The 121896-nt window shown below is 41.4% G+C and overlaps 1 protein-coding gene across 2 annotated transcripts; it reads right to left on the reverse strand.

Moving 5' to 3' along the window:
* Positions 1 to 61099: 61099 nt before the first annotated feature.
* On the reverse strand, positions 61100 to 120975 carry Zdhhc21 (zinc finger DHHC-type palmitoyltransferase 21). Of its 2 annotated transcripts, XM_052176686.1 has the most exons (9): positions 120798 to 120974; positions 115572 to 115718; positions 109343 to 109539; positions 105859 to 105957; positions 101478 to 101589; positions 98513 to 98651; positions 81414 to 81530; positions 67670 to 67713; positions 61100 to 67142 (listed from the first exon to the last, which is right to left on the reverse strand). In XM_052176686.1, exons 3-9 carry the CDS (start codon positions 109494 to 109496, stop codon positions 67010 to 67012), a joined length of 798 nt encoding a protein of 265 aa, XP_052032646.1. In that variant the 5' UTR covers positions 109497 to 109539; positions 115572 to 115718; positions 120798 to 120974; the 3' UTR covers positions 61100 to 67009. The 2 variants fall into 2 exon arrangements, with proteins under 2 accessions (XP_052032646.1, XP_052032647.1); XM_052176687.1 differs by lacking the exon at positions 115572 to 115718 and having other exon boundaries at positions 120798 to 120975.
* Positions 120976 to 121896: the final 921 nt, after the last annotated feature.

A 121896-nucleotide genomic window follows, 5' to 3' on the forward strand; every position in this document is an offset into this window, starting at 1 on the left:
CATGAACCTATTGCATGCATAGGGATTTGATGGCTGACTGACAGTTTATGCTTATCAATTTGGAAAGCATTAATTGGTTTTTCACAGCCTTTCTGAGGACAATGACTGCCACCCACCTGTCCCTCAGCACCTCCTGGCTGGCCTCCCAGGGAGCAGTGGCCCACGGGTGTGGTTCACAAGAGGAGCAACTCCTTTGTGGCTCAGCGTTTTGCTCCAGCTGCATTGTCTTAGCATGGCAGTCGTAACTGTCTACTCCTTTGCTTACGCCAATGTGTTTTCATGCGATTGTACATAGCCCTGAGGAACTCATTTCCAGCCTCGCTCGTGACGTTGAAGAGCCAAAAACAGATAAGTCTCTGCTTCTCCACGACACGCTGCCACTGTGATTATGGCTTAACACACACCCATAGTTAACAGTTGCTGCAGTTAGCACTGGGACAGCCATCTACTCTGATAATACATTAAACACTACTTTTGTTTGTTTCCTCGGGCACAGTGAGTGACTACCAGGGCAGGATTACCCTCCGCTAAGCAGATTTTGTAGCTTTGAGCTTCTAATCATTTGTAACCACTAGGGAACACATGGGACGGAACCAATTAAATACCAAAAACCCTGTCCTAAAACTCACAAAATCACAGAAGCACTCTGTACCACCTAGCATTTTGGCTTTGTGTTTGGAAAACCCGATACCAAACCTCCACACTCCCCAAATGCCCCACAGACACAGTCACCTTCCTAATGCCCTCACTCCAAATAAATGCATTTTCATCCCCATGTGTGCAGGCGATGCCAGGTGATGAGATTCGAATAGGTAGGAAACTAAACACAGATACTATTGTTTTCTCAGTCTAAGTCTACTGATTACAACTGATTTGTGGCTTGCCATTTACCAATTTCAACAGAAAATGGCTTTTCCCCTCTGCATATATGTTATAGTTGTGTATCTTAGTTTTCTTGAGGGATTCCTTACAGTGGGCGCAGAGGCTGTGTCTTACTCTGTAGCCACCTTTTACGAACCTTTCCCTCATCCTGGGTTGCCTCATTCAATCTTAATAGGAAGGGAGGTGCCTAGTCTTACTGCAACTTTGATATGCCCTGTGTGGTTCATAGTTATGGGAGTTTCTGAAGAGAAAGGAGTAGATTGGAAGGGTCGGAAGGGCGAGAATGGGAGGGACTGGGGGGGGGGGGAATGGGGAAACTGCTGTTGAGATAGAAAATAAATAAATAAATAAATTTTCTTTTGTCCTGTAGCAACACCATATTTCTGAATCACTATTTGCAGAAGCTTCGAGCATGTGAGATTTCCTCGGCCCTGGGCACCGTTTTCCCCTCAGGTACAGGGTAGTGTCAGCTGCTCTTAAGATGGGTCTGAAGTTAGGCAACCCTTGCCCACAGGTGCCACCCCTGGAGCCTGGTCACCTCACCCCACCCCAGGTCCGCTCACATTACATGATTCACTGAGAAGACAAAAGCGGGTCTGTGGCCCAGCACTCTCGGGTCTCATTCACAAACGCAGGTCCTTGGTGGGAACCCGAGTAGGCACAGAAAGGAAAGGGAAGGATGAAATTATAGTGAATGTTTCCGGGGGGGCCACCGAGAGCAGAAGGGGGCCTGAAAGCGGGAGACGAAGGGGGCGGGGCTGAGGGCCGGGGTGCAAGGGAAGCTGCACAAAGCTGAGGAGAGGAAGGATCTGGGGAAATCTCAAAGTCGATTCATGAGAACATGACCCATGGAAACCAGAGCAGATTGACCATCTCTTCTTTATGAAACGAACTCTTAACTGTTTGATCTAGTGGATCATTGAAGAAGCACACACACACAGCACATTTAAATTCTTTAAAATATCAGAAATAAGCAGCATGAACACTCGGCTCTCACTGAGCAGACAGAGCCACGGTTTCCGTCTCCGGTGAGTTCTGTTCAGTCATAGCACATCTACCGTTTTAAAATCATCTCCTTTAACTGCACATTTTCCCAAGTAAACATGCGTCCACGAAACATTCCCAGCAATCTTCTCACACACCGTGGCCCACAGTGTAAGCGGCAGTTCATTGCACGTCCCTCTGTGGAACAGGCAGTGCTTCTCTATAAGCTTTCTCGATAAACGCACCCACCCCAGAATTGGGAGGCCTAACTAAGGCCGGCAGCACACACCCAAAGCCCAGCCTTCAGGGGGCTGAGGCAAGAAAACTTAGAGGCCGGCAGGAGCTACCTAGTGAGACCTCAAAGAACAAGACAAAACTGATGAACTAAACAAATCACTTTTGTAACGCATAATCCCATAAAGAAGTTAAGTGAGCTGGCTGTGTCTTCTAGGGTAAGTTTGACACTCTGGCCTTAAGAGTCCATGATCCCAACTCCAACATAAAGGTCTTTAAACCTTTGCACCAGACTAGGCAGTGCCTTGCTATAGCACCACCCACAATGGGCTGGGCCCTCTCCTGTCAATCACTAATCAAAAAAAAAAAAAATGACCTACAAGCTTGTCCGGAGCCCAATCTTTAGTTTTTGTTAAATTGACATAAAACTATACAGAACACACACGTGAAAGCATTAAGAGATTAATTGGGATTTGCTTACAGCTTCAGAGGTTTAGAACGTTATCATCAAGGCACGGACCGTGGCAATACGCAGGCAGACATGGCACACGGAGCTGAGAGTTCTACATCCTGGTCTGCAAGAAGAGAGAGACACTGGGCCTTGCTTGGGCCTCAAAGCCCACCCCAAGTGACACACTTCCTCCAACAAGGCCACATCTACTCCAAGGCCATACCTACTTACAAATCTTTTCAAACTGTGCCACTCCCTGGCAACTAAGCAATTAAATATATGAGCCTACTGGAAGAGGGACATTCTTACATGTACATCATCATATGTGTACATATTAGAGCCATTTCAGAAAAATTAAGGCTGTGAGTTTACCAAGCATACCAGATCAATGGACGATGCCACACCCTTACCTGGATCCTCCAAAGTAGTGAGTAATGGCACCACTGGATTGCCATCTGGTCATTCAGAGAGTGTGTTCAGGGCCCACAACCCAGAACCACCCAGTGTCCCAGGGCTTCGGCTCAGCAGGGTCCTTGCTCTTTGATGTGGCTGATTCAAATGGCCATCTATTCGTCTCTCAAGACTTGGTCCTGAATCATCACCAGCTTTATCCTGCAAAGACCCGTTGGCTCCCTTAGTATCTGATCCATCCACTTTCAGAGACTCCCTAAATCTGTAACCGTCTGTAGACATTTTGTAGCCATTCTCTAAACAACACACACACACAGGTAGCTTGTGAATTTATTTGTTATTCAATAAATCTGAACCCAAATCATCCACCTCAAGTGTCTACTCAACCCACATCCAAGAGGTAGAGAAACAAGCTGCATGCACTGGGAGGAGAAGCTGCGGCACAAGAGGTAAATGAACAAGAACCGAGAGAGTGCGGGCTGCTTGTCTGTCTTCTGGAGACACTATACATGTGTCCCTATCTTCTGATTGCTGTTGTTCATCCTTTCTTCACTCCTACTGCTACAGACTTATAATCTCATCAGCCAGACATCCAGCTGCAAGAGATCGGTGATGCAATGGAGATTCATTAAACAACTGAAAGTAAATAAAACCAGGTAAGCAGGGCAACCATGTTGGTGTGATCTGGGGGTGGGGTACTCTATTGAGTTCTACTGTCTACCTCTCTTCCAACCCTTATTCCACCCCAATCCCTTCCAATGCCCCGACACTAAGTAAGAGAGAAAGAAGGTTAGAGGGGTAAGGGGGCAGTGTAGACCTCTTTAGACTACTTCCTGCTGGTTAGGTGCATTGAGTTCCTTGAGGCAGGTCAAATCTCCAACTTTAGAATCTCCAATTTCTTCTTTTCATCTATTTGCTCTTTAGCAATAGGAACCAGCAGGGACCAGAAGCAGAGGGGGCAGCAACAGAGGGGGCAGAGTGGAGGGGGCAGCAGCAGAGGGAGCAGAGTGGAGGGGGCAGCAGCAGAGGGGGCAGAGTGGAGTGGGCAGCAACAGAGGGGGCAGAGTGGAGGGGGTAGCAGTGGAGGGGGCAGCAGTGGAGGGGGCAGCAGCAGAGGGGGCAGAGTGGAGGGGGCAGCAGCAGAGGGGGCAGCAGTGGAAGGAGCAGCAGCGGAGGGGGCAGCAGCAGAGAAGGCAGCAGCAGAGGGGACAGCAGTGGAGGACGCAGCAGCAGAGGGGGCAGCAGCGGAGGTGCAAGGGCAGCCACCACAGTCTGTCTCAGGGCTCTCGCATTTATATCCTCTAGAGTCCCCAGAATTCCAAACATAAACTATCTGCAGCTAGCAAAAAATCATGCTCCTAGAACATAAGACAATCATAGTCAGCGGCTGTGGACAACCTGAATCAGCCCCATATTCCACACCTGGGATTAAAACAAAAACATATTCTCATAACACAACTGAGTGTATAAAAAACAAAAAACAAAATTCTCAGTACATAACAGAAAGATGAGCGCGTCGATAGCCTGCTGTCTTAGGATTCCTAGTGCTGTGATAAAATACCATGGCCAAAAGCAATGTGGGGAGCAAAGAGTTTATTTCCTCTTACATTTCAGGGTCACGGCTCATCGCTGAGGGAAGTCAGGGCAAGAGCTCGAGCAGGGCAGGGATTGGAGTCAGGAATTGATGATGCAGACCACGGAGGAGCACTGCTTTGCTCCTGACGCTTGCTCGGTTTGTTTTCTTACCGCATCCTGGACCACCAGGCAGGGGTGGTACTGTAACCCACAGTGGTCCAGTCCCTCATCCATTATCATCAAACCAGAAAATGCCCTGCATGAGTGCCCACAGGCCAATCCGATGGAGGCATTTTCTCAATTGAAGTTCCATTTTCCAAAAGGACTCTGGTTTGTGTCAAGATGACAGAAAACTAGGCAGCACACTGCCCAATGTGGTGCTGTCCTCCTTAAAATGTTTCCATGGACAGACACAAATCACCTCTGCATTTTTTTAAAGTCACTAAAAGTGGCTCTGTTTAATGGGCATTTGAACAACATATTGTCTTTAATCCTTTGATAGAAAGGCAAAGCTGAAAGGAATTTTTCTATACATAAAATTTGCACTTGTGAAGAGAATCTTTAGCAGAAATCCCTAAAATGAGAACTACTTGATAAAATTGTTTATTTAAAACATTGATATTTATTGCATTAATGTCTTCCACAAAATAGCAACTATAGTGTCCCGCGCTACCGTCTCGCCAGCAAAACGACGCGGCACACTCAGGATCCTTCTGCAGAAAGCTTTAATGCATCTTGAGAGGGAGAGCATAAGCTTACAAAGCGGAGACTCCAACGGTCTGAAAACCCGTCCCTTATATAGGCTGGTAAGCCCGCCTAGGACGTGGCACTTCCTAATTGGTTGCAGCTCATCAGCCCATATTACGCCACGAGGTAGGCAGAGACCGAAGGACGTTAAATCACTTCAGGCACACGCACTGATTTGTTCGCCACTCAGCACAAGCTGGATGCGAACGCCATCTTGTAATGGAGTTTGCAGGAGCAACGGGCGGCTCCTCACACTATAGTAACCACTCAGTTCACATTTTGTCTATCAGTGGATGTGTTGTTAATCAGGTTTTCCTCTATGACAAACAAAAGGAAGGAAGATTCTGACTCACAGTGTGAGGGATCTTGTTCCAAGGTCTTCTGGATCTGGTGATCTAGGTAGGTGTAAGACACAATGGCAGAGAAAGCAAAGACGAGCAGAGCAGCTCACATCCTTGAGGGTTAGATATCTGAAAGAGGAACACCTGACCCTGGCTGGCCTCCTTCTCCTTCTCCTTCTATTGTCTGGGTCCCTGGCCCATGAGATGACGTCATCACATTTATGGTAGGTCTTCCGCTCTGTCAGTCTCCTGGGTGATTCAAAATCCATCAAGTGGGTGTTGAAGATGAAGCATTACACAAACCAACTATGTAAGAACTTCTATCTTTAAAATTAAAATCCTCTACCTCATAAATAACAGTTCCTGGTGCTCCCACCCACAAGAAACCACCATTCTTTATGCCTGTAAATCTGACCACAGTAGGCACTTCATGTAAGAAGAGTCTTGCAATACTTGTTGTTCTGTAGCTGCCAATGAATTCTCTCTTCAGTAGTTACAGGGGTATTGTGAATGAAGAACATTCTAGAACCAGTGGTGTGGTTCGGCACATAAATGTATTTATAAGAGCCTGGAGAGCTGAGTTTGATTCCTGGAAAGCAAGTAAAGCTAGAAGGATAAAGGACACTATACAAAGTTGTCTTCTTACATTCACATGTGTGCTGTGGCACACACATACATGCAGGTCCACACACACACACACACACACACACTACTACTACTACTGATAACAATAAAACAAAAAATTAATTAAAAAAGGATAATATTAGCATACTATGTCTCAATTTAAAATATCATATTTGTTGTTTCTAAAAGTCAGTGGCACAGAATAGCTACTGTATTATGCTATCACTTGTTAAATATTTGTGTTTTCCATCCCAGGTGCATTCTATGTATTTCCATTACATTAAATATACCTTTTCATACCTGTATATAATGTGTAGTTGTTCTTACTGTGATCCTTTATATTTCTAGAGCCTTATCTGGTCTCTGCTTTTAAGATACAACTGCTGATCCACAAAGAAAATAAGGTAATCAATAAACTCCAACTCGGCAGTTGGCTCTAATGAACATTCCCAATGGCACAGCCAGGAACCGAGAATATGAAGTCAAAATTGCTGTCAATATGTTTTCTCTCTTTGAGAACTCATGACACTGGATAATGTTCTAGGCCATGAAGGAAATGTGTATCTTTCATTTCTAAATTTAAGGGAGGGAAGAGGTGATGGTAAGGAAGATCATGACAGAAGCTTAAAGTTAGTCAAGATCACTCCTGGGAACTGAAAAAGTTGGGTAAACCTGTGGTCATGTCCACTAAGTTCCTCCACTTTATTAAATGTTGTTTATTTCAACTTCAATAAAAACATAAGAAACATTTAACTGTTTAAGTAAATATATGTAATATATAATTTTAATCTCAGTTTAGAATTCATCATGGAGTTCAAATTAATTCAATGTGAATCTATATACTATTTTAGTTGCTTTTCCATTGGCCTGATATTGAAAATATGTTCACTTATCTATTTAAGCAAGGTAGCGAAGCTGGAAAGAACCCAGATGTCCCTTAATGGAGGAATGGATACAGAAAATATGGTATATTTACACTATGGAATACTGCTCAGCTATTAAAAACAATGACTTCATGAAATTCTTAGGCAAGTGGGTAGAACTGGATAATATCTTCCTGAGTGAGGCGACCCAATCACATAAGAACTCACATGGCATGGACTCACTGATAAGCGGATATTAGCCCAGAAGCTCGGAATACCCAAGAAACAATTCACATATCAAATGATGCCCAAGAAGGAAGGAAAGGCCCCTGGTCCTGGAAAGACTCAGTGCAGCAGTGTAGGGGAATACTAAGATAGGGAAACGGGAAGGGGGTGATTGGGGAACAGGGGGAGGGAAGATGGCTTATGGGACTTTCGGGGAGGGGGAAGACAGGAAAGGGGATATCATTTGAAATGTAAATAAAGAATATATCAAATAAAAAAAACTTTAAAAAAAACAAGGTAGCTTATGAGTTCTGTGTAACCAAGAGATAGATCTACTGAACCAGTAGAAACAGTACATAGAATTTGCCAATGCAGGCTGTATTAGTTTTCTCATTGTTCTGACCAAATATCTGAAACATCTAAGAGGAGGAGGGGTTTAATCCTGGCTCATAGTCCATCAAGAAGGGCAAGGCATGGTGTCAGGCAGTCCATGGTGGCAGGAATATGCAGTAAGGATATTTTGCCTACTCATGGCTTGATGAATCAGGATGGAGAAAGTGGTCAGGATGCCCATCTTGGCTGTAGAACCGCCAGGGCTTCCCCAAGTGACCCTTTTCCTCCATGGTGGCCCCATCTCATAAAAGTCCCACCAGTTCCCAAGCAGTGCACCATCCCCAGGAAACTAAGCATTCAAATGCCTGAGCCTGTGAGAGACACTTCCCATTCAAGCCCCAACACAGACCAATGACACAGACTCCAGAAAGAAAGAAGCCAGGGAGGGAGAGAAGTCAGGAGCTGGCAGTGACTAAAGATCACACTGGAAGCTCAGACCTGTGCAACCCAGGACTCTAGAAAGGCAAACTCTTCTAATTTCCAATTTCCCAGTTACAGTGACCAAAACAGAGATAAAAGTTGTGAATACATAACACTAGGTCAAAGGATTCATCCCAAGAGAATCGTGTAGAGAGACACCAAGCTGAGGGTGCAGGCACCTTAAGAGGGTCTGGTACCTTGTGGCTATAAGGATCCACTAATCTAATGCAGATGCTAGGATGAAGGAGAGGGGGCTGAAGACTGGGTGCCTTGATTTTAATCAGCAGTGCTTAAAACCTGTGACTCCATAATATGGGTGAGATGCACAGTTTAGGGAACAGTCTTATGACTCATATTTTCATCATTTCCATTTGATTCACCAAATGTTTCCACATTTTTCATTAATAGTTCCTTAATAGTATCACTGTGCATTTGTTGTCTGTTGCAACATATTTGGTTAACAATTTTAAATAAAAAATTTAGACAAAAATCTCCCCAATATACTCCTTTAAAAAGATTTTGACAGATTGTTAATGTTTGCCTTAAATTATTTTATTTAATCATTTGCTTAAATATGAGTACACACAAGCTTAAATGCCAAAAACACATGGAGAAAGGAAAGCAGCATCAACAAATGGCGCTAGGGAAACTAGTTGGCCACACATAGATGAATGAAATTAAGCCAGTATCTATCACAAAAAGTAACTCCAAATGGATCAAAGATCTAAACCTGAAACCCTGAAACTACCAGAAAAGAACACAGGCAGTGCCCTACATGATATAGATTGTAGGAAACAACTTTCTGATTCGCACTCCATTTGCCCAAGAATTAAAGCCAACAATTGACAAGTGGGACTTCATAAAAACTAAAGAGCTTCTTTGCAGCTAAAGAAACAGCCACTCAAGTGAAGAGGGAGCCCACAGAATGGGAGAAAATCTTTGCCAACTATACATCTGGCAGACGATCAATATCCAGAATATATAAAGACCTCAAAAAACAAAGGGGAAAAAAGCCAACAACCCATTGAAACAGCGGGCTTCGGATCTCAACAGAGAGTTCTCAAAAGAAGAAATAAAAATACCTAAAAGTATTTCAAAAGTGTTCATCGTCCCTGGCAATTAGAAAAATGCAAATCAAAACAGCTTTGCGATTTCATCTCACCCTAGTCTGAATGGTAAAGATCCACAAAACAACCGACAGCAAATGCTGAACAGGGTGCAGAAAAAGCAGAACCGTCACTCAGTGTTGGTGCACACGCTCTGGAAACCAGCGTGAAGAACCCTCAGCGTTTTAAAAACCAATCTACCTCATGGTCCAGTCATACCACTTATGGGCATCTTTCCAAAGAACTCAGCATCCTACTCCACAAATACTTAACTGCTTGCTGTGTTGCTGTTCTCTTCACTAGAAAATGGAAACAGCCTACATCTCTCTCAGCTGATGAATATATAATGAAAATGTGCATATATGCTATGAAATACTATTCAGTTGTAGCAAAGAATGACATTGTGAAATTACAGGTAAATAGACAGACCTAGGAAAGATCAAATTGAGTGAAGTAACCCAGAAAGACAAATGTCACATGCTCTCTCTCACCAGAGGCTCCCAATTCCAAATCTTCAGATGTGAAAACTGATCCTAAAGTGACTCTGAAGTCACCAGGAAGCTAAAAAGGAAGCGTTGGCATGATGCAGGGAGCAATAGAGGGGAACAGCAGTCATCTGAATTGAGAAATGGGGAAAAAACAGAAGATGTTAAATAGAGAAGGAGAGAGGAGATAAATACAGCAGGAAAAGAGAGAGAGAAGGCAAGTAACATTAAAGATATTGCAAAATACGTAAGGAATCACATACTATCAACTATCTACCTAAAATACCTATAATACATGTAAGCCTGTGGATAGGTATGCAGTTTCATGAGCCATAGAATATCTAACAAAAAAGCCAATATTAGGTATGAAGAGCCCCCTTTTGAGTTGTTGGCCAGGGTTGTCTAAGAGACTCCTAAAACACTACAGGCTATTGCTGCTGCCCTTCTTGGTCCTGGATAGCCTTGGTGCCTTTTGTATTTTGATGCTAATCCTACCTCCCTGCCCCACCCCCCCAGGAGTGGATCACCTACTCAGGTGATTCCATGAGAACTTGCTCTCCATTTTAACTGGTCAAATAAAGACTAGAGCCTGTGATTAGGCAGTGGAAGGGAAAGGTGGGGCTGGAAATTTTAGAGAAGGGAGAGGAAGGAAGAGAAGGATGATGAGACTGGGAATGGAGAGAGAAGATGGAGGAAGAGGAGGTGGAAGGTGGAGCAGACCCACTTGGCCTGGAGGAGCTGCAGATAGCAATGGATCTGGGAACAGAGCAGTGTAGCAGTGCAGCTGCCCAGCCTAGGCATGCAGCTTATAAATATTAGAGCTGCGTTGTGTTGTTCTTTGCGCTGGCATATTGGGGATTGGAGATTTACTTATACAAATCTGGCTGGTATAAATGTAAGTCTATAGTGTTTTCCTTCCATGGGGCTAAAGGTAACTGGGTGAGACTGGGGTAGTCCCTGGAGTTCTACAGACCAGCCATGGGGTGAACGACCTGTGGGACGAGTGGTAGCTTCAGACATTTTCAGGCAAGAAACGTGTTTGGGTGGCTTAGCAAGCCAGCCTCGAGAACCAGGGCTGGATGGCCGTTTCCAGCATCAGGCAAGGAGGAATGGGCGACCACTGATTCTAGATCCTAGCTGGAGCTAGCGTGGATTTTTAAAATTACATGCAACAATTCATTACCCTGCAAAGGTGAAAGAAAAGCCCTTATTGCTAAAAACACTATGCACTTTAGACATAGAACTCAGAGGACCTGAGCTGGATCTGACATGAAGCCTTTTCCCCCCAGGACAAGTTAGTTTTCATGGTGCCAGAAGACACTGTGCAAGCGTCCAAAGAAGAGAAGCAGCCAATAGTCCTAAGCTATGAGGTCTATGAACCACAACCAGCATGGCATAACAACCTCAAGGAGCAGTTATAGAATGTTTACCTTGGGTGTCACCAACCTCTCTCAAGTTGGATTTAAGGCCTATTCAACAAGAAGGACAGAGCAAGTTGTACCTTCTGCGTGTGTCTACACATATACAACAACAATTAAAGTAAAAGAAGCCAGGCACTTCTCAGTAAAAGTGAGCAACACACACACACATACACACACACTTAAAAACAAAATGGAAACCTCATAAAAACCAAGTTAAAGGTGTGAAGAGGACAGGGCTGGCAGGAAATGTGTCCACTGGTTTCCCTCAGTGGCCCTTACACTGATGGTTCAGCACTCTGGACTCTGCATGGCTCTATTTTGAAGGCTATGGTGGCACACGTGTCAGCACTCCTTGTCTATGGTCTTAGCCTTCACATCGTTCACTCAAGTCACCTACTTCTCTTTTTGCCATCCGTCTCAAGTACAATCCAAAATGCCCATCGGTGGCATGACACACATCCAGGTTGGTATCAAGATAACTAGAATATTTTACTTTTATGTCATCATTGAGACTAATAATTCTTTCAGATAAAAAAGTAAATAAAATCTGCTCCAAGAAATAATGAGGAAATGAGGAGCTGGTAGTATATATCTACAGTATCAGGTACTCAGGAGTCTGAGGCAGGAGGATTACAAGTTTGAGGCTAGGCTGTGTTCCATGGAATCACCAGAAAGAAATATGAAAGGAAGGAAGAAATAAAGGAAGGGAGAGAGAAAAGGAGGGAGGGGCGGGGAGGGAGTCAAGGAGGGTAAGGGGAAGAGGAAGGAGGAAGGAAGGAGGGGGGAGAGGAAGGAAGAAAATGGAAAGAAGTGGGACAGAAGGAATGGGAAGAGCATCGTGAGTCTCTCCAAGGCCTGAGAGGGCAGATCCAGCCGCGAGGTGGGCTGAGCACCCTGCCCCAGGAGATGGCTCTGCAGCCTTGCAGACATTCCAGACTAGGAAAGAGGAACCGCACAGTGTGAAAAGAGCGGCTGGTTTATAAAGTATGCTTTTCCCTCCCTTGCAGTGTTTCAAAACTCCTACAGCAACTAATCTTATCTCTTTTGAAAAATGTAGAGTCTCTAAGCAGATGCCTGAAAGCCACCCTCAGCCCCACACTCTGATCCCACACTGCGAACAACCTTCCAGGATTCTGGGAAGCAAGTTCCACGAGCAGTTCTCATGCAGTCCCTGGCCTTGTTCGCCATCATGTGTTGGCCTCTCAAATGTCTTCTCTTATGAGTGGTCCTGCATTGCAGCTGTTGGGGACCCAGGCTGGGCCGACAAAGCACCTCCTGGTGTGATGTCACACGCCACATGCTGAGTCGCTGAGACGCCTGGCCACTGCAGGCCCCTGGCTGATAGATAGCCTGCCCTTGAACCGAGGCTGCATTCCCAATCACAGCGCACTGCACCTCCATCAGGAAGGAAGCGAGGCCAGTTATTTCCCGTCAAACTGGAAAAAGACTGTCCTTTAATGTGGCTACTCACTAAGGGAAATATAGCTTTTTATAATCTTTGGAAAACCAGCTCCCCCTCTGCCCTGCTTTTAGTATAATATCCCCCTTGTCCCTGAGGAGATCTGGGGGACAAGGTAGACACGTGGCTATTTGAAGAAAAACAGGCTGTTAGTGTCAGTGCTGCATTTCCCCCAACTCTAAAATCTAATTTCCTAGGGACCGCATTTAACAGTTCTACATTTATGGCCGGAGTTCCTGGCGTCCCACCCACCCTACCTAAGCATCACTTAGGTAATGCTTGGAAAGAACTTTGAAGGAAATGGCCCAGAAGTGCTAAGTAGAATTATATAAGTCAAGGGCACGAAGCCAAGGCAGAGATAGACCCTTCTGTCTGAGTGGAGGTCCATTTTCTTTTACTGGGTTTTTACAGAGCTCTTGTGTGTTAGGCTGTAAGTCTTTCTTTTAGGAGTGATATGAATGCTGAGTTACGGAAAGAATAACAGAGTAGTGACCTCAAATCTGCACACTAAGTTGGATATAGTGAGAAAATTTTTAGAAACGATTATACAATGTTTTAAAATGAATGACCAAAGGGTAGAAAATGGTAAGTTATGGAAGGGCACTTTGGAGAAAATCCGTTCTGAAGGAAGTGGGTCTGGAGACTTGTAAGGCTCTTTGTCCTTAGGGGAAACTGACCCAGAACAGTCCTCCAAGTAGTCATCTTCCCATTTCGTGGTCCTTCACTTAGATAAACTTTAACCAGTCTCTCCAGAGTACCTAGGCTCACTGCGGCAGAAGCAAGACAGCTTCCTGTGAAAAACGGACAAGACAGTCCTCTGGAAAGGCACAGCACGCCTCCCCCAGGAGATGATGTGGGTAGATGTGGCCAGGAGAAGGGGAGGGAAGAATGTCTCAGCCACAGACAGCCAAAGCAAAGCCTATACGTGGTGTATGTGTGTTTGTGTGTGTGTATGTGTGTATGTATGTGTGTATGTGTATGTATGTGTGTATGTGTATGTATGTGTGTGTATGTATGTGTATGTGTGTATGTGTATGTGTGTGTATGTATGTGTGTATGTGTGTGTATGTATGTGTGTATGTGTGTGTATGTGTATGTGTGTATGTGTGTGTATGTGTGTATATGTGTGTATGTGTATGTACGTGTGTATGTATGTGTGTATGTGTATGTATGTGTATATGTATGTATGTGTGTATGTATATGTATGTGTGTATGTGTATGTATATGTGTATGTGTATGTATGTATATGTTTGTGCATGTGTGTATATGTGTGTATGTATATGTATATGTGTATGTATGTATATGTTTGTGCATGTGTGTATATGTGTGTATGTATATGTGTATGTGTATGTACGTGTGTATGTGTATGTATGTGTGTATGTGTATGTATGTGTGTATGTATATGAATATGTGTGTATGTGTATGTATGTATGTGTGTGTATGTATATGTGTGTGTTTGTGTGTGTGTGTATGTGTGTGTGTGTGTGTGAATGATGAGCTCTACATCAATAAAAGGAGAAGATAAACTGTCATGCTAGGACCTGAGGTGAGCATGGAACGGCCCCACGGTCGGTCGATGGCATATATCCTTCAGCATGCTTTTGGTATCTCCTCAACCAGTCTCGCACGCCCCTCTCATTTGGTGCCACGTTCCATACCTCACATCTAGGACCAGAAGAAGTCAGCACAGAGGAAGCATGGGGCTCTCTCTCAGGAAAGCCTTCCTGAGCCCCACTTCTGAATCCCGTCAGTACTAGCCATGACCCGTGTACAATGGGAGGGCAAACAATTGTGGCTCAGCAGGCTATTGTGTTCAGTGGAACAATGCAGGCGTGGAGCTCAGCCCAGGGCCTCGAACGCTGCTGCGTCCTGAAGAAGTAAAAGCCATTCACCCCGGCAGGTGAGCTTGTTCCAGACGAAAGGCATGTGGTTCACAGAGTTTCGTTTTTAAAAAGGAGCCAGTGCTTCCAGATGTTCTGTGCTTTCTGTGTCTTCTGCAAGACAAAATTGCCTCTGCATCATCTCTTTTGATGATACCACCATCACCAGCAAAGTTCTCATCCATGGCATATTGATAGAAAAGCCTGGATTATTACTGTTGTGAGAAAGTGGAAATTAAAATTAGTTAGAAAGGAAAACATAGGACACAAGCTTTGGAAAGACACAACAATTACCACACAGGGTGGGCGGGATTCTCATGAGACCTGCCGACAGTGTTTTCCCTCAAAGTGTGGACCAGAGTGACGCGTCGCCTGCTCTGGCCCTTTCCCAACCTCTTCTTCACTCCTCACAAATGGGAAATTCAGATGAAAAGACAGGGATTCAAACCGATGAGGTCCAAGGAAGCAAACAAAGCAGCGGCATACGAGGCATGTGTGGATACGCTGAGATAATGCTCTCACTTCCGCCAGCACGGTTGAATCACTGACTGTATATAGAAAAGTAAACAATTTAAAGCTGTAGCAATTATTAATGCCTGTTCAAGAAATGAAGTGTAGCAACACTGCATAAGGTGCTCAGGGGTGAGTCCCATTCACCTGTGCAGACACTGCACTCTCCCAGCACAGAGCCTTTGTTTGAAATGTGTGCAATAACAGAAGTAACGGGGTGTGGAGAGGGAGATACATTGTACTTAGACCTGAGGGAAAAGTAAGAATTAAAACACAAGATCTAATCTGCACTGCCCTTCCAGGCCCTCACATGGCTGCCACATCCGTGAGCTCTCTTGCCCAGTTTGACCCACAACACTCACGTCACATTGTCCATCTACAAGACTCCTCCATGCCCAGGTGAGAGACGTGTGCTCAAGCTCTTGTGGTATGGCAGCCTCTGGAGTCCCTCACTGCCCACATCCAGATGAGGCCCAGCTAGGAGAAGCACCCATTTTCACCCTTTCTGGGTCTGATCCAGACGTCAACTCAATGTTCCCCATTCACACTACTCCTCCAGACCCAGCCAGGAGCCATGCATGTGAGCTCTCTTCCCAGAACTCCAGTGGATTTGTATCTGTGACTCTATGGCTGACTCCAGCCCATGTTCCCCGATCTGTGCTGACCTCCAGGGCCATGCCCAGCCTGGAGTCATATTCACTCATATGCTTTTACAGAGAAGAAATCAGGGGCCATAGATGCAAATATCAACAACAGAATACAAGAGATAGAAGAAAGAATCTCAGATGCTGAAGATACCATAGAAACCATGGACTCAACTGTCAAAGAAAATGAAAAATGCAAAAAGCCTGTAACCCAAAACATCCAGGAAATCCAGAACACAATGAGAAGACCAAACCTAAGGATTATAGGCATAGATGAGAGTGAAGATTTACAACTTAAAGGGCCAGCAAATATCTTCAACAAAATTATGGAAGAAAACTTCCCTAACCTAAAGAGAGAGATGCCCATGAATATACAAGAAGCCTACAGAACTCCAAACAGACTGGGCCAGAACAGAAAAACCTCCCGTCACATAATAATCAAAACCCCAAATGTACTAAACAAAGAAAGAATATTAAAGGCAGTAAGATAAAAAAGCCAAGTAACATATAAAGGAAGACCTATCAGAATTACACCAGACTTCTCACCAGAGACAGTTAGAAGATCCTGGGCAGATCTCATGCAGAATCTAAGAGAACACAAATGCCAGCCAAGACTACTATACCCAGAAAAACCCTCAATCACTATAGATGGAGAAATCAAGATATTCCATGACAAAACCAAATTTACACAATATCTTTCCACAAACCCAACCCTACAAAGGATAATAGGGGGAAAACACCAATACAAGGAGGGAAACTATACCCTGGAAAAAGCAAGATAGTAACCTTCTTTCATCAAACCCAAAAGAAGATAACCACTCAAATATAAAATTAACATCAAAAATGACAGGAAGCAATAATCACTATTCCTTAATATCTCTTAACATTAATGGGCTCAATTCCCCAATAAAAAGACATAGACTAACAGACTGGATACATAAACAGGACCCTATATTTTGCTGCATAAAGGAAATACACCACAGTGTCAAAGACAAAAACTACCTTGGAGTAAAAGGCTGTATGCAATTGTACAAGCAAATGGTCTCAGGAAACAAGCCAGAGTAGCCATTCTAATATCAGATAAAATTGACTTTCAACCTAAAGTCATCAAAAGAGACACGGAAGGACATTCCTTGCTGGTCAAAGGAAAAATCCACCAAGAAGAACTCTCAATTCTGAACATCTATGCTCCAAATGCAAGGGCTCCCTCATTCATAAAAGAAACTTTACTAAAGCTCAACGCACACATTGCACCTAACACAATAATTGTGGGTGACTTCAACACTCCACTCTCCTCAATGGACCGATCAGGAAAACAGAAACTAAACAGGGACACAGTGAAACTAATTGAAGCTTTCAACCAATTGGATTTAACAAATATATATAGAACATTTCATCCCAAAGCAAAAGAATATACCTTTTTCTCATCACCTCACGGTCCCTTCTCCAAAATCGATCATATAATTGGTCACAAGACAGACCTCAACAAATATAAGAAGATCAAACTAATCCCCTCCTATCAGATCACTATGGAGTAAAAGTGGTCTTCAATAGCAACAAAAACAACAGAAAACCCATATACACATGGAAACTGAACAATACTCTACTCAATGATACCTTGGTCAGGAAGAAATAAAAAAAAAATCAAAGACTTTTTAGAATTTAATGAAAATGAAGGCACAACATACTCAAATCTATGGGACACAGTGCTAAGCAGTGCTAAGAGGAAAATTCATAGCCCTGAGTGCCTCCAAAAAGAAAATGGAGAGAGCATATACGAGACGCTTAATGGCACAACTGAAAGCTCTGGAACAAAAAGAAGCCAATTCACCCAGGAGGAGAAGAAGAGAAGAAATCATCAACCTCAGGGCCGAAATCAATCAAGTAGAAACTAAGAGAACCATACAAAGAAGCAACAAAAAACCAGGAGCTGGTTCTTTGAAAAAATCAGTAAGATAGATAAACCCTTAGTCAGACTAACCAAAGGGCACAGAGACAGTATACAGATTAACAAAATTAGAAATGAAAAGGAAAATATAACAACAGAAACTGAGGAAATTCAAAAAATTATCAGATCCTACTACAAAAGCCTGTACTCAACAGAACTGGAGAATCTGGAGGAAATGGACAATTTCTTAGACAGATACCAAATACCAAAATTAAATCAGGATCAAATAGATCATCTAAACACACCCATAACCCCTAAAGATATAGAAGGGGTCATAGAAAGCCTTCCAACCAAAAAAAGCACAGGACCAGATGGTTTTAGTGCAGAATTCTATCATACCTTCAAAGAAGACTTAACACTAATACTCTTCAAACTATTCCACCAAACAGAAACAGAAGGAACACTACCCAACTTGTTCTACGAAGCCACAATTATGCTGATACCAAAACCACACAAAGATCCAACAAAGAAAGAGAATTTCAGGCCAATATCCCTTATGAATATTGATGCAAAAATTCTCAATAAAATTCTTGCCCACCGAATCCAAGAACACATCAAAATGATCATCCACCATGATCAAGTAGGCTTCATCCCAGGGAGGCAGGGATGGTTCAATATATGGAAACCCATCAATGCTATCCACTACATAAACAAACTCAAAGAAAAAAACCACATGATCATTTCATTAGATGCTGAAAAAGCATTTGACAAAATTCAGCATCCTGTCGTGCTAAAAGTCTTGGAAAGAACAGGAATTCAAGGCCCATATCTAAACATAGTAGAAGCAATATATAGCAAACCAGTAGCCAACATCAAACTAAATGGAGAGAAACTTGAAGCAATCCCACTAAAATCAGGGACTAGACAAGGCTGCCCCCTGTCTCCATATCTTTTCAACATAGTTCCTGAAGTCCTAGCTAGAGCAATTAGACAACATAAGGAGGTCAAAGGGATACAAATCAGAAAGGAAGAAGTCAAACTATCACTATTTGCAGATTATATGATAGTCTACTTAAGTGACCCAAAAAACTCTACCAGAGAACTCCTACAGTTGATAAACAACTTCAGCAAAGTGGCTGGTTACAAAATCAACTCAAGCAAATCAGCAGCCTTTCTATACTCAAAGGATAAGCAGACTGAGAAAGAAATTAGGGAAATGACACCCTTCACAATAGCCACAAACAGCATAAAGTATCTTGGGGTGACTCTAACCAAACAAGTGAAAGACCTATACGACAAGATCTTCAGATCTCTGAAGAAGGAAATCGAAAAAGACCTCGGAAATTGGAAAAATCTTCCATTCTTGTGGATTGGCAGGATTAATATAGTTAAAATGGCCATCTTGCCAAAAGCGATCTACAGATTCAACACAATCCCCATCAAAATCCCAACTCAGTTCTTCATAGAGTTAGAAAAAGCAATTCTCAAATTCATCTGGAATAACAAAAAAACCCAGGATAGCTTCTCAGCAGTAAAAGATCTTCTGGGGGAATCAGTATCCCAGACCTCAAACATTACTACAGAGCAATAGTGATAAAAACTGCATGGTATTGGTACAATGTCAGGCAAGTGGATCAATGGAATAGGATTGAAGACCCAGAAATGAACCCACACACCTATGGTCACTTGATATTTGACAAAGGAGCTGAAAACATCCAGTGGAAAAAAGATAGTCTTTTCGACAAATGGTGCTGGTTCAATTGGAGGTCAGCATGCAGAAGAATGCGAAGTGGTCCGTTCTTATCTCCTTGTACTAAGCTCAACTCCAAGTGGATCATGGACCTCCACATAAAACCGGACACACTGAAACTAATAGAAAAGAAACTGGGGAAGACTCTTGAGGACATGGGAACAGGAGAAAAGTTCCTGGACAGAACACCAATAGCTTACGCTCTAAGATCAAGAACTGACAAATGGGACCTCATAAAATTACAAAGTTTCTGTAAGTCAAAGGACACTGTCAAAAGGACAAAACAATAACCAACAGATTGGGAAAGGATCTTCAAGAACCCTAAATCCAACAGAGAGCTAATATCCAATATATACAAAGAACTCAAGAAGTTAGACCCCAGAGAACCAAATAACCCTATTAAAAATGGGGTTCAGAGCTAAACAAAGAATTTTCACCTGAAGAACTTCAAATGGCTGAAAAGTACCTTAAGAAATGTTCAACATCATTAATCATTAGGGAAATTCAAATCAAAGCAACCCTGAGATTTTACCTCACACCAGTCAGAATGGCTAAGATTAAAAACTCAGGAGACAGCAGGTGTTGGCGAGGATGTGGAGAATAGAGGAACACTCCTCCACTGCTGGTGGGATTGCAAGATGGTACAACCACTTTGGAAATCAGTCTGGCGGTTCCTCAGAAAACTGAACATGACACTTCCGGAGGACCCTACTATACCTCTCCTGGGCATATACCCAGAGGATTCCCAGCATGCAATAAGGATACATGCTCCACTATGTTCATAGCAGCCTTATTTATAATAGCCAGAAGCTGGAAAGAACCCAGATGTCCCTCAATGGAGGAATTGATGCAGAAAATGTGGTATATTTATACAATGGAATACTACTCAGCAATTAAAAACAATGAATTCATGAAATTCTTAGGCAAATGGTTGGAACTGGAAAGTATCATCCTAAGTGAGGAAACCAAATCACAAAAGAATACACATGGAATGCAATCACTGATAAGTGGATATTAATTAGCCCAGAAGCTCTGAATTCTCAAGACACAATTAGCATATCAAATGATACCCAAGAAGGGGAAAGAGAGGGCCCTGGTTCTGAAAAGAGTTGATCCAGCATTGTAGGGGAGTACCAGGACAGGGAAATGGGAGGGGGGTGGTTGGGAAATGGGCTGAGGGAAGAGGGCTTATGAGACCAAAGGGGAAGGGGACCAGGAAAGGGGAAAGCATTCAGAATGTAAACAAAGAATATAGAAAAAAAGCAGAGCAACAATAGAGGACCCAACAAAGGGAAATGGACGGGGAAACCGAAGGCGGAGGAGGTGGGAGTGTGTTGGGTGGAGGGCCATATATATGGAGGCAGGGGGTGGGAGGAGGGGTTGGGGGGTCTTTGGGGGAGGGGAAATCGGGAAAATTGGCAATGTAAATGAAGAGGATATGCAATAAAAAAAAATAAAAAATAAATAAGTGTAAAAAAAGAAAAAAGGAAAGCAGAGCAAAATGAATGATTTAATGATACAATGCAAGAGTTTGAAAAAACATGTTTGTGTGTGTGTGCGTGTGTGTGTGTGTGTGTGTTTAGATAGTAGTTAGATAGGTTTCCACAGGACTTTTGTAAAAGGTCTTTAGTATTACTTAATCTCTCAACATTCCCTCCTTAATTCTCACATTCTTCATGCCTCTTCAATCCTGTTTGCTCCATTCTTCTCCTTTAACATTTTATGTTACTTTAACCCTTTATTCTAACTCCCATCCCTCAAAAGCCTCCTCCCATGGTCCCTCAGTAATTTCCTCACCTCTATGGATATTCCAAATGAGACATATATCTGAAGATTCAAAGCTAACATCCACAAATGGAGAAAATATGCAGTGCTTGTTTTTCTGGGTCTATATTAGGTCACTCCGAGTGCTCTTAACAGCCAAACAGTATTTCACTGTCTAAGTATATTCCATTTCATCATAGACTCACCGTGTCCTGGCTATTGTGAGCAGAGCCAGAATGAACAAGGATGTAGCAGGATTTTCCCTGTCCAATTAACTTAATTATTTATACAACAAGAAGGCTGTGATTGGACAGGGAAAGGGAGGTGGGACTACGAGTTGCAGGGACAGGGAGCAACTCAGCAGAGGGGAGAAGGAAACAAGATGGAGGACAACAAGCAAGATGATTCAGATTCAGTGTGGCTTTAAATAGCCACAGGTAGATATAATATCATATAGGGATACAATAATTGGGGTGACTTGTCTAATCTAGGTGGGCAGCTTGCATCATTATCAGTTGGCTCTGACATTATTGTGTGAGCACCTTGTGAATTGAGAATTGTTGATATATAAGTCTGACTGATTAATTATAAGTTTCTTGAGTTTTGATTTGCTGGGTTGAGGGGAATCGTGACCTCCGACCAGAGCCACCGACCACAGCGGGGTGGATGGCTGAGAAGGAAGTAGTGGCTCCAGAGACAAGCAGACCCCACTGCCACCAGGGCAGGGAGTAGCTGGCTCAACCATGGGAACTTGCAGAACTCTTTTTTAAGAGTTCCACAACACAAGGAAGGATGTGTCTCTACAGAACGTTATGGAGTCCATTGAGTTTAGTCCAACAGCTGGTACAGCGGGATTATGCAATAGGCCTAGCTTTTTAAAACCTTCACACTGATTGCCGTAGTGGTTGTTCCAGTTTGTACTCTTGCCAACACTGAATAATTGTTCCCCTTTCCCCATTCCCACACCAGCATTTGTCAATGATTTGGGTTTTTTGTTTTGTTTTGTTTTTGTTGTTGTTGTGGGGGTTTTTTTCTTTTTAATTCTTCAATATTCCAACTAGAGTAAGGAATCAGACTGGGGAAATCAGGAAATCTCGAAGTAGTTTTAATTTTTTTTTTGAAAGCTTAAGATGTTGACTATTTGGGGCTGGAGAGATGGCTCAGCAGTTAAGAGCACTGACTGCTCTTCTACAGGTCCTGAGTTCAATTTCCAACAACCACATGGTAGCTCACAACCATCTGAAATTGGGCCCGATGCTTTCTTCTGGTGTGTCTAAAGACAGTGACAGTGTACTCAGATACATAAAATAAATAAATCTAAACAAACAAACCCACAAACATTTAAAGAATGTTCCTCATTCGTCCATATTTCATCTTTTGAGAACTCTTTTAAGTTCCATACCCTGTGTACTGGCTGGTTTTGTGTGTCAACTTGACACAGGCTGGAGTTATCACAGAGAAAGGAGCTTCAGTTGGGGAAGTGCCTCCATGATATCCAGCTGTGGGGCATTTTCTCAATTAGTGATCAGGGGGTAGGGCCCCTTGTAGGTGGCACCACCTTTGGGCTGGTGTTCTTGGATTCTATAAGAGAGCAGGCTGAGCAAGCCAGGGGAAGCAAGCCAGTAAGAAACATCCGTCCATGGCCTCTGCATCAGCTCCTGCTTCCTGACCTGCTTGAGTTCCAGTCCTGGCTTCCTTTAGTGATGAACTGCAATGTGGAAGTGTAAACTCAATAGACCTTTTCCTCCCCAACTTGCTTCTTGGTCATGATGTCTGTGCAGGAATAGAAACCCTGACTAAGACACTCTGTCTTTTAATTGGCTTGTTTGTTTCCTTGATGTTTACTGGGTTTTTTCCTCTTTTCTATATTTTAGATATAAACCCTTTGTCACAAGTATAATTGTTAAAATTTTCCCTACTCTATAGACTACTTCTTCTATAGAGTAATAGTATCTTTGCTGTACAGAAGATTTTGGTTTCAGGAGGTCCCATTTATTAATTTTTGGCCTTAGTACCTGCATTACTGGGGTCCTGTGTCAGTTGGTTCCAGCATATTCCCTACTTTCTCTTCCATCAGATTTAAAGTATCATGTTTTTTGTTGAGGTCTTTGACCCATTTGGAGTTGAGTTTTGTACAGGATGAGAGGTGGGATCAATTTTATTATTCTATATGCAACTATCCCTTCTGTCTGGCACCATTTATCGAAGCTTCTGTCTCTTTTCTAACATATATTATTGGTCTCTGCCAAAAATCAGGTGACTGTAGAAGTGTGAGTTTCTGTGTGGGACCTCAATTCTATTTCATTGACCAATGAGTCTGTTTTTATATCAGCACCATATTTTTATTACTGTAGCTCTGTAGTATAACTCTAAGCTACCTCATACAAGATGACAATTTTTGTACCAGACACCACAGGCTGATAAAAATCCTAGTGTCAGGAATGGGAAATCCTAAGAATGGGAAGCATCTTTTGTAGTTGTTAGCCAGGGAAGAACCAGAGACCTACAGACTATATATACATGCATTTGTCAATACTTGTGGTTACCCTCCAAAACTTGACCATAAGTTCTTCAGTCCATGGAGGAATCAAGGTAGTGATGAGCCAGAAGCCTCATCCCTCCTGGCCATCTTTCTTTATGCTGAAAGGTGCCATGCACTCTACCAGGGAAGAAAAGCAATCATGCAACTTCCCTAGCAGTGTACCCTGTGAGATAACATAAAGACATGCCCACTAGTGCAATGGTGGCAGAGCATGATGGGAGTAGCCAGTCACTCTGGTTGGATTTAAGTCTCACTCCACAAGATGAATCTCACACCTGGGACCATTATCACACCAAGAACTGAAGGCTAAGCAGTTCATAGTTCCTAAAAGAGAGAGAACTGAATACTATTCTTTTTGCTAAATATTCATAATATTAAATCAGTTCCTGATGACTTATTATTATACCCATATATCAATGGATCTCTCAACTCTTCTCTGATAAGTTTCTTTTAATGCTAGATGTTAATGTGCACAAAGACCCACAACTGGCCAACGTGCAGAGACTAAGTAAGAGGGTACAGAATTCTCAGACCCACACGGAACAAGTATTCTGCAAAGCTCTCCACCCCTCCTCCCAAGGTCCAGGGCTCACTGTAGAAGTGGGGCCAGAATAAGCGTGAGAGCCAGACATGGTGGATGACAGCAAAAACAAACAAACAAACAGACACCCAAAGTCTCTTAGACACAGCAGGACAACTGTATATATGAACTCACAGTGGTTGCACAGCCCCTCTCCAAGTCCACACCAGACCAAATCCCAGCATGGAGATGGGAGTTAGGCAAAATGTTTCACCTCTAGCCATGGAGCAATTGGCAATTGTTAGCTGTGGGGAGAAGGAGAGGCAGTTTTCTTCACTAAGAATGTAGTTCCTGGTGATTTGACCATACTCTAGTGTAAGATTACACATCTTAGAATATTTGGGCAGCACAAATTTGCCTTGATATTGGTTGGAAGGGTGTGAATCTGGGAAGGTTAAGGGAGGGAAAAAAAAAACCAACATGTTGTATGAAACGAAACTCTCAAATATTTAAACGGCACAAAGGACATTAATCTAATTGATTTTTATTACTATCTGAACCAAGAGTCAGCCACATTTTCTGGAAAGGATTGTGTAGGAAATAATGTAGACTCCTGATTCACAGGGCTCTGCCATTGTAGTATCAGGTGTGACCACACAAAATAAATGTGTGTGATGAGGTATTCCAAAATAAATCTAGAAAGCAAGCCATTATTACTGCTCCGGTAAAAGGTGGGTCAAAGGTTTGATAGACATATACAAGAAAGAAAGAAAGAAAGAAAGAAAGAAAGAAAGAAAGAAAGAAAGAAAGAAAGAAAGAAAGAAAGAAAGAAAGAAGGGAAGGAGGGAGGGAGGGAGAGAGGGAGGGAAGGAGAGAGGGAAGAAGGGAGGGAGGAAGGGAGGGAGGGAAAAAGAAAAAAATGAAAAATACAAATGGCCCCAAAACCCAGGAAAAGAACCTCAGCATTATGAATAACTGGAGAAACAGCTCTAAACCACAGTGAGAAGCTGCCTCGCGCTCAGGAAGCCTGCTAACAAATGCACAGAGATCAAAACATATCAAAAAAGTCACAGACACTGGTGACGCACACCTTTAATTCCAGCACTCTGGAGGCAGAGGCAGGTTGGATCTCTGAATCTGAGCCCAGCCTGGTCTACAAAGCGAGTTCCAGGACAGCCAGGGTTACACAGAGAAACCCTGACCCTACTTCCCTCAAAAAATATGACGATGAATTTTGTTATTAATATTTTAGTGCTCCTCCAAAATGAGGCCACTTGGCCAAATCTAGCTCTCAGGCTATGGTTTTCCATCTCCAGATCTACCAACTTGGGGTTTGGGATAGTTGACATGAAAGAGAAAAAGCCAATTTTGCACACTGAGTGCACTTCCAGCCTGTGGTGGCCAGTCTCTATGTGCAGTGCTTGCAGAGACTCCTGCAGAAGGAGCCCAGAGGAGGGAAGGATAAAGAGAAGGTCAACACAGCAAGGCTCAGTTCAAAACAACAGGCACTCACTCCACTGCTCAGACTGCAAGCATCCTGGGGTGGTGTCCCAGGGCTAAACTAAGGGACTGGAACTGCCCATGACCCAGAGGCACACATTCTCTCCAGAGCAGGTTAGCTGGGGTCAGTGGTGAGGTCAAAGAGGTGCTAGGTTCTCTATTGTCTGAATGCTGGCTGCTCGCCGCCATCATCCTCCGTCCTCCGGTCCACTCATGCAGGCCTGGCTCCCTCTGAGGACAAGCTAACTGCTTAGACGTTTCACCACATCTAATTCTTTAAAGGTGGCACTTGCCCTCAATGGCAAGATATGGTTGGGGAGGAAAGCAGAGGACAACATCAGGGTACCACCACCTTAAGGGGATTTCAGGAGCCTTCTGAAACCATGCCCAGATCTAAATCTTCCTCTGGGAAACAAGGCTCAGGTGTGGAGCTGGGGAACTTATAAACCCACTTTCCAACTCAAAACCCTCTCACATTGGATAGGGTTAAATGTTGAAAGTGAGGGTTGTATTGTTGGCTCTGTGGAAATGGGAAAGGAAGGAAGGGAACAAAGACGTGGCTTTCCCAGGCAAGACTTTCATCTAAAGCAGGTGCATTGTTTGACTCCAAGCCAGTGACAAAGGCAGCCTTGTGTGTCTGCCCTACAGGTCTCTGCTCTGCTGTGAGGGGAGGGAAAGCGGTCAGGGCAGTGTTTTCGGTGTGACTCTCAGGAAGAAAGGGCAATTCACAGGCTGCAGGCAGGGCCTTGACCCTAGGTGTGCCTGCAGGCCTGCCTCTGCCAGTGGTCGGATTTCACCAGAAGCAAAGGAGATGGAGGCTCAGCAGACTGCCCCCGACTCACCCACAGCCTCTCTGCAGAGAGAAAACAAAGCAGTACTCCTGTGTCCAGAGCTGGTGGGGGCCACAGCACCCTGCCAGGAGGTACAGGTTACAGAAAACTGGCCTCAAAGTCTGTCACCTGAGGCAAACTGAGGCAAGTGCAGCAACCAGTCCCATGTGGTGGCAGCAGCTGAAGAGCTCCTGAGGCTCTGAAGCAGGGCTGGTCTACAGAGGGGCGTTTGGGAGGTCAAGAGACGCTTGACACGCACGGGCACCTGGGTTCAACCCCAAACATCCAAATAATGATAATAACCCAAAAAATCATATTTTTGCATTGCTTGTATGCTCATATGATAATATTTTTGGTGTCTTCAATTAAAAACTTGATTACTTAACTGCTGTTTTTTCACTTTTACAAACTACTAGCCTCTGGAAAGTTTAGACTCTGTCCAGGTTCACACTATGCTGTCTTCAACTGTGCTCTGGTACTTTCACCAGACCGGACCAGACCGGACCAGACTGGACCAGACCAGATCAGACTGGACCAGACCAGACCAGACCAGACCGGACCATCCTTTAGATAGAAGGTAAAAGATGCCTAGGCTTGAGGAGAGAATCCTCACAGTTGGGTGTGTGGCTGGTCATCAAGCCTGTAGCTCCTGCTTCCTGTCAGCCTATCGGGTCCCCCATGTCCCCCTAATAAAGCCTCTAGGATCCGACCCACAGCGTTTCCAGCACAGAGGACACCTTAACCTGTCCTAGGAAAATAACACAGCAGAAGGAAATCGAGTATCCATCTTGCAAGAATGTCCCATAAGTGCTTCACCTTCCTGAGTATTGAACAATTTCATGGAGAACATGTGAGAACAAAGAAGCCCTCAGAAAAGCCTGTAACTGCTACCTATGGAGTTCTGGAAATATGTGTGTGGAAGATGGAGCAGGGTCCCACCTCTCTCAGGACCCGCCTGAGTGTTTGGTGTAGATAGCTCTTCTGGTTTCTACTGCAGTTTCCGCAACACCAGGGAAGGGGCTTGGTGTATAACTTTGGAGGTGTGAGGCCTATTGTCCTGTTCCGTCAAAGGAGTGTTCTCATCCCATTATGTGAGGACCAGATAAGGAAACATTCTAATGTTCATTCGAAATATGCACAATTAGTGTTGAAAGGCTTTTTAACTAAAAATAAAGGGTCTCAATGCCAGGCATGGTAGTGTGTGCCCAATCCCAGTGCTTGGGGTAGGGGTGCTAAGGAAAGAGGAGCCTGAGTTTGGCTAGCCTAGGCCACATACCCAGACCGTGTTGTCTCAAACAGAAACAAAGTTCTCTCTGAAGTGAAACCTGTTGGGGCTGACTAGGGACAGGTGAGACCCTCCAGCTTTATCAGCTGAGCCCTGTGTGGGCTTCTCGGAGCTCACACACTAAGACTTCTTGTGAAGGGGGAGGGGCAGAATATCCACGCCACCTGAGCTGAAGCCCAAAGCACTACAGGGATCATTTCTGCTGCACCTTAACGAAAATAAGAAACCCACGGGCCAGAAGTGTGAACGGACTGAGTTGTATCTTGCCCAGGGCTGCCCAACCTGGGGTGAGCTCAATTGTCTAACACAGACTCATGCTTTCCCTGAGAAGCTTGTGTCATGTAAAGAAGTCAGAATCCAAAGATCATTCCGGGATGGACATGATTCTCTGGGGAGGAAAACAATTCCCTCTACCTCCAAGCCAGCTCCTCCACAAACTGCCAGGAGGCATCTGCCCGGCTGTAGAGAAGTAACTTTAACTCCTGGTCTGTGTTCAGTTCTGCTGTATATGTGGAAGAGCTATTTTACTGGGATGGCTTTGTGTTAACAGGGAGGAGAGGGTTAACTGCTTTCACTATGCTGGCTGACCATTGTAGCAGATGGTCAGCATATAATAAATAGGTTGTTCTTGTTTCCTAATGAAAAAGGTTAAATTAGCTTTATTGACCTCTGTGCTTTTTACATATTAAAAGGACTTAACACCTATCTGCAAATTATCCAGATCCCCCCTCCCCTAGTTAATGGGAGGAGCCCACTCCACCAGTGCAGAGGGGAATCTAGAGACAGACTCTTTTTGAACCATACAAGGCCAGGTTTTTCAAATAAAGGTGCCTCTTTCTCTACTCCTGAGCTAGACCCTGTTCTGAGTTCTGCCTCTTCCAATCCCCACCCACTGCCAATCCAAGAGCGACTTATGTCTGACCAGCTGCTGTACAGCCTTCATCTGAGATGCTGAGATGCTTCCTCTACCTTGGGGTAGAAAGAAACACAGAGGCAGTCAATGGAATCTCCTTGTCCCCTCTGTCTCTGCCTCTGTCTCTGTCTCTCTGTCTGTCTCTGTCTCTCTCTCTCTCACACACACACACACATACACACATAGAGTGAGAGAGAGAGCTTGAGAGTGAACGAGAAGAAGGCTTTGGTGAACGAATGTTTGCTATGTGAGGTGGGAGACAGGGATGCTGAGATCTGTAGTGAAGCTGTTAACTGTCAGCTGGCAGGAATTCTAGTCAGGACAACCTGGGTCTAAAGGAAGAACATTCTAGAAGGAAGAGGACTGGGCCTTCTAGAAATGCTGCCTCAGGAGATTGAATGGGGATAACTTCTTATGGGACCGAACACCTGAAGCCTGTCACTTGTTATCAAACTGCAAACAACACACCTAGAGTCAAAGGAAGTGGGAGGCAGGGCCAGTTTCCCTTCGAGATGGAGAGATAAGGGAAGTGAAGATCATTCAAAGCCAGCCTGATGTACAAAGTGAGTCCAGGATAGCCAGGGCTATTGCACAGAAAAAGACTGTCTCAAAGCAAACAAAAACAAACAAGCAAACAAAGAAAAAATAAAGTTTAAATCTAGTGGCCCGTTCCTTTAACAAGCAAAGGCGTTCTTGGGGGAACTAAGAGTAGACTTGGCAATGAGTGTAAAAACCCAGGCAGTCGGTGAGACTCAGAGCTAAAGGAAAATCACAGCTGGGGTCAGCCTGAGCCTTCAGCAGCTGCCTGGGCTGTGGGATTGTGGTGGGTGGAGAAGGGAGGAGGGTGACAAGTGACAGAGCCCAGGAGTGGGAGGCAGGCAGGGAGGATCATTTTCAGGTAGAAACACAGGTATGCGGTAGAGTTAGGAATAAACATGTAAGACTTCTGCTCACAGAATTTTTAACCCTGAAGGGGCTTTGAGGATCTCATTGTACAACGCCTCTCAGCGGTCCTGTCGGAAATGATGACTACCGGCCTGATGGCACTGGATTCACTAAGGAACTAAGGAAAAGTAGAGATGCTTCCATTTTTGTAGTATTGGCAATAGAAACTGAGTTTGGTTCTGCTTTGGGCAGTTTTGGGACAAGATTGGGCTCTGGTGGATCCTGGCTGATGTAGAATAAATATACGTATATATTACTATGTAGGCCAGGATAGCCCAAACTTGTGAGACTCCTTCTGCCTCTGGCATCAGAGTGAGATGGTAGAATGACTATTTTTCATACAAACAAATAGGTTTGAAAAAACCACTCTACTCTACCTTTTAATCCACAAATAATGAGGCTGAGATCAAGCGAATGGCCATCCCTAAGGACACGTGACTATGGGAGAGGAACGAGGTAGAACTGGTCTCGTCCCACTAAGGAGCTGTGGCTGGCCCCAAGGTTCCTCTTCAGCGGTCCATTCAGGGACTACACTACAGCTCTGGCTGAGTGCTGAGTGCTGTAAATCGTAGATCAGTTAGCCATCATACATTTTCCCATAGTTCTGTGAATCACCAGCTCAGTACCTAATTAAGATGTTTGATTCTGTTGTCTCAACCGCTCACCTCTAAGTTGCACGGTTAACTCTAACTCCATCAAATAACTGCTTCTGTGAATCCAATGGTTCCACTGGAGCAACAACGCACAGCTGGGTCCCCTGCCTCTCAGTGGCTAGTGTCAGCTGGGCAGGGTCCAGACTGCCAAGTGGAAGATGTAAGATCCCTTGTTCTAGCCAGGCCTGTCCATCATCCCCAGCCATGTTTTATCCCCAAAACATTGCAAGGCAGGTTCCAAAGGCTGGCAAGAGATGCTTCCTCTCGACGAAGTTGCAAAGTGATGTTATAAAGAATCTGCAAGCAAACAGGGAAATAATTGGGACTGTTTTTGAAACCCATCTGCCAAAGGAGACTTCTTGCCTCACCACTTTATTTCATACTTTAGCCAAACTTCAAGCCCTATTTCCTAAGAACAGGGCCAAGGCCTCTTAAAATACCTAGTTTTTGGAATGGCTATTTGTTTGAATCAACACTCCCTGATGCTGAGGGATGTGCTCTAATCTCAGCACTGGCTAGGCAGAGTTAGAGGCATTGTGTTTAAGGCCACTACAAAGCCAGATCCTGTCTCTGAAACCACAATGAATGGATGGAGGAATGAACGAGTGGCCGTTCATGAACTGCCCCTTCATTCGCCTTGTCTTTGCACTCTTCAAGTATCTTTTAAAACTTAATTTATAACTCCAAAACAGGAAGGGCCAAATGAAGATAAACTCTTCTCTGTAACAAATCTGGTAAATAATATGAAAAGAATTCTTTATAAAATGAATGAATACACAATAACCAAGAGAGGTGCGAGGCGGTGGTATGCTTTAACAGAGCTTTGGGGTGTGTAAAGCAGATGTATGGTACTCAACCCGGCAGACCAGAAAAACCAGGCACTCCGAAGAGAGTGAGACTGAAAGAAACTCACAGCTGAACCCCCACCTCTGATGGTTTGGGATCTACAAAAGCTGACATATTAACCTCTGCATAGCTCACCCCTCAGGCGTGGGGGTGATGGTGGTGGTGGTGGTGGTGGTGGTTCTTTGGGGAAATTGACCAGCTCAAGAGAGAAGACTTAAAAATACTAACCTTTGGGGTGGTGGACTCAGCAGTTAAGAGTGCCGACTTCTCTTATGGAGGACCTGAATTTGGTTCACAACCAGTAACCCCAGAGGCTCGAATTCATTCTTCTGAACTATTTTCTGGCACCTGCACTTCTACACACATACCCATACATAGACACACACATGTATACATCATTTAATAAAAACAAATCTTAAAACATATATTGGCTCTTGAAACTAACTAGTCAGGATATCTGACTGAACCTTGGTGAGGAAGCCTTCACCCGAAAAGCTTGACCCTTCTACACAGAACTTTCAGACAACCTCAGAAGGACTGGCCAGCCAAGGGCCAAGTGATCTTGTTTCTACTGTGGCAACAGAGAAACCAGCATCCAGCGAGAGAAGCAGGAAGTAGGTGACGGAGGTGGCGGAATAATGGAGCAAAATCACAACCTCCATGGAGCAGAGCACCCAAGATTAGAACGTGTCAACGGCAGCACTGGGGCATGTGGGAAACCACACACAGCTAGAGGAACAAAGTCCGAGCAGTGCTGGGGACCCTGCCTCTGAGGAACAGGCCGGTTTCATTTTAACCTATAAAACTCTTCAGGCATGCTAACCTATGTCCATGAGACCGATTTTCCAATGAGCGAAGTCTGCTTAAACATCCGCTCTTCATCAAGGTTTCTGTCTCTGGGGCAAGCCCACAGGTCTTCCGCGTGGTGTTCGCACTGGAGCGTGTTCACGGAAATTCGCTCACACACTGGCAGGAAGGCCCTCACCCCATAGCTGTCAGCCACAGCTTGCCTGCCTGGTTTCATTTCCCTCTTTTCTGTTAAGCTCAGTTCAGGCCTAAAACTTTTAAAAATCTATTTTATTTATTATTGTTGTTGTTGCTATTGTTGCTATTATTATTTTTGCTTTGTTTTGTTTTTTTTACTTATTCACTTTACATCTTGCTCACTGCCCCCTCCCACAATCCTCCCCCATCTCCCCTTCCCTTCTCCTCTGAGCAGGTGGGGCTCCTTGGGTAACGAACGCCACCCCCCCACCCCCTGCCACATCAAGTCTCTGTGATCAGCCCTGAAATCTTAGTTTGGTGCTGGTGCCCACATCCAGCCCACAAACTGAAGGGAGTAGAAATTATGTTACAGCCAACCCAGAAGGCAAATTTTCTCCCTGTCTTCCCAGTATTATTGTTTGATTTAATTTCGCTGTTATATCTCCAATACCACTGTAATGTGTTTCCCAAGAGCAGACTGCAAAAGGGAAAAGGAAGGGATGGAGGGTGACTAGGGCACAGAGGAAGCCAGCCCTCCTCTTGTGACGACCTGAAGGGGTAGTGGCTTTGAAATGGAGCAGAGCAGTCAGGGAGCTCTGGCTGCTATCTGTCTGCGGGACGAGGACCCTGCGCAGGCAGGTGCACAGCTAGTTACTTCCAGAAACTCCGCGCGTCTGGCTTGGCAGTGACTTGAGTGCTTCTCCCCAGAGGGTGTAGTTTTTCTCCTCTAATTACTAATGGAATGCGCTCTCCCGAGCCAGGGGTGCAGTCTTTTCTTAGGCTGGGGCTTCATTTCCATCTGTGGCACTGAATTTTTCACCCATCCCCTTTAGAGAGCTGCCTTATGTTGATTCCTAACCCCCTCCCCCCCCTTTTTTTAACTTCTGATTTCTCTAAATCTCCCGAAAACACAAATTGGTGTATTAAAAGAATGTACTCCCGTGGTGCTGGAATGCAGCATGCTATCTGACACTGCAAAATAGGACTGAGCTGGTCCTGTGTCTTGGAGGTTTTTGCTAACAGATTGTTTGAGTCAGCTGCCCTTTGCTCTGTCCGCGCTCTCATTTCTTTAACTCCTTGCTTTCTGGACTCCTCTACATCTCTCCTCTGATTTCATCTCTCTTTCCTACTCCACATTTTTCTGCCATTAATCTTTTTTTTTTCCTAGAAATTTCCTTTTAAGATTTTTCTTGACAATGTCTTTTCTTGGTTGGTTCCCTTCCTGTCCCTGTGTGTGTTGCCTCCAATCTGGGCTCTTCATCACATGCTTACTTGATAACTACCAAAAATGATGCTTCTTTTCTCGTCCCTTCATGCCTTCCTTGGTGGCCTGGCAGGGCTCATTCCGACTGTGTCTTTGGTTGAGCATTCATTTTACCCAACTTCACAAACTTCAGCTTAATGGCCTGCTTCTAATGAGATCATTGCCTGTCCTTAATTTTCATTTTCTATAGATTCATATTCTTAATATTTTTGTGAGTTTGTATAGTATAATATATATGTGCATGTGTGCATATATATGTATATAAAAGTATATATATATATGTGTGTGTATGTATATATGTGTGTGTGTTTGTCTGTATACACAAGGCTAGCTGGCTTTTCTCTGACCCCTATCTCTTTCCATAGAAAAATTTGTTACAGACACACAACTCACACCTGGCTTTATGTGAGTTCTAGGAATTCAAACTGGATTCTTAATACTTTACCATTGAACCAACCTTGCTATTTTTATACAGGGCAATAGAATTCTTTAAGGGCTAAGGCATACACATAAAACTGCATTTGCTCTTTTTGGCCTCCAAGCCCAGGAAATTGTAAGCTTCTTCTACCTCTACATCATGGTTTGTTCTGAATTCTCCTCTTCTACACTTTGACACCACCAGCTCTTCAGGATTGTGGCTCCCAGCCTCCTCCTAGCCCTCCCATTGCCCGCCACAAAGCTCTTCCGTAAGGGTTAGCCTGGATTGAGACACAGTCCTTGTTGAAGAGCCTTCAGATGCTCCCACTGTGCAGCAATGTAGGAGCATACAGCTCAGATTTACAAGCGAGCACACTTGACCTTCCAGCCTGGTCCTCCGCACTCTGCACCTTATGCTGTGCTGAACTCCACATGTATTCCTTTGTTAAACTCATGGAATCTTTTTTTTTCCCTCTCTCTTTCACCTAAATATCCGTCCTGGTTACTTCAGCCTCTAGGGCTCTCGTCCATCTGTTTAGTGTATCTTATCCCTCACACACTTTGCCTGATCCCAACAGACCACACACCTATTGTTTGTCCCACTGTCTCTCCTCTTCTGCCTTCTAGTGCTGCTTACATGCTACCTAACTATAATGGCTGGGATTGTGTGTCAACTTGACATGAACTGGAGTTATCACAGAGAAAGGAGTTTCAGTTGAGGAAATGCCTCCATGAGATCCATCTGTGGGGCATTTTCTCAATTAGTGATAAGGAGGGAGGGCCCAATGTGGGTGTGGCCATCCCTGGGCTGGTGGTCCTGGGTTCTATAAGAAAGCAAGCTAAGCAAGCCAGTAAGTAACATCCCTCCATGGCCTCTGCAACAGCTCCTGCTTCCTGACCTGCTTGAGTTTCAGTCCTGACTTCCTTTGGTGGGAAACAGCAATGTGGAATGTGTAAGTTGAATAAGCCCTTTTCTCCCCAACTTGCTTCTTGGTCATGATGTTTGTGCAGGAATGAAAACCCTGACAAAGACACTCACCTTTCTCCATATCACCAGAAATGTGTCATTAGAAAGTGGGGGTGATTCTTGGTCTAGCTGTGGAACCTAGGGAATGTCTACAAGTCTTTTCAGCCTGGTATCCTCATTTACAAGGGGCAGATGAATGTGATGATTTTAGAATCTAGAAGCAGAGCCAAATGTGAGCCTCAGCAGTAGCATTAAGGATAATTCAGTGGTCTTATCTGTAAAATATGGATGTGATGAGGACCTACCAGCTACTTTAACAAAACAAAATGGAAGCATCCCAGCACACTGCCTGGTACACAATAAATCCACAATAAGTGATGTTGCTCTTAGCTTATTGTTTGTTCCTTCACAAGGTTGTTGTGACTAATGTGTATAAGACAAATAATTCCCCAGCACCAAGGCTCCATAAACACATTGTGATCAGTCCTGTAAAAGTAACTCAGAATACAGCTGAGGGCCAGATCCCTGGACTTCACCCCAGTCCTGATGCGGAATGAAGACACGCATGTGATTGTGTGTCTCTAAATCTTCCAAGGAACCAGGACACATTAGGAAGGAAAAGGCCTTGGATTTCAGAGAGGGCTAGCCTTGAACTCCAGGAGGTCAGATTCTCTGTTGTAATGTGCAGCTGGCTAACCATGGTGACCATCACATAATATGATTGTAAAGGCTTTAGTACTGTATTTGTCATAGAGGGCAGCTCAGTCAATGTTCCACTCTTCTCTCTTATTTCCTCACCTCCCTCCAACGTGCTTCATGGCTAACACCCACCTAGTAAGTTTGGGGTCAAGCTCTCTGAACTTCAGCAATTCTAAAAGTTCATGTCTAACACTCTTTATTTGTTGCAGGTGGGCCAGTGGCTCTCAGGGCTGACAGACTGATTTTTGCAGAATCCAGAGTAATCCCTCCAGAGATAGAAAACAAGACAAAACAACAACAACAACCCTTTGAAAACTCAGGCTCTACAGGGAAGCTTTCTTTAGAAAGCCAGCTCTAAATGGATCCAGGCATCAGAGGGTAATCCACTTGGCTGCATTCTAAGAATCTTCCATGTGAGAACTCGTCTAACCCTCAAACCACCCCATTACCATTCCCTGTCATTATGAAAATAAGACCAGGGTTGCCAAGAAGCCTGTCAGATTAGAATCTTGGCTTTAGAGATCACTCTTAGAACCATCATAAAAGGATACATTCCACGTCATGTGTGAGGAAGCAGTAAGCATCCATATCTGAACCACCAATGAGTTGATAAACGGGTGCCAATACCCAAGAGCCACCACAGCCTGCTTACTACAAAGAGGGTGGCGGGTAGAACGTGAGGCATCTAGAAGGTCTCACTTCTACAGGTGGCCTTCCCAACAACCATCACGGCTCTGAAGTCTGAGTCAACCCACCTCCTACCCACAGCCCCTCCCATGCCCACTTAGGAAACTAGTATGTTCTTAGTAAAAGGCCACGCTGGACAAGCGCTCTTTCGGTGACTCCACCTCACAGTCGCACTTGTGCTAGGCAGGAAGGCCATGCCAGGTTCTTGCTGCAGCCCTACCCTTGACTGACTACAGACTCTGAGGCGAGACTCTGAGGCGAGACTCTAAGAAGAGCTGCCAGCTCACAGCTGCCCCAGACTGTCTGCCCAGCTTGACAGCTCTGTGTGTTTGTTGCTTGGATTTTTCCTTCTGTTATCGGCTTGGGAGAAACAGTGGAAAGGGTACCCATTTCTATAGTATCTATGCTACAGTGGCCACCAAGAGGCCACGTTAAAGCCAACTGTCATTAGCCTCTCCTTTCTCTTCTCTTTGTTCACTCCATCTGTTTGCCCAGTGCACAAGGGAAAAGAAGAAGACCTGAATGGTCCTCCCAAGCTACACTCATTTTAAAGCCAATGAAGGATGTGTTTTCCATTGCTTAGGACAAGTAGACATTATAAAGTGCCCGAGTAATTAAACAAATGGTATTTGCAAACATCTGCCACCCAGCACTGTTGCCTGTGTTCAAACAAAGCCTCACAGTGTCTTTGGCAGAGCAGTGTGAGAAGGGTTGGGTGCCGCCTCTGAATGAACTCTCTCGATTACTGTTCTGTGGCCTGAGGGAATTAATTCAAATCTACATGAGGAATTTAATTCCCAAAGCAGCAGTTAGTTCCTGAGAAGAGACCAATGAGGACTCGGAGTAAGGCAGTAACAGTAATTCCTAAGGGCTCCATTAACCTCTACTAAACCATGTTCACCACAACTCATGGCTGAACTGCAGAATCCCCAAGTGAGATTCCAAGGGGACAGTGAGACCTCTGACTGTGAAGGCTTCTGTCTGGAAACTCCAGGGAGACCCCCAAAGTCAGAAATTCTCAGTTGCCTCAATTTCCCCAACACATGATCTGGAAAAAAACATGCTACCAGTAGTTAAAGTGCAGCTTGCTCTAACCTGGGTGATTTTCATTCCCCTGAAACTGTGATAACGGGGATGATTAAGGTTGTTCTGAGGAGCAGATGAGCTAACGTTGTATTTAATAACGGTGCTGGGCACATAAGTACTGGTTTCCTGTTAACTCCTAGCAGCATGGCTTTATGGTTCCTATTGTGAAAACTAGACTTTCTTTATGGCCCCATAATTGTGGCAAACACATAAAATGATGACAAGGGATGCAGGCGGAGTGGAAGGTGCTGGTTCACTGTTTCTGCCTCCAGCACTTGCCATCGAACCAAAGATGTGGCAAGGATTACCCTTTCCTCCCTGTGGGAACACTCCACAAATGAGGCTCCCTAAGGACCTTCTTTGCCCCTGGGCGAATTCCTGGTTTCTTTTTCTCAAACTAAGAGAGGGATTCCTAAGGGGAATTCCAGCTACCTTTGGACTTTCCAGCATAACCCCCCTAATTAAGCAAGAAATTAATGGCTGCTTCCTTCCAGGGCTGGTGAGCACAAGGTCAGATGTGTTCCTCCCGCTTAGAAAGTCAACAGGCAAGAGGTGTTGGGTCTGAGGGCAAGGGGTCAACAAGCCACGCCATTTCCGTTGTTTCCCTGAGAGGGCACAAGAATTTTCCATGGTTTGGTGGCTAACAAAGGCTGTAGCAGCTTCCTATCACTGTAGCACATGTTCGGGTTTTCTTAAAAATGGCCACATAGATTTAGTATTATTAAAGCATTATTATTAAAGACATTAAATGGCCAACTTTAGAAAGAGAAGGCTCATCTCAGCTGATTTCAAGGTTCTGTTTCATGAGGGTCTGGCCCTGTTGCCTTGTGGGAGGCAGCACTTCAGGGCAGAAGTTGGGGATAGGGCAAAACTACCGACTGTAGAGTCAGGACGCAGAAGAGGAAGAGCCTGGAGGGGCCTGGCCCCTTCAAAACTTGTGTTCCTGCAACCTGAAGCATTCCACTAAAGCTCACTTCCTAACAGCACCTCTGAAGACCAAACCTTTGACTCATAGGCCTCTAGAGCAGCGGTTCTCAATGGGTCAAGGTTCTCAACATGGTCAAAGCCCATTCCTACAAGATAGTTACAATACAATTCATAATAGTAGCAAAATTATAGTTATGAAGTAGCAACAAAAATAATTTTATGGTTAGGGGTCACCACAGCACGAGGAACTGTATTAAAGGTTTGCAGCATTAGGAAGGCTGAGAACCACTGCTCTCAGTATTTAGAGGAAATCATGCAAACCTGATAAACCGAGAAAGAACTGAATGCAAGTTCTAGAGATAACGATCTTTAGTGCCTAAATTTCAAAGTTCATCTTGTAAATTGCCTACAGTATTGATGCACACTTGAAACCCAGAACCCATTCAAAGGGAAAGAAAAAAAAAACCTAAAGGAAATGAACAGAGAACTTCCCTAAGTTGGGATGGTAGCATCAGGCTGCATCCTGCTCTAACTTGCTGTATGTGAAATGGTGGGGCTTTGGTTGGTTTAGTTTTGGTGTTTTTCAGACTTTTTTCTTGGCATGAATGTAAAAGAATATATGTTAAACTTATCCCCATCTAGCTTTAAATGGATGAGGCTCAATATTTATTTATTTATTAGTAATTAGCACAATTACTGGGGGATTACCGCCAATCTAAATCTCTAAATATCAGTCAGGCTACTGGCTCAACTGCGTTCCTCAAATACTCGCTGTCTGAAACTGTCTGGGTTACTTCAGCTCCAGCAGTCTGGAATCCAGTGGAGGATCGTGCTCATGCTGCTGACCCTTCAGGACTCATGGACTGTGGGTTAATATTGGTGGTCCGCGTCCGGCCAGGGCTAGGGCCGCTGGGTGAGGTGGATGCTGGGAGTTTGACTGTGCATACCCCACGCCGCCACCCGGTGGGTGTTGGGCTGTGAGAAGGCACATGACCCCCCTGTTCCAGGGGTGGGAAAGGGCAGTCTGGGGTCCTTGGGGAACAGGTAGGACAGGTCGTGGGTCCCTGGGCTGCTTGCAGAAGCTGGGAAGACAAGTTCTCAGCCTTGGGCACCATAGACACCGCAGAAGAGCTGAGAACGGGGTGGGGGTCTGTGGGGTTGGATCTAGCCCCGGCCAGCCGAAGGGAATAAAGGAAAGCAGAACTCCAGCTGGTTCCTGCGGGGACAAGAGTCCTGGGCTTGCTCAGCCAGCTGCCTGGTTTGGCGGAGACCTTGTCTGGAAGCGCAGAGAGGTTTCCTGCCAGAGACTAGACGTGGCTCTTTAGAGGAAGAGCTGTTCCATTGTTCCAGATCCCAATGAGAAGAGGCAGTTCATGGTTTTAAAACGTTTACTGTTGGTGGAGAGTTGTGATGGGCGAAAAGTAGAGGCTGGCCATGGCCATGTGGAGAGAGCGGGATGGGAAACGAGCCCAAGACAGCAAGAGAGAAGCAAGCAGAAAGTGAGACGGGGGGGGGGGGGGGGGGGGGGAAGCAGCCCTTTTTATAGTGGGCCAGGCCTACCTGTTGCCAGGTAACTGTAGGGAGGAGTCCGGACAGAATACCAGGAGCTTGGGGCGATGCCCTATGTGACTGATGGCCACAGAATTATGGAGCTGGGGTCTCCTGTCAGGAGCCTCGTGTGTAAGAGCATGGCAAATGGCCTTTCGTCTCTTCCAGAATTATCTGGTGGTTCTCCAGGCTTTAAACCTAGCTCGGCCAGAAAACAGGCTGCCTTTCACAGCCCCACAATGGAGACCTCCTATTCTCCCATCTTCCCCTATTCTGTGTTCCTGCACTCCTTCCTCTCTTCCTACCTGCAAGCTTGAGCCTGGTAACTCAAACTCCACAGCTCTCTATTCCCCTCAGTACATGGCTGTAGCCAGGTTTATTGAGCCAATAGTTTTAAATTGGAGAGCAAGGTTTACATAGCATCTCTTAGTATGCATTAGGATCTGCTCATCAGGGCCAACCAGATCCTAGGAGCTAGGGTGTACCATGTAAATAGAAGCAACACAAGACCAACTGCCTATACCTGAGAGGGCTCATTTTACAATCAAGGTCAGCCTCATTTTGAAGGTTGAAGGGTACCCCTGAGTGGACACTTGAATGGCTTCCTCTGTCCAGAACCACCCACATAGCCTAGACAGATAAATGACATTAATAGCCACAGACAGGGTGGCATATTATAAATGTATTGGGGGTAAATTTGGACTACTGGGGTACATGGTCACATTATATCCATATCACGAAAACAGGCCGAAGAACATACTGGACACACAAGACAGAGGAGAGAGACAGAGAAAGGCCAGGCAGAGAAAGGGGCTTAACTCCCTCACCTGGACAAAATGAAGTGGACACCTGGCCCTGAGACAGCCCCACAGATCTGTCATCTGACACCCACAGACTGACAGGCAGGGCCTTCACCCCGACTTGCTCTGTGCTGTTGATGAAGCCTAGTCAACTGCTGCCCACCTGCCAGCCTGTCCCCATGTGAACCTGGAACTACTGTCCATCTGTCCTTCCTCTGGGCCCATCTTGCCCTTTCACCTCTGTATCTGGACTCACTCTGTTCCTGAGGCTCTTTGACTTCAGCTTTGGCTTTAATTTGTCATCTGTATCAACACAGACCCTAGTCACATTTCTATCTGCCTGCTTCCAAGACTTCTCAAAATTCCTTGTCCTTTTAACCCTTTGCAGTCACTGTGCAGCCTACACAGGCACAGGCCTAGGCCTATGCCTAGACACAGGCACAGTCACAGACACAGTCACAGGCACAGGCACAGGCACAGGCACAGACACAGGCACAGGCACAGGCACAGACACAGGCACAGACACAGACACAGGCACAGACACAGGCACAGGCACAGGCACAGGTCTATGCCTAGACACAGGCATAGTTACAGGCACAGACACAGGCACAGACACAGGCACAGACACAGTCACAGTCACAGGCACAGTCACAGGCACAGACACAGGCACAGGCACAGACACAGGCACACACACACAGGCACAGGCACAGTCACAGGCACACACACAAGCACACACACAGGCACAGGCACAGTCACAGGCACAGATACAGGCACAGACACAGGCACACACGCACAGGCACAGACACAGGCCTATGCCTAGACACAGACACAGGCACAGACACAGACACAGGCACAGGCACAGGCACACATGCACAGGCACAGGTACAGGCACACACGCGCAGGCACAGGCACATGCCTATGCCTAGACACAGACATAGGCACAGACACAGGCACAGGCACAGGCACAGGCACACATGCACAGGCACAGGCACAGGCCTATGCCTAGACACAGACATAGGCACAGACACAGGCACAGGCACAGGCCTATGCTTAGACACAGACACAGGCACAGGCACAGACACTGGCACAGGTCTAGGCCTAGACATAGACACACTTATGTATGGTGTATGCTATTTAATAAGAGCACTAGTGATTAAGACTGGAACCAAAGAATTTGTGCTGGCCCTGACTAGTGTTTCCATGGTAGAACAGTAGAACCAAATTGCAACCATTCAAAACACCTTACCTTGTAAACTTGTTATTCAGTAAATTTTGGCATCATGGAAAGACAAACCGAAACATGTCTTTCTATGTTTCTGACCTAGCACACTCACAAGCACAAAATGACACAACATTTTTAAAAAAACTGATGTAGGTAAAATATTTGAAGGCATAATGCCCAAAAGTCTCCAAATCTAGAGAGAATAACCCCACAGACTTAGCTCTTAGCAGGGCAAGCCCAGAGAAACTTATGGAATCCCCCCATACTGAAACTGCTAAAACCCGAAGGGAAAAAGTGTCATTTTTAGAATAGTGATAGGTACATAGTGAGTAAAAGAAAAGAAAGAAAAGATAGGATAGACTTTATACCAGAAAATAAGTACACTAGAGAACAACAGAATGAAAGGAGCTAAGCACGGGGAGCAAACAATCCACCAACCCAGAATTCTATGTTCAGCAGGAAACTCGTCAGAAACAAAGGTGAATGAAAACCTTTTCATACAGACAGAAGCCTCAGGAATTATCAGCAGCAGCCACAGGAATCACAAAATTGTAAAAGGACATTCTGTCAGAAAGAAAAAAGACACCCACATGGAAACAGATCAGGAGGGGAAGAGAGAGAGAGAGAGAGAGAGAGAGAGAGAGAGAGAGAGAGAGAGAGAGAGAGAGAGAGAAATGACCAGAAATGGTAAGTGTGGGCAAACCTAAAAGATGCTTTTCCTACTTTGAAGAGAGTTGACTAGTGAAAGCCTTCAAGCAAGCACAGCTAGGTTTACAAGGTGAGCCTCAGGGGAACACAGGGCACCAGCACACAAACAAGAGGGAAGGTCAGACTCCACAGAGGGCAACACGGCACACAACATCGCACACGGGAGGGTAGACTGCAGTCCTAAGCAATACCAAGAGCAGGGATTAAATGGGGGCAAACAAATGCTCCCACCCCACCCAGAGTGGGGAAGGGGATGAACAAGAGATGGGATTCTGTAGTTTGAATGTCTGTGACTGCCAAAATCCATACTCACACTTAATCTTCAACACTATGGTGTAAAGATGCAGGGCCTTTAACATGATCAGGCCAGGAGGATCTATCTATGCAAGGGTTTGGGAGAGGGAATCTGGGCGCTCCTGTTTTCTGCCATGGGAGGATATTGTACTCGCCATCTGGATCGATGTGAGGGTCTAGCCAGAAAGCCCTCAACAGACACCAGAACCACCACCACCGCTCGTCTCCAGGATTTACTCTTTCTAAGTTGTCTGGACTGTGTGTTCTAGCAATGAAAACTGATGTAGGATATGTGAAGAACTGCAAACAATTAGAAACAAACACAATCCGCAAGTCAGCAGTTCCCTGTCCACAGCCCCATGACATTAGTGTGTACCATGACACAGTCCTACTTATCCTCAGGAGACTGGAAGTAGCAGGAAGTTCATTTCTTTTGAGACAATCCTTCACAACACGTAAAAATGATAGGCAGCACTGTTTCAGAGTATACATACCTGTTATGATTCCCATCTCTGTTAATTATTTTTCTTAGTATAAAACCCATCTTTATATGAAGATGCCACACCAGCTATTGATTACTGTCTGTGCATTAGTTTAGTTACTATATGTTCAGCTTATTTATGTCTTTTAATCTGAACTTTAATCTCTTAAAGGCAGTGTAGGGGGCTAACAGATGGGAAGCTACACATGTTGTCTCCATATTGCCTCCTTGTGAGTATTTTGTTTACCCTTCTTAAAAGCACTGAAGCATCCACATTTTGGTCTTTCTTCTTCTTAGGCTTCATATGGTCTGTGAACTGAATCTTGGGTATTCCACACTTTTGGGCTAATATCCACTTATCAGTGAGTACATACTGTGTTTGTTACTTTGTGACTGAATCACTTCACTTAGGATAATATTCTCAAGTTCCATCCATTTGCCTGCAAATATCATGAGGTCGTTGTTTTTAATGGCTGAGTAGTATGCCATTGTGTAAATATACCACATTTTCTCTATCTATTCCTCTGTTAAGGGACATCTGGGTTGTTTCCAGATTCTGGATATTATAAATATGGCTGCTATGAACATAATGGAGCATGTGTCCTTATTCACATTTTCTATGATATCTTCTGCACCTGAGATTCTCTCTTCTATCTCTTGCATTCTGTTGGTGATGCTTGCATATATGACTTCTGATCTCTTTCCTAGGTTTTCTATCTCCAGGGTTGTCTCCCTTTGTGATTTCTTTATTGTTTCTATTTCCATTTTTAGATCCTGGATGGTTTTGTTCAATTACTTCTCCTGTTTTGTTGTGTTTTCCTATACTTCTTTAAGGTATTTTTTTCTGTTTCCTCTTTAAGGGCTTCTAGCTATTTACCTGTGTTCTGTATTTCTTAAAGAGAGTTATTTATGTCCTTCTTCAAGTCTTCTATCATCATCATGAGATATGATTTTAAATCAGAGTCTTGCTTTTATGGTATGTTGGAGTAACCAGGGCTCTCTGTGGTGGGAGAACTGGGTTCTGATGATGCCAAGTAGCCTTGGTTTCTGTTGTTTATGTTCTTGCCCTTGCCTTTCACCATCTGGTTATCTCTGGTGTTAGCTGGTCTTACTGTCTCTGACTGTGGCTTGTCCTTCCTGCAAACCTGGGCCAGTACTCCTGGGAGACCAGTTCTCTCAGGGAAGTATTTAGGTATGGAGAGCTGTGGTACAGGGTCAGTTCTGGGGTGCAGGCATTAACAAGAGGGATCCTGTCCCCAGCAGTTCTTTGGTTCCTGTGTCCTGATGGCTCTGGGAGGGTCCCTCTTAGGCCAGGAATTTGAAGAAAAGTGGTGGTCTTACCTATGCTTGCAGGTGTGTCAGCAGTCCTGGGAGACCAGCTCTCTCCTGATGGTATTTATATATGTAGCACTATGGCACAGGATCAGCTCTGGGCATAGGCCGAAACCTGAAGGCTCCTGTCCCAGGCTGCTACTCTGTTCCTGTGTCCTGAGGGGTTCCAGGAGGGAGCCTCTGAGCAGCAGTGGTGGTTTTACCTGAGTTTACAGTCTTGTCTGCACTCTTTAGAGGCTAGCTCTCTCCCAGTGCTATTTGGGTATGGAGCCCTGTGGCTCAGGATCAGCTCCGGGCCAAATTTTTGTGTTTTTAAAAGATATCACGAAGAAAATGAGAAGATGTCACTGATTAGGAAGAAAGTCATGACTCATGTATCTAATATATATCTTACTCTGGGATTTATAAAGATTTATTACACTAATAATAGACAAAAAAAAAAGAGCCCAATTTAATAAACAGACCAAAAATTTGAAGAAACAGTGTTCAAATACATATGCAAATGGGGCTAGTAAGATACCCTGCAGGTAAAGGTGCCTAGCTCACAGTCCAAGAAACAAGTTCCATCCCTGGGCCCCTGGGATTCACAGCGATGAACCCAACTCCTGAGAGGGACAGAACCAACTCCTGAAAGTTATCCTCTGCTCCGTGTGTGTGTGTGTGTGTGTGTGTGTGTGTGTGTGTGTGTATGTGTGTGTATGTGTTGTGCCAAACATGTACCGCCCCCCCCCCACACACACACACAGCACAAACAAATACACAAGTAAACTAATAAATGTGTTGACAGGGCCAGGGTGTAGGACGATGGTTAGGAGCTTGCCTAGCACATGTTGGGCTTGAGTGCCAGCACTGAAAAGAAAGTCCAGAATAATAACCCATGAACAAACTGAAGGTCAAAACCATAGGAAATCCTCTAGGGTCACTAGAACGGCAGCAATAAAGATAATCCGGGCATTAGTGCAGATACGAAGCTCGTTAACATTCCTGGTAGGCATATAAAGTGCCACAAGCCAGGCAGTGGTGGCGCACGCCTTTAATCCCAGCACTTGGGAGGCAGAGACAGGCAGATTTCTGAGTTTGAGGTCAGCCTGGTCGACAGAGTGAGTTCCAGGACAGTCAGGGCTATACAGAGAAACCCTGTCTCAAAAAAAAAAAACATAAATAAATAAATAAATAAATAAAGTGCCACAACCACGTTTGGAGCTAAAAAAATAAATGTAAGATTCAAGGCAGAGTTTCCCTCCTATGTACCTGTTACAGAGGACTAAGACGAACTTACTTAGTCCTACTTGGTACTACTGTTGACAGCGTTAGTCACAGCAGTCCAAAATGAAGGCAACCAAATACTCCTGACCTTCGAATGGATGGATGGATAGCGTGTCCTGTCAATGGGGCATGTTCTAATCAACAGGAAAAGGGCAGCCATATCTGACTCATACATGATGCATTTCATTAGGTGAAAGAAGTCAGGTGGAAAGCCCAGAGAGCTTCTAACTCCATCTACAGTGTCTGTCTAGAAAACAGAGCCATGGAAAGCCAATAGACCAGAGGTCTAGCCTAGGAGTGAGGCAGCTTCCCAGGCACAGAAAGTTCTAAAGCTGTGATGCTTGAACAGCTACACATTTAAGTTTATTAGTTTTATTTTAATGTGTATGAGTGTTTTGACTGCATGCAAGTGCACCACAGGGAGTCCACACAGAGCCCAGGCAGGCCACGACAAGGTGTCGGATCTCCTGGAATTACAGCAAGTTGTGAACACCATGGCAGGGTTGGGGACCAAACCCAGGTCCTCTACAGCAGCAGCGAGTGCCCTTAACTGCTGAGCCATCTTTCCAGCCCCTATATCTTAATCAGGATTTGTATTCCTGCATAAAACATCATGACCAAGAAACAAGTTGGGGAGGAAAGGGTTTATTCTGCTTACACTTCCACACTGCTGTTCATGACCAAAGGGAGTCAGGACAGGAACTCAAGCAGGTCAGAAAGCAGGGGCTGATGCAGAGGCCATGGAGGGATGTTACTTACTGGCTTGCATCCCCTGGCTTGCTCAGCTTGCTCTCTTATAGAACCCAAGACCACCAGCCCAGGGATGGGACCACCCACAATGGACCCTCCCCCCTTGATCACTAATGCCTTCAGCTGGATCTCATGGAGGCATTTCCTCAAGGGAGGTTCCTTTCTCTATGATAACTCCAGCTTGTGTCAAGTTGGCACACAAAACTAGCCAGTATATCGTATAACAAAAAATTTAACACAAACTAAGAGAAAGTATAAACTGCTAAAGCAATGTTATCTAGGATACCTATGCCTTCAACTCAGTAAGTAAACAACCCCATAAAATATAGCCAAAAAATTTAAAGACATTTATAATAATAATAATAATAATAATAATAATAATGTCAATATGCATGTAAAAGACTTTCAGTATCACTTGCTATCTGGAATTTCACATTGAAATCAGGTCTACTGAAATGGCTCAGTGGATAAAGGGGCTTGCTGCTAAGCTTGATGACCTGAGTTCAATCCCCAGGATATGCATGATAGAAGGAGAAAACTTATCTTTGAAAGTTGTCCTCTGAAACACACACACAGGCTCCCCATACAAGGTTACACAAATGCATGCACATAGACATGCACACATACACGAACACATGAATTTAATAAAATAAAAAAAATTAAATCCCAACTCACTAAATTGCCAAAGACTTAAAAAGACAGAGATATCAAGTTTGGGGAGGATGTTAGACAACTGCAGCTCCCCCAAACAGCTGGTAGGACTGTGATAGGACACAATCACTCTGGAAATTGTGGCAATTTCTTACAAGGTTAAACACAAACTGTTAATGTGACATTCCTACTGTAAAGAAATTATCCATGTGAATAAAAAGATGCTCTTGCACAGATATCTATCCTCCTGGCAATTTTACTCATAACAGAAAAACCATAAGCAAACGTTTAGAACAAATGAAGAAACTGAGTTAGCCTATGATGAAAAACAGTGTAGCAAGCTCATACTCACACAATGGGTGAACTTCAAGAACACAATTCCGACCAAAAGCTATTTAAAAAAATATAACAGACATATCATATACTTTTATTTTTGTAAAATTCTAGAAAAAGCCATTTTATCCAAAGTGATAACAAGCAGGTGAGTGTTCCTGTTGTTATCTTGGAGTCTAAAGCAACTGACTGTATCCCTATCCTTGTATATCTTTCTAAAGTACACTGAAAGGTGGCCTTGGAGTGGACATTTTGTTGCATTTAAACTGTCTCAATAGGTTTCAAGACAGAACATATAGAGCCGCAGTCTAAATCCCCATTTATATTTATAAAAGTTTGAAAGTGGGGTATAACATGAAATACTTTTTAAAGATGGGAGAGAACTAATGATATAATTTTAATATAAGAATTACAATTATAAGAATGTATTACAATTATAAGAATTATAATTGTTCTTATAATTACAATTATAAGAACTCCAGAAAAGCCTTAGAAATAATGATGAGAGAAGTTAAATATGAGCTATTTTAATGCTACATTAATGTCAAAGATCCAAGTAAAACAGAAAAATATATTAACCAAAATTCTGTGTATGTGTGTTGTAGGTACTCATGAGCTCACTGATGTGGTATATGTGCGTATGTATGCAAATGCTCACATGTGAAGGTCAAAGCAGAACATTAAACATCTCCTTTTCCTGGTCACTTTTTGAGAAAGGGTCTCTCACCAAACCTGAAGCTCACAACTTCAGCTAGGCTGGCTACCTAGAATGCTCCCAGAGTCTGCCTGCCTCTGCCCCACCAAAGCCATGTCCAAGAGTTGAACTCAGGCCATCTTGCTTTCATATGAAGTACTCTTATTCACTGAGCCCTCTTTCCAGCCCCAACAATATCATTTTGATAGCATATTCTCTCCACTGTTCTTTTTTATTATTTATTTCTATGAAGCCTTGGTAGCAAGCAAATCTGAGCACAAAACATTTGGATCCAATTCCTTTCATACAGGAAAAGCCAGAGTTCATTAACTGACCCTCAGGTGACGTATATATCTTACCAGGCTTGTCTTGATTTCCCAGAGAAATAGAACAGGCAAACCAAGATCCACAATCAACACTAACCAATTCCTGAGGATTTCATAAACTTCAACACAACAGTGAGACCAAAGAAGGAATTGCAGCTATTAAGAAATAAGCAGAGCCCAGGGGGCCCCAAGCTTCAGCATGTCCATAGGCTGCTGTTTCAGCAAGCTCCTAGAGAACAGTATGCTTCACACCCATTTAGCCTCCTACATGATGCTTTCAGCCCCTTTGATCATTGACTTATGTCCTTTAAAGAAAATCTGTCCCACAAATCCTGCTAGGAGAGAGCTGATCTCCCTGGAGTGTTCTCACTCCTAAGCTCAGAGGTGAGATCAACACTTTTGCCCCAATAACTGTCCAAAGCGGGACCCGCTAGGAGTGAACCAAACACAGGAACAGCATAGCAGCTGAGGACAAGATCCTTCTGATGTCCATCTTCACTCCAGACTAAAGGCTGTCACTGGCCTCCACACAAAAATCCTGACAGGAGAGAGCTGGGGTCCCGAGCAGTGCTGACAACCCAATGATAACAGGCTCACAGGCCCACAGAAGGGACATGGTCCAGTCAGAGACAGCAAGACCAGCTAACACCAGATATAAACAGATGGTGAGAGGCAAGGGCAAGAACCTAAGCAACAGAAACCAAGGCTACTTGTCTTCATCAGAACCCAGTTCTCCCACCACAGCAAGTCCTGGATACCCCAAGATACTAGAAAGCAAGATTCAGATTTACAATCACATCTCATGATGATGATAGAGGACTTTAAGAAGGACATAAATAACTCCCGTAAAGAAACACAGGAGAGCACTGGGAAACAGCTAGAAGCCCTTAAAAATGAAACAGAAAAATCCCTTAAAGAATAACAGGAAAACACAACCAAACAGGTGAAGGAATTGAACAAAATCATCCAGGATGTAAAAATGGAAATAGAAACAATAAAAAAATCACAAAGGGAGACAACCCTGGAGATAGAAAACCTAAGAAAGAGATCAGGAGTCATAGATGCAAGCATCACCAGCAGAATACAAGAAATAGAAGAGAGACTCTGAGATGCAAAAGATACCACAGAAATCATTGACACAACAGTCAAAGAAAATGCAAAATGCAAAAAGCTCCTAACCCAAAACATCCAGGAAATCCAGGACACAATAAGACCAATACTAAGTATAATAGATATAGAAGAGAGTGAAGATTCCCAAATTAAAGGGCCAGTAAATATCTTCAACAAAATTATAAAAGAAAACTTCCCTAACCTAAAGAGATGCCTATAAACATACAAGAAGCCTACAGAACTCCAAATAGATTGAACCAGAAAAGAAATTCCTCCTGTCACATAATAGCCAAAACACCAAATGCACTAAACAAAGAAAAAATATTAAAAGCAGTAAAGGAAAAAGGTCAAGTAACATATAAAGGCACATCTATCAGAATTACACCAGACTTCTCACCGGAGACTATAAGAGCCAGAAGATCCTGGGCAAATGTCACACAGATGTTAAGAGAACATAAATGCCAGGCGAGGCTACTATACCTAGCAAAACTCAATTACCATAGATGGAGAAACCAAGACATTCCATGACAAAACAAATTTAAACAATATCTTTCCACAAATCCAGCCCTACAAAGGATAATAGAAAACTCTTAACACAAGGAGAGAAACTATACCTTAGAAAAAAGCATTTGACAAAATTCAGCTTCCTGTCATGCTAAAAGTCTTGGAAAGAACAGGAATTCAAGGCCCATACCTAAACATAGTAAAAGCAATATACAGCAAACCAGTAGCCAGCATCAAACTAAATGGAGAGAAACTTGAAGCAATCCCACTGAAATCAGGGACCAGACAAGGCTGCCCCCTTTCTCCTTATCTTTTCAATATTGTACTTGAGGTACTAGCTCGGGCAATTCGACAACATAAGGAGGTCAAAGGGATACAAATTGGAAAGGAAGAAGTCAAACTATCATTATTTGCAGACGACATGATAGTCTACCTAAGTGACCCAAAAAACTCCACTAGAGAGCTCCTACAGCTGATAAACAACTTCAGCAAAGTGGCAGGTTATAAAATCAACAGAAGCAAGTCAGTGGCCTTCCTATACTCAAAGGATAAGCAGGCTGAGAAAGAAATTAGGGAAATGACCCCCTTCACAATAGCCACAAACAGTATAAAGTATCTTGGGGTGACTCTTACCAAACACGTGAAAGATCTGTATGACAAGAACTTCAAGACTCTGAAGAAGGAAATGGAAGAAGACCTCAAAAAATGGGAAAACCTCCCATGCTCATGGATCGGTAGAATCAATATTGTTAAAATGGCCATTTTGCCAAAAGCAATATACAGATTCAATGCAATACCCATCAAAATCCCAACTCAATTCTTCAGAGTTAGAAAGAGCAATTATCAAATTCATCTGGAACAACAAAAAACCCAGGATAGCTAAAACTATTCTCAGCAACAAAAGAAAATCTGGGGGAATCAGTATCCCTGACCTCAAGCAATACTACAGAGCAATAGTGTTAAAAACTGCATGGTATTGGTACAGTGACAGGCAGGAGGATCAATGGAACAGGATTGAAGATCCAGAAATGAACCCACACACCTATGACCACTTGATCCTCGACAAAGAGGCTGAAAACATCCAATGGAAAAAAGATAGCCTTTTCAACAAATGGTGCTGGTTCAACTGGAGGTCAGCATGCAGAAGAATGCGAATTGATCCATCCTTGTCTCCTTGTACTAAGCTCAAATCCAAATGGATCAAGGACCTCCACATAAAGCCAGACACTCTGAAGCTAATAGAAATGAAACTGGGGAAGACCCTTGAGGACATCAGTACAGGGAGAAAGTTTCTGAACAGAACACCAATAGCGTATGCTCTAAGATCAAGAATTGACAAATGGAACCTCATAAAATTACAAAGTTTCTGTAAGGCAAAGGACACCATCAAGAGGACAAATCGTCAACCAACAAATTGCAAAAAGATCTTTACCAATCCAACAGCTGATAGAGGGCTAATATCCAATATATACAAAGAACTCAAGAAGTTAGACTCCAGAAAACCAAATAGTCCTATTAAGAATGTGGCACAGAGCTAAACAAAGAATTCTCAACTGAGGAATAATGAATGGCTGAGAAGCACCTAAAAAATGTTCAACATCTTTAGTCATCAGGGAAATGCAAATCAAAACAACCCTGAGATTTCACCTCACACCAATTAGAATGGCTAAGATCAAAACCTCAGGTGGCAGCAGATGCTGGTGAGGATGTGGAGAAGGAGGAACAGTCCTCCATTGTTGGTGGGATTGTAAGCTGGTACAACCACTGTGGAAATCAGTCTGGTGGTTCCTCAGAAAACTGGACATAGTACTGAGGACCCAGATATACCACTCCTGGACATATACCCAAAAGATGCTTCAACATATAACAATGACACATTCTCCACTATGTCCATAGCAGCCTTATTTATAATAGCCAGAAGCTAGAAAGAATCCAGATTACCTTCAACAGAGGAATGGAATCAGAATATTTAGTACATTTACACAATGGAGTACTACTCAACTACTAAAAACAATGAATTCATGAAATTCTTAGGCAAATGGATGGAACCAGAAAATATCACCCTGAGTGAGGTAACCCAGTCACAAAAGAACACACATGGTATGCACTCATTGATAAGTAGATATCAGCCTAAAAGATCGGAATACCCAAGATACAATTCACAGACCATGTGAAGCTCAAGAAGAAGGAAGACCAAAGTGTGGATGCTTCAGTCCTTCTTAGAAGGAGGAACAAAATATTCATGGGTGCAAATATGGGGTCAAAGTGTGGAACAGAGACTGAAGGAAAGGCCATCCCGAGACTGCCCAACATGGGGATCCATCCCATACACAGTTTCCAAACCCAGACCCTATTGTGGATGCCAATGAGTGCTTGCTGACAGGAACCTGATATAGCTGTCTCCTGAGAGACTCTTTCAGAGCCTGGCAAATACAGAAGTGGATGTTCACAGCCAACCATTGGACTGAGCATGGGGTCTGCAATGGAGGAGTTAGAGAAAGGACTGAGGAGCTGAAGGGGTTTGTAACCCCGTAGGAAGAACAATATCAACCAACCAGACCCCATTCCTTCAGAGCTCCCAGGGACTAAACCATCAACCAAGCAGTACGCATGGAGGGACCCATGGCTCCAACCACATATGTAGCAAAGAATGGCCTTGTCATTAATGGAAGGAGAGGCCCTTGGTCCTGTGAAGGCCTGATGCCCCAATATAGGGAGATGCCAGAGTGGGGAGGCAGGCGGGTGAGCACCCTCATAGTAGCAGGGGGAATGAGGATGGGATGGGGGGGGGGTTCTGGAGCTGAAACTGGGAAAGGGGATAACATTTGAAATGTAAGTAAATGAAGTATCCAATTAAAAAAATTGGAATAAAAAAGAAAGTCTCCACCATAGATCATTCAATTCTTCCAAGCATGCTTGTGTTAGTTCTCTGTCTCTTTGTCTATGTCTCTCTCTCAATATTTACAGAAGCTTTTGACAGAAAATTATATCTGATTCCTAGCAAATGACTGTACTGGCAAATAATTTGGGAAGAGGTGAAAATAGATAAGAACCCATTGGAAAGAAGTTTGCACAATGTCAGGAGTTAGTGAGGGTTGGGAAGAAGCACGGACCTGTTAACTGATTGAGACCTAGTGTGACCTCTTCATGACCAATTTTCTTTTCTTTTTTTTTATTTTATTCGATATATTTTCTATTTACATTTCAAATGATTTCCCCTTTTCTGGTCCCCTACTCCCCGAAAGTCACATAAGCCCCCTTCCCTCCCCCTGTTCTCCCACCCACCCCTTCCCACTTCCCTGTTCTGGTTTTGCCCTATACTGCTACACTGAGTCTTTCCAGAACCAGAGGCCACTCCTCCATTCTTCTTGGACATCATTTGATGCGTGGATTATGTTTTGGGTATTCCAGTTTTCTAGGCTAATATCCACTTATTAGTGAGTGCATACCATGATTGATCTTTTGAGACTGGGTTACCTCACTTAGTATGATGTTCTCCAGCTCCATCCATTTGCCTAAGAATTTCATGAATTCATTGTTTCTAATGGCTGAATAGTATTCCATTGTGTATATATACCACATTTTTTGCATCCATTCTTCTGTTGAGGGGATACCTGGGTTCTTTCCAGCTTCTGGCTATTATAAATAGGGCTGCTATGAACATAGTGGAACATATATACTTATTATATGCTGGGGAATCCTCTGGGTATATGCCCAGGAGTGCATGACCAATTTTCTATGAGAAAACTACTCCAGAAAGCAGTCCACCAAAGCCCCAGGAGTGGAGTGGAAATCCTAGCCATTTTTTCATATTTTGTTCTATATGGCAGTGTTATGGAAAAATAAATGGGAGACTGAGACTACTTTTAAGAGTTGATGCAAATTTTATAAAGTAATCAAAGGGAATAATTTCCATCTTTACACAAACGTATATATACATGTATGGAAATATTACACTCCACATTTAAGACAGTATTTACTTCTAAGAAAAAAGGCTTCCTGTGAGAGTCCAAAGGCATAAAGTTAAGTTGTGGGTCTTAGAGTGATATCATATTACAGAAATGTCCACATATAGAAAACACACAATGAAATTACAAGGCAAAAAATAGCACATTTCATAGTACCTGAAATGTATTACCAATTTTCCATACCAGGGGGGCTTGGTTCATGTTGAGGAAATCAGAAATAACTGAACACCTAGCAACAAAGTCATATATCAAGTTATAACAAGTGGTCAGCCCCTCAAAAAGGAAAAAAAGAAAAACGCTATAGTAACTTCCAAATTGCAGTGAAATATAAAGCTGTTAGACCGAGTGAAGCATTTGCTCTACAACTCCACTGCTTTCCTGTTGATAAAACATGCCATTAATGTGGTGATCACTGCATACCAAAGAATTACACACTCAGATTTCCTATGTGGACTTGTGAGCATCCACACTGCAATACCTCCAATACTTTTTTTTTTATCAATAATCATCACATTAGATCCTGGGAACATATCTAGCTTAAAGGTATTGTGCATTTCAGAGAATACACCTAGCTTAAAAGCATTGTGAATTTTAGTGCAGGCTACACCAAAGTTGGGCTGACCTAGACAGAGTACCGCCTGACTGTGACTGGATGTGCAGATTCTAACTTCTCTGTCTTGGATGTTTTGGCATTTTTTACCTAACAGAAAGCTGTTACTATTTGGGCGTTTGATCTGAAGAGAAGGCAGGCACTGCTCACTCATGGACAAGGACTAATTTGAAAAGCACTAGACATGAGAGGCCACACAAAGAATGTGCTGTGACTGAGACAAATATTTTTGTAAGTAAGCTTGGATGTTATTTTTTTCAAGCACATATCCTCTCTCTTTCCTCAGTCCTGTTTGCTCAGCTGGGTGTCCACAGGGTACATTTCCCCTCCAATTGCCCTTGCACGCTAATATAATTGCTGCTCTACGGGTAATTGGTCAGCCTAGAGCAGCATTCGCCTGCATTCATTCATCTGCACTGTCTGGCAGCTTCCCGGATGACTCTGCAGTCTTAGAGGACTATCATGAATCTTTCAGCTCTTGTCTTTATAATAAGGCTATCTAGCGTGGGTTTATAAAAAAACGCTGTATATTAAGTGCTCAAACACTAGAATATTTTTTCAGCAGCAATGTTTCTTCTCACAATGGAATACAGAGCAAATGAAATCAAGACTCAAATACATAATTTCTTTCTTCTGTTGTCTTCCAATACCCTCCTCCCCAAAGGGACCAAAGAATGAGATATGGCTAATTCCAGCTTAAAAAAAGAGCAGCAAGCCAGTTTCATTTAATAATGTTTTTGATGATGGGACCCCACCCATTCACCATATCAAGTCTTGATCTGGAGTATTTTCAACATGTTTGAGATATGCAACTCTCTCCTCAGTTAATCTGGGAGCATGACAGCTTACTCTTGAGGAAAGTACCAGTGTGGCTGTGAGTTGCAGGCTAAGGCAGCCACCAAACACCCACATCACTTGCGTAATTAGAGAATTCTTCTTTTCTGTACTTGGGTATTAGGCGTTTTTCTCAAACACAAGTGGAAGTTACTGTCTCTTCAAGGAAAACCAACGTTGCCCAAAGGCTGCCAAGGCTAAGCAAGCTTCCCATATCCACCAGAGGAGCACAGCAGCTTCTAGCATTTCTCTGATGAGAACAGTGGTGATAGCAGTAAATTTTATTTTATATGAAGAACACTTCAAAGAAAGTAAAACCAATGGATTTTAGTGAATATTAAGAGAAACTACTGTGTATGGGTTTATTAAATTCATTCTTTGACAATGTCACACATAGACAACGCATGCTGATCACTATCAATCCCAACTCTCTACCACTTCTATCATCACCCTTTCTTACAAACCTTTCTTACACTCAACTTAACTAGTGGCAATCTGTGTGATGAGGATTTGGAGTCATCTATTTGAGATGGTGTCTTAGTTATGGTTTTTACTGCTGTGAACTGACACCATGACTAAGGCAAGTCTTATAAAGGACAGCATTTCATTAGGGCTGGTTTATAGGTTCAGAGGTTCAGTCCATCTGACTATCAAGGTTAAGTATGGCAGCATCTAGGCAGGAATAGTGTAGGCAGAGCTGAGAGTTCTACATCTTCATCTGAAGGCTCCTTGGACTAGGGTATTAAAGCCTATGCCCACAGTGATACACTCAGTCCAAAAAGGCCACACCTCCTAACAGTGCCACTCCCTGGCCCAAGCATATACAAACCATCACAGATAGGTATGCTCAGCTTGGGATATACATTTGAAGACAATGACTCGTCCCTCTCCCAGAATCTATCAATAGCCAATAGTTCAGCACTGAAGAGTAGGGCCCTGTGGGCTCCTCTCCCTTCCATGGTGGGTTGCGGACAAAGCAATCTTCTGTGGTGCAGGGCAGGTAACCACAGTTTTGAATTCATGGTTACAGTGGTTTTATGAATCTAGAGGATGGCATTGCACATTAACTTTCCTTACATTCTTCCTTCCCTCTCTTCTGTAGCGACCTTAGATAGGGTGATCTTAGCCCGAAACTGTCATACTCAGGATCTTGGGCAGCCTTAGGTCCCTGTACTCATTGCTGTTCGCTAAAAAGAGAGGTTTCTCTGATTATGGCCAAGAGTAGCCTTGTCTATGGGTGTAAATGCAGTCGATGCTATTCTAGCTTAGTTAGATAATGGTTTCTCAGACTTAATGACTTCCAAAGCTATCATTATTAACTGGTTCCCTTTTGTGGAGTGAGCCTTAAAAACAGAGGGCAGTTGGTTACACCCACAATAGTTGTGCCAGTATTACACAGGTAAAGTCAGTATACTGCTTCAATGTTCACAGCTGGGTAAGACCTTCTGGAGACCCCTCCACTTACCCCTTTTCAGCAGCCTCTTCATGACCTGGCACTATGAAAACCAGCCAGCGGGGAGGAAGCTTCCAGAGGTTGCAGCTTGCTCTCTCTGCTGCCTGTAACTGCAGTGCACGGTGTCTTCAGCAATAGATCTTAGCCTCTAGTTCTAGTGAGCAATCAAGAGGATTGACAAGAGCTTCGTTGTTTTGGGAGCCTCTGGGGCCTCCCTGACCAACTTCTGTGGAGGTGTCTGGTTATTTGTTTAGGAACCCACTGCTTCTAGAAGCACTTTTATCTAGTCATGTGAGGCAACTCGACTCAACTTCTCTTATTTATTTGAATTCTAGAACATTAGGTTTCCACGTGGCTTTTCTATATACTGTTTTGGTTATCCCCTCACTGCCTCATCTCTCTAGGCCTCCCACCTCCCTGCTTAAACCTTTCTACCCTCCATGTTCCCATTCACCACTGTACTGTGTTTGAACAGTCCCCTCATCTTCAGACCCCTGCCCCACCACGTTCCATTTTCTAGTTTCTTGGCTTCTATATGTACTCAAGTTTAGAACTAATTCAAACGAGAATTTCTGTTTGTCCTTCTGGAACACAACCATAACCAGTATATGCTTTTCCTAGTTTCATCCATTTAGCTACAAATTGCCTTTTGCGTATGTACATTTTCGTTATTCCTAAGTTGGTAGACAAGTAGGCTGTTTGCTTTGCCTGTGTATATGGAGTTAAGTAGTATCAGTGGATACAAAGGAGCAGTAAGTATCAATCGTGTGAAGGCATCTCTGGAATGTGCTAGTTCTTTGTGTACATACATGTTGTATCTGGGTCACATGGTAGTTTCCTCCCCACCCCCAACCTCTTTTTCTCTCTCTTTCCCTTCCTCCCTTCCTTCCTTGAAACTTCCAGATTGGTTTCAAAGTGGCTACACTAAGCTTATAGTGAAGAACCACCGACAGGTTTCTTTCCCCTCACATTCATGCGGACATTAGTTGTCATCTGTATTCTTGATGACAGCCACAAATGGAACATACTTGTGGTTTTGTGTCACATAAAAGAATATTCAGTTACTTGAAGAAGCTAATAAAATACCCCTTCCTTTCCAACTTCATTCTCTGCATAAGACCAAATTTCTTCAGAGACTTCAATAAAACACCAATGTATCTGATTAAATCATAAAATGACGTGAGACCAACTTTATTCTCTGAAGGCAGCTGTTTCATGAAATAATGTTACTACAAAGTGAGCTTATTTTTAAATATATACATATCCAATTCCCCTCTTACATTTTTATTCGCTTTTTAAAAGATTTCATTTTCTGTCTGTCTGTCTTGTGTATGTGTATATATGTACAGGTACCTGCAGAGGGCAGAAGATATCTCAGAACCTCAGGAGATGGAGTTACCCAACTGTTAGTTGCCCAGTGGGGAACCAAATTCATGTCCTTTGCAAGAGCAACAAGCACTCTGATGTGCAGAATCTTCTCCCTAGCCCCTCTCTTTTAAGTTAGAGTACAGTAAATACCAATAAAGATAACATATACAAATGTTAATATCTGCAATAATTTTTATGAATAGTAAGGAAACCTGAAGCTAAAACCTGAAGTGCTTAGAGTTAGAAACAAAGTGTAGATAGAACCAGGTAAAAAGTATATGGGGGCAATGAGTGCTTCCGTTCACCAAACAGCAAAATTCATAGTCTTAGCTATAAGCCATATTAATACAGAATATTTGTCAAAATTGCTTTTCTGTTAAAAATAAATGTAAGAATAAAGGATAAGTTATTCACTCTTTTATCCCCAGGGTGACCTGACAGGTTACCTGTATGGACTTGACATGTTTGCATTCAGCTCATTCTAATATACTGTCTGTGTTCAGAGCAAGCAGCTACGGGAGGCTTGGAGACTTGTCTCTAGATGCCCCTGAAGTCTGTATAAGGTAATGCCCTAAGAGCGAAGGCTTCTAGTAATTTCCAACTCAAGCTTTAAAGCAGTGCCTAGACTGACTCCTCTTCACACTTAACTATGTGGGAGCACAGCACCAAGCATACTACAAGTACATCAGACAGCCGGGTGCAGCAATCGGTGATCTCTAATAACACGCCCACCTAGGAATAATGTCAATTTCAAGTCCACTATTTATACCTTGTTTATCTGTAATTGTGGTACAAGAGCCCAAGGCCACTAATTTTTAAATATTTATCCAAATGGCACCAAGTTTGGGGTGGGGGCAGTCTTGCAACATTCTAAAACTCAGAATCAGTAGATTTTAATAATTAAGGAGGTAAGAGGATAAAAACATTCCTATGTTTTTCAAAAATATTTATTTAAAAATAAGATTTCTAAAAATACAGTACATAGTACATTTCAAGAGAAGTAAAAATTCCACAATTTAAATTAAAAGCAATTTGCAAAGAAAATAGAATATTACATGAATAAAACAAAATCATAAAATAAATTAAAAGCAATATTGTTCTTAAGGTAGATACATAGTCCGTTTTCATTAGAAGAACCAGTGTAGACGTCTCATCTAAACAATTAAGTTCCCACAGTTCCCACCCGCCTGTCATCTTCCTCAAAGGACTCACAATTCTCTTACCCACTCTCTTCCTTATTGCCACTAGCACTGGAAATGTTAGTGAAGGTTTTCCCAGGGTAAGAGACAAAACAAAACAGCAGATGAAGCAGGCAAACAGCCTCAGACTTACACACAGTGTAGCTGAATGAAAGCACACCCAGCAAGTGTTAGGACAGGGTCTTCCTCGGCACCCACAGTACACACCATTATTAAAACTCAAGCAGTGTTTTTCCGTTAGGGATATGTGAGGATTGGAGCTGAGAGCAAATACGTGGAGCGTCAGAGTGAAACAGGTGTTGTGCAGTGATTACACCTGCCAGGCTAACTCCCGGCACCCTGTTTGCCTCTCTGTCCTTGGGCTTACAACACACTCATCCGCATACCTCTGACTGGGATGAATTTCTTCCTTCTGTATCTTTAGTTGCTTTTATTCTATGTTGCTTTTTTTCTTTGCTTTTTAATAATCACACCAGGAGACAGCAAGTAGTGGCAAATTCTCTATCTTTTCCTACTTGAGAAAAATGACTACACCCTGCCTTTGACTCAGACAAGCAGTGGGACTATTAAGAAACAATTCAATGATGATGCACTCACAAGAGCCACAGTGGCGCCTCCCCTGCCTTCTGTCTCTTTCGCTCATCTCTGCACACTTCATACACATGAGCTCATCATCTTTCAAGTTTTACACCTGATTCTTTTTTCCATTCAGAATTGACTGCAAAACCATACATTGCATCAGCATTCAAGCAGACACAGGCGGAGGCGATGGAGGCGACACAAGCACTTTCAGTGGCTGTCCCCTTCCCAGCCAGCCACCGGCATGCCTGCTCAGTTGGCTGAGTGATCGCATGGCAGCTCCTGTTTTGAGGAAGCACTGATAAATGTTTGTAGAGCTTCAGGGAAGAACAGAGAAGCCAATCATAAGCGGCAGTGTCACACCTGGACAAGTCTGTCCAGAGTCTGCCAGTTAATAAAATAAATCACTGAAAAATTAGTTTGTAAAACAATCTGATTCTAATTTTCACGGCAGCAGCAGCAGCACCCAAACTGCTTCTGATGTGGAGTTCAATGTCAGGGTGCTTACATAAATCAATGGACTCTGGACAACCCTTGGGAAAGCATTTATGTATGTATGTGTCTGTGATTTTTATGTTTTTAAAAGTGTCCTTTAGTTTCATTTTCATTTTCAAATTAGACAAATACTTGTATCATTATTTAAAGCCATTAAGGTTTATTACGTCTCCCCCCACACACAGAGATAGTAAATTCTTGACTTGTAATTAAAAATGGACCCATTATTTGCCCTTTATTTTAGCATTTGGTTGAGCAGTCATTAAAAGTATTCAGTAGAATACTTTGCTTATAGAAATAATTTTTCTTCACTGCTGAAGTAAGACCAAGGGGGGGGGGCTTTTGAAAAGTGATTCAATAATCTTTTGTAGCTTCAGCCTATTAAAATACCTTATAAAGTAGCCACATTGCAGTAAAGCACAAAATTAAATCCCACACTAACTGCATAACAGAAAAAAAAAAGTCTAAAGAAGATTCATTTTCAATTGACTCTGCTGAAAGTAAGCTGTCAATAGACTGTTCACGTCTGCAGACACAGACGTAAGAAGCTCTCAGTCAACCAAAAAGAAAACTAACTCTTTGGTTCAAGAATTAAAAATGTAACTCAATGCTAAAGTGAATAGCACCAGGATGTCTTAATTGTTCAGGTTGTAAAACACTAATTTCAGGCACGAGTAGGTTAAAATAGCATCCACGCACACTGGCTTGGACACAGCTATGAGTATGCAGACCTGTCTCCCCTCTAACTGACAGCACACAGACAACCAGACCCTGTGCTGAGTGAAACGGGAAAGCAGAGCACAGAGGAGGCATGCCTGCGGCTCCAGCGGCTCAGGCTGCAGCTTTCTGTATAAAGCTATTGAGATGAAAACTATGTTTTATACGTGCAATTAGTTAATTACACAGTTGAGCGACTATGGGAAGCACTACCTATACATGAGGGAATGAATCAGAAAGGGCTTCAGAAACGATGACCTCGAGTCTCACAAACACCAATAGGTCCCTTCCTTCTTTCCCTCCCTTCTTTCCTTCCTTCCTTCCTTCCTTCCTTCCTTCCTTCCTTCCTTCCTTCCTTCCTTCCTTCCTTCCTTCGTTGTTGATTTTCTCTAGTGACTCAGTATTCTTTCACTGCCATAAGACTCCACAGACAGGTTCCAGTTCTTTTCAAACTCTGGGCAAGCTATCATTTCTCCTTTGTATCACAGCTACACTTCCATGTTATTTTTAACATGTGCATACAAAAAATGCTTTAAGTTAACTTATCCTACACAATTATCTGAAATTAAAAACAATCTCTCAAGAGCATCTGGCCAGCTAAGGAGAAAGAACAGTAAGTGGAGGCCAAACAGCTCGAACCAAAAGCTTCCCAGAACAACTGTGCAGGTATCTACACACGTGTCACAGGGCTCTACAGTGACACGTGTCAGTGGGATGAGGAGGTGGCAGGACAGCGCTGGCTCCAGCCTGGTCTCTAGTCAGCCCTTTTGAGATGCTGGCCACTCATGCCCACTTAGCCCCCGCTCCATCTTACTAATGTCCCCGGCTTTCTTAATCTAGTTGTTGGATATGCATTACTCATTGCATCATTCTAGGATAGACACAGAGGAGAAGCTGTCATATGGTAAAAGATATGATAATGAAAAATCAGTATTAGCAATGACTTAGGAATTTTAATCACCAAGCCAGGCATGGTAGCATATGCCTAGAATCCCAGAACATGGGAGGCAAAGATAGGAGGACTCTGAGTGCAAAGCCAGTAAAACCCTGTCTCCAAATAATAATAATAATAATAATAATAATAATAATAATAATAATAATAATAATTTGCTTCAAATTATCACTAGCAGGTAATATTGCCACATCTAAAGAATTGATAAAATATTGTTGGTTTTAACACAATGGATTTTAAAAAATAAACTTTGTTTAAAAAAATGCATAAAGATAATGGAAGAAGTGATAAAAGTCACTTCTTGGTGCTAAGTCATCACCATCACAAAAGTAGCAGAAATACTAAATATTGGTTCATATAGTCAGTGACAATACTGGTATAAAGTAATTCATGTAAAGAGGTTCTAATACTTTCCCATGTTCTACTATAAAATATTGTAAAATCTAAGAACAGCTTAACATAAGTTATACTAAAATTTTTATTTGTAAGCAAGCTCTGAGCATGGTACCTGCAACAGAAGGCAATAACAGATGTGAGTACGGAATCATATTCTCACTCATTAATTACATGGTCAATAATGCTAGCAAGTAGAACACACTAAATTTACAGGACTTACTAACTACATTTGCCAATATTTGTGATTTTCAAAGCATTAGTAGAGGTGGATAAAAGTCTAATGTTTTACCTATTAGTAAATTACATAATGTTTGCAATAAATTCCCAATATATGTATGTATAGTAGAGGTCATGTCAAAATTTATATAATGAAGTACTATAGTTTAGTGAATTGTAGCTAGGCTATCTATTTACTGATACATGTCACACAAGAGAACTACCCAGAGAACAGACACTCTAGACAGAATTAGCATAATGCTAATGAATATTAATGCCATATTAAGCCACTGCAAGACAAATTGTGATTTTTTTCTTTTTTAGAAATACATTCAAACTACCCAAGAACTAAATAACTAAATTCATTTGTATCTCCCATTTGGAAGGGTGTCCTTAATTTGAGTCTTTGTGTTACTGATTAGAATTAATATATCTTTCGAGCAAAACAGTTAGCTACTTGTATGGAAATAACCCGAAGTCTCATTAAGAATAGCTAAAATGAGCCACCACCCTTCATAGAACCACTTCTACACATTCATGAAATGTTCCGAGATGTTCAACTCCGTTTTCCTGCATCTACTGCATCGCTATTGCTAAGCAATAGGTTGCTATATCCTCTTCCTGTCTTTTCCTGGTTCTTAGGATTAAATCCTCGGCATCTTGCGCTCTCTATTTTTGAGGTACACACCAGCCCCTACTTTATTACTATTAAAAGTAAACTGTCTTCTGAAAAACAGGTTACTATGTTAGCTACAATTTTAAATGGCTTTTATGTTAACTAAAACATTTTAAATGTAAATTATAAAACAAAATAGATTTTTATTTTCATGTAACATCAGCTAGCATAGTAATTTGAAATGGAAGTCTGGTAACAAAGACTCCCTAGTAGACTGTTTAATGTTTAGAAGATTCTGAACTCAGTTCTTTGTTACCTACATCAAGCTTATTCAATTAGATATCAAAAAACTTTGTGTGTGTGGTGTGTGTGAGACAATGAATGAATGAATGAATGAATGGATGGAGGGATGGATTATGCGGGAGGGGGCATGAGTGCCAAGGCATGTTTGTGGAGGTCAGTGAACAATTCTATGGAATCAGGTTCTTTTTTCCTTCTTCACCTAAGTGGATCCCTGCACAGCAAATACCTTTATGTACGGAACCACCTTACAAGCCCAACTCTAATTGTTTACCAAGTATCTGCAGCCTGGTCTTAACAGTTTAACTGCAGAATCCCAAGAGGTAACTTTGCTAATGTAAAAATATCATTTAACACACATTTAGCTAAAATTAAACAGGAAGTTTATAAATACTTCAATGCAATGTAGAGATGAAGGGCTCTCTCCTTGCTCCATTGCTTCTGAAGACACTACATGTGTAGTTATTCCCATGGTTACTCAGAGGGACAAATAAGAGGGCTATTGAATCTACAGGGTTATCTCTCACTGAGTTTTTTAAAAAGCAAAGAAAAAATGTATTATTAACCAATTACTAATTATTTTAAGGCAATTGTGCCTATATGTGTGTGGAAGGGGACCATCCCAAAATTGAATCGAAAAATTTTTTTCATACTCAGTAAAACATACTGGATAACACAGCAACTGTAATAAATGTTTTGTTTTATAATAAAATAGTATTTTAAGTAAGTTTATATAATGCTAACAAAATAAGTTGCCAAAGTAAGGTTTAAAGTAAAATACATGAAATAGCTTATCCTAACCAAATTTGTGACTGACAGTAAAAGTGCACAGGAGTATCCATACATGAAGCCAAGCAGATTACCTAAAAGGAACATCACAATAGCACATTAATCTTCAATTTTTATAAAACTTTACACTTTTATACATATGTTCCTATAAGTGTATACCTCTGGCATGTTCACAGATTGGTCATACAACCCACTAACAGGACAGTAAAAGCCTCAAGAGCCAGGCTAATACATCAATTAGCCAAAAGAGGGCGCAGAAAGAACATAGGAGCTTAATCCCTAGGAAATGGCCACCAGGCTTTTCTCTAGGAATCTAAATAGTGATTACAAACCCCTTTGTGGGGTTAGACATATACATTTGACAATACTATGTAAGTATATATAGATATACTGCAATATAGATTCTTATGTAAATACATCAATAACAGCATTTCTGTAGATCAAACTAGTGCATTAAGTACAATGACTAGTTAGGAAACTGCAGAGAGGGGTCAGGACTGGGGAGAGTAAAGGGAAAGAGAAGATCATGTGTCCAGAAGTGGTAAATGTAAGCAGACCGAGCCCACCATCTCCAGCACGGGGAAGTGATCATCCCCATTACCTGTCAGAGCTGCTACTACTCCAGAAGCTAATGCAGTCTGCAGAGCTCCGTCCTGGGCCTTCATTTGGCTCTGCTATGGGTGCTCAGGTCTAGTGAACTGAATATATACAGCTGAAGGCATTCAACTTCTATCTCCTGACATTATATATACACCACTTCCTTTATTAACTGTCATTGGCCAATTTAGTCAATCAGCTCACACAAAATCCAACCCCTTGGCCTATACTAAAACATACTAATTTTTATGTTTCCTAACCTTCATAAAGGTTTCTTATATTAAACCTACTATATGTCTTAGCACCAATAAATATTTTCATCTGCCACTTCTAAGTTTTTAAATAATAAACATAATTAGAATGTGAAAATATGGTATTAATATTTCTGCAAAGAGATTATTCTATTCAGAATATTTTATAAGACATTTACAGTATCTGAAAGAACTAGCCACAGTATTTCCCAGCTATGATTCCTTACTTAACAACTACTTATAAGAAAAGTATACATATGGTTCAAGAATGGTAGATTTGTTCAATATTCTCTTCAGGGAAAAGGTCACTAAGCATACAACCATATGGATTTGCAGTATTCTAAATGAAAAAACTTAAACCATACAAAATGTCTTTGTATACAAAAGGCTTATGTTTGTTAAGGGACCATCACTACCATAGATAATTCTATTTTATAATAATTTCCTGACATATAATAATTAATAAAAGGTCTCTAAAGTGATGCAAATTGTAATTGGCCAATGGAAATTCAATTTCAACTTGGGTGATTACTGGCATATAAATTTAGTGACTACTTTTAAACTTTGATATGAGTTGACCAGCATCTATTCTATAATACATAAATCTTCAATGTGTACAGTGATATCTACTGGCAGATAAATAAAAGTGTATATACTTTAAAAGCACAGTTTTCCTCTTTACACTGTATATTACACACCATTCTGTTTAGCATTTTAAAACATCTGTTTTCTAATATAACTGCACTTGAAGTAACTGGTATTATTGCAAACTTCCTACCCTCTTCAGTCATTAGAATCTAAGGGTAAAGCAGGAATCCATGCCTGACTGGTCACACATTTCTCCTGGGAGCACATATTCTAACAGCAATCAGTGAAGGCAGAAGAAGGGAAACGGTCTCTCCCTCACACTAAGGTAAGAGTTGGTGCACTGCACTCGTGGTGTCGTCTGTGGCTTTGAGGAGAAGGAAGTGCATCAGAGAGTTGCTCCTAGCATGCCCTGCGCCTGTTTGTTCACTGTGCTGTCAAATCCCTGCAGCACACATAAAAGCAAGTACTGATAACATTTTAACTTAGATTCAAAACAGAAAATTTGCATATAACAAAGTGTATCCAGCTTTGTAAACTTGAAGTAAATTCAAATTTGGTTAGAACTGCTTAAAGATAAACATAAAACATCTCAAATTTCCTATAAATTAAAATTTAAAATATTGTGAGTACTGAAGAAAATTTATGTACAATTGTTTCATCCCAATCACTGCCTTTTGAGTTTAGTAACAGATGCATTTAAAGAAATCCTCTTGGAAGGCTAATTTAAAAGTAAACATGCTTTTAAAACTTAAATATAGATCCTGTATTAGCCCCACAACAGGATCAAGATCACTATTAAAACGAAGCCTGGGGCACATTATGATGCCTAAGATTGGTGGGTGGATTTTAATTGACTTGAAGACTGTCATAGTTCTATTCTCATAAAACCTGTAACGCATTTCCAGCATGGAGGACCCATCTGTGCCCACCATCCATCTGTTTAGACGTGATTGGCAAAGTGGTAGGGAACTCGCAGTGGTTGCCTCTGCCTGAAAGGAATGAACCACAGGATCTTCCAACGAGTGCCAAAAACTTCTGAGAAGGTCTGCTGCCATGGCTTTCGGGGCCGCGATCTACAGAAGACAGCATTATTAGTGAAAGACAGCACTCCCATGGTGCACTTCAGTCAGCTAAAACAATACAGGTTGGCTGGGGATCCATTACTGGACTCTGATGCATTGTGTCTCAGCATCACAAATACAGCTTTTCTTTCCATGTGGCATGCAGCTGAGCTTCGGCTCTGGATAGCAGATATTGTATCTGCATCGTCAATCAACCTAGGGCAACTCTGGAAGCAGAGAAGAAGCTCAGCATAGCAGAATGCATGTCAACGACACAGCAGCAAATCTCTTTTGATGTACTTTCAGGACAAACAATTTAGCTTACTTCTGCGAGACCGGGAACAAGAGTGATCAGTACTTATTTTGTTTAAAAGCTCTCCTGGCTGAAAGACCCCTACGGTAAGACTGGGATACGCCTGTCTAGCTTGGGCCTCAGACAGGACACCAAGAAAATAACATAATATATTAGTTTCCCACTATTAACACAGGTAGTCAGTTGTTTCTATTTTTAAATAAGATCACTATAACTTAATACTTACATTTCTTCACAACAGTTTGACATTTTTTCAATAGATGTTGTATCCTATTAAAAACAAAAAATTATATTCAGATATAACAAATTTATCAACTCATCTATTTATGGAATATGTAAGCCTATCCAGAAAATACTGCATAGACTTAACAAGTTTGTATATCTATATACATCCTGAAGTCCTCTTAGAAAAATAAAATCAACATTACATCATGTCAAAAAAACTAGTGAAGTACAAAAATGTCAAACACCTTTCCAAGAACTATTTCATTTGAGTATAGCCTCTGAGGAAACCTGGTTCCTTAATAATTCTTTTAAAAGACTAATTATTTCTGTTTAATTAAACTTTCTGCAAATATACATTAAAAATAAAAGATAACACATAAAAGTTACCAATGAATACAGAACTACCAAGAGACAAAGAATACTACTGGTTCTGGGTTTTACAGACTTCTATAAAAAACAAAGTCAGTAAGGCAAATCTATAAACTGATCATATTATAATATGTTTAAATAAGAAAATTAAAGTTAGATAATTAATATTCCTTAATACAAAGAAAACAAAACATTGCTTAGTTCCCCCCAACAAACAATGCAAACCTTTACAATACTAGAATTTCCTGTGTGCTGTACCAGGCTGTAATGAGGGCACAGAAGGAAACCTCTTCTGCAGAGGATAGTTTCAGAAAGTTCTGATACAAACTCTCATAACAAAGAATCTATCGATTATTTTGACAAACTGTTATGATATCCAAATCCCCAATATATAAATTGTTCAATCTTATATATAGGTAAAAATTTAAAGTGTAAGTACATTTTAAAGCAATACAAAGGAAACATTTTTCAAATATGCAAAAACATTAGCCAAACCTTCACGATCTCCCACAATTTGACCTTACTAACGTGTTGACTTAGGACAGAGAGTAGAGTAGAGCAATAGTAATCAGAATTATTCATGGAGATGCTTGCCGCTGGCTCCAGAACATTCCTTTAGTGGCGCTAACCTTTTTAAACAGTGGTGCTAGATGAGCGCCCGTGATGACAAACGGTCAGATGTGCTGAGCGAGCAGCTAGCCTCTAGTAGGGAGAGGCAAATCTGCTTTCTATGAAACTAGGAACAAACAACAGTTTCATTTACAGTTTTCTGGAGATTTGCAAAAAGACAGCAGATTTACTACATATTCCATATACTTTAGTTTTTTATTATGCTTTGAAATTTGACAACTATGTTGAAAATAAGATTTTTTGTTGTGTGCATAACCTCCTCCCAAACAGTAATTTATTCATTCTAAATGAATGCACAGTCTATAAATAGATGAGAAATATCTAAAGCATTTAGTGAGGTGGCTCTCAACCTGTGGGTCATGACCCCTTTGGAGGTATCAAATGACCCTTTCACAGGGGTCTCCTAAAACCAACAGAAAACACCGATAATAACATTACAATTGAAACAGTAGAAAATTAGTTATGAAGTAGCAATGAAAATAATTTTATGGTTGGGGGTGACCACAAGAGGAACTGTATTAAAGGACTGCAGCATTAGGATGGCTGAGAACCAGTAATTTAGAGGAAAGCTAGGCTTCAGGTTCATACCTATAATGGGAGTGGAAAGGCCATCTGGACAATGCTTAGGCTGCTGGGTAGGAAGCAAAGGCCATCGCAAAGGAACAAGCACCGTCATGCAGAAGGCAAGGGCAGACAGGCACCACGAGAGCAGGGCTCTCAGCTTCCTAATGCTGCGGCCCTTTAATCCAGTTCCCCGTGCTGTGATTTTTCAACCATAAAATTACTTTTGTTGCTACTTCATAACTGTAATTTTGCTACTGTCATGAATCATAGTGTAAATATCTGATAGGCAGAATATCTGATATGTGACCCCAGTGAAAGGGTCTTTCAACACCAAAGGAGTCTCAACCTGAAACATAGCATTGACAACATCTTCTCTGTACCTAAAAGCTACGTGAGGACAGGCAAGACAGGGTTGGTCTACTGTCACCTTTATACTGGGACAGGTATGCAACACAGAATCTATACTATAGAATTTAGTTGTGGTCCTGAAAAAAAAAATCAACTTTCTTTAAAACCTCTCCAGGTTTAGCTATCATATACAGAAACCCTCTGACGTTTTTGGACATCAAAATCAAACACATTTAACTCCTCATAAGTAGTCAGCTACTCTTTCAGAGGATGAGGTCTTCACTCTCTGTAAACAGTTGTTGGAAAGCTGCCAATCATGCTGTTTTCTCTAGAATGGCAAATGCTCACCTCGTTCTGCCTCTGCCATCCAGAACCCTGTCACCACAAGCACAGCACAAGGCCAGAAGCTGAGCACCACAACACAGTAAGCGCTCCCTCCGTCTGGGAGGCAGCGAGCACAAGAGACCTAAACACAATCATTTATAAGCAGGCTGCAGTGCACCGGACAGTCTGTCACTGAAGGAAAAGTGAAAACCACAGTGTGCGCAAATACTAAGTTAGGCTTAATTTACTTTGTTTTGTAACGTGGACAAACATGTTATTTTTTTAAGCATACTGAAAATACTCAAACCTTCTAGTGGCACGAGGGAAGGACTGACAAGACAAATGCTACGAAAGGAATGTAGATACAACATGCAGCTGTAGCTAGCTAGCAAGTAAACCATTCTTGTAGAAAGGTGAAAGTCCCACATGTACTGAGTGCTGTGATAATTAGTTCTGAGAAACGTTTATGCCTGGAATGATCTAATAATCAAAATATCAGCCTGAATACATAAACAATAAAGGAAAATGCCTCATTTTATAAACTGGGGTTTCATATTTTTTAAAAAAAAAAAAAAAGCAAAAAAAGACTATTAGAAACAGGTCTATTCTCTCTTTTAATATCTTGTTTTACTGGCTAGTTTTGTGTGTAAACTTGACACAGGCTGGAGTTATCACAGAGAAAGGAGTTTCAGTTGGGGAAGTGCCTCCATGAGATCCAGCTGTGGGGCATTTTCTCAATTAGTGATCAAGTGGTAAGGGCCCCTTGTGGGTGGTACCACCTTTGGGCTGGTGTTCTTGGGTTCTATAAGAATGCAGGCTGAGCAAGCCAGGGGAAGCAAGCCAGTAAGAAACATCCCTCCATGGCCTCTGCATCAGCTCCTGCTTCCTGACCTGCTTGAGTTCCAGTCCTGACTTCCTTTAGTGAAGAACTGCAACATGGAAGTGTAAGCTCAATAAACCCTTTCCTCCCCAACTTGCTTGATGTTTGTGCAGGAATAGAAACCCTGACTAAGATACTTGTCTTCTTCTAACGGCTAATCTTGGCACAAAAAGAGAGCCTTCAGATTCAGTATAAAATTATGTTTGACTATAAGAAAAAAACTGTATCCTAGCTTAATGTTGGGTTGTGCCTGGAATGGAGAAAAGAAGATTTTAGCAGAAGAGAGAGAAGAGTTTATTGGAAAATTGGAATGGGGCGTAGTATGAAAAGCAAGAATTTATCACCACAGGTTTCTTGATCACCAGGTTAACAGGGCTGACAATGCAGCCCATGAGCCAGGCTGAGAACTGCTCTTGCTTTCAGTTCACTCCCACCAAGCACCACCACTGTGGTTCTATGGGGAAAAGAAAGTGCTGTAGAGAGGCCTCAGAAGCACTGAGCCACCTAAAGGGTAACGAGCCCATCTGGTTCCAATGACTGTTTTCAGATTATGGATGAGTACTTGCCTTTGGGCCTGTTTAACTCTGGAAACAGTTTCCAAAGAAGTTTCTTAGCATAGCAAACTTAAGACCTGATGAAAGTAAAGACAGCCATCAGAGAGAAGCCCTTTGACACACCTGCATATAGCCTTCACAGTCACCTGAAATCTGTCCTCGACGGTCTCACAAACCAGGATGCCTGTAAGTGGCACATGGGTGGTTACTAGATGATCTATGCTGACTCACTGTATGTAGCCTTGGAAACACTGTTCAGGAAAGGGTTTTGTAGTTCGAGGTCATATACCTGCTGTCTTTGAGTTCTCCTACTTGTAAGTGCTTCATTTGACTGGTTACTAGGATATACACAGTAGCACATTTAATTTTTTTTAAAAAATTGTATGTATGTGTGTGTGGTGGTGAATGAATGAAGGTGCGCATGGAGGCCAGAAGAGGATGTCAGATCCGCAAGTCAGGAGTCACCACCCAACAGAGGCACCTGGGATCTCTGCAGGGCAGTGTGGCTTCTGAGCCATCTTTCTAATCCTCATTTAACTTTAAACTCCAAAGCCCCTAGCAGAACAAGGTTGTTCAAATTGGGCACCTTAGGTACATATCTGCAGGACAGAACTAACCAGGCAAACCAAAAATAGTGTAATTCTTTATTTTTAAGTGTTTTCAATGGGAAGGCAGGGAGTCCTGTTAACTTTCATTCTCTCTCCCTCTAGTTTCCTCACTGGAAACTGGCAGTTCCTTAGTAGCCATCACAAACAGAGGACCAGCAGTATCTTTTATTTGAAATGTAAAGTTCACATAAACATTTCATCAACTGCAGAACAATGATGGAGATGCAGAAAGTTTTACATTTGTAGACACTGAAAATCTCTTTTTAAAATAATTTTTCTGCTTTTCTTCATCAAACCACCATCTGGCTATACAAAACTGGTAAGAAATTAAAACTTCACACCTCAGTGTCCAAATAGGAATGCTTACCTTCTAAGTCTTTGTGAGATTAAACAGATCAAACAGATCAATGTGTATTAAAACTTCTAATAAATCCTCAATGACTAAAAGTCCTTATTTTTACTCATTGTTTTTATTAAGCACTTCCTGATGCTTAGAAGAAAACATCAGTTATTCAAAGTATATTTAAACAAAAGTTTATAATAAAAGACAAAATATCATAGAATATATATGCATTCCTACAATCACAAGGGACTTAAAATCTAGCCCTAAAGTAAAAACTCCAAATTATATAAACTAGTGTTCATTCACTCATCTGTTTCTGTAGAGTAACTACAAGCCACATGGCAAGGGCTTTAGAAAAAGAAAGATGATGGTCAGCAAAGGTGTCCACACACACACACACACACACACACACACGTACTTATGCAGACCACAGAGAGAGGAGGACATGAGTAACCGCACAGGCACAAATGCAGGCCACGGAGAGTGACTGTGCAAAAAAGTATTTTATTAAGTAACCTCATGGTCACCAAAAAAAGCTGAAAATTGAAAAATCTATGCTTAGAGTCAAGACCCAAACCCAACTATTTTGCATTTTAACATGAAAATTATACTTTTGACAAGGTTTCTGGTTATCAAGAGAAGACACAGAGTTAGGGAACTCAATGTGCCTTTGGAGTAGGCTCTGGAAGATCACGAACAAATAGAATATGAGCGATAGACACTTAGCAAAGGTCAAAAGTGAATAAATATAAGTTCCATGCTTTTTCTAACCTTTTGGTGCTTTAAATTCAGATCATGAGAAGGAAAGAGAAATTTCTGGGGAAAACACCAAGTAACAGTAACACCCAAAATGCTTAGCAATGCAGCAATGTAAAGTGTCTCTACATTCAGTGGTGACCCTTTAAGAAGTCTACGCCTTAACTATCTTACCAGGACTATCAAAACACATTTACATTATTTACAGCTGTTCTACTCATTTGAGTATTTCAGGCAGTCTATCACACTGAGCAAAGAGAGAACGAGGGAGAAAAACACTTCTGCTCAGGAACACATGTGTACAAGTCATTCAAATCCACTCGTAATTTTTGTTAGTACAAAAAGGAAAAAATAATCTCTAAGATTCTTTATTATATCTACGTATAAACAAATATGTCCATGAGCATGAAAAGCATCTAAGAAACACAATAAACTCAAGTGACTTTCTTTTTTTCTTTTCTTGGGGTTTTTTGAGACAAGGTTTCTCTGTGTAGCCCTGGCTGTCCTGGAACTCACTCTGTAGACCAGGCTGGCCTCAAACTTAGAAATCCACCTGCCTCTGCCTCCCAAGTGCTGGGATTAAAGACATGTGGCTTTCTTTTAGCATTTTAAAGAAGGCAGTGAGGAGATATGTCATACTATTTTACAATTGGAAATACTGTACTAGAAATACATTTATTTTATTTAAATAATATAACTTAGGAAGGAAAGCAAAACTGCCTTTAAAGAGAGTGAGCTACAAAGATCTGCGTGTATGATGCTGGCAGCAGGCATGGTAAACATGATTAACAGAGACTGTACTAACTCACCCCACTCATTCACTGATGTTTGGCAAAACTCAAAAAATTGCCAAGACAATTTTAGATCTACATTTCTGTATATGTATTTATAAAGCAAAGAATTCAATAATTGATTAATAAAATGCTAGTTAATAGCTAATCTCCTTTAATCTGATTTTGAATATAAGATTTTTTTCACTGCATAAAATTCTGTTACTGTCTTCATAACTATTCTATTGCTGTAAAAAGCGCCTGTGACCGAGGAGCTAAGAACAGCATGTAACTGGGGCTTGCTTCCATTGGCCGAGAAGCACGGTGGGATCCTCAGAGCATACCAGCATTCATGGAACTGAAGAAGTATCTGAGACTCTACAACCTGACTCAGAAGCTCGGTCCACCCCCAGTGACACACTTCCTCCAAGGCCACACTTCCTAACCCTTCTACTCCTGTCACTGAGTTCCACTTCCTGGTGAGGAAGTAGTGTATGCGCCTATAGGGGTCATACAATCAAACCAGCAGTCACTCATGTACTAATGATCCTTTCTATATGTAGGCAAGTCTTGACTACAAATCAAACATGGGCCAGTAGGTATAAGGAGAAATACTTTCTATGCAACGGTTTTTAAAAATTATCATCTATATTCAACTAGAATCCAATGGCATCTGTGAGACCAAAGGCAACACACTTATAAAATTTAAGCTTCTACAGAGCTCTAGCTCAATACATCGTCCTCACCCTATCCCTAACTCCAGCACACTAAGAAATGCACTGAGCTCCAAAGAAATCAGATCCTCACACTAGCACACAAACTGCTGTGCCCAGCAAACAGAAATGCCTGTGTACAAAACTTAAACTATCAGAAGAGTGTCCCAGCAGATAGCAGCTGATCGGCTTTTTGATTACACCTCTCATCCCTGGAAACCGGACTGTTTTGGCTGCACCACACTGCTAACACCAGCAGGAACCTCCCTCTTGCTGCCTGGGACTACAGCTCCTTAATTCTGATGTCAATTATGTTACTAACAACATCACTGTCTACTTCATTCAGATCCAAGAGCAAAGCAGGGCTCCTCAGCAAGGGCTGCTAAGATAACTTATTTCTTAAATAAAGAGTACATCAAAGCCACCTGCTTTCCAAACATGACTTCCAGTATCCATTCAGTTGGAGCACACAATACAACAAGATTCATACATTTAAATCCTAATTTAAATCAAATCTGAAGAGAAAGTAAACCCTTAAAATTTTGTTTTAGATTATTCGATTTACTAGAAATACTGGATGTGTATTGTTTGTGGTCCTCTAATAGAATTTATTCATTCCAGGTTAAAGGAAACGATGAAGAAATAATTACTAAAAATGAGAGCCCTTCTTCTCTGGTACATTGGGCTAAGCCCGCGAGCTGGCATTTACTGTGCTCATGTGTTTAAAGGCCCTACATTCTAGCTAGGACACTCTAGTTCTCCATAAAGAAATGATGTCTTTTCTTCCCAAAGAGATGAGGAGGACAAGGGTAGGGAGAGGAAGACTTCCATGGAGTGGCTTGGCCCACTGTGACTCCTCCATGGCTCTGATGCTATCTATCTTCAAACTCATCTCTAGCTCACGGGATAGAGACCTGTGCATTCAGATATTGTGAAACCTACAGGTAAGCTTAGTTTAATAAAAGATGGAACAGAACAAGTATTTACGAAGAAAGCATGCAAATATTTTCAATGTTTTAAATGTTATTTTGTAGGGATGCTAATAGTTCCTTAGATTTAAAAATATCATACACTGAAACCATGACAACTATTAAGCCTCAAAATGAATTCTGAATCAGCAAGGAGAGGAGTAAATTCTGAAACCATTATTCACGTAATCCAAAAAGAATAGTGCTTGACAGTCACCACAACAATTCAATAAAATGTTATTAAAATGTACTCTAATTTCTTTATCAGTGTGGTGCCTGTATGGATGTGTGTACATGTGTGCACATTCATGAGGACACATGTGTGTACATGTGTGTACATGTGTGCACACTCATGAGGAGGCCAGAGATGGATCCCAGGAGCCTTCTTCAGTCACTCTTCATTTTATGACATGAGGGTCGTGTGACAGGGTCTCTGGCTCACTGATTCAGGTCATTGAAGACAGAAGGCTGCACTTGCTTCCTTCTTCCAAGGCAGGGTTACAGATGTGTCCTGCCACACCTGGCCTTTATTTGTGGGTGCTGAAAATCCAAATTTGGGTCTTCATATTTGTGCTACCGAATGAGCTATCTCCTCAACTCACTATAGAGCAGTTTCCCTTATGAGCATCTGGATTTGAGGTAAGAGCAGACTGACAAAGCATACTTCTCCCTCCCAGCACTTGCATTCCCTCAATGTCTCATAGAAGTACCATTTTGTGTGATTTCTACTCAGTTTAGAAATAACATACAGAGTCCAATTTCCCTGCTTAGTACAACAAACTGCTATTCAATATTAAACAAAAGAAATGTAAATCTGAAAAGAATTACCATTGTATTGTGAGAGTGTCAGGTTAGGACCAAGCAAGTAACAAATAATTTACTTATTATGTACAACTCAGAATGCTCAAACTTTGCAGTAGAGAGCCTTTAAAAGTGTGAAATAGTTGCCCTCACAGTACAATCTCAGAAGCTAATGGATTTTGCGATGGGAAGGAAATTTTTACTCAGCCACAAGCCTCTGCCATCCCTCAGGAGTGATGCGCACTTTTAGCTAAATGTTCCCAATGTCCACTCCTAACCATTAACGGTAACAACGGGGGAATCTGAGAAATTCTGCTTGAGGGATTTAAATACCCAGGAGGAATTCCGACAAATTCGAAGCTGGAAATTAAACAATGTGCATAACTTGTTGACTCTGACAGGACTTGTTCTTGTTACCTCTTCATGAGTGAGCGTGACAGTAAAGAGCATGATCTCAGGAAGCAGTCACTCACTATCTTCAGCACTGTTACTCACAACCAGGCCACTTATTATCACTACTACCAACAGGTATTAGAAACAGTTCACAGTCAATGGTTAAAACAATAAAAATAAAAAAGATTAAAACGGATACTTCTCAAAGCACCATGAAGCCCCAATAAGCATATAAAGAAGTGTTAAACATCAGAGAAATGCAAATAGAAAAAAGTACTATTTCCATAAAAATAGCTACAATTAACAAGAACTTTGTCAAGAGATGATGACAAAGATGTGGAGCAACTGAAATTCTCATATATTTTTGGAGGACAGGGCCTTACTAGATTAAAGGTCCAAAGGTGGGGGAAATGGCTCCATGTATCCCAGCAATTTCACTTCCAAAACATGTTTATTATCACAGAAATACACTCCAGAGCCCTGAACTGTCATCCTTAGCCCTCCAGCCCTATGCAATCAGAATGCCATTTTCTTCTTCTAAGTACCTATTCTGCACATTTCATACATACTGCCTTGTTGAAGTATGTGGCCTTTACGTTAGCATGTCTTCAAGGTTATATGCATAGTACCATGTATCAGCTCTTCATTCTTTTCATATTCTCACAGGCAAATCACACATCCTTGCATCTACATAATGGACAGACAGGTACTGGATTGCTTCCAGTCTGGGACTCCTAAGAAATAGCTGCTGTGTGTATACATGCCCCTCTTTGGGGATGGACATAGGAAAGGAACTGGTAAGTCTAGAAGGAACTCTGCAACACTGCACTATGTCACACACACAACAGTATGTGAAGACCAACTCAGTTCTCAGGTCTTCTCGCATTGCCTTAAATAGAACCCCTTGAAGATAAAAGTCATTTTGATGAAGTCCAACTCATTTTTCTCTGGTAGTTTTCCCTTTGGGTGCTCTAAGATACCAACATTGTCAATTATGTTTTGTTCAGAGAGTTGTTGTTCTAGGCCCTCCATTTCATCACTACCATCCATTCTTGGGTAACTTTTTGCACATGTCATGAAGCAGAGAGACAATCTTATTGTGATATCTATCTGTTCTAGAACCATTTGTAGAAGACTGTTCTTTTCCACACTGAACAGGTCTTGGCATTTTTATTGAAAATCTACTGGCCTTCCATTTTCATGGGTTTTCTATCTGTGAATTTAACTGACCATGGGCTATGAATACTAGGAAGAAACTTACACTCCCACTGAACATGCTCAGAATTTTCTATACATCATCCCATAAATAGCCGGGCGGTGGTGGCGCACGGCAATAATCCCAGCACTCTGGGAGGCAGAGGCAGGCGGATTTCTGAGTTCGAGGCCAGCCTGGTCTACAGAGGGAGTTCCAGGACAGCCAGGGCTATACAGAGAAACCCTGTCTGGAAAAAACCAAATCCAAAAACAAACAAACAAACAAACAAAAAAACAAAAAAATAGTATGGTATAATGACTATTTACATAGTATTGATATTGTATTAGATATTATAAAGGATATAGAAATGACTTAAACGATATAGGGAGATATACTATAAATATATATATATGCAAATACTATGCCATCCCAATAGCGATTTTAGCAATTACTGCAGATTTTATTATATACAAGGCATTCTGAAACCAATTCTGTATAGATAGCACAGGACTATATAGTTCTCAATTCTAGTTCATGTACATACATGTCCATCCTTAGGCCAGTACCATAATTCTTGAACACTGTTGCTTAATGTTAGACTTTGAGGTTTTCTTTCTTTACTTGATTTATTATATGCTGATAAGTACTTAAATATTCATACACAACATAGATGTTAAACACACTACAATATTGCAGCCCCTTTGAACATGTTCTCATACATTCAAATGCATAGCTTTTACAAGTTTATTTTGACAAGGTTGGCCAAAAGGACTGTACATTGTAAATTTTGAAAGACATTGGCAATTCACCCTCCAACAAGGTTAAGTCAAGTTCTACTCCTTCCAATAATATAGAAGAAAGTCACTTGACTGACCCACATTCTCTCTACCAGAGGACTCTTTTTTCCGATCCTTACAATTTTTCTCAGTTTTTCAAATCTCTTTTGTTGTGATACAAGGATTCGACTATGGTAATTGTAAAAATTATTGATACTCCAGCATGTCAGTATTCTCTCATTGCTTCTGAACCTATACTCTCAAACTGACCTAAGAAACATATGCAATAAATGCATTCACGAAGAGTAGTACCGTATACTGTCAAGTGTTTGGTGTAACTGTTCCAAATGAATGGTAAGAAAAATGACTATATCTGACATAGAGAAATGTCAAAATTGATTGGTGCTACGTCAAGATTTTTCTTCCATATCAAATATAGAAGAAGGAGCTGACAGTCTTTCAGGCATACCAAACAGTGATAATCACTTAAGTTAGTTTATACATCAATAAATCAATTAGGACATCTAAGAAATGATTTAATTACTACTAAAAGTAGTCTTGTCTTAGTAAGTCTATCTTCAGAAATAGATCTTAAATAATTTAAAGAAAAAATGATATTCAACGTGTTATTTGTAGCCACAAACAGTATAAAATACCTTGGGGTGACTCTTACCAAACATGTGAAAGATCTGTATGACAAGAACTTCAAGATATGAAGAAGGAAATGGAAGAAGACCTCAAAAAATGGAAAAAACCTCCCATACTCATGGATCGGCAGGATTAATATAGTTAAAATGGCCATTTTGCAAAAAGCAATATACAGATTCAACGCAATACCCATCAAAATCCCAACTCAATTCTTCAGAGTTAGAAAGAGCAATCATCAAATTCATCTGGAATAACAAAAAACCCAGGATAGCTAAAACTATTCTCAACAATAAAAGAAAGTCTGGGGGTATCAGTATCCCTGACCTCAAGCAATACTACAGAGCAATAGTGTTAAAAACTGCATGGTATTGGTACAGTGACAGGCAGGCGAATCAATGGAACAGGATTGAAGATCCAGAAAAGAACCCACACACCTATGGCCACTTGATCCTCGACAAAGGGGCTGAAAACATCCAATGGAAAAAAGATAGCCTTTTCAACAAATGGTGCTGGTTCAACTGGAGGTCAGCATGCAGAAGAATGCGAATTGATCCATCCTTGTCTCCTTGTACTAAGCTCAGCTCCAAATGGATCAAGGACCTCCACATAAAGCCAGACACTCTGAAGCTAATAGAAATGAAACTGGGGAAGACCCTTGAGGACATCGGTACAGGGGGAAAGTTTCTGAACAGATCACCAATGGCATATGCTCTAAGATCAAGAATTGACAAATGGGACCTCATAAAATTACAAAGTTTCTGTAAGGCAAAGGACACCATCAAAAGGACAAATCGTCAACCAACAAATTGGAAAAAGATCTTCACCAACCCATCAGATAGAGGGCTAATATCCAATATATATAAAGAACTCAAGAAGTTAGACTCCAGAAAACCAAATAACCCTATTAAAAAATGGAGTACAGAGCTAAAGAATTTTCACCTGAAGCACTTCGGATGGCAGAGAAACATCTTTAAAAATGCTCAACTTCATTAGTCATTAGGGAAATGCAAATCAGAACAACCCTGAGATTTCACCTTACACCAGTCAGAATGGCTAAGATTAAAAATTCAGGAGACAGCAGATGTGGAGGATGTGGAGGATGGACAGAGATGGCGAGGATGTGGAGAAAGAGGAACACTCCTCCACTGCTGGTGGGGTTGCAAATTGGTACAACCACTCTGGAAATCAGTCTGGCGGTTCCTCAGAAAACTGGGCACCTCACTTCCAGAAGATCCTGCTATACCACTCCTGGGCATATACCCAGAAGATTCCCCAGCATGTAATAAGGATACATGTTCCACTATGTTCATAGCAGCCCTATTTATAATTGCCAGAAGCTGGAAAGAACCCAGGTATCCCTTAACAGAAGAGTGGATTCAAAAAATGTGGTATATATACACAATGGAGTACTATTCAGCCATTAGAAACAATGAATTCATGAAATTCTTAGGCAAATGGATGGAGCTGGAGAACATCATACTAAGTGAGGTAACCCAGACTCAAAAGATGAATCATGGTATGCACTAATAAGTGGATATTAACCTAGAAAACTGGAATACCCAAATCATAACCCAAACATCAAATGAGGTACAAGAAGAACGGAGGAGTGGCCCCTTGTTCTGGAAAGACTCAGTGAAGCAGTATAGGGCAAAACCAGAACAGGGAAGTGGGAAAACAGGGGGAGGGAAGGGGACTGATGGGACTTTCAGGGAGTGGGGGTCTAGAAAAGGGGAAATCATTTGAAATATAAATAAAAAATATATCGAATAAAAAAATGAAAAAAAAATTTTAAAAAAGTGTTATTTGTAATAAAGAAAATGATTGGTATGGTATAAAAGGTATAAGATTAGAAAAAATGATTCCACACTAGATGCTAATTAAGAGGAAAAAAACATGTGTAATGATTAAGTCTATAAGCACAAGGTCTACTGTAATATAAAAATACTCTGCACATTTTAAAAAGAGGGATGCAAATTTTTATGTATTCTTTAAGCATAATAATTGTGAGTAATTTCCCCCTAAACTTTCTGTAATATTTTAGAATTAAGTCCACAATTACATCATTTGTTTATACATGTCAATTTTTACATTAAAAATATACTTACTGTGATGATGCCAATCAGTTGTGTATAGAAGAGTCCAGTTATTCCAACTAACATAGTAATGCCCATGAAGGCAGCTAGTCTCATGATAGCCAGCTCATGTCGAACAACAAAGAGGTCCTACAAAAAAAAAGAAAGTCCTTTTCATGACTTGCAGTATTGCTAACTATTAAAATCAAAGCCAATACGTTGCACATAAGTATTGCCCTGCTTCCTCCTTTTGTTCCATGTCATCAACACATACAAAAATAACTTTAGAACTTACAACAGAATGTTGAAAACTACAGGATTTCACTATTGTATTGTATCTTAAAATAATAATCTCTCTCAATCCTAGAGTTACAAGTTACCTTTCAAACACACACACACACACTATGTAGAAGAAAACAAAAATCAGAAACATTATCGGTGTTTGGTCCACAAAGGAAAGTTAGTTAGTACATTGCTAAAAATTTGGAATGTAGAGGCATGATTTATAATACTAAAATACCTACTAATTATCTAATTTAGCACCCTTGAAGAGAACCCTCCATAACAGGATTTAAAGACAGCCTTGTCCAAGCCCACCCCCTTTGCTCTTCCATTCAGTTAGCCCTGCGCTACACACACACACACACACACACACACACACACACACACGATAAACAACAACAACAACGACATGCTCTCCACACTCCCACATGTCCCATACAGTACTAGTAGAGATAGAGGCATACAGTGCTACCAAGATGGAAAGGAACATGATGGGAAATAGAAACTGGTATAAGGCAAAGGTCATTTTCTGGTCATTTCCAAAGAATTGAACTGAGTGATCTGAGCATCAACTATGCTCTAAGGACAGAAAAATAAAGAACAACCTATTTGGTATCATGGTTACTGAAAATACCAAGGGAGAGAGAGAGTCAATTAGTATTTCTCCAGGAGTCAGTTGCTGTTAAAGTACAACAGCCAGTGTCAGAGGCAATGGATGGACTGGAAGAATGCCCCAGATGCAACCACTGCATGCTTCCTGTTAGGTTAAGGATTACAAGTGTTGGGGCAATCCCAAAAGAAGTGCCAGGAATGAAGGTGCAAGCAAGCATACCAGAGTGGGAGGTGAAGTCAGGAGGACCAGAAAGCCATGGCCAAGCTGAACAGCATGGAGTTAGTTTTCTGAAGAATTAATGAACAGACAGAGACATAGACGAATAGATAGATAGGTAGGTAAGTAGGTCAAATGACAAAAAAAAAAAAAAATATTATGAGCCCCTATGAAAACCTGTTTGTTTGAAACAAAGGACTGATGCCTTTCTATAAAGCATGCTAACAAAGCTTTAGACTCAAGAAAAACAGCTGGCTCTATACCTTTGATACTCATTAGCCTGGAAATTTAAAACTCCCCAAGCCACTTGAATTGTTCTGTAACAGACAAATACTATGCTGTCACCTGAAATTTCACTTTTAAAAAGTTTAATTCTAAATACTTATAGAAAATAAAATTGAAAAGCAATGCACTTCACACACGAAGCAAAAACTCGAGCCTTATAAGAACTGTGTTCCTTGTCCATCGCATCTGCAAGGAACCCCAGATGAACCCTACTAAATCAAGAACAGGGAACTTCAGGCCAATTTCTCTTATGAATATTGATGCAAAAATACTTAATAAAATTCTTGCCACACAAATACAAGAACACATCAAAACGATCATCCACCATGATCAAGTAGGCTTCATCCCAGGGATGCAGGGATGGTTCAATATAAGGAAATCCATCAATGCTATCCACTACATAAACAAACTCAAAGAAAAAAACCATATGATCATCTCATTAGATGCAGAAAAAGCATTTGACAAAATTCAGCATCCTTTCATGCTAAAAGTCTTGGAAAGAACAGGAATTCAAGGCCCATACCTAAACATCGTTAAAGCAAAAGTAACTACTTCTAACCAAGTAAAATCTTAGGAAAAGATATTTTTTAAAAAATGAATGGTGACAGGACCAAAATATTTGTTTAAAGTTACATTGTGCATTTGGTTGTATATTAGAATTACTTGAAATAGTATAAAATTAACATAAAATTGCTTATCATTTTTATATTTTCAGAAAACAACTGGATTCCAAGCTCACATACGCATTAATCACATTGAATATAAATCTGTACTTTAGTTCTTTTTTTCTTTTAAATAAAGCACTGTTGAAGTCCCAAACTATCTTATGAAATGTAGCTACATCAAGAACCCATTCATACTCAGAATCTTTACTATCAGTGTGAAGATATCCCCAAAATTCATGTGTTGAGGTCTTAACCCCCCATTCCTCAGAATTTGACTATATTTGAAGATGAAAGTTTTAATGCTGTGACTAAATTAAATTAAGACACTAAAGTGGACACTCCTCCAAATGATTGATGCACTTAAAAGGGAGGCCATGTGGGCACGGAAAAGAAGTCCAGGACTCTTCTACACAGAAGAAATACCACTAAGGGTACCCTGGGATGGTAGATGCTTACAACCCAAATCAACAAGGTAAGTCAGATCTGCTGGCACCACGACCTTGAACTTGCAGCCATAATTGAGAGGGGCAAATTTCTTCTAAGTTCCAGTCTGTGGTGTTTTGTTATACTAGAACTAGCAAACTAGGTTAGCCTCTAGGTCTAACCCTCAATTACTGATCCTCCAACTCATCTCCTCCACTATTGAACCTCCAGGTCTAACCCTCCATCACTGGGCCCCCCCCCAGGTCTAACCCTCCATCACTGACCCCTCCCAGGTCTAACCCTCCATCACCGCCCCCCCCAGGTCTAACCCTCCATCACCGCCCCCCCAGGTCTAACGCTCCATCACTGACCCCTACCCCAGGTCTAACCCTCCATCACTGACCCCTACCCCAGGTCTAACCCTCCATCACTGCCCCTCCCAGGTCTAACCCTCCATCACTGCCCCTCCCAGGTCTAACCCTCCATCACTGCCCCCCCCCCAGGTCTAACCCTCCATCACTGCCCCTCCCAGGTCTAACCCTCCATCACTGACCCCTACCCCAGGTCTAACCCTCCATCACTGCCCCTCCCAGGTCTAACCCTCCATCACTGCCCCTCCCAGGTCTAACCCTCCATCACTGCCCCTCCCCAGGTCTAACCCTCCATCACTGCCCCTCCTAGGTCTAACCCTCCATCACTGCCCCCCCCCCGGTCTAACCCTCCATCACTGCCCCTCCTAGGTCTAACCCTCCATCACTGCCCCTCCCAGATCTAACCCTCCATCACTGCCCCCCCCCAGGTCTAACCCTCCATCACTGCCCCCCCCCAGGTCTAACCCTCCATCACTGCCCCCCCCCCAGGTCTAACCCTCCATTACTGCCCCTCCTAGGTCTAACCCTCCATCACTGCCCCCCCCCAGGTCTAACCCTCCATCACTGCCCCTCCTAGGTCTAACCCTCCATCACTGCCCCTCCCAGGTCTAACCCTCCATCACCGCCCCCTCCCAGGTCTAACCCTCCATCACTGACCCCTACCCCAGGTCTAATCCTCCATCACTGCCCCCCCCCCAGGTCTAACCCTCCATCACTGCCCCTCCTAGGTCTAACCTTCCATCACTGCCCCTCCCAGGTCTAACCCTCCATCACTGCCCCCCCCCAGGTCTAACCCTCCATCACTGCCCCCCCCCAGGTCTAACCCTCCATCACTGGCCCCTACCCCAGGTCTAACCCTCCATCACTGCCCCCCCCCCAGGTCTAACCCTCCATCACTGGCCCCTACCCCAGGTCTAACCCTCCATCACTGCCCCCCCCAGGTCTAACCCTCCATCACTGACCCCCCAGGTCTAACCCTCCATCACTGCCCCTCCTAGGTCTAACCCTCCATCACTGCCCCCCCCCAGGTCTAACCCTCCATCACTGCCCCTCCCAGGTCTAACCCTCCATCACTGCCCCCCTCAGGTCTAACCCTCCATCACTGCCCCCCCCCCAGGTCTAACCCTCCATCACTGCCCCTCCCAGGTCTAACCCTCCATCACTGCCCCTCCCAGGTCTAACCCTCCATCACTGCCCCCCCCAGGTCTAACCCTCCATCACTGCCCCTCCCAGGTCTAACCCTCCATCACTGCCCCTCCCAGGTCTAACCCTCCATCACTGCCCCCCCCAGGTCTAACCCTCCATCACTGCCCCCCCCCAGGTCTAACCCTCCATCACTGCCCCCCCAGGTCTAACCCTCCATCACTGCCCCTCCCAGGTCTAACCCTCCATCACTGCCCTTCCCAGGTCTAACCCTCCATCACTGCCCCTCCCAGGTCTAACCCTCCATCACTGCCCCCCCCCAGGTCTAACCCTCCATCACTGCCCCTCCCAGGTCTAACCCTCCATCACTGCCCCTCCCAGGTCTAACCCTCCATCACTGCCCCCCCCAGGTCTAACCCTCCATCACTGCCCCCCCCAGGTCTAACCCTCCATCACTGCCCCTCCCAGGTCTAACCCTCCATCACTGGCCCCTACCCCAGGTCTAACTCTCCATCACTGCCCCTTCTAGGTCTAACCCTCCATCACTGCCCCTCCCAGGTCTAACCCTCCATCACTGCCCCCCCCAGGTCTAACCCTCCATCACTGCCCCCCCAGGTCTAACCCTCCATCACTGCCCCTCCCAGGTCTAACCCTCCATCACTGGCCCCTACCCCAGGTCTAACCCTCCATCACTGCCCCTCCCAGGTCTAACCCTCCATCACTGGCCCCTACCCCAGGTCTAACCCTCCATCACTGCCCCTCCCAGGTCTAACCCTCCATCACTGGCTCCTACCCCAGGTCTAACCCTCCATCACTGGGCCCCCAGGTCTAACCCTCCATCATTGGCCCCTCCCAGGTCTAACCCTCCATCACTGCCCCCTCCCAGGTCTAACCCTCCATCACTGCCCCCCCCCTAGGTCTAACCCTCCATCACTGCCCCTCCCAGATCTAACCCTCCATCACTGACCCCTACCCCAGGTCTAACCCTCCATCACTGCCCCCTCCCAGGTCTAACCCTCCATCACTGGGCCCCCAGGTCTAACCCTTCATCACAGAGTAAAGAGTCAGTATTTCATCACCACACTAGGCAGTGCTGAGGAATTTATTTTCCCAGGTTTTGGAAAACTTTCTTCTGACCAAGGAAGTTATCTATTTCTAGTCTGATAACATGGAAATTCTAAATTTTATCTCTTTCCATATATTGAGATACTCATTTATCTGACCTATTAATGTGATAAACTTTGCACACTAACTTTCTAATGGGAAATCTACCCTGTTCTCCTAGCTTGATAACCTAAGCTTGATTTTGCCTTGGATCAACTCAACTAGCTAACACCACACTTAGCAGTTATCCATCTTTGTCCAGGCTCATTCACTGTAAGTTTCTCCTCAATGTTCCTTCATATGTCATATATCCAAGAGACTATATAGAAATGAACCAGGATGACTGAAATGATCACCCTGACACATCTGATAGCCACTCACTGGGTAAGCATTTGCTTCAGGAAAGATGTTATTCACTGTTTATTAGAGGACTATCAATGTTTCCCATTTTTAAAAAAGCTTTGTTGATGAGGAAATTCAAAACACATAAAAGTGTCTATTCACACTGTTCTATACAACTAATATAATCCTAAAAACAAGAATCACCAAAGTGGAAGAGTATGTGCTCAGCTAACAGACTGTACCCTGTTGTCATGTGTGTGTGTAAATATTGTGAATTTTCAGAGAAAAAGTTTAAACCTAACAAAAAAGCAAATACTCTTATATGAAAGAGCATGGCAGGACTGTCTGCTCTACTACACCTGTGTTCAGCAGAACACTGCCACCAAGGAAGAATACAAAGGAAGAAATCATGGCTGTAACAACTGCTTCAGGCACCATACAAACCAATCCTACCTGACAAAAGAGAAATTCTTAAAATTTAAACTCACTTGGGAGGGGGAAGAAGAGAAAATACCCAAAATCACTCCTGAGGACAATAGAGGGGGAAAACACCAAAAGTATCACTTTACCATGTAACAAGATTAATTCTACAAATATCACGAAGTTTGCACTCCACGGAGGCTGGTCCAACCATAAGGATGAGGCGGCAGACTAGAGAAACAATCCGAAGCATAATGCTCTGCTCACCTGAACCACAGAGACAAAGCTAGACAATGCAGCCTGAGAAACTATTAGCAGCTTCAGTCTGTACCATCTACTAGTACATGTTTAAATGGCTTCAACCGCGATGGAGAATTCCATTAGGAAGTTCACATATGTGGCATACATGTGTGAAAGGTGCTTTTGAACAGCAGGATTTCTAGCTACACAACCAAGTGAACCACAGACACTGAAAAGGAAAGAGATGCAAAGAAGACTGCCTCATTCTCTTGCTAACTTCACTATGAACTGAAGCATTTTAGTGTCAAACAGAATTAAGGGAGTGACGACGCTGCTCCCAGGTAAACTCAAAGAGATTGACTGTCTCAGGAGCAAAGGCTGCTGCATGTCCCATGTTAAACATTCCTCTATTTAGAACTAGACTACCACAGAAACAGTCTCATAAAGACATACATCCAGTCAACCTGTTATCACAGTGTATGCTCAGGGCTTGTTACAAAGTTTCTATGTTCCATCTGTCAAGACAAAAAAGGAATACACTGACAGAAAGAACTGGCAATTATTAGATTAGATGGTTTTTGTCTACCAATATCTATAAATGTTAGAGAGAGAATATTCCTAGCAGTGAGGTCAGTACACATGAACAAAAGCTAGATTACCTTCACACTAGCATTAATAGTTTATTTTTTTCATGTTGATCTTAGTCCCACACTCTTCTTGGCTATACTTAACAAAAGTTCATAAAGTTAAATGTGTGTGTGTGTGTGTGTGTGTGTAATAATGACCATTAAGTCCTAAAGTATTTTAACAGCAATAAACAGTGATATACTAATTATCTTTAAGGCTTATTATATAGAAATATTTTTAATTATAATGAGACTTAGAAGTATCCAGAGGTACCTGCAATCAAGTCTTCTGGTTATTTCTACTCTTCATTAGCCAAATGTCTAAGCACATAAATGTGTGGCACAATTCTATATGACGTCAAATCCCTAGCAACACTATCAGCTATCAGCCAGTTGGAACAGCAATAATGTATCTTGCTAGCAGAAAAGTCTGGCTGGCCACTGCATGTTATTTATTCCCTTCTTATGAATATTGGCAGTGAGCCCTTTGTTTAAACTCTCGCTCCTCTCTTCTCCTTCTGTCACCCCTGCTCTCAGATCATTAAATGTAGTTTGTGGGATTTTGCCCTTCACATAAAAATAACTATAAAAGAATCAATCAGAAGTTAATTTGAATCTTCTTCATCTAAAAATAATTTTAAAAGCATAAATTTAGAACTAAAGTGGTATTCTACAAATGATTAGCTGCTAACAAATAATAACCCCTACTTTAACACTATAAATTATTTACTTAAAAACATTTTTCTCTCATAGATAATAATTACTCTCTACAATATCTAGATGCCAGTGGATATACACTTAAAAAAATCACACTACTATGTTTTTATAGTACAGTCTTTATAATATCTTTATCAAACAGAATGAACAACCTTTATGTTCGATAAAAATATTAAATGCAGGCTGACTCAATAAAAAAGTTAAAAACATCAATGCATGAATTTATCGACTTGTTGTTCTTTAAGGGGCAAATTGTTTTGGATTAGATATTTTCTTTATATACATTTCAAATATTTTCCACTTTCCAGGTCTCCCCTTCAGAAACCCCCATCCCATCCTCCCCGCTGCCTATATAACTCCTGTGCATATACCCAGAAGATGCTCCACCGTGTAATAAGGATACATCCTCCACTCACTATGTTTATCACAGACATATTTATAATAGCCAGAAGCTAGAGGGGCAAATTTTGTAACATGTTAGTGTATTTTAAATCTGTACTTAAATGTTTTAAAATACTAGTATAAATAGCCTAAAGTCCTTCAGGTATAGCAAGCATGGCAGCACATTCTGTAATCCTCTCACTTGAAGATGGAGACAGGAAGATTGGAAATTTAAGGTCAGCCTGGGCTATAAAGCAAGTTTGAGGCCAGCTCAGGCGACATGAGACACCGTTCCCTCCCTCCCCCTTGGAAATAAAATTCCTCAGGAAAAGACAGAAGCAGTGCTTGCAGACTGATGCTTGCTATACCAAAAAGCACCAGCTCAAATCATCTTCTGTCAAAGGCTGCTCTGTGAATGAATGCACTACAAAATGTCTCAGAGTCTCAGCCATCTCATCAGGGACACTCCAAATGTGGTGTTTCCCAACACTCCTAGTAATATATAAGCTCAAAACTATCTAACCTATGATGGAAGTTGTAAAATGCAGGACTGATAAAGGACTCACCCCCATATATAGCTTAAAATAGTTCACTCTAAATACAGTATCTTCCTTCATATTTGATTAAAAATCTGCAGTTTTGTCTCTTATACTTCAGTTAAACAATAAGTGACTAAAATTTGCTTACAAAACTCTTTAAGTCAGTATATAAAACAGTCAAGCATAGACATTGGTCAATGATTAAAGTTCATTTCCTTCAATATGCATTTAATTTGTTTAATTAGAATGGTAAATTATCCCACATGCAATAAGTTTTTAAATCTTCCAATAATTTTTATCTCAAGAATTAAAGACATCAGTTTCAAAAATTTTAAGGAAAACCCAACATTATACTATCATGAAAAACAAAAAGATTTCCAAACTTAAAGCTTACACATTTTACAATTTTTCCAACACTGATTATTTTTAAAAACTGAGCGTACTACTCAAGTTTCTGAAAATTTCTAGACTATTCATCATTTTCTTACATTAGTTGAGACCTTCAGATTTTTTTCATTTAAGATTTATTTATTCATTATCATGCGTATGAGGCTTTTGCCTGCATCCTTGTATGTAAACCACATGCGTACCTGGTGCCCATGAAGGCCAAAGGAGGGTCAGATCCCCCTCAACAGCAGCTACAGATAATTGGGAGCCACTAGGTAGGTGCTGGGGATTGAACCTGGATCGTCTGCAAGAGCAGTAAGTACTCTGAAATACTGAGCCATATATCGAGCCCCTGGAATTTTTAAATTACTATTTTCAATAAAAATAGATCATATAAACTAACTTCTTTAAGCTCACAGGCTTTTCTTAACAGAAGACCTGCAATATAAATAAGGTTAAGAAATAAATCCTATTTGGAATTCACAGTAAAAGATAGATTAGATAGATAGATAGATAGATAGATAGATAGATAGATAGATAGATAGCCTTACCCATTATACGTTCTATACTTTCCTTCCCCCAACAAAGGCCATTTCTGAGTATTTCCTAACAGCTTGACAAGTAGGCAGGAAAGGTCCTATTCTGAAGTACAGATTAAGAGACATGAGGTACAGAGTGTAATCCAGTGGTGGAGTGGCTGCCAGCCATGCTTCCCCCAGAGTTACAGGGGAAAATAAAAATTTAAGTATGAAATTACTGTAAGAAAAAGAAAAACCTGGGGCCAGGTAACTGCAAAGAAACTGAAATTATTTATCTCAGAAAGACGTCTTCTAAAAACAGAAAACCGGATTCACAAATGGTTTATCTCCCAGAATTTGAGAATAGCTTTCTTTCAGTTCCTGTTTCCAAGAGGTATTTATAAGCCACCAGCTTCCCACAAACGCTGGCAAGTGACATTCCCAGGCAACTCTATTCTTTAAGAGAGTAAACACTTTCATCCTAGAAACTAACACACACCTAGGAGTTGATAACACTTTCTTTCCCAGCCTTGGGAAAAGTACTCAGCGTTGGCATCTAAAGACAGGAGGAGGATGCTCTGCTGCCATCTCTCTACCTGAGAGGGTCTAAGGGAAACACAAAGCCTCTCTTTCATCCCCTCAGGACAACAGTGTAGGACCGAAGTCAACCACACACCTGCCGCCCCAGACGCACAGTGGCACTACCTCCCAGTGGCTCCAGGGCTCTGGGTCTACTGCATGTCTCAAATAGTGAGAGGCGGATGAGGCAGGGATGATACTCTGGCCAGCTGTACACAAAACTCAACAGTGGCATACAAGGTTTTATTGTTCACAGGAAAAATGGAAAAGTACAAAGAAGGACCTAAAAAAACACACATGGACTAGAACCACCACTAAGGTCAATGTGGTAATGGGGACTTCCCTACTGAAATTAGTGGTAACTCTTCACAATGTTATCTTCAACAGAACTTCTATAAAAAGAACAGTGTACTGTTACTCGGCCCAACAACATTCACTGTAGGTTTTACAGCAGATCTAATCTCAAATCCAACATCAAGCCTCCTGTAGCTTTCTTCACTCACACTGACTTTTGACTTCTTTCTGTTTTGATAATCTCTACCCTCACCATCAAGTTTGTCCAGCCCATCAGTACTCAAACCTTAGGGACATGTAAGTTTTGAAACTGAACACTCCACAGAACTTTACTTACATAAATGGGAAGGAGCATCAACAGTGACTAGACCCATCAAGAGGAAACTGATATGAAAGCACGATTGCCACCAACACCTGGAGGCGATGTCTGAAAGCAAGCTTCCTAAGGACACTGTGGAAAGCCAGATCAAGCCAATCCACGACCAGCTACTGCACCGCAGTAAACGGCAGCCAACCTAGCAGCCCAGGGAGAGCGTAAAGCTGAGATTCCAGAGCCCGGGGATGGATGCCTTAAGAGGAGCTGTACATTCTGCACTGCTTGTCATCACCACAGGGAGGAAAGCAGGGGATGAATCCACAAGAGACACCTCAGCTCTTCAGCTGAGAGCCTGGAAGGATGCAAGTGAGGAGTAAGAGCAAACTGAAACGAGTCCTTCATAAAACTTAGCAACCAAACATCCTGCAAAACACAAGTGCAGTTAGTATGATCTTCTAAAAAGAGACATTATACTAAGCCCAGTTCAGTATGAGAAAAACACATCATCTAACCCAATTGGGTCAAAATGAGGATTCTATTATCCTATACAGAAACAAAAAAGTAAATTAAACATATCAACTACATCTTTCACAACTAGTCATACAATTAAATTAAATACCCAGTATTCAATTAAAAAATCAGACATATCAGGGTGCAGATTAATATCTGGTATGGGCATCAAATAACTTTAATTAAAATGTTCAAGAAGTGACTAGAGAGATGGCTCAGTAGTTAAGAACATTGGCTGCTCTTGCAGAGAACCTGGGTTTGATTCCCAGTACCTACATGGTGGCATACAACCATCCCTGATTCCATTTCCAGGGACCTTTCACCTTCTTTCCTCCATGGGCACCAGACATGCATGGTCAGTCCAAACATTCATGCACATAAAATAAGATAAATAAATCTTTAAAATATCAAAAATGGTATTTGAAAATGTTTAAGAAAATGGCAAAATGCAGAATTTCCCTAGAAAAACAATCTATGAGGAACAGAATCAAGCACAAATTCTAAAAATACAAGGTAACACATAACAGAGTTAAAAAACCAAGAGAGGAGAGTAGAAAAGCTACCATTAATAAATCAGAAGAGAGAGCAGTAGAAAAATAGGTTAAACTGTGGGATATGCAAAAATGACCACAAAGACAGAAAATGCAAAAATCTCACACATAGATAATTATATCCTAAACTATGCAAAAAGGATCACAACATATTTAAAGTGGGACAGAAGTTTTACAACTTAAGAATTTCATCACACAGGTTGAAGAAGTTATATTAAATTTTCAACAGAAAAATGCAAAGAAAACAATGCTGGAGCACATTACAGCATATCAACTAAGAATGAGAATTTTAAAAACTGTCAAAGTGGCCATGAAAAAACACATCATGCTCATGAATTAGACCAACAACTGACTATAGTGAAACTACAGAAACCAAAGACAATGGAAAATATTTTTTAACTGAAAACAAATGTTCATCTATAATCCTGTGCTAACAAATAAATTCTGCAAAATTGATGAAATGATGATACTTTCAGGATAATAACTGGAATCATTTCTTCCAGGAGAGTTGAAATGAAGTAGTTCATACAGCATTCACTATGTCAGACTCATGACAATCCTCCTGTCTCACACTCCCAAGTTTGGGATCACAGAATGAACTGACACCCCTAACTTAGAACACATGATCTAAATAGTAACATGCCAAGAGATTTCACAATGGCAAATGACATGATCTTGGAGAAGACAATTTTTAATTTCTATTTCATCACGTCTAAAATGAAGGTGGGCACAGAAAAAGAAAGACAAACTATGAAGCAACTCACTTGCTACCAAGACACTTGAAAGCTTAGGCTAAAAGAACAATGCCTATTCAACACTGCTAGGCATAAACAACAGTGATATTCCTATACCAAAGAATTACGTATACCAAAATATCTTTAATATAGTTAAGATTATCTCATCACTTGATAGACATTTATTAATACTAAGATATTATTACTATTTTTAAAAAAGCCTGCATTACTCTTGTCTGAGTTTCCAAAACACAGCTTTGCATATTTTCTCCCCAGGATTTTTATTATAGTATATATATAAAAAACACAGTACATGTATGAAAATACATTCAAATACCACCTATAATCAGTTTCTCTACTTTAAAATGTAATCCTTCCTCTAATTGGCATTAATTTACCTAGAGTTCCTATCTTTCATACTATATGTGTATGCATGTTAGTGTGTGTGTAGGTCCCCATGGATGTTAGGTAGTACAGAGGACAGCCTCAGGTATCATCGGGAAGGCCGTACACCTACTTTGAGGCAGGGTACCTCCCTGGCCTGAAAGGCTCCTTCTGCCGGGCTCCCTGGCACTGAGATTACAAGCGCACACCACTACCACGCACACCACTACCACAGGCTGTGAGGACTGCGCTCACTAAGCCATCTCCCCAGCTCTCTAACTTTAAAGCAAAATATTCTCATAATTTCAAATTTCTAAATCTTCCATGTAAGTATTACTGTGACATTCTTTATTCACCTTGTTATTGGAATTTCTTTTGAATGTCACCAAACTTTCTGCAATGCTGTTCATTGACTTGTAATTTTTTCACAAAATAGACTAAAGAAAATATTCTCTGCTTCTGAGAGTTTTCATGAAACCAAATGTAACATAAGCTAAACATATGCTATTTGCCAGGTATTTCTGCATATATTATCTTTTTTTCTCAGTTGTTTTACTTTTTGAGATGAGGTCTTATGGAACCCAGGCTAGCCTCAAACTTGTTATGTAGCTGAGGCTGGCCCTGAACTGCTCATGCTCCTGCAATCAGCCAGCCTCCAAAGTTCTAGGATTACAGACAAAACCACAATGCCTGGCTGAATATATTAACTTATTTAGTTTCATTATTATTCACACCTTTCAGAAAATGAAATTACAAACCAGAGGAGTTAAACAACCTATTAAGCATTATACATGTAATAAAAGAAAGTAAGAATTTGAATCTAGAGTGTCTGCTTTCAAAATGACCTCTTGACTGCCGTGGAAAACATACTATTTTTTTAAATAATTTTTTATTTTCTATATTCTATGTTTATATTCCAAATGATTTTCCCTTTCCCAGTTCCCCCCTCCCCATAAGTTCCCTAAGTCCTCCTCTCTTCGCCCATTCTCCTATCAACGCCCTCCTACTTCTCTGTCCTGGTACTCCCCTACAATGCTGGAACAAGCCTTTTCAGGATCCGGGACCTCTCCTTCCTTCTTCTAGGGAGTCATTTGATATGTGAATTGTGTCTTGGGTATTCAGAGTTTCTGAGCTAATTAATATCCACTTATAAGTGACTGCATTCCATGTGTATTCTTTTGTGATTGGGTTACCTCACTTAGGATGATATTTTCCAGATCCAACCATTTGCCTAAGAATTTCATGAATTCATTGTTTTTAATTGCTGAGTAGTATTCCACTGTGTAAATATACCACATTTTCTGTATCCATTCCTCCATTGAGGGGCATCTGGGTTCTTTCCAGCTTCTGGCTATTATAAATAGGACAATAGGACTGCTATGAACATAATGAAGCACGTGTCCTTATTACATGCCGGGGAATCCTCTGAGTATATGTCCAGGAGTGGTATTGCAGGGTCCTCCGGAAGTGTTATGCCCAGTTTTCTGAGAACAGCCAGACTGATTTCCAGAGTGGTTGTACCAATTTGCATTCCCACCAGCAGTGGAGGAGTGTTCCTCTTTCTCCACATCCTCGCCAACACCTACTGTCTCCTGAGTTTTTAATGTTAGCCATTCTAACTGGTATAAGGTGAAATCTCAGGGTTGTTTTGATTTGCATTTCCCTATTGACTAATGATGTTGAACATTTTTTAAGGTACTTCTCAGTCATTCGAAGTTCTTCATGTGAAAATTCTTTGTTTAGCTCTGTACCCCATTTTTAATAGGGTTATTTGGCTCTCTGGTGTCTAACTTCTTGAGTTTTGTTTATATTGAATATTAGCCCTCTGTCGGATGTATATGTTGGTGAATATCCTTTCCCAATTTGTTGGTTGCTGTTTTGTCCACTTGACAGTAGAGCAATTAGACAACATAAGGAGGTCAAAGGGATACAAATTGGAAAGGAAGAAGTCAAACTATCACTGTTTGCAGATGATATGACAGTATACTTAAGTGACCCAAAAAAACTCCACCAGAGAACTCCTACAGCTGATAACCAACTTCAGCAAAGTGGCAGGTTATAAAATCAACTCAAGCAGATCAGTAGCCTTCCTATACTCAAAGGATAAGCAGGCTAAGAAAGAAGTTACGGAAATGACCCCCTTCACAATGGCCGCAAACAATATAAAGAAAACTTACTATTGACAGGCAGATACTTAGTATTTTTGAGTTTTGCTAACCATACAGTCTGTCACCACCACTCAATTTTGTTGGAGCACAAAAGTAGTCACAGACTATGCATGTGTGGAAAAATGAGAATAGCTTTTCATCCCTCAGTAAACTGATCAACACAATCTAAATATGGAGGTCCATTAGCCCCCCAGAGGCAGAAGCTGCTGAGCCTACTCTGTCCAGAAAGGAGGTCTCTCTTCATGGTCTTTTTCTCTCCACTGACACCTCCTCACATCTTCTCTCTCACACTTTGAAAAATTATGACCTTAACCCCACAGAACAACTTTAAAACACTTCTTCTGAGGTTCAATTTTCACACGGTTTTCTTGGATGATTCACATGTTCTAATTAACACCAATTATGCCACAAATTAACCTTAAGCAAAATGAAACCTTTATAAAACTCTAATAGAAACAGGTGCTGTATTTTCAGTGTGAAAATCACAACTACATTTGAAACCTCTTCTGACAGCTGAGACAGGAAGGCTACAAATTCAAGGCTTGCCTTGGCAACAGAGTAAGGGGCTCAGGACCAACCTGACCAATGGGAAACCCTGTCTGAAAACTAAAGTATGCACTAGGGAGAAGCCCAGCTGCTAGGCTAGCGTACGTGAAGCTCTGAATCTAATGACCAGCACATGAAGAAGCAAAACTGTCTTTTGAATTTTATTCAGTTATTGGATATAATTTTAATGATGTGCACCATATTTAATAAGCACAATCTAATCATTTTCAAGACACAGCTCCACTGAGGTTTGTAACTGCACGGAACAGCTAGGTCTCAGAACAATCATGCACACCAAAGCAACCACACACAGAACTAAGACTCCCAACACTTGCATTCCACAGCTTAACCACACACACCAATCACCATGGCCTTTTATATGCAAAGGCATGAACAGGAAAATAGTAAAGAAAAAGTACCCACCTCCATCAGTTCTCTCTCTGTCTCTGTCTCTCTGTCTCTGTCTCTCTCTGTCTCTCTGTCTCTGTCTCTCTCTCTCATACACACACACATACACACACACACACACACACAGAATATTCTTTAAAAATATAACCAAGGCCCAAATAAAATGGAAAAATAGCATAAATTGTGTTTAATCCAGCTCTGTAACTAAAGCAAGCTGGGAAATCACACTCTATGTGCAATACCTCACCCATTTCACTATCCTCCATTTTCTCTTGTGAATATTAGAAACTCTACAGTGAGAGGGCCACAGTACAGTGTTGACAGGAAACAAAGGCTCTGGAGCTTTTAGTACCATCAACACCATTCAGACAAGTCTGAGCATTGCTCAGATGATCTATACCTAAAAGTAACAGGTTCCCAACCTGTAGGTCATGACCCTGTTGGGGGCAGTCAAATAATCTTTCTATGAGGGCCACCAAAGACCATCATAATACATAGATTTTTACATTATGATTCATAAGAGTAGCAAAATTACAGTTATGAAGTAGCAACAAAAATAAATTTATACTTGGGGGTCACCACAACGTGAGAAAATGTATTAAGGGATGACAGCATTAGGAAGCTGAGAACCACTGCTCTAGAACGTTGTACAAACTCATCTTACTGCTAGGGAGAGCTGGAGGCAGAAGGCCAGATATGGTGGCACATGCCTATAATCTCAACACTCAGGAGAAATGAGCAGGAAGGCAAAGAGTTTATGGCTACCTTAAGCTACATGCTAAGATCTAAGCTTAAAACACAAAAACAAAAAGAAAGTGTCCTCTTCTCAAATGCTAACTATTCTTTGAGGACCTTAAAAAAATTTTGACTTTGGTTTGTGTTGGCCTGGTGTTTTGCTTTTGTTTTTGGAGAGAGAGACCGAGACCGAGACAGAGACAGAGAGAGAGAGAAAAGGAGAGGAAAATGAATTTTGGTGGGAAGAATCTGGGAGAAGTGGGAGAAGAAAGACTATGCAAAATAAATTGTATAAAAAATGTTTAAAATAGTAAAATAAATAAATAAACCTGTCTGATTTTCTTTAAAAAAGAAAAACCCAAGATTTTTTCTTTGTTTTCATTATTTTATGTTACTTTTAAACCAAGACTCCTATACTGAAAGAGCTCCTATTTTGTCTTCTGAAGAAATCTACTCAACACAAATACTCATAAAAAGCCGTGTCTAAAAGGAACAGCAGACTGCCTTCTCAGACACAGGGTGGTATAGAGCTCCCTGGACGGTGGCTCTGCTAGTCTGCCCACACTCAGGAACTACCGTGTTCACGGGCACACGTCACGGCTGCTCTAACACTAGTGGATACAGACATGTCTTACCAAATTACGCTGTTTTAGTGGAAGAAAATAATAATAATGGCAGAAAGAAAACATCAGTGCGTAGCAAGTAAGCAGCTCAGTGTAGAAACACAACTGCAGAAAGAGCCAATGGTTGTCTTCACCCACACAATTGTTTATCCTAAAGAGAAAATGAAAAAGAAACAGTGAAGTTTTAGTAAGATGCTCACATCAGGATCATGAAGTAAGTCTCACCTAAGCCTAACACCCAACTATTTAAAGATACACACTTTAACACGCCTTCTCCTTCACCAAGGAGGCCAGCTAGAGACTACTCCCCTAGCACACAGTAGCCCAGTGCCCGTGTCAAGCGACACAGGCAGACACATAATGATTTAGGCCACTGGCCCGAGGATACTCAGAAGAGACGGAGGCTCGGGACAAGGAGCATCTTGCTCTGGCACCTCTGCCCCTCCTGCAGCACTCCAGCAAAGGAGAGCGACTTAAGTGCTACAGAGAAAGACAGCTCGGACTTTCCACTTGGACAGAACTGCGAGGCTCATCATTTTATTTTTATGCTTACTTTACGAAATATCTATCCTTGGCTGCTGAAACTAAAAACATATTCAAAATCACTTACATGTACTCTATAACAAAACATCGGTAAAGTCTAACTACAAAATGATAATCTATAATCATAAATTATCAAAGTTCATTTAAAATGCATATCATATTTTACAAAATGGGTACATTTTTAAGGTACCATTAAAATCTAATTTAAAATTTCAATATAAAATTATTTTTCTCAACATTATATGAATGTTTTCCATCAAAATAGGGCTACACTATCTATCACCAAGGGAGGGTATGCACGTGTGTGTGTGTGTGTGTGTGTGTGTGTGTGTGTGTGTGTCAAGTTCAATTTGTAGCTTAAGTGTTACTTTTAAGATACATTGTTTACATTATTTTTAAAAAACCTCAAAAATAGAACTGAGCTGGAACGCTTGTGGAAGTTTATCTGAGATTACAGAGCACACACTTTGTAAACAGGACAATTCTAAACCCTGTTACCTGCAAGAAAGACTCTCACTCAAGCCTCAAAACTCTGCTCAGTTGTTGCTACCCATCCTTCCTCCCTCTCCTCAGCAGGTCCAGAACAGCACAGCGAGCCTCTAACCTTGAAAGGCTAAGAGCCCTCACTTAGCCTGCAGTGCCTGAGTTTAAACTATTTACAAAGAACAGCCAGAGACCAAAACAAAGACCTGAGGCAGCGGAGAGCTGAGCCATCAGATCCGATCTGAAACTGAGAATGTTCAAATGCTGCAGTTTGTTAGGACGAACAATCCTCTGTTTCAGATTAATACCATGTATTGCTGCTGCTTGGACCTCAGCAGCACTCTGCTAAAAATTCAATCACAGAGATCCCCAAATCTCAACCAGGCCACCCTCCTTACTAAGCTCCCACAATACCTTGAAACAAACACTGAAAGCAAGACACCTAGGAACAAAACTATCTCAGCGTTACACTCAAGTGAAAGGGAGCTAGCTTCATTTCCTCACCAATGACCTAGTCTTCACCTCTTAAACATACACCACTAGTACTAAGAGACACATTGCCCAGATGATTTTTTTAAATTATGGCATTCTTTTGTAAGAAAGCAGCAATATCCAGCTGTACCATAAATGTTTATTATCTTTTTCTTTGATCAGAAAAACTAATACAAATAAAAGTGCTATGAATTTCAGTGTGAGAACTAATTACCTGCAGATTTCACATAGTATTTTTCATATGCTATTATTGTGACATAGTACCACTGAGGTTTAAAAACGTATTTGGAAAATTACCTATTTAAAATGTAAGGTACATTTAAAAAAAAAAAAAACATCGTATGGCATAGTATACAGTACTTTATAGTAGATTTAGACAATTAAAAAAAACCTGAAGTACTTTTATTTAAAATGCTATTGTGTTTTTCTAGTTTCTGGAAATCTATGTGATTAAATTTAAACTATGTAAATAGTTTAGAGTTAAAAAACAATTTCAACTGTTAAGTTTGCTAATTAGCAATGTTATCAAAAAGAGTTACCATACATCAGAGAAGTGAAATTGACTAGCATCATTAGACAAAGGTAAACTCTCTTCTTTGGCCAGTTAACTGCAGGTAAATGAAAGTAAGGAGCCTATTATACAGTTATCTTTATATACATACATACATACATACATACATACATACATACATACATACATATATATGTGCATACATGTATAAAGTTCTGTAATGCCAATTTAAATATTTAAACAAGATTATATGTTAGATAAGCAGAATTAAATATAACATCTTGCTCAATGTCTTTTGTGACAGCTTTGAAATGAAATACAATAGATTCTCAGAGCATCTTTTAAATCTACTTTTTAACAGAATGGCTTTAAATATTACAACAGAGCCCCCTATTGACCAAAAATATTGGCAGTTCTACAGAAAGTTAATTAGCACTTATATATATCCAGCATGTACAAAATGTTACTATGCAACAGAAAATACTATTAAAGGTATAATGAGTAGAAGAAAGTTATCAGTGAATCTGAAAAGTGTTGTTCTTCTCCTGAGTAAGGAAAAGAGGAATCTAAGCAGTGGACATTGTGGCTTTTCTCCCCGGCAAGAGAAACAGCTATGAAGTAAATGCTTCCACTTTCTGACCTTGTACCAAACACTGCCTTCAAGCCTCATCTGATATAAGTACTTTAGTCCTTCTGTGTATGTGGGTATGTAGCAATTCTGCTCAGTTTTTTTCTGCTCAAAGTTTTTGCTCAAATGTTTTCTTGGTAGCAGGGGTGAGACCTCTGTAGTTTACTCTGAGATTTGCAAGAATCATTTTTATTGAAAGAATGTTTAATGGAGTAACTTTAATGTCATTTTTTCTTAAAGCTGACAAGTTCTCAGACTGTCTTTTCCTTGACTAATCCTCCTGCCGCAGCTCTTGAGTGTGGTGACAAGTGTCTCCTTACCAAGGACAGTGGTGGTCCATCCTCCTGACGCAGTGGCCACAGCGGCTGCAGTGGTGGGAGCGCTTCGGCCTCATCAAGTTACACTTGTTGCACAGCTCCCACAGCTCCCGCTCTGTGGAGGAGAGCAGACCAGCACTGAGGAGGGGGCACACAGTGATGCTCAGACTTACCAACTGCTACCCCAGTCCACAGGGTCTGCGGCTCGGGCCACAGAAACATTTCTCTTTTTGCTGAGTCTCCGGTATAAGCAAGCACCTTTGCCATAAGTGCTGATTTGTGTTCTACATGTTTTATACATTTCTATCTTAACACTACAAAAATAAGATACCACTGTTTCCAAGTAAATGGCAGAAACCACAGTTCTGAAAAAAATCATGAGAATGTCGTATCTTATAAAACTCTAAGCCTAGCCAAAATATTAGAAGAATTTTATATAAATCAATTAATTAATTTATACAAGTGGTATTATATAAAAGAACTAAAGAAGAATACTGAGTCTTAGTTTCAGTAGATCAATAAGTTAAAACCAATCCCATATTTTCCTAAGGCATTTTAATTTTTAATATTAATGAATTAATTTGGGCATGTGTTTAAGAAGGCTAGAGGTTAGACTGGGTTTAGAAGGCACCCATCTAATAAAGAAGCAAAGGTTAAAAACATCATTAGTATTTAATAAAAATAAGCAGGTGAGTGAGTTCTGCTTTTAAGAGACAGTATCTGGGTACTATGTCGCCCGGGTTGGCTTTGAACTGCCACTGCTCCTGCCACCGCCAGCCCAGAGCTAGAATCAGCTTCAGTCTATTACCCAGGTAGCAACTGCCTCTGAGCTACAGGAAAACAGTCTACAATTAACAGTTTGCAGAAGAGAAAGGTATTTGTTTTCATCACAAATTGTTCTAACCACATCCATAAAAACTATTAATTCATCATCCAACATAAAATAACTGCTTCCTTATATGAGGTGCATATTCTTTACAGTTTCTAAAATGAAATTTTACCATTATAAAAGTCTTAAAATGTCAGCACTTAAGCTTCTGCTACCCTCGTAATCTTACAGTAGATGGACAGACATTGCAGCTTCACAGGGAATATTATCATGTATAGTGTGGTCCTTGCACACAGTGGTGGTACTAAATGACTGTGCAAATATGAAAGTTAAAATTTTCAAAAATATCTAAATCTTTTTAAAAGAAGATGACTATAATGATGTTTTCTGAAAAAGAAATCCCCTTTTTGAAATCTACCACTTTACTCTATGGCTATAGATCAGCATATGCCAATCTTATATAGGAAGAGATTCTGCTGTAGATATTTTGAAGGAAACTGGTAAATAAAAATAAAATCTGTATCGAATTAACTGTAGTTTAAAACATCATCTCTTATAGTTCCTTTTATAATGGAAACATATCATGAGAGAAACAATATTGGAATCCCGTTTAGACACCTCAAGCTGGCCTTACTACTATAAGCAAGATGGAAACTGGACAACTGAGCCAGCACAGCATCATTTTGATGAATTAACATGTAACAGCCTAGAGAGAACCAATGCTCTATTCCAGGCCTAGCATCCTGTGTCTGAGGGAAGAGAATGCTGGTTACAGAGAAGGAGACTCTAACCTGCTGTGCAAACAGGGCTTTTGCCTTGTTGCACTCGTAACCTTTCCCCAGAGAAGTTTCCATACGACACCAGATATCCAGGCAAGTAAGTCTACAAATCAAACATTATTTATGAACCATAAATTGTTTTAAAACAATTAGTTTATACATGATTTTGACATTTAAAAAACACACAATACTTGTGTTTGTTTTTACATAAAGAAATCTTTGATGAATATTTGATAAAGGAAAAGAGAAAGCTTTTAAATACTTTGCAGAATTGATTGATGTTTCAATTTTAAATCTTCAGGGTTAAGAACAGTGTGCATACATACAGAGGACAAAATATCAGCAAAATATGTATAGCCATTTCAGAAATTATTGAAAATTCTATTATAATCCTGAGGCAAATGACATCTAACAAGTTTTTAAATAAAACTTCCATCAGAAATCCAAGCAAAAAAATTCTTTTCTTGAGACACATCTTGATATAAAATCCTGGCTTGCCCAAAACTCAATATGTAGACCAGACCGGCCTTGAATTTGTGGCTAGCACCTCTGCTTCTGCCTTCTGCATGCTGGGATTACAGAGATACACCACCTCACCCAGCTCTTCAAACAGCAGTGTTTAAAATCCAATATTCCAGTAAGATAAATATGGTAGGAAATATTAAGCCCTTGCTTTCTATATTGTTTCCTCACAGAAGAAAACTTCAAGAAGAAAACTTTGTATGTACAATAAAAAAAAACAAATTCATATTCATACATACATATATATTGTCATGATTATGAGTTATGAGCCAGGGGCATTTATAACACACACACACACACACAAACACACACGGAGGCGCTGTATTCAGAACTCAGTGATGTCACCCACAGCTCAGTAGAGGCAAGTGCTATAGATGTGCAGAGTCATCATTCATTTGATTTAGAATTAAGTTTTGCATTTCAGAAATCTTTTACTGTAGCTTAAGTTTTCATGATTCCCCACATTCAGTTGCAGGACCCACAGTTTACGACACTGGGGCCCAGGTAAATAGATTCGCAAACTGCAGCATGCAGGGCAGTCAAGTCCACCCCATTTCTGTAACCCAAGAACTGTGACACAGTATTACAAAGCAGAATCTTCTAAATTTTAAAAAGACTCATTATGTTCTATCAATAATGGTGAGAGTGTCCTAAAGCAGACTGTGGAGATGGCCACACAGTGAACTAGTTACTTTCAATGAATGAACTATATGACAGATGAATTACCCTCAAAGGGGCAAATTTTTAAGAGCTCAAATAAGATCATTATATAAAATTTGAAATGGCAGTGATATTTCTAAGTTAGAGTACTGTTTTATATTTGTTATTTCAAATATATATGTAAATGATTTTAACGATATAAATGTATAACAATTTCATTTGATCATATCTATATGTTCAAAGGTTTTAAAGTCAAGTTTTTCCCTTATTGAGGGAAAAGCAAAATACTCCCTTGTGTTTAACTTTACCTCATAGTTAATGGATCACATGTATGTTAAAGGTATTCTTAAAGGAAGGAAGGAAGGAAGGAAGGAAGGAAGGAAGGAAGGAAGGAAGGAAGGAAGGAAGGAAGGAAGGAAAGGAGGGAGAGAGAGAGAGGGAGAGGGAGAGGGAGAGGGAGAGGGAGAGGGAGAGAGAGAGAGAGAGAAAGAGAGAGAGAGAGAGAGAGAGAGAGAGACAGCCAACAGAAAGATGAACAATGAAGAGACTGGGTTACGACTGCTGCAAGTAAACTGGGCTGCGCATTGAATGCAGTGCTACAGCTACACAGCAGCACTGTGGCACTCCCTGTCATCTCTAAGTCTGTAAGCCAAGGAAGGTCCTGAATGACACGTCTCAGGAAACAAGAACTAGTATTTCTGGAGGGCTCTGTATGGTGACTTCTCAATTGCATTTCACATGGAGTTACTACTTTGGTTCCAAAGTAGTGTGTAACTCTGTTACACACTAGAACCACAGGGGAATCTTTCAGTAAACTAACACCTATGTCTGAGCCTGAGTATTCTGATTTAACTGGTAAAAGTTGTAACCTAGACACTGAGATTTTTTTTAAAGCTCCCAGAAAATTTGAAAGTAAAACTTTAGAAGCCACTAAATTATTATAGAAAATACTCTAGCTCTAAAATGTACTATAAAAACATATAGAAAAGTACATAACTCTCAAAGCTAATACAGAAATAATCAAAGATGAGCTAAAGAGAGATAAAAAAGTGAGGTTCTATTGTATTTGGTATATAACAAAATAAACAATCCATTTTTCATGGTTTGAATGATTGTCAAGAGAATAAAAAATTATCTTCAAATGATATCAGAAACAAAGGTTTTCAATTTTTCATTAAGTTGTTAGAACCTTCAGAAAAATGAAAAATAGTGTTTATAGCACTAAAACTATTTATTCTAAGAAACTTATCAATATCACAAAGTGAAAATCCTGTTGTAAAAAAAACAGAATCTCTCAGGTAATTTTGTTTCATTCAACAAATACTTCTTTCTTGTAAGTGGTGGCAGATTCTTTGCGACTAGAGATACAACCCCACACATACACACAGACGTTAGAGTAACTCACATGCTCAGAACGGATCTGAAAGGAATGAAAAGAGCAGGCACAGATGGGGGGGTGCTACTGAAAACAGACGAGTGAGCAGAGCCTTGAGAATGGTTTCAAATGCCTTACATAAAGCATACATTGGAGATAATGTGTCAATAAATATAATTTCAACATCAGAAAAATGGCTAAGCCTAAAGGACAGCATACCTGCATGTGGGATCTTGGGATTCTCAGGGAGTCTTCCAGGATCAGTTAAGGAGGCCCTCACCAAGGCAACCAGACAACATATGGAAATGCCATAGAATACTGTAAGATGAAATTAAACACAGAAATTAGTCATTTGCCATTTAAAATGCATTTTAGTCAACAAACTTAAAATTTAAAAAATGCATTTTAGTCAACAACTATTAGGATAACTTTATCAACACACTGTATGTTAAAACAAAATGTAGATTTATTTTACTATTTCGAATAATCCTGCCAAGATGACATCTACACTAAATGTATCAATTTTAAATATGGTTTTCCAAAATAACTGATAAAGATAATAAATGAAATTCTTTCATACAGTGACCCCAGTAATGATAAACAAATAGCCTCACTTAAAAGGATCAAAACAGCACTTAAAAAAATCTACATTTAACTTTTCATCAATTCTATCTTCAAAATTATTCTAAATTAGTGATATTCAATTGTCTCTTTCAATGAACCTTAAGAGATGTACTTCAAAAGTGAAGAATTAAAACCTTTTGAATGTTAAAGTAACCATGAAAATAATATTAACAATTGAGATTCACTCACCATAATTACACGTTTTAAATTAATACATAGGAAAAAATAATAAACACATCTTCTAATTCTCTGTTGCTCAAAAAAAAATAGGCATTTTGTAGGGGAATAAAACAACACATTGAACACATAAAAAAAAAAAACAGTGCTCACTGATGTATACCTGACTGCAATGTTTGTCTATATGTATGTATGTATGTGTATGTATGTATATATGTCTGATGTACATCTTACTACAGAGCTCAGACTGGCCTAGAAGTCACCATTTTCCTGCTTCGATCTTCTGAGTGCTAGGACTACAGGAGAATGGCCACACCTCACAGTGTGTATATCAGGATTATATTTCTTGCAGCTGCTATAAGATCAAAAGGAGGGAAGGACACGAAAGCTGTAAACACTGCAGATGTGTGGCTGTGAGTTGCTTTGGACAGAGAGGAAACTAGAGAGCTTAGAGTTGGGGATTTCTACCTTTCCTTTCCTCTTCTCTATCCTTCCTCCTAGGTGAGAGAAAGGGGGGTGGAAAGAAAAGGGGAGGATATAGTAAAACTATAGAATTAGAGAAATAGACAAATAGAGATAAAATATTAAATTCACTCTTAAACAAAGCATGTATAGCCATCATCTTATATTGGTAGAAACACTTATATTGATGTAAAATTGAAGTTAATTTCTTATATTGCAATAGAATTTATGTATATTGATACATGCTTAAGGGAAATCTTTAGATACTTATACAAAATTTGCAATTAATATTGTTAGACCCTGTGCCTATGCAACTCATTTAAGGATGCAAGGCCTTGACCCAGTCCTTCTATAGCTGCTATTACAAACTGTTTAGGGTGACTAAGTAACACCAAGTTAAGGGCCAGATAGTAAACTCATGGTTATATTAGATTCTGATTTAATTATAATAAATATAATATATGTATGTTATTAAATATATTTTATATTATATTAAATTATTATATATTAAATATATTGTATTATATATTTATAATTTATAATATAATTTATAAATATATTATATTATATATTAAATTAAATATATAATAATTATAATAAAACATCTTCAATATTATTCAAATAGAAATAGCTAAGAGTAGTTAAGATTTAACAGTTTAGATATACTTGACATAGTCTTCAAAACATCAGATATCCACAAAATATGACATTTAATGTTATTTCATTATTAAAGGTCATCTGACTACAAGCCAGGTCTGCTCCTAACTACAACCCCTTCAAGGTTCAAAAAAGATATTGAGCATCAAAACCTCCATATGGAGTTACTCCAGTTGTGGCAAGGTGGCCACTGCCCTATACATCTAACAGACAAAAAATACTGTCCAGGAAAGGACATGCAGGATAGTCAATAGCTTGGCTCTGCCAAGAAGAGTAAGCTAGTCCTTCATAGTTCCTCCTTCACTTAAGGTCTGTCAGGTGATCCTGGACCAGAAGGCTAAAGACAGATGATCCAACATTTTAAGGAATGAGAAACTGTCCAGGTAGTCAGCTGTCTTTGCAGATTTGGTTAAGTTAAATGTGGAAGCTATATTTTTGTGTTTCCTATATATTAGGGTAATATTTAATTCATTCTCAAATTTCTGATGGGGTTGAAAACTAGTTATAGTCTCATAAAAAAACTTAATTTGTTTAGCATTGAGGAAGATGATATAGATTTGAAAGGATGGTTTTCAGCTAGTAATACAAGTTAAAATCAAAACATAATTCAGGTATAGAACTGTAGACTCTAAGTTACGATAGATGATAGAATACGCTATCTAATTGACAAAGATGACGGACTGGATGTTTAAGTGTATATCATATTTTATATTTATATTTGCATACATATAAATTTGTTATTGTTGTGCTCAATTTATATGGGGGGGGGGAGAAGAAGCCTTTTTATTGGACAAAAGGGGAGATATGTGGGTTGCCCTGGTGCTGTTTGTACTCTGATGTTAATTCTGCTTCCTCAAGAGGGGCTGCCCACTATGAGGAGTTGATCATGTATTCAGGTGATCTCACATGAAGTTTCTCCCCATTCCAACTGGCCAAATAAAGGCTAGAGCCTGTGATTGGGCAATGAAAAGGAAAGGTAGAACTGGAGGTCTTAAAGAGTGGGGGCAGAAGGGGAGAGGGTGAAGGAAGATGCGGTGGAAGCCAATATGGAATAGAACCACATGGCCTGGAGAAGTTGCAAGTAGCAAGGGTTTCATAGCTGGGGAATAAACTAGTACAGCGATAGATCACACAATCTAGGCATATAGCTTATAAATATAATAACAGGGTTGTATTTTTAATACAGGCTTATTGGGTTAAGAAATTACTGCAACAATGTGTCATTGTGATCTGACTGTCAGTGACATAAACAAGCCATAATCTTTGGGTTGCAGCAGATAATAGTGATCCAGGAGATCCAATGGCATCACAATCAAGTCATCTTTAGGATCATGAAATTCTCATCTCCCAGTAATATATCCCATCCCCTCCCTTATAATGCCCTTCAAGTCAGGCACAGAGATGCTGGGGTCCCAGGCATGCAGAAGAGATTCAGAAAGATGGCAAGTCTGAAGCCACCCTGGGCTACAGAGAGAAGCTCTGTCTCAAAACAGTATCACTCAATCAATAACCTTCCATGTTTACAATTAAACACAAATCCTGTTGTCAGGATTTTCTCTTGAACAAAATGGTCTTCATACACTTTTCAGAGTGAAATAAATATAGAGTTAGTATCTTATCTCTCCAAGTACAACAAGCTATTGTTTTGTACAGCTGTAATTTAATTAGTTTAGTAGTACTACTGAAATAGCATAATCAAAGGAAGCCAAAAAGACACTGTAGTTCAAATCATTCACAATGATAAAAAAATCTTTATAGGCGGTAATAATACTTAGAAACTTACTTATTATTAAAATGCCAGGAATGTGTCCTTCTTCATAGTGAGGGAAGAGGACAATCTTGGGAATTATAACGATATTGTATAACCAGACAAAGACAATCACACCCACGCAGCACCAACCGTGTGGGTCAACAACAAAGTGGATCCGAAGGCCCATCCTGCAGTGCTATGACTGCCTGCCAGCCCACAGGAAGATAATCCTAGAGAGAAAAGCAAGAGTTACTAACACGAGAAGATTACTCAATGAAAAACTACATCTCTGGAAATATCATATTTACTGAGTTTCCTGTGCATATGTGAGTTTTGTCTCAATATACACTAAGCAAAACAAATACAAAATTCACTACAAATTTCATGTGTAGACAGAAAAGAAATGAATGAGTATGTCCACCAAAAGGCATGTGCAAAAGTCTAAGCACTTTACCCGGAGGCTAACATCACAGACTCCAATTCTGGTTATCTCGGGGTATAGTCTACCTGGAAATGAATCTGATTAAAACTTCTAAAGAATCAAAAAAATTCTACACCTTGATCTGGGTATATAATTGTGGGTGTATGCAATGTAAACATAAAGACTGTATATGTACTTAAAACCATAATGAAATACTTTAAAAGTCATTTTGAAAGTGAAATTAAGTGAAAATTACAAATAACTAAAACCTGTGGGATGAAGCCCAACTCATTTCTTTACTATCAACTCAAGAAGACTCCTGGTTAAGTGGGACTATCACTCAGCTGAGAATTCACAGTCAGCAACACATTCCCAAATGACAGTGTCCAAGTGAGCTGAAATTTCATACAGAATTGAGATCCATCAAGTGACCTAAAATATATCCATACCATAGCAGGCATAACTTACTAAGCATAAACAACTACTTATTGTACATGGCCTAAGGGAAATCTCTGACACAAACTATAACAGTATAATAATTAATTAGGTCAGTCATTTTCAAACTTGCAACAAACCATAATCAACTAGAGAGCTTTAAAAACATAAAAAAGACAGATTCCCAGATCCCATTCCACATCCCCTAAACTCCTCACAAGACTCAAAACCAGTGCATCACCCAGAGGAATGCTGGCTCAGAAGAACTAACCACTGCCTTCACTAAGGTGTCAGTGGTACAGTAGTGGGTGTAGTCAATTCTAATAAAAGAGTCACTTCCTAGACATTGTAGATACAGCTATTAATAAGGCATGGCCTTTGCTTAAACAAACCAAGTCCTTTTGGAAAATGTCATTTAAAAAGGGTTGAATTTACTATGCTAAGTTCCACATCTGTAAACAAGTTGTCAGAAGATGGGCCTAGTGACAGCGGGATTCTAGCAGGACTTCCTGGAACAGATACAAACTGAGCTCAATCTTGAAAGATAAGTAAAGGTTACCTAAGACAAAAACACAGCAACTACAGCAAAAAGAGGCCAGAGCAGGGTGACTAAGCAGAGTGACAACCAGGAAGTATCACAATCTGCCATCAGAAGTCATAAACCCCCCAGGGACTGACTCAGAAATCAGGACAGGGCTCTATCATGAGGGAAATGTGTCATTTAGAGCACTCAGACTTCATTCATATGCACAGGAAAGCTATTAAAGTGGGGGTTAAGTAAGATCTGTACTTTAAATAAATTATTAACACTCTCCGGTGGAGAATAAAGTTGAAGACAAACTAGTTAGATTAAAAGAATACAAAAGTCAAAATTAACTTTAGAGAAGGAACCTATTGAAGGAAAATCCACACGTGAGCCATACTAACCCGGCCACTCCTGAGAGTGAAGGAGAGTGGAGGACGGGACAGCCCTCTACTTCAGTCATGAAGGACTGGGCTCCCACTGAAGGGCCTTGATGCTCAGCAGGGCCACAGGCTACCGAAGCAGATTAAAGGCCACTGAAGTTCAAAAAATACCTCTCCTCTCATCCTTACCAACTCCTAACTTTTGAAGCAACAGAAAAAAAAAAAAAAAAAAAAAAAAAAAACACAGCGCTAAGCAACAGTAGAGTACCTGGATCAATCCCCAACAAGACCAAGGAAACAAATTAATTTAAATGTATATTTTTAATTTAAAAGGTACTAGTTTCCCCTTGGAAAAATGATAAGAACTTAAATGCAATACACTACCAATTTAAATGAAATAAAGTCTAAATCAGTGTTTTTATAAGAATTCTTAAATAGGAATAGAGCCAGGTCTTTTAAATAGTTGAACTTCATTATCTCTTAGAAATGTAAAGGGCAGATCACTAAAGTAAGAAAACCAGAAAGAGTAAAGCATCTGTGCCATTTGCTGGGTCATTCTTCTAAAACTGAAGGAGCACAAGGTCCTGTACAGCTAAGAAGATAGTCACTGCCAAGAGCAATTAGGGAGGATGGGAAGTTAGGAAAGGACTTTGCTATTGTAGCCCAGGCTGGCCTGAGATTTACTGTTAATACTTTTACAGCCTTGCTAAACTATCCAGAGATACAAGAAAAGACAGAGGCTCTGCTTCCAAGCACACCCAACAGTATGAACTTCAGTTACCTTTCTGGCTTTCAATGCTTCAGTTCTATACAAGACTAAAAACTAAGCTCACATGTAAAAATACCTTTGTGGCTTGTTCCTAACATTAACATTAGAAACATATATAAATCTGTTAAGTAGGAAAATCATCAAGTATTCATCTTTTGAATCTTTTAAATTCCTTTAATTTTGAAATAACAATTTTTTCTTATTATGAAAAGATCAATCCCTCACAACAGAAACTACCACACAGTGACAAAAATCATTTAAGAGGGTTCTATTCCCTGAATGAAAACATATGTAGACAGCAAACTCTAAAACAACACCATCCCCAAGAAGACTAAGCCCAAGAAATTAAACCAGGAACATACTGCTGAATACTGAACACAAATACCTGATCAGTAAAAATCAGCAGCATATAGTCCTTTAGGAGGCCGGGAGAACCGTGGTCTTCCAGGAGCCTACAGCTGGTTGCAGCCAAGAGCCTGGTAGAGCGGCAGGATCGTGCCAGTGAGGAGAGTTACCAGGTGTGGCTGATGGCTGGACAGAAACTATTACACACCTGAGCAACAGCCAAACTGAACAGTGCTGCTCAGGACGGCAATTCCCAAATACTTTCATTAGCTGGAGATCCCCACATGCTAATTTGCGTATTAAATGGTGAGCTCATAATCAAACTTTGAAGTGACTAGCTGATGAACTGGTTCCTCAACACTGGAGATTGCTATCTGATGACTACACTGGAGTATAGTGACTAGCTTCATATCGATGTAAATTACTACAGCACAAACTGCTTTTAAAGAAATTATAATTCAACCGTAATAAACTACCCTAAGGAAATATTTACAATGTTCAATTTATTCTGAAAGTATACAATCTTTCCTTTCTTGCCATTTCAGGCACCTTGATTTACCACCACAGCAGAAAGATTTGAGTCACTGAGAAAAGAAAAATAACAACAACAAAATAACAATATAAAAGAAAATTGTAATGCTAAAATGAAAGTTTTTGAGAAAAAAAAGGACTAGCCAAAATAATAATAAGGTCAAACATATATTCATAAACCTAAGTTTCCTATGATTCTCAACCTTAGCTAAAACTGGTTTTATTACTATTCCATAAGTATGAAAAATATTCATCATCTGCTGCTTATGTCTGAAGACTCTCCAGCACTCCGCTTACTCTCTGAATACTATCTCAGGGTTTAAAGCTAAAACCAATTTCCCTAGCACTTTAGTCACAATGATCTCTGTTTCCTTGTAAAGGTCAATACAAGTTAGCCCTAGAAGAAAAGAGCAAGTGATTTTAAATGCTTGGTGTAAGGATGACCTTCACAACCAAGACCTGCAAACACTGAGTGACAACAACAAAAATTTCTGAGCACAAAACACATCAAAAACAAAATTACAGACAAAGCATTCCCCAAAAGAATATTATAATGCATGGCTGATAAGAGGCACACAAAGTAAATATATGAGAAAACAACTCACAAACAGAAAAAGAATACCTAATGGGTAATCATTACAGATGAGGAGATGCGGAGTGACTAGGTAGTGTTTCATATGTCGAGAGGGTGCAGGGGAAGAGCACTCCCGTACATTGCTATATTGCTGACCTGCATGTAAATGGATAAAGTCCTCTGAGAGGGCAATTTGGCATACCCATCAAAATGTGAAAGCCTTTAGCCCAGCAGTTTTATTTATAACACCTATGAAAGCACACTTGCAAGTGAACAAAGTAGACAGACAAGAATATCCAGAGAAATACCACTTTTGTAATCATAAAAATACAGTATTATCTAAAACCTTACTGTATTTTATCAAACATTCATCAAACTCAGGGAAAGTCCACTTAAGAGTGAGGCGTTCTGTGCTACAGATGTGAAGCTTTACAAAGTCAAAACCATAAGGCAAGTCTGAACAATCCCAACTGATGTCTGCAGTTCACACTGAAATACAATGATAATAATAAAGTAGGCTGGTGGGTGGGATGGATGGAATTCAGACCATCAACTAACTACACAGTATGGCTGGTCTTTGCTACTTTGTGGGCTCTACTTTTTTCCCACCCTTTACCCCACCCCAATTCCACCCCTGATCACTAGACAGGAGAGAAAGAAGATAGAGGGGGAGAAAGAGAGATTCTTGAACCTAATTTCCTTCTTCTTGTTTCTTCTTTGCTTGTAGCTAGTGTTTGCTATTTTGTGGCTTCTTCTTTTTCCAACCCTTCATTCCCCATCCCCACCTTCACCCCATATCACTAGATAGCAGAGAAAGATGGGGAGGGGAGGGCAGGGGAGGAGAGGGGAGGAGAAGGAAGGAGAGGAGAGACAAGAGGAGAGATCCCTGAATCTAAAGTCTTTCTTGTTTCTCCTTTGAGCACAACTAAACAACCAACAACCACCCACCTCAGGGGTCTAGTATTTATATACCATCTGAAAATTTCCCAGAATTCCAAATGTCATACATTACAGAAACTATCTATAGTTGGCAAAACCATGCTCCTGCTAAAGCATGAGGCAAATCACAGTCAGCTGCTGCACAATCTGAAGCAGCCCCATATCCCAACACCTAGGATTAAAACGATAATACATTCTTATAATAGTTCTGTGAGAAACCAAAATTCCAGAATTGTCACTACAACACAATCCACATGAGGGTATTCAGGTGTTACACCTCCAAATTTATTTCCATACTTTTGTCTGAATTTTTTCAAGATGAAAATCTGGGTGTCCAAGTTATAGTATAATAATCTTTTGTTTAAAAAAAAAGTGATTTGTACACAGATAACATGTCAGCCTAAGAAAACAGTAACCAAACTGCTAACAGAGGTCATCCCATGATACAGTTACAAGATGCACATCAACTCTCAGATGCTACTGGAGCACACTGGGATGCTGGCTCTTGACACTGGGTTCTACCACATTTCAGATACAAGCATGTTTATGTCACATGTCCTCCAAGACTCCCTTATATGAGAATGGATTGGACTGCCTAAGTCTGAAAAAGAGGAAAGAAAACTGAACAGCAAAAACAGTGTCCTTGAAACCGTTAGAAAGTGAACCATCTCCAACAGTTAAAAATACTTAACTCAGAATGGGATGGTTAGCCATGAGAAGACCATCACTGGAGAGAAAGCTAACTTGGGAAGTACAGCTGACTGCCTCAACTTCCCCAGTTGACTTCTGCTCGATGTGCCAAGCCCATGGCTAGACCTCACCTGTACTGACATCTCAGTCAGGCTATTTCAAGCCTGAGCAGATGGCCATCACAGACCATCCCTTAGATATATACATGGCTGACAGAGCAGTAAGAAGGATGGATGGCTTTTATGTTTTATGTACAAGTTATGTTTTCTTCTAGGTCTACTAGTAAGGACACGAAACTCTAAATTCTTTTCAACCAATTGAAAAATAGAAATAGCCTAAAGCACAGACACCAATGGTCTTACAAACAAAAATGTTTAATTTGAGCTTCTCTTTCTCACTTTAGATTAGTTTTTAAAATGTGGTGCTGAAAGACCTGCATAAAGCCATTAATATTTATAATTTAAAAAGATGTTTCTGAGGTTTTTAATGGGAAAAAGTCTTGAGAAAATACATTGTTAAAATTTAATATGAAAAAGTCTAAATTGTCTTTAATTCTTCATTTGCAAGTGAATTTGCTAAACACTAGATTTCAGGGACACACTGTGTCACAGAAAGCAAACACATTCCTATGTAAAATTGAATGCCCACTTACCACTTGCAAATTCACTGAGATGAGCTGTGACTTTTCTGGCACTTGCATTTAGAAGTGCTATCTTCTTGAGTCATTCTTTTATTTATTTCTTTACATGTCATATTCCATCATATGGGCCTCCCTTCAATACCAGTTCTCTGTGAGTACCTACGAAGAGTTTAAGAAAAACTTCTTATGGAGCTAGAAACAGTAAGCAGGAAGACATTCTGGAAAGAGTCAATAACCAAAGGTGTTAAGATCAGGAATAAGATGACCCCAGTCCAGCTGGCACGTGCATTTATATCCCACCCCCACCCTACCCCCAACCCCTAGGAGCACCACAGTCAAGATTCCTGGAAGCTCTCTCTTTTGAAATTACCCAGTTCCCATAAAAACCAAACAATCATGTGTCCTGCATTTGAGCTCAGTGAACTGCCTAAGCCACAAAGCAAAAGTCACAATGCAGTCTGAGTTCAATTGTGAGAGGCAGGGCAATGGTGATCAAACGTGCAGCTCCAAGTCTCTAAGCACGACAGACGAACAGAGGAAATGTAAAGTGTATGTACTCATTCAAACGCTAACAAAAAATTTATTTTCCTGGAATAAAACCACTGTGAGTCAACCACAAAAGTAAGTTCCTACAGTTCAAATTTTAAAAGGTAATATTGTAAAGAACTCTACATAGGCTATACCAATTCACTTCTTCAACCACATTATTAATTACACATTATCTGCTAGGGTACTGATGTAGAAGAATCAAATTCAGGTCCTCTAGAAAGGCAGCAGGTCCTCCTAGCCACTGAGCCATCTCTCAGATCCCACTAACATTAACTATGTTCAAGGCGGTCTCCTTCACTTTGTCTTGGTCTTAGGGGCCAAGAATGTATGACAAACTTGGGGAGCTGCTACACCACGATTGGTAAATAAATGAATTTTTATCCATATCAAACAGGCAAGCCTGAGAATTATATGCAGTACATTTTGAAACATGGCCAAAGTCGGTAATGCTGCTAAGGCTTGGAGCTCTCACAGGTCAATCATCCACGACTCAAACCCCAGCCAGTCAACATCACTCTGTAGGATACAAATAACATGGAGACCCTGAATCCAAAAGTTAAGGGATAGCAATACCCCATGCCTCCGGACTGTAAAATGTCATCAAACATTAGCACTATACATCTATTAACACGCTACATCTGAGACAACATAAATAACTGATTCGTTTTTTCAAACACGCCACAATAAAAGCCAAAGTTGCAGGTGCACCTCTTTAAAGATATCCATAAAGCTACTTGATTTTATTCTACTCTAAAAACTGATTCATCATGTTATGGCATCATGGCAGTTAACTCTGAGATACCAGGCTCTAGTTGACTTTAGGAATCAGCCTATGAGCTAACATAATTTTTAAAATATCATCAATACTCAATTTATTATCAACAAAGTAGACCTAAGTCTTCTATGGGCGTTAAGAATAGGGAGCTATGGTCAAACTCGTACTGGCCCTGCCAAGCCTCACTGTAACATGGCAAACAGGGATAATGATGCCAACACGGAGGACTGCTGCCACGCCTCAGCCAGACGCTGCCCAACGAGGAAGCACCACTGCCCAATGGGAACTTGGAAGGGAAGTGAGTTGAATGTAAGTATGACTTTAGCAATTCCTAGATCAAAATATCCCTGCACCCCATCATTAGAAGTGTTACTAACAGTCAGCCATCCATCTACTTTCTATTTTGTTTAATACCAAAGCCAAGGAACCATTCAAATAAAGCCTTCAGGGCCAGTGAGAAGTCTCCATGGGTAAAGGCACCTGCTGTCAAGCTGCAGACCTGAGTTCAGTTCCTGGGGCCATATGGTAGAAGGAGAGAGCGAACTCTTATACATTTACAAACTGTACCGTGGTAAGTATGTGCCCACACGCATGCATGCACACATGTTCACACAAAATAAACTGTCAGGAACGCCCCTTCAGTGCCTGCAGCCTTACCACTGGCACTGGATTGCACTGTATGCAGCAGGAAAGAGGCATGCTGCTCACTGCCTGCTCTGTTTTCAAGCAGAAAAGGAAAACTATAGGTTTGATCTGAAACAAAGCTCCCACTCCAAGTAGAAAGCCAGCTATCAAAGCAGGGAGTGGAGCATGGATGGAAATCAGCACTTGATCTCAGAAGCTAATGACCAAGTCCAGTCAAGGCATTCAGAGACACAGTTCTCCAAGAAGAGTTCCAAAGGTGCCACAGCGTCCAGGCGCTTTACCCTGGCCCCTCCAGAGGTTTCAATGCACCCTGCAGAAGGCTCTCTGTCACTGCACTCTGGACAGAACTGGACATAAGCTGTTGGCCCTTCACACGCAGTCGCTGTTCTGTATACCACCTTCCTGGAATCCCAAAGAATGCACTTCCATTAACAACACTGAGCCAGCGTTACAGACTTCTGTACTCTCCTGACCCAGCAATAACTTGGAAGATGTAGAATGATACCAACTAAAGACAGACTAGCAAATATTGTTTCTGTGTATGAAAAGCTCTGTGGGAATATTCACAGAAGAACACAGGAGTACAAAAACGCAAAAAGCAACATTAATGTAGGGTGGAGACAGGCTCAGTAATCACCTTCCTCCAAAAATAACACTAGGGAAAAACACTTGGGTACAGTAAAAGCCATAAATGAAGAGACCAAGTCAAGTTTTTCCTGGGTGGTAACCAGGCATATTCTTCCAAGTGGGAAAAGGAGCAAGTTATTGCCCTTCAAGTAGCCACTGGACCAAGACAACCTGGGAGAAGAAGAAAAAAAGGCTAAATTGGCCTGCCAACACATAGCAGAGTTTACCAACGCAGGTATGAAGTAAGCACACTATCATTAAATGCTTCTAATAATGAAATCCTGAAGGTTGTGAACAACTAACTCTCTAACCACAGATAAAAAGCTTAAAACAAGAACTTGAGTTCACAATCAAGCACTGCTAATCTGTACCTAATCTGATCTAACTCACTCTGTCTCTGTGTGTGTGTGTGTGTGTGTGTGTGTGTGTGTGTGTGTGTGTAGATCTATAGCCAGCCTCTTAAAGCCTAGAAGAAGCTTAATCTACACTGTGATGACTACAGGAGAAAAGTAGGCCTATAGTGCAAAAGACATGGCCAGAAAATGTCATCATTTGCCCCAGGGAGATATAAACCAGGAATCGAGTAAATAAACTAACATTATAGTAAGCTGTTTAGGGTTAGCTAGCAGCCTCCTCATACATGAAAAATGTGACTATCAAACTAGCTGACAGAGCTTCCTGGGGACTCTTAACCAACAAATCATAACCCAGACCAGACAGGAGGCTAGCTTCTTTCTTGCATTTTTCACCATCCCTCTGCCCCAGTGAATCCAACCCAGGCCTTGCTCATCCCAGGCCAGACCTCTACCACTGACTGACATATAAATGCAAACATGCATATGACCACAGACCAGGGGGATCATGGGAGACCTCCCTAGTTTGCTCATTCTATATATGTCAGACATTTTTAATCTCAGTAATAGTGTGTAACAAATGTGTACTCTAGAATAAATGTATACTGACTGTTCTACTAGAATGATCTTTTATTTCTAGAACATTTGAAAAGTTGAATCTAAGCCCTAATATTTTTGCTAAATAATATAAGTCTACATTCCTTTGCTCTCCCAGTCATGCCTTATAAATTTATATTGCTGCAATATATAACACTGTATGCTGAAATGTTTCCATAGGCTCCATGTGGACATTCCCAGAGTTCTTAGTCTCTTTACTAATATATGTGCTTTCCCAATAGGATTCTGAATTACCCATCATGAATTAGATAGTCAGGCACTGGGCAAATAAGTAAAAATGCTATGATCAACTGATTTCTTTTTTGTCTGGATCCTAACTGTCATACGGATATGTAGATACTTAGGTATTTAAATTTTCTTAAATAAACATAGCATGCTTAGACATCAATTTCTCTTAAACATGTGCATTTTGTTTATTCCAGCTTCAGCTCCTAAAGTAGTAACAGAAATCTCCACAGTTTGAAGACATCTAATGTAATTCTGCTGTTTTACATCCAAATTGAATTCTGGAGTTTTGGTACTACAAACTCACTCTCTCTCTCTCTCTCTCTCTCTCTCTCTCTCTCTTGAAAAAATGGTGTTAAATTAAAAGCAGACATTTTCCAGATAAACATGAGAAGGCTTTAAAGATTGGCTCTTGGAAAAATTTAGCCTGGCTACCTAGTTGTAGAGATGAGAAAATAAACTGGAGCCCTGGCCTGCCCACAGCCCCAAAGAGGAGATAGCACTGAAACTAAAAGTGAATCTGGTTTTTCTTTCTTCAGCCCCAAGTTTTGTTTCTTCTTGTTGTCTTCTCTTCTTCAAAAGCCTTACTATTGAGAGGACACAACCAAGGTGGAAAGAGAGTACCTCTCTGAACTTTATCTGTGGATCTCAAGCTCTGGAAGAACTTAATGAGATATTGCACCAAACCCTTTCATCTAGGCATGGCACACACTAAGCAGTCATCAAATGGTAACGGCTATCATTATCTTTTACCACAAAGGAGGTAGTGAATTTGGGGGCGGGGAGGGGGGTACACATATTAGCAGTGGGTGGAGGACCCATTTGACAAGTCTTTTAAACTTATACTTAATCACCCTTATTTGCCCTTATTTTGGGCTGAAACTTTACACTGATTTATGACCCACCCATAATGACCTTGATTTCCCTCCCTCCCCCCTCCTGTACTTTTATGAACTGCTATATTGCAGTATTTTCAAGTAATAATCGGTCAGGTCCTCTTAGCCCTGGAGATACAAACATCTTCCACTGACTCATAAGGTATCTTAAAATGTGACCCAAATACAGCTCGAGAAAGACCATAAATTTTAAACGACCAGCGCAGGTTATGTTCAGCCAGCGATTACAGGGGATGGTTAACAAGTGCAAAGTGCTGCCATGCGGAAAGCCATTTTCTCCAAACAACCGGGAAGGCCGAGGGAAATGGGGGAGAAGGTCAAAGGAGGTGCACGGTTTTTCCAGGAGGTCCTCTGCAGCTCCGCACCAGCGACCTCAAAATGAATGAAACGCTCGGTCACACCGACAGCCCGGGCCCCGGGGGTGCAGGGACGCCGGAGTCCCGGGGAGAACTCGGCGGATTTCTCTCCCCACCCCAGTCAATTCAGGGCCGCGGCCTCTGGGAGGGATGCTCCGGGGCAGGTGCGGGTCCGCCCGCCGGCCCACACTCACCGCCGCCCGCTCCGCCGCTCTCCACTCGGCTCCGCGCCTCCGCCGCCCAGGCCGGGCCGCGCTCCCCTTCCGCTTCCGGGAGCCGAGGCGCCGGGACCGGCCGAGTGGGTGTCGGCATGCCCGCGCGCCCGCGCGGAGGCACGGCCGCCGTCGCCGTCGCAGTCTCCGCTTCGCGCCCCGGAGCTGCGATGGGAGCCGCCGAGGGCCGAAAGACCTGAAAGCGCTCGCAGCCCAGCACTGCACCCGGCCTACCTTAGCCTAACCTACCTGTGCTTCCCCGCCCTGCAACCCGGCCCTGCCCAGGCGGCCGCACACACGTGTCCCCACACCCTCCCCGCACAGGACCAGCCTTAGCCTTAAGCAGTGCTCGCTTCCTCCTGACTGGGAACAGGCCTCTCTCCCAGTGACAAGCTATGGGTTGTCCATGTTACCTTGTTTCAAAATTTAGTCTGCAACATTGACATCCTCTGAGATCTTGGAGAGAATGCAGTCTCAGGCCTGCTCATTCTGTACCTGAATTTTAATAGGATCTGGAGGTGGCACCTATCAGTACACCCCAAAGCAGCAGCGTTCATTCCTAGGGCCTTCAGACCCGCTTTTGGGATACCCCAGCCATTAGTTTTTCTAATTCTTGTTGGCAACCTAAATCCCCATTCAAGTCATCTTTAAATGTATTTCAGATAATCTCTTTAAGTTGTCAGCGTTCCAATCAGTGAAACCTAGGAAAAATGAATAAACTCAACAGTTCAAATAACCTGTCTCCCAATCTAAGCTGTTATCCTCACAAACGCCTGAGATACAATAACTAAAACTTTTTGCACCTTGCTCCTAAACAGTGCTGTGGGAAGGCTTACACTGTATGGAGATAGCTGTTTATGCCTACATGTCCCAGAAGGAGATGGTGTATGGATGGGAGAGAAATCCCCTGCTGTGGGAAGTCTGTACTTCTAGTTAAATGGTATTGAGAGCCTTCCAGAACAAATTGTTCCTGGTGGTACCTGTTACTCCGGTCCTGAGGTGACAGCTGTACTAACTCTAAAGTGACCTTCAACTAGCTTGCTCTATTTCCTGTCAAATCCCCTCAATTTCATTCCCCTTA

Source organism: Apodemus sylvaticus, chromosome 3 (assembly GCF_947179515.1).
Source record: "Apodemus sylvaticus chromosome 3, mApoSyl1.1, whole genome shotgun sequence".
Lineage (NCBI taxonomy): Eukaryota > Metazoa > Chordata > Mammalia > Rodentia > Muridae > Apodemus > Apodemus sylvaticus.

What these genes read in the sequence shown, in the direction of transcription:
- Zdhhc21 (XM_052176687.1), bottom strand. Translation starts at nt 109,496, where the DNA reads ATGGGCCTTCGGATCCACTTTGTTGTTGACCCACACGGTTGGTGCTGC. An exon ending in ATGGACCACCACTGTCCTTG is followed by an intron (nt 98,652 to 101,477) that starts GTAAGGAGACAC and finishes TTTTCTCTTTAG; the next exon opens with GATAAACAATTGTGTGGGTG. An exon ending in AACTGATTGGCATCATCACA is followed by an intron (nt 67,714 to 81,413) that starts GTAAGTATATTT and finishes TGTTTTTAATAG; the next exon opens with GATACAACATCTATTGAAAA.